At 36.8% G+C, this 144,179-nt stretch overlaps 5 protein-coding genes across 10 annotated transcripts in view; 3 read left to right on the forward strand and 2 right to left on the reverse strand.

Annotated features, from left to right (window-relative positions):
- The first annotated feature begins 3,529 nt into the window (after positions 1 to 3,529).
- On the forward strand, positions 3,530 to 95,279 carry LOC131939380 (proton myo-inositol cotransporter-like). The gene is made up of 11 exons (XM_059297666.1): positions 3,530 to 3,912; positions 38,914 to 39,242; positions 39,690 to 39,904; positions 83,564 to 83,723; positions 87,468 to 87,679; positions 88,401 to 88,512; positions 92,570 to 92,848; positions 93,377 to 93,618; positions 94,084 to 94,236; positions 94,396 to 94,507; positions 94,621 to 95,279. The coding sequence occupies exons 2-11, from the start codon at positions 39,010 to 39,012 to the stop codon at positions 94,754 to 94,756; spliced, it is 1,854 nt and encodes a 617-aa protein (XP_059153649.1). The 5' UTR covers positions 3,530 to 3,912; positions 38,914 to 39,009; the 3' UTR covers positions 94,757 to 95,279.
- Positions 95,280 to 97,367: 2,088 nt separating this feature from the next.
- On the reverse strand, positions 97,368 to 105,365 carry LOC131939211 (uncharacterized). Its single transcript, XM_059297407.1, has 11 exons — positions 105,237 to 105,365; positions 103,113 to 103,263; positions 102,924 to 102,983; positions 102,607 to 102,706; positions 101,859 to 102,096; positions 100,154 to 101,157; positions 99,886 to 100,028; positions 99,612 to 99,687; positions 99,253 to 99,289; positions 98,080 to 98,748; positions 97,368 to 97,388 (listed from the first exon to the last, which is right to left on the reverse strand). Exons 1-11 carry the CDS (start codon positions 105,303 to 105,305, stop codon positions 97,368 to 97,370), a joined length of 2,568 nt encoding a protein of 855 aa, XP_059153390.1. The 5' UTR covers positions 105,306 to 105,365.
- LOC131939327 (ATP-binding cassette sub-family D member 2) lies at positions 98,431 to 116,239 on the forward strand. Of its 6 annotated transcripts, none has more exons than XM_059297606.1 (11): positions 98,431 to 98,484; positions 110,994 to 112,005; positions 112,177 to 112,357; positions 112,577 to 112,701; positions 112,982 to 113,135; positions 113,321 to 113,415; positions 113,665 to 113,810; positions 114,154 to 114,299; positions 114,761 to 114,845; positions 115,409 to 115,534; positions 115,646 to 116,239. In XM_059297606.1, the coding sequence occupies exons 2-11, from the start codon at positions 111,028 to 111,030 to the stop codon at positions 115,908 to 115,910; spliced, it is 2,301 nt and encodes a 766-aa protein (XP_059153589.1). In that variant the 5' UTR covers positions 98,431 to 98,484; positions 110,994 to 111,027; the 3' UTR covers positions 115,911 to 116,239. The 6 variants fall into 6 exon arrangements, with proteins under 6 accessions (XP_059153589.1, XP_059153570.1, XP_059153580.1 ...); XM_059297587.1 differs by lacking the exon at positions 98,431 to 98,484 and adding an exon at positions 98,700 to 98,789; XM_059297597.1 differs by lacking the exon at positions 98,431 to 98,484 and adding an exon at positions 105,836 to 105,898.
- Positions 116,240 to 120,785: 4,546 nt separating this feature from the next.
- On the forward strand, positions 120,786 to 125,947 carry LOC131939254 (ankyrin repeat and SOCS box protein 13-like). Its single transcript, XM_059297459.1, has 6 exons — positions 120,786 to 120,922; positions 121,737 to 121,930; positions 122,600 to 122,750; positions 123,376 to 123,474; positions 124,173 to 124,403; positions 125,419 to 125,947. The coding sequence occupies exons 1-6, from the start codon at positions 120,916 to 120,918 to the stop codon at positions 125,544 to 125,546; spliced, it is 810 nt and encodes a 269-aa protein (XP_059153442.1). The 5' UTR covers positions 120,786 to 120,915; the 3' UTR covers positions 125,547 to 125,947.
- Positions 125,948 to 128,456: 2,509 nt separating this feature from the next.
- Positions 128,457 to 144,179, reverse strand: part of LOC131939467 (uncharacterized) — a 60,130-nt gene continuing 44,407 nt past the window's right edge. The window contains exons 3-6 of the mRNA XM_059297778.1: positions 140,923 to 141,006; positions 137,949 to 138,040; positions 129,579 to 129,672; positions 128,457 to 128,694 (exon numbers count right to left, since the gene is read on the reverse strand). Of these exons, the coding sequence (XP_059153761.1) occupies positions 128,573 to 128,694; positions 129,579 to 129,672; positions 137,949 to 138,040; positions 140,923 to 141,006 (392 nt within the window). The 3' untranslated portion in view covers positions 128,457 to 128,572. The remainder of the gene's footprint in view (positions 128,695 to 129,578; positions 129,673 to 137,948; positions 138,041 to 140,922; positions 141,007 to 144,179) is intronic.

Here is a 144,179-nt window from a genome sequence, read left to right on the forward strand (position 1 = left end):
CCAAAATCTTACCTCCCTTTCATTTTACCACTCCCCTTTTGATGAGGTTCCCAAAAACCAACATTACTTCCCCTGGTGTACTTTGCTTTTAAAAAAAAATGTTTTATAAACTGATGATTTTTAGAAAATAAATAAATCAGGTATTGCAACTTTTTAGTACTTTTAACTGTTTTGAAAAAAAGATCAATTTACATTCTTACTGTAAATATATTGAAATTTTTTTCCTGCAGTTTTTATTTTAAACAAACCAATGTAAGGTTAACTCTTTCATATAAGGATTTTTCCCTCTACAACTTTTGAAAGTTTATTACAGACAGTAGAGAATCCTTGCCAACAGTATCCATGGCAGATACTGTTGCCTGTTACTTTGGAAGTGTGGCCGGCATCAATGCTTTTAGTATCTAGTGTTAAAAATTTCTTTCCTAAATATCTGTAGTTAATCTGTAGAATTTTGAGAAGTTTTCTAATATTAAAAAAAGTATTTGTATTAGAATTGTTTTTATTCAGTAAAATAGATTTGGTTTGATAAGGGGGAAAAAAATCTGGAAATGTAAGCAAAAAATTGTTGATGTTTTGAAACTATTTTATTCTTTTGGTGGTTGAAATGTGTTACTATTTTGGACCATCCTTCAGAAAGAAGGGTGCATAATAAAAATTAATTTAAACTTGATCTTTGTTGTTAAAAACTTGCTTGATATTGATTAATGGTTGTATCTATGTATCTTGTAATGGACACTGTGTCTCTCCCTGCTTAGATTACCTGTTGAACCTTTCTGTGATTATTTCAGTGTAGACTATATAACAGGAAAAATCCTAGATTAATGTAATCTAACATTATAAGGGTTCGTTCATGTGTGATGTTGCATACATAAAATCCTGGGCTAGTCTCTCCAACTGTCCCCAGGTGTATCCTGTCCTTGGCTAGTCTCTCCAACTGTCCCCAGGTGTATCCTGTCCTTGGCTAGTCTCTCCAACTGTCCCCAGGTGTATCCTGTCCTTGGCTAGTCTCTCCAACTGTCCCCATGTGTATCCTGTCCTGGGCTAGCCTCTCCAACTGTCCCCAGGTGTATCCAATCTCCTTGGTGTCTTCTTCCAGGTCATGTCTCCAGGTCTTTCTTGGTCTGCCTCTCCTCCTCCTGCCTTGTGGATTCCATGTGAGGGCCTGTCTTGTTAAATACATAAATACATAAAATAGTGTGACGTAGTTGAAGGCTTCAACTACAAAATTAAAAGGAAAAAAAAAACGGTCAAATGTCAATCCACACACCCTCAGTATTTTTAAGAAAGATTACGCAGCCTTATTTTCTAATCATAAAATAGTTTAGTGTACCTGCCAACACATTTTGTGGAAATAAACTGCCTTCGATTGCGCAAAGGAGCTATCAAGCAATAAACTACACCATCAGTGCTGATGATAAATCCTTCCTGGCATATTGCTAAATTGGCAACCTAATGGCCAGGAGAGAGGCGAAATTGAGGTTTAACAGTTTAATGAGAGCTGACGCCTTATCTGGCAACTTGCAGCACGACGATATTGGAGATTTATTTTCTGGTATGTTCGCAGAACTAAATTATCTGAATTTTTTATGACGAATTATGTTCTAGGTGGACCTTGTATAGATTTTTACTCCTATAATACATAGACACATTTTTTTTTATGAACGTATTGTTCGTAAAGCTACATTGTTTTACTATTTTTGAACATCTTTAGATATGGTTTAAAAAAAAAAAAAAAACTAAAAAAAAACAACGAAAGGCATGGTTGTATATTAGGGCTATTTCTAGTAGTTATAAATCGGTTTCCCTTCGAAAAAAAAAAATGCAATCATCTTTACTTCTAGTTCATGGACGCTCATTATGTCCACATACTCTATGAAATACTAAATAGCATCCAACTAGGAAAATAAAAAATTCGAAACAGCGATACATTTAGTAACTAATTTAATTACGGTAGATGATTCATCTTGTTTTGAAAAAGTTTGTTACACAATTTGGGTCCAACTTCTAATGTTGTGACTGCGTGGAGACGTTAATAAATCCCAGGTGAATTTGTCAGCTGCTCATTTTATTTTGATTTGCTAATTGAATATTTCCGATACCACACTTCTCCCAAGTAAGTAGTGATGTCACACTTCTCTTCAGTTAAAGGCGAGAACACACTTCTCCCTAGTTAGAGGTTAGACCACACTTCTCCCTAGTTAGAGGTGAGACCACACTTCTCCCTAGAGAGACCACACTTCTCCCTAGTTAGAGGTGAGACCACACTTCTCCCTAGAGAGACCACACTTCTCCCTAGTTAGAGGTGAGACCACACTTCTCCCTAGAGAGACCACACATCTCCCTAGTTAGAGGTGAGACCACACTTCTCCCTAGTTAGAGGTGAGACCACACTTCTCCCTAGAGAGACCACACTTCTCCCTAGTTAGAGGTGAGACCACACTTCTCCCTAGTTAGAGGTGAGACCACACTTCTCCCTAGAGAGACCACACTTCTCCCTAGTTAGAGGTGAGACCACACTTCTCCCTAGTTAGAGGTGAGACCACACTTCTCCCTAGTTAGAGGTGAGACCACACTTCTCCCTAGTTAGAGGTGAGACCACACTTCTCCCTAGAGAGACCACACTTCTCCCTAGTTAGAGGTGAGACCACACTTCTCCCTAGTTAGAGGTGAGACCACACTTCTCTCTAGAGAGACCACAACTTCTACCTAGTTAGAGGTGAGACAACACTTCTCCCTAGTTAGAGGTGAGACCACACTTCTCTCTAGAGAGACCACAACTTCTACCTAGTTAGAGGTGAGACCACACTTCTCCTTAGTTAGAGGTGAGACCATACTTCTCCCTAGAGAGACCACACTTCTCCCTAGTTAGAGGTGAGACAACACTTCTCCCTAGTTAGAGGTGAGACAACACTTCTCCCTAGTTAGAGGTGAGACCACACATCTCCCTAGTTAGAGGTGAGACAACACTTCTCCCTAGTTAGAGGTGAGACAACACTTCTCCCTAGAGAGACCACACTTCTCCCTAGTTAGAGGTGAGACCTCACTTCTCCTTAGTTGGAGGTTGTGAAAATGAGACGACCAGATGCGGTATTGGAAAAGCGAGGCTTAAGCTAAGCCAACGAAAAGCTCTTTTAAAAAAATCTTAAAGTGCACTAGTTTATTTTTTAATGAATGAATTCATTTCATTTTGTTCTGTACTCACGCAGGCACAACGTACACAATGGAAAGAACGGACAGACAGTCCTCCCTACAACGGTCTCAGTGCTTGACGTTCTCATTCCTGTTTTGTATTTCACTCTCACAGTTTAACCGCATCAATAATTGCTAAAGCAGTCATCAACCACTCACCCCCCCCCCCCCATCCTCCTCTATCGTATCGTTCACTTCCTTCATCCTGTCACCTCCCCTCCCACCCCACCCCGTCCTAGTTTACGATATCGGCGGTTATGTGGCGGTCTGAATACGGGCAGGACGTGTATCCCTAGCACCAGTTCCATTGGGTTGTTCCAGGGGCCGTTCGATCCGCCGGGACGCTGTGCGGGATAGTGCTCTCCCTTTAAACGCGAGAGCGAGTTCATTCCCTTTAAACGTCAGAACGAGTGATTTCCCCTTATTTTTTAAAAACCTGGACTATGAACGTGTTTTGTTCGTGTCGCGCTTTGTTCACGCGTGTGGTTTAACACAGTAGACAAACTACACACATGCATTCACAAAAATGATCGTGTCGTTTGATCACAGTTTAGATGGTAGGGATATTTGTGTGTGAAGTATGGAACAGGGTCGAATAAGGATCATCGTTTCATCACACTTCGTAAGGACAAGCCAACGAGTGCAGGATATTTCGGGATTTTGTAACCGAGTTTTTCATTGGATAAAAGAATTCGACGGTGGTTTCCTTGATTAGAGCATCAGGTGAGTAAACCAATTATACTAATTTAGTAGACTTGTTTCGATTTCTTGGAATTCCCGTTCTTCATTTTAAGAAACAAAATAACCTACAGCGGATCTACACAAAGTTATCGTTCCTAACAAAATATAGTCTGCATGATGTGTATAAAAAATAAGAGTTAAAAAAATAAAAAAATAAAATACAAAATAAAGATTTTCTCTACTGGAGACTATTTAAAGTGAGATTTACACGGTGAAACTGACAAAGTGAGACTCGTAAAGCTGCAATAGCATAGTGAGACTAACATTAAGGAGACTAACATTAGTGGGACTGACAGAGCGTTGCTTTCAAAGTGAAACTAAACCAAGCGAAAACATGTAGAATAACCCAAACACAATCGCATGCAACAAAAAAATAACTACGTCTGGCTTTTCCCGAAGAGCCCGCAAAAATGTCCTACAAGCCCTATCAATACAATCTTAACATGCACATACCCTACATATTAACGAATATCTAAACCTCACTTATTTTTACTTATTTACACATTTGTTCTTACTAACCACACTAATAGACCACATACGCATTCGCTATGACCACACACGTATTTTTTTCCTCAACACTTGAATTTGTAGGACTTCAGTACTAGTAACGAGCAGCAAAAAAAAAAAAAAAAAGGCCATTAAAACGTTGCAGTATTGATTTCAATCACCACCAATCTCCGCCTTCACTGATGAATCAGCAAAAAAAATCTAAACAACTAGCGTATCACTTGTGATATTTCTATTGACTCTTACACCCTCCCCCGTACGTCTTCAGTTGTTCACACCCCACTCCCCTGTTCAACCACCCCTCCCCCACTCCCCTGTTCAACCCACTCCCCTGTTCAACCATCCCCTCCCTACTCCCCTGTTCAACCCCCTCCCCCACTCCCCTGTTCAACCCCACACTCCCCCACTCCCCTGTTCAACCCCACACTCTCCCACTTCCCTGTTCAACCCCACCTCCCCAATCCTCTGTTCAACCCCCCTCCCCGTCCAAGCCCCCCCCCCCCCCACACAGCCAAACATCACTGAACCTACTGATGTTACTATTGTATTTCCGCCACCCACCCACCACCAATTTCCCTTCCATGAATATCCAACAGCGTCGTGATCATTTTGTCATGTTTCAATGATTAATGTCATGTTGGAGACAGCACCCCCCCTCACCCCCTCACCCCCACACACCAGCCCTCTCTGCTTAATTCCAGCAATGTTCCGGGCCACCAAATCTCATCGAATCAATGTCTGTTCAGATTTGTCAACAAAATTTAATCATGGCATTGGCGTTCGTTATATATTAATTAATATATGTAAAGCGCGCCAGTGTATGTGAACTGTCGGCACGCTCTCATGATGTGAGCGTTGAATAAAAATGTCCATTCATAGAACTTGAAATAGCGAACAAAATGCCTTCTCGCGAAAAATCGCAAAAAATTATTATCGCACGTGAAATGTCCATTCTTCGACCTTGAAATATCGAACAAAATGTCTTCTCGCTAAAAATCGCATAAATATAATATCGCACGTAAAATGTCCATTCATAGAACTTGAAATATCGACAAAATGTCTTCTCGCTAAAAATCGCGAAAATATAATATCGTACGTGAAATGTCCATTCATAGACCTTGAAATATCGAACAAAATGTCTTCTCGCTAAAGGTTTCTCAAAAAATTCTCCATTCATAAACCTCGAAATATCAAACAAAACTTCCATTTTTCTCATTAAAAAACATTACAATAAGATCTTCATTCTTCGTTGCAATTTCACGATAGAGTTTCTACTTTCTTCCGTTAGGTTCTTGAATTAGTTATCAGTCATTACTTTCCTACATTGCTATACCACGCAAAATGTCTACACCACTCTACTGAAATTTTGCAGAAAATCTCGACATTTCTCAATTTAAAAAAAAAAAAAAAAACTCGTCCAAAATTAATGTCTGAACTCGTCTCTTAAAATCTCGAACAAAATATCCACACAGTATTTTAAAATAAAGACATTCACATTTTTTTCTCGACCCCCCCCCTCTCCCTCAATCTCATTCACACACTTTTAGTCTGCGTATTTCACTGCGTCATTTCCGGAATATTTGATTCGACTGCAAGAATCCTCGAGGGAGACGGCAGCACAAAATCAGGATTCCCTCCTACTACTCCTATTGATCTCGGAAACGTTCGGCCACTCTAAACACTGAGGGAAAAACTTACAACTGACAGACAGTTCTCTCTCTCAACCACGTCATTAGCATTGGTAATTGTACTGTTTTTAAATACTCGCCCGACTCAAATCTGAATTTGGCAGCCTTTTTAGACTACGCTGATGTGTAGATGAATTTAATATTCCCATTGTGTTGTATATTTAATTATGGATGCTGTTTATTTAATGTAGACTACATTTGGCTTGCATAATGATAGAAGCGCTATATTCATTTAATGAATGTTGTTCTACAATCACTCAGTGAATGCGGCGCTTGATTAGAATACTGATTTCTATTGCAAATAGACATAGTAAATGCAATAATTTGTTCACAAAGTTATTGCAGTTCTATAGTAAACGCAACGTTGTAGTCTGTATTCAACCAACGATTATATTTCTATTCCAACTATTATATTTTTTTAGTGAACCTAAAGGTTGGTTCCTATAGTGTTGTATTCCTATAATGAAACTAATATTGTAGTCCTATAGTGAACAATCTATTATATTTTTATAGTTACCCAAAAGCTATACTCATATAGTGAACTAATAGTTATATTCCCATAATGAAACGAATCTTGTAGTACTACAGTGAACCCAATTTCGTAGTACTATAGTGAACATAACATGATTTTCTTATTGTGAACCAACTGTTATACTTTTATAGTGAACCAAATGCTATATTCCTATAGTGAATCAAATTGTTGTATTCCTATAACTAAACTAATGTTGTAGTGAAAAAATGATGTTGTACTATAGTGAACCAAATATGATATCCGTATTAATAACTGTTATACCTTTATAGTGAACCAAATGCTGTATTCACAAACTGCTTGTTGCTTCAACGCTAAATTGATCCCATGCTTTCCAGCATACTTAGCATAACCATCACGATCTACTTTACAACTCTACAACGACCAGCATGAAACCCCATTATCATCTACTGTACCACCTATCATTTATTGACAAGCTCAACATATTCCATACTAACATTTTTCCTGAGTCTATTTATAGAAATAAAAATTGCATTAGCCGTGTTTTAGAAAAGCGAGGTTGCCTTTTATTAAAGAGAACTCTTCATCTCTGTTTAGTCCGGCTTTCAAGTTCATCAAATATTTATGGGTGAAAAAAAAACAACTTTCAGAGAAAATGAATTGTTTCTTGTCCAATTATCTCCAAATAGCCATCGGGAGTTGGTGGGCGTTTAGCTGTTAGCACGCTGAGTAGACGATCAAGGGAGTGTATGGAGTCTTTGACCTGCCAGTAGGAGGGAGTTCGTGTACAATCCATTCGATAGTTTCTATCAAGGATCTCTACCCACCTATTTGCTGGGTATGTAATGAAACCTCGATGGGGTCCCTACAATATATTGGGATCTCGTTACTTCCCTTCTGTTTATTATAGTCCCTGCCGGATTTCTGTTTACTTGGACCCCTGGATTCATATACAATATTCTGTGATCCAGCTGTGATATATGGTCCTCTGAGATCCACTTGGTATATTAGAATTATTTGGGATCCACTCGGTATACTAGCTTGTCATCTGGGGTCCAATTGGTGTACTAGGTTTTCATCTGGGATGAATTAGATTTTCTAGCTCATCATCAGAAATCCACTGAATATACCAGCTTATATGTTTTATTTGCTACAGGAAATCTATTATCTTCTATTGTGCCAACTATCGTGCACAAAGTCTGATCGGTATTTTATCACATTCTTATTGTTAGGTTACAATCTTTATTCTTCTGATTATCTGTCCGTTTGTCTGTCTGTTTGTCTGTCTGGTTGTTCAGTTGTGGTCAGATCTCGTAACTCAATTTTGGCCCATGGGGTGATCTTTTTCCAACCTTGCAAATTTCAGATAACCATATTCAAATATATTAACTGTGTTAATAAAGTATAACATATTTACCTACTATTCTTCAAATGCAGGCTTTAAATTAACAGACTTACCTATAATATTACTAATATGTAACAAACCCACCTACTAAATTATAAACGTATAATACATTTACTTACTATATTACAAATGTATAACAAGTTAACAAACTAAATTACAAACCTAACAACTTAGTGTACTATACAACAAATATATATATAATAGATTTAGTACATTTACCTACTTATTGAAAAAACATTTTAAAAAACTTAACCTATTATACTACAAATGTGTAACATATTTTACTTCTCTATTACACAAATACATATTAACTTTAACTACAATTGTTACAAACGGGTGTGAGAAAATTAAAATCTCAGTTCTGATGGTGCCAGACTTGTAAGCCGTTGCCGAGCACACATTCACATCTTTACGTGCTCACACAAAAAAAAACCGGCATTAAATATTTACCTCCCTTTTCTTGAGATCTCGACGTGGATGCCGTGATTCGTGACGTCATCGCCCACCTGACCCAGCCCAGGTTAATTACTAATTCATCGACTGGTTAATGATTTCTGCTCCGCCATTTTTCGGTGCTAATTAAGAACATGTGAGACGGAGGCACTTAACGAAGCTGTGAATGAATACATTAACTCCTGCACCTTGGTGTGACGTCATGCAGGCCTGGTTGAATTGTTTTTTATCGTAGTGCTAAAAATTATGGGCTTCTGATTTATAATACACGAGGTGGGCTTTTGAAGTTCACCGTCTACAAAATGGGCTTTTAGAACCGTCGAGAAAACCAAAAAGGGCTATTTTAGCAGTTTAGCAAATTCAATTAAAAAAAAACCATCCATAAAAACAACAACAAAATCGCCAATCATCGCATTGAACAAGAGCACTACCATTCCGCTCCTAATGTGTTTGCAATGTGTTTGAACTCAGTTACACCCCTTTAAACCAACAGCATTGCTTAGTGTTACACCGCCTCAAGAAAAAGGACAATGTAGTGAACTGATTGAGTTAATACATCATCCACAATCTTGGTCGTTTAAAAAAAAATATTTTTAAAAATACTCTTTAACCTTTCATATCAAAGAATGCAGTACATTACAAGAAGTGTAGTTGGACATTTTGGGTGTGTGTTAAGATAAGTGTTACAGGAAGCGGAAAAGCCGAAAAAGTTAATTAAATAATTGTAACACCGTCCTTATAACTAGACAATCTGTTCGGAATAGATGCTGTTTTATGTTAGGGGGGGGGGGGATAAGGGTTAATGATAGGATCAAGAATAGGATTAGGGTCAAGGGGGTTAGTGGTTAGGGTTGCCAACAATTCCTACCTAGTAGCTACAAGTACCAGTCTTTGTTTACTTTAGCTCAGTGGCGTCTATAGGTCTATTAAGTATACGTGCCCACTGGTTATGCGCCATTGAGGCCATTGACTCCGATTTCAGCCTGCTTTTCTTTTTGGATTTGCTTCCATAGCCTTTGTCCAACCAAGAACAAACTACAAGGCAGCAGTTGTTTGATTTTGGAGTTGTCTCTCCTAGAAGAGTGGCTGTCCCCAGCTAACGAGCCTCATCTGCCCGAGGGTTCGAACTCGAGACTTTTCGGTTTAGCAACCATGAGCTTTACCGACTCGACTTGTTTATTTTCGTGTCACCCTGTCGGATAATGTCACCCGCCTTATGACACTACAGGTCTTGCTACCGATAAAACGGCTCCATAAACGCGGCAACCACTATATATATATATATATATATATATATATATATATATATATATATATATATATATATATATATATATATATATATATATATATATACAAACTGAAACTATGAATCAAAGAATTAAAAACTGTCATGTTATGTAGGCCTACTCTAAATATCACATTTTTAATAACTCATCGCAGGTATATGTACAGCACCCTACTTCTTGGCTTACTTACCACAAGTGTATGTACAGCCTACTTCTTGGGTTACTTATCGGCGCCTAGCTCAGCGCCAGGCATGTGCGAGGCGCTATGTTTGTCACAAGGTCTGTCACTTTAGCGCATGTACATCTGCGGTTTGTGTTATCCTTTCAGAGTTTCTTCCAGGCATCTCTTCGGGGAAATCGGAAATAGCGTAAATAAGTACTTCCGGTCAACGGAAATTACTCACAATTTGACAGAAGGTAGAGAATTAGATCTTTTACTTACATATCAAATTTCATTTATCTATCTGAAATAGTACTCAAGTTATAGGCTTTTTAAAAATTCAAAGTAGAAAAAGTACCACTTCCGGTTATCGGAAATCGCTGATGACCGGAAAAAGTTGATGCGGATCTACGATTTTGATAAAATACTTATATATGAAATTTCATCAACCTAGCTCTAACGGTACTCAAGAAATCGTGTTTACACAAAGACACACACACAGACGCACAGACATACGGACAAGATTGCAAAATTATGTTTTTCCGTATCAGTGAGGTGTAACACGTCAAGATTTGTAAAAATCTCGTTTTTTTTTTGCACGATTACAATACTTTCTCTATAGGCCTACTTCGTGTCGAGAAAGTAAAAATAATCTTTAAAACACACAAATAGCAGTAGCTAACAAAAATGTAAATATCTGAAATGCAAAACGAACACTGAAGATTTGAAAACATGAACAAAGAAAATCAGGTATTTCTCCGATTTTATATCAACTCCTCTTTTACAAACTTTCCTTACTCTGTATGGTTTTAGCATTTTTAATGAAAGAATAATTAATTCTGATTGTAGACAGCATTTGTTTCATATAAACAAATAGTAATGGTATATTATATTGAATAGTAAAAAAAATTATCTGGTTGATTTTGACAGTTACAATTATACGTGTAGGCCTTTACATATCTATATTAAGCGAGTGATTATTTCCCCTACTTTAATTCGCTTGTCTTATAATCATTCTATTGTTATTTTTTTTATAAGGTTTACACAAGAGTTTGTGTTGCGTTTACTATTTTTGTTGCATTGTGTGTATATTTAGTGTTTTTGTTTTGTTTTAGGTGATAAATTGTTTTGTATTGTTGACCTATATTGTGATTTGTTCTTTTGTTTTCTTCCTCAGGGTACTCTTTGATTGTTTACGCTGTAGCGAAGCAATGACATACAGCTAGTATATATATATATATATATATATATATATATATATATATATATATATATATATATATATATATATATATATATATATATATATATATATATATATATATATATATATATATATATATATATATATATATATATATATATGGCGCCTTTGTCTCGACTCATCGCTCCCCCTAACCCGAAAACCTGTATACGCCTCTGAGCAGCACCATTGTAAAACCAACAAGAAAACAGTAGCACCCTGAGCTTAAGTTTATTCAAATTTACGACTCGTTCCGCTTTTGTTCTTGTCAGATCGATATTTCCGGTCACATGACCCGGATGTTATGTCGGTTGTCTCACCAGCTCTACAGCAGTTTTGTTAACTCCGGGGATGGGAGATTGTGGGGGAGGGGTAGGGGTGGGGGTGGGGATGGGTGGGGGTAGAATCATGACCAGGTCATTGGAGTCTAGGGAATTAACGTTTACATTGTTTTTGTTTTATTTTCCAGCTTGGGATTATTAAAAAAAATAATTGTGTGTTAAGTAATTGTGTTGTTTGATTACTATTGTATTTCTGGCTTAGTGTTTTGAACTGCCAGCTGTTTGTGTAACTCTCTTGTACCGGTACACTGCGGTGATAAAAATATTTTATTCTCTACACGCGACACCATCTGATTTTTTATTGTCTGTGGCCGCTGAATCATATTTACCAGGTATAAAAGTAAAAACTAAAGTTCTGTTTTCGGAAACGGATACCCATAGATGAAGCAGGTTTAATTTGTTTCAGCGACCTCGGTATATGAAGTGATAGTGTTGTCAGAACCATATCCAGCCGCCTTTACTTTCCCCATGTAAGTCGGGGAACCACCAGAGATGGACTCAGGGACGACCTGCAGATGCAAGTGCTAACCGAGATTCGAACTCGAGAACTTTGTGCTTCACCATTCCACAACGCCGCCTAACAGAGTTGGGTTTAACCTGGCTATAATTAGACCAATGTCTTGCATTAAAAAATTGTCGGTTTAAAGCAAATTATTAATGGCCTGGCCTTTCGATCAACCTGAATAATGAGGAACCAGGGTCGGGCACAAACATGAGAATTAGTTGTAACTAACGCTGTACTTTAAACACTGTGCATTCAACAGTGTAACCTCTCGCGTTATCCTAAAGCCGACTGTACAACCCAGAATAGCAAATAGGGTAATATAATGTTAGCCGCTAGGTAGTGTGTCATTCATTTCGTCACGCATCTATATAAGAAGCCGTGGCTTCCTTAAAACCAGAGGCGTTGCGAGAGGGGGGGGGGGCACCTTAGGGGGCGCCAGAATGGGTTGTAAAAATAAATCGAAAGCTTGAGGGGGGTGCAAATCGAAAATTTGAGGGGAGGGGTGCAAATCAAAAGTTTGTCCCCGGGCGCCGGGAATGGTTGGTACGCCTCTGCTTAAAAAACCTTTGCTGACGGATAGAACTTGCTTAGATTGAACCCCGGGAGTATTTCTAGAACCCCATGTTAGCTTCTTCGGCTTTGTTATTATTTGTAAGATTGAAAGGGATTTCTTCCAACATAATTCCGTTTTACGTGTCAACATGTTATGCGCCATTTGACCCGTTGACTCTAACTTCAGCCTGCTTTCAGTCCATATTAACATTCAATGCCCCACCTGTGTTAACTAAAGGTGTAATTTGACCACGACCCCAGCTAGCCTGGGCGACTAGTATATTATTCAAATACCGTTTTCTTGAAACGTGTTTGATGCAGGCTCCCATAAAATAAAGGTCGTTTACGCCAATCAATAAGTAATTGGGGTTGAATAAATTCAATATTAATTATGCCCATAAATAGATATCAAAGAGAGAACTCAGTGACGCAGTGATAAAAAGTTTAATTGCACTCGGTGCTATTGCACTACATTATACTGTACTCGGTACTGTTGTACTTCATTATGCTTTACTCGGTACTGTTGCATTTCATTGTACTTTACACGGTGCTATTGTTCTTCATTATAATGTACTCGATACTATGTACTTCATAATCCTGTATTCGATACTCTGTACTTCCTTATCCTGTACTCGATACTATGTACTTTATTGTACTGCACTCGACACTATGTACTTCATTATACTGCACGCTTTACTGTTGTACTGCATTATGCAACTCCGTACTGTTGCAATTCATCAACGACTACCACTTAGTTAAAACAATCTCTGTGCACCCCATAAATAAAAAGCCCACACAAAAATACTAAAAAATATTAGCCATTAATTTTTTAAAACAACACCAGCCCAGCTTGATTTATCGCTTCAATAATAAACGTGGAGTGATGGAGTGTACCACGCAAAGTCAATACAATAATGCTCACTCGCACCGCGTGCATACACACATACACGTAGCCTACTACTCACACTCACAATCATTTGTTTACACACAGCAACACACACATGTTTTCCACATACATTACTCATTCACAAAAGCACATTTTATATACCAACTCTAGTTTTAATGAAATAAACGAACAACTTTTTAAATTTTCCTAATAGGAAGGTCGGTTCTTATGATGTATTTTCGCTATGGGTTGAGATGAGTTTCAATGTTGGGGTTGTGTTTAGTACATTTGTATTACGGTCAGTGCTGTTTTTGACGCAGCTGTGTTGACAACTTCTGTGACAACTATCACTGATAACTGACTGTGTCGATAGTAAAATAGTAGCCTAGTTGTATGGTTTTAATCTATCAAACTACGCTTGTAGCTAAAATTTTTCCCTAGGTATTTTTCACTGTACTGTTGGGGATGGGGGGAGGGGGGATTGAGTCGACAATAACGACGACTCAGGAACATTCTACTGATTTAATTATTGATTCGAACACGAGACTTTCGGGTTAGCAGTCTAGCTCTCTACCGCTAGGTCATGCCGTCCCATTATTCTTTGGGACACTTAAAGTATATATATATATATATATATATATATATATATATATATATATATATATATATATATATATATATATATATATATATATATATATATATATATATATATATATAGTTTTTTTTTTTACATTTTTTCTATATAAAATATAGGGGGTAGTTTCCCTCCCCGAAGAGATACCTGAAAGAAACTCTGTACTATATTTTCACATTTTATTGCTCTTTATCCCTCCCCTCCTACACACCACTGTCGACCGTAAGGTCATTCTAAACGCCGACAGTCGCAGTAAAACACCAGACACGTTTTCTCCAATACACCGTCCCGTACAAAAAAAAAAAAAAAAAAAAAAAAAAAAAACAAACTCTCCACAACAATGGATTTCTTAGCCCCAAACTATGACCGCCAGCGAAATCAATAATCTCGTTCAATATCGCAGGTCATTGATCCGTCATGTTTACATGCCTAGCGGTCATGACAAAGAAAGCATAACTTAATTATAATCTCGCCGTTTAACTTAATTATTTATATTGCGAACTTTTTTTTCTTCGCTCGCGTTGTCTAAAAGAGATAGCAAGGATAAGGTTGAAACAATTGTTTTAAAGTCTGGGTGGGGGGGGGGGGGGATGGGGGGGGGGATTGGGGGGGGGGGGGGGAAATAACGTAACAAGCACTTACACTGAGTGGTATTTAAAATCAGAGATTGTGTTTTTTGTGTGCGGATGTTATTTGTAATTGAACACATGGGCGCTTAATGTGTTGTGTGGAGTTGTGATGGGGTCAAGTGGGGTCACACTTCACATGTCCTGAAACAATGTATCATTGTTTCAGGATACTAGGTGGCGCTCTGGGTTATCATGTGAGCACTTTGGGGCCGTACGCGGCGCCTCTACGGTAGTGTAGTCGGGGGCTCCAGAGCAGAGGCGTAGCGAGGGGGGGGGCGGGGGGACATATGTCCCCGGGCGCCGACCTTAGGTGGGGCGCCAAATTGAAAGTTTGAGTGGGGGTGCAAACCAAAAGTTCGAGGGGGGGGGGTGCAAATCTAAAGTTTGAGGGGGGGAGGGTGTGCAAATGAAAAGTTCGAGGGGGGGTGCAAATCGAAAGTTTGTCCCCGGGCGCCGGGAAGGGTCGCTACGCCTCTGCTCAAGAGAGCGCCCCTATACGTCACTGACACATGGGCAGTCAACGAAGTGTGTTATACCTCATTATTTCTGTTCCTTATTAACGTACACACTCAAAGTTTTCATGCGTTAGTGTAGGTAAACCCGTGTCCCGATTTTTATGATTCAAGCGCAGGCATTGTTTACATTTAAATAACTCAATTTTGCAAAACAAGGTCAGGCGTCTAAGAATATACGATTGGTAACGCATTGATGAAAGCCTTCTTATATATTTCGACAGATTTTTTTCTATTTCCGCGTCAACGCGCGGTGACGGGTACGCCAGTATTAAATAAAAATGATATATTTTTTTCTATTTCGTCCGGGGGGAAGGGGTGGACGGTAAGCTTTCTCCTGAAAGAAACTCTGGTTTAATTTCTCACGGAACACGAACAGCGTTAAGTTTTTAACGGTGCACGAACAGCGTTCGATTCCCCCATAATTCACGAACCCGTTAACATTCACGTGATGCATGGCTTATTACCTGACCACTTCATCAAATCAAAGTCACGCTGACCTCTGGATCAGAACAATTTCATCGATCAATTCTCAGACAGCATTAATCAAAGTTGTTGTGGATGGCTAAAAAAAATACGACAACAAATCAGGAACATGCTTAAGCTAAATAAGTGACACTTCAACTTGTAGAAATAAAAATATCCAAGTCCACTTAAACAACCTCATTTTGACATAAAAGAAATAAAATATTTATATACACACACATATATGTATATGTATATGTATGTATATATATATATATATACATATATATATATATATATATATATATATATATATATATATATATATATATATATATATATATATATATATATATACACATATATATATTCATAAATATATGCATATATGTACTTATATATGCATATACATTTTCAAATATATGTATATATATATATATATAAATATGTAGATATATATGTATATATATATACATATATAATATGTATACACACATACATAACTATATACAAAACACACAAACATATATATATAGTATATATATTTATAAGTATATATGTATATACATATACAAATATATGTATATATACATATATATATATATATCTATGTAAATATATACATATATAACATATATACACATATAACATATATACACATATACACACTTGTGTGTATTTGTATATTGTTTTAGCGTGTTTAACCCCTTTTTTTAAACGAACTATGGAAAGATAAGTACTGCGTTGTCATGGAGACGCATTAATGAAACTTCCAGCTTGTTCCCAGCTCACAGAGTCATCAGTTGGAATCACCTATCACGTGACTCGTGACGTTAGCGTGGAGTCTGTACCTGAACACCCACCTTTAAGAATGGAAGATCAATACACTTAACACACTTTACAGCTAATTACAACACTCATGCTAGCTGTTTTTATTTGTGATGGTTGTTTTAATCTTTCGTCTCAATTTTTAGCCAGGCGGTTTAACGTGAACAGACCAGCATAGCTCTTTAATGTAAAAACACACATTTATGAACAAGTTGGACCGCATTAGATGAAGATTTACACTTCCGGTAACATCTATAATATTCTATAAATACGGCGGAGTGAAGGGCTTGATGACGTCTTTAAAATGACATTAGTGCACTGGTGACGTAATTTTTATGACATTTTTTCGTGACGACAACAAATAATCAAAATGGCTATCACCGCTTGGCGGACGTGAGACTTAATTTGAATCAGTGGTAATAAGACATCGCTTTATGAGTCAGAAGTAATACGTTCTAAAAACAACAACCATTTGTACGCTTGAATTAAAAATGTGTAAAAATCACACGAAAGCTAAACAAATCAGAGTTACTAAAAACAAAAAAAAAACAACAGAAATTTTGAAAAAAAAAGCGAAACAAAACAAAATTGTCAAAATGAGACATCAATATATTGAAAAAAAAGCGTGATCCATGTTTACATTAGCAAAGAATATGTGTGTGTGTGTGTGTGTATCTGTGTGTGTGTGTGTGTGTGGAGTAGTGGGGAGGGGGAGCAACGAGTATGATTTCGCGGGATGTTTTGTGCAATCGATGGGAAACCTGGGTTAGACATTGACAAATGGGTAGAGGTGCTGATAGCACGACCTGTGTTAACGGGGTGCATGGTAACGTGGGATAAACCTGTCATCTATCCCAGGTCATATGTCATCTATCCCAACGGGGTGCATGGTAACGTGGGATAAATTTGTCATCTATCCCAAGATGGAGCATGAAATAGTGGGATAAATGTGTCTTTTATCCAGAGGGCATGTTAACGTGTGATAAATAAGTCTTATATCCCAACTGTGGGCATGTTAAAGGGATCAATTTGACAACTATTCCTAAAGGGTGCATGTAAAAGTGCGATACATTTATAATCTACAACAGTAGGGTACATGCTAAAACTGGGATAATTGGACATTTGGGATAACATTTAGTTACCAACTAAACCAGATAGCACAGTGGGGGGTAGGGGGTGGGGTACGGGCTTAAACATAAATATTTATAAATAAATAATAAATGTATAAAAATCGATAAATATCTATGTGAAAACAAGTTTTCAGGAGACAAAGAGGTAATGGAAATAAATTCACATATATATTTTGTGCAAAAATACTTGCAAAAACTGTACTTAAGAAGTTAAAAAATTGTCAAAATTAATTAGATTTATAGTGAATTATTTTTTCCATAAGTTCCAGATTTTAAAAATAAACTGATCAATTCTATTTTCGGTGATGTTGTTTTTTCCTATGATGTTATTGTAAGAGTTTTTTTTCAATAGTCCAATCGATTTCTTTCTTCCGTTAATTAAGTTTTACATCGCGCTTGTGGGCAGTTGAGTGTTTGTAGGCAGGAGGGTTGGTCTACTCGTCTAGTATAGGGGGAGGGTTGGTCTACTCGTCTAGTATAGGGGGAGGGTTGGTCTACTCGTCTAGTATAGGGGGAGGGTTGGTCTACTCGTCTAGTATAGGGGGAGGGTTGGTCTACTCGTCTAGTATAGGGGGAGGGTTGGTCTACTCGTCTAGTATAGGGGGAGGGTTGGTCTACTCGTCTAGTATAGGGGGAGGGTTGGTCTACTCGTCTAGTATAGGGGGAGGGTTGGTCTACTCGTCTAGTATAGGGGGAGGGTTGGTCTACTCGTCTAGTATAGGGGGAGGGTTGGTCTACTCGTCTAGTATAGGGGGAGGGTTGGTCTACTTGTCTAGTATAGGGGAAGGGTTGGTCTAGAGTAGGTAGGAGGGATGGTCTACTCGTCTAGTATAGAGAGGAGGGTTGGTCTACTGTCTAGTATAGAGAGGAGGGTTGGTCTACTGTCTAGTATAGAGAGGAGGGTTGGTCTACTGTCTAGTATAGAGAGGAGGGTTGGTCTACTGTCTAGTATAGAGAGGAGGGTTGGTCTACTGTCTAGTATAGGGGGTGGGTTGGTCTAGAGTACGGAGGAGGGTTGGTCTAGAGTAGGGGGAGGGTTGGTCTAGAGTAGGGGGAGGGTTGGTCTACTCGTTTAGTATAGGGGGAGGGTTGGTCTAGAGTAGGGAGGAGGGTTGGTCTACTCGTTTAGTATAGGGGGAGGGTTGGTCTACTTGTCTAGTATAGGGGGAGGGTTGGTCTAGAGTAGGGGGAGGGTTGGTCTAGAGTAGGGGGAGGGTTGGTCTACTCTTCTAGTATAGGGGTGGGTTGGTCTAGAGTAGGGAGGAGGGTTGGTCTACTCGTTTAGTATAGGGGGAGGGTTGGTCTAGAGTAGGGAGGAGGGTTGGTCTACTCGTTTAGTATAGGGGGAGGGTTGGTCTACTTGTCTAGTATAGGGGGAGGGTTGGTCTAGAGTAGGGAGGAGGGTTGGTCTAGAGTAGGGGGAGGGTTGGTCTAGAGTAGGGGGAGGGTTGGTCTAGAGTAGGGGGAGGGTTGGTCTACTCTTCTAGTATAGGGGTGGGTTGGTCTACTCGTCTAGTATAGGGGGTGGGTTGGTCTAGAGTAGGGAGGCAGGCTGGTTAACTGGACTAGTATAAGGAGGGGGGGTTGTCTACTTATCTAGTATAGGGGAGAGTTGGTCTAGAGTAGGGAGGAGGGTTGGTCTACTGTAGTATAGAGAAGATGGTTGGTCTACTGTAGTATAGAGAAGATGGTTGGTCTACTGTAGTATAGAGAAGATGGTTGGTCTACTGTAGTATAGAGAAGATGGTTGGTCTACTGTAGTATAGAGAAGATGGTTGGTCTACTGTAGTATAGAGAAGATGGTTGGTCTACTGTAGTATAGAGAAGATGGTTGGTCTACTGTAGTATAGAGAAGATGGTTGGTCTACTGTAGTATAGAGAAGATGGTTGGTCTACTGTAGTATAGAGAAGATGGTTGGTCTACTGTAGTATAGAGAAGATGGTTGGTCTACTGTAGTATAGAGAAGATGGTTGGTCTACTGTAGTATAGAGAAGATGGTTGGTCTACTGTATTATAGAGATAAAGGTTTGTCTCCTGATCCATACACCCCCCCCCCCCCAATTCCTTTGTTGACGGTGCAGTAATCCATAAAGATGAAATATGAGACGACACTAACTGGAAAATTACATCTTTCCCTGGGATTTCGTCCCAACGGTTTCTATGAGAATTCGTCTCAACGTTTAAAAAAATGAATTAAAAAAAAGATCCTGTGTGGTTTTTCACACCAAAATGAAGTCTGGTTTCTAAAAATGTCTTTAACCGAATTAGTAATGCTCTTTGAAAAAGAAAACGTTTAGAAGTTTTTTATTTTTTTGAAAAAGTCTGTAGAACCGGACAGTTGCACTTGGTTTATGTGGTTCTGACGTAAGTTCCGCTCTCTGACCTGGCAATCCGTAGGGCAGATGAAGTAGAGTTTATTTATTTCTTGACCACAACGAATGAAGGAAAGGTGTGGTCAACACAAAGCTCAGCCTTCTTTATTTTCAATAACGTGAGCCAGGATAGTAATTTAAGCAGAAGTGTATTATAATAAATTTAATAAAATTTAATAAATTTAAAGAAAATTATTTATTTTCCTCAACGGTAGTGCCTAATTACATTAAAGGTTGTTATTAAAACATTTTAATGCATTTTTAAAATAGATACATCCTTTCCAATTCAACCATATCTGTTTTTTAAAAGTAACCAGCGTTATGATATCTACTTTTTGAATATTCGAAGTTTATTGATTTTTTTGGAAACTACTGCACAGGAAATCATTCGCTTTATTGCTCTTTTATGTTTTCGTCGTATATTTTTTTTTTACCAACAGAGTTAAGTCCTACAAAATTATGTGTGTATTCCATTTCTGCTGCAACAAGATAAGTCAAATGTCATATCGAAACAAGGGAAAGAAAAACTCGATAGCCAGTTTGTCCATTAATTAAGTGAAAAGTAGCAACTGAGTGAGAAGTGTGGTCGAGTGGTAGATCACACGAGGTGGTATGAGTTCTCTTTCGTGTTTGAGTCTGTGAGACTTTATCCAGCTCTAATGGGTACCTGTCATGTCCACCCAGCTCTAATGGGTACCTGACTCTAGTCCACCCAGCTCTGATGGGTACCTGACTCTAGTCCACCCAGCTCTGATGGGTACCTGATTCTAGTCCACCCAGCTCTAATGGGTACCTGACTCTAGTCCACCCAGCTCTGATGGGTACCTGACTCTAGTCCACCCAGCTCTGATGGGTACCTGACTCTAGTCCACCCAGCTCTGATGGGTACCTGACTCTAGTCCACCCAGCTCTGATGGGTACCTGACTCTAGTCCACCCAGCTCTGATGGGTTTGTCTTGTTTATAATCAATGTTAAAGTGAAAATTAATTCGGCTGTTGTTTAAGAATTCCAACCCAACTTTGGTAAAACTTCACCCAGAACCATAAGGAAAATACATTTGACCAACAACAGGTATAAAAACTGCGTTATCTTATGAATACAAACTTGCAACAGGGGCATTAACACTGGAACACACATCGAAACAAATAGCCTGGTCAGCGCCGGAATGTCTCGCCCTAGAACTCATGAGCTACCTCCAGGCCGGCCATATTTTTGCCATTAGCTCGTGGGGTTGATTCTTTCTGTAATAAAAAATAGATAAATGTGCTCGGCGGTTAGAGTAGTGTGTGTGTGTGTGTGTGTGTATATGTGTGTAGGGTTATAAGGGGATGGGGGTTATATGGGAGATGAGATATAGGGGGATAGGAGAGTCGAGGTAAGTGTGGATAGGGATTCATGGCAGAGGGGTAGGGAGTCGCGGCAGGGGGTGGGGGGGGGTGGGAAGTGATGACAGGTAGATAGGGGGTCATGTCATGGGGAAATGGACAGCCAAAGCAGAGGTGCTATTGGGGAGCCACCAAGACAGTGTGAATAAGGAGCCACGACTAAGGTGCATTGGGGAGCCACTAAGACAGAGATACAATTGGGGAGCCACCAAGATAGAGGTGCTATTGGGGAGCCACCAAGACAGAGGTGCTATAGGGGAGCCACCAAGACAGAGATACAATTCGGAAGCCACCAAGACAGAGATACAATTGGGAGCCACCAAGACAGAGATACAATTGGGGAGCCACCAAGACAAAGGTGTTATTGGGGAGCCACGAGGAGCCACCAAGACTGCTATTGGGGAGCCACGATGAGCCACCAAGACGACAGAGGGAGCCTAATATTCCAGTGTCCCACCCAGGTGTATTGATTTCCTGTTCAAAGTTGAAAGACAAACACACAAGTGTGTATGGCTGTCACTCTTGTCACGTGCGTGACGTCAATGCCTCATTCATTATGTAATCTTATATACATGACGTCAATGTTACACGTCTTCTTTTTACAGTCAGGACGTACAGAATACATATTCAATAATAAAATAAGTAAATACTTGTGAAATAATTTAAATTAATTTTAATGTTTATTTTTGCTCGTATTTTCCACGGTAGTTTAGACTTCTTAAAATCACACACCATACAGCATAGTTGGGCGGACAGATTCAAAACATTTATAACATCTTTAAAAGTGTAGCTTAAGTCATAAAAGGTGTTTGTAAAATAAAAAAAAAAGTGTAGTTTAAATGATAAAAAGCGTAAGTTAAATAAAAAAAAGTGTAGTTTATATGAAACAAATGGTATGTTAATACCAGAACTGATAACAATTAACATCTCATTATGAGGCAGTTACGCCACTGGGGCTGGGGAAGGGATACGGACCGTACCGGGTGGCACCAATGCAAAAAAACCCCACTAATTTTAATGATAAACTATGCCTTTTCAGAGATTTTATTTCAGTTTTCGGTAAATTTAATAACTTATCGAAATAATATACACCGGATGACAAATGACCTATAGTTTTAGTATATCTATGGCGGAGGTGGTGAAACACTGGGAAACCTAATGGCGCCAATGGTTTGACGCAGAATAGTACATACTGTTAGTGGTCAGTGTTTATTTTAGGCATCTCTTTGTGTGCCCCCCCCCCCTTGAACGAAATATAAATTTATATAGAAATATTTACGTTTACTCGTGTTCCCCTACCCCCTCGTAAAATTCCCCCCCCCTCCCCCCGAAAATTTTAAGATTTTCTCGCCTCCCCTGAGAAAAAAGTGAAAGACAGTAATGTTGGCCCACATCTAAATCCCAATGTTAATTTTTATATTGACGTAAAATATGTAATACGTTGATACTCTCCAAGAAACTGCTAGCTAACATCGCTGAGTCTTGCGTCATCAAGATTGAAGATAACCACAAGTGATCTGTAATTTACTTGAAATCAAAGCGCGTTACGCCACTTTTGAGAAACTGATGTAAAGGGGGAGAAGACAGATGGTTCGGGCAAAGGTCAACACTCAAGGGAAAGAACTCGTGTCCCACGGTATTGCCCTTGATTTATCGGGGTTGCCACCACAACACCGACCTTATCAGTCAATTTATTCCTTTAGTTCTAACTTAACGACGCTGTTCAATTCCCCTCCCTCCCCCCTCACGAAACATACGGAATATACTCATTACCCCTTCCTATGATCTTTATATACCCTTGTCTATTTCCCTTCGAAATTGTCCTGTTATTTACCTTTCCAATGCCTTCTATTCATCTTTCCATGCCACTTTCTAAATGCCCTTTCGATGCCCATACCCATTCCCCTTTTTATATGCCCCTTTCGATGCCCAACTAATGCCCTTTATTATGCCCCTTCCTATGCTCAACTCATGCCCCCAACAATGTACGGTATCGTGTCCTATCTTATACTAAATCTATGCTCCTGCCTAGTTCCATTTCTATACCCCCACCCACAACAATATGCCCTTTTCTATGCCCTCTTCATTCCTTTATCTTTCGGCTGCCGTAAAATCGATCCGAACCTTGAAGTGACATCAGCGTTAAATCCACTTCGTCTGTATGCAAATACCCCAGTACCCGGACAAGACACTGCAACCTCTGGTCAAGTATTTTCACAGTAAACTAAAACTGGCCCGGGGGTGGGGATTCGTCCTACAGACCAGTATGTACACAGGGATAACCCCCCCCACCCACACTCGACGCCTTGTGAGGGTTATTTTCCCCACGGGGTGTCTAGTCCCAGGCTGGTCTCCACAAGTAATATGTTAGACACTTAAGGATGTGGTAAAACATCCAATCCAACATTTAAACCCGCTCTACACTATAGAGTTGTATAATATCCAATCCACCATTTAAAAACCTGTCCTCTCTAGGGCGTTGTATAACATCCAATCCAACATTTAAACCCTCTCTACACTAAGGTGTTGTATAACATCCAATCCAACATTTAAACCCTCTCTACACTAAAGAGTTGTATAGCATCCAATCCAACATTTAAACCCTCTCCACACCAAAGAGTTGCAAAACTTCCAATCCAACATTTAAACCCTTCAAAACTAAGGTGTAAAACATCCAATCCAACATTTAAACCCTCTCCACACCAAAGAGTTGCAAAACTTCCAATCCAACATTTAAACCCTCTCTACACTAAAGAGTTGTATAACATCCAATCCAACATTTAAACCCGCTCTACACTATAGAGTTGTATAATATCCAATCCACCATTTAAAAACCTGTCCTCTCTAGGGCGTTGTATAACATCCAATCCAACATTTAAACCCTCTCTACACTAAGGTGTTGTATAACATCCAATCCAACATTTAAACCCTCTCTACACTAAAGAGTTGTATAGCATCCAATCCAACATTTAAACCCTCTCCACACCAAAGAGTTGCAAAACTTCCAATCCAACATTTAAACCCTTCAAAACTAAGGTGTAAAACATCCAATCCAACATTTAAACCCTCTCCACACCAAAGAGTTGCAAAACTTCCAATCCAACATTTAAACCCTCTCTACACTAAAGAGTTGTATAACATCCAATCCAACATTTAAACCCTCTCCACACCAAAGAGTTGCAAAACTTCCAATCCAACATTTAAACCCTTCAAAACTAAGGTGTAAAACATCCAATCCAACAATTAAACCCTCTCCACACTAAAGAGTTGCAAAACTTCCAATCCAACATTTAAACCCTTCAAAACTAAGGTGTAAAACATGCAATCCAACATTTAAACCCTCTCTACACTAACGTGTTGTATAAAATCCAATCCACCATTTAATACCTCTATATACTAAAAGTTGTATAACATCCAATCCTACATTTAAACCCTTCCACACTAAAGTGTTGTATAACATCCAATCCAAACATTTAAACCCTCTCTACACTAAAGAGTTGTTTAAAATCCAACTAATCATTTAAACTGTCTACTCACTAAGGTGTTGTAAAACTTCCAATCCAACATTTAAACCCCCTCTACACTAAGGTGTTTTAAAACTTCCAGTCCAACATTTAAACCCTCCCCACACTAAGGTGTTGTAAAACATCCAATCCAACATTCAAACACCGTCCACTAGAATGCGTTTTAATATCCAATACAAAATTTTATTTGAGAATCGTAAAGAAGTTTCGTCATTCTTTGTCTGAATTTTTCTTGTTTTTTATTTTATTTTTTAAAGAACAGAAGAATCAATTTTCGCTTTGTTTCTCTATTCTGAAACAACACAATCAACTTTCCAACATCAAGCTTTGCACACGGGGAGATAAATCCCTTTTTGTTTCACAATAGACGACACAGGAGAGATCACTCTAGCGACATCGCGTGCACGTACAGTTAAAAAAATAGCTTGTACTTATCCATTAAGTAATATCAAGCGTCCTTCTATGAGAGCATTGCATAAGAACCGTTGAGTGTAGATTAACATAACAATATCGTAAATTGCAATAAGTTATCCTAGGGGATGATAGTTTATGGTAGAAACTAAGACCAGTTTAAGGACATGATTTGGTACTCTTTTTACGGAAATGTATGCATTTAAAAAAATAAAAGATTTATTTTTATCAGTGACCGTGTGATCTGTTTTTTTTTAAAAGGAGAGAACGAAAGACTTTCTACATTGAAATGTATCTATACACGGTGTAAGGTTTCCCTTTCAAACCTGACGGTCTATGGGGCAATTGAAGTAGAGTTCACTTGTTTCTGTGACCTCGGCATATGAAGAGACAATGTGGTCAGCACTATGCCCAGCCGCCTTTACTCTCCCTAACGTGAGTTAGGTAAACATCAGAGTTGGGTGGACTCAGGGACGGTCTACTGACTAGAACCCGGATTCGAACTCGAGACTTACGGGTTAGCAGTCCAGATCTCTACCGCTAGACCACTCCGTCCCATATACACGGTGTAACAGGAGTTTTTAGTTTTACATGATGAATACACACGCTAAACAACACAGCTAGCTGAACATCACCCCCCCCCCCCCAACCCCACCCAACCATGTTTGCCTCGCCTCTAGACTGACATGCCCGGTGATAAATACTCTTCGATCCCATCGATTTGTTGAAACACAAATAGACTTTACAACAGGCTATGTTAGACACAAATAGACTTTACAACAGGCTATGTTAGACACAAATTGAATTTACAACCGTCATGTTTTAGACACAAATAGACTTTACAACCGGCTATGTTAAGACACAAATAGACTTTACAACCGGCTATGTTAGACACAAATAGACTTTACAACCGGCTATGTTATACACAAATAGACTTTACAACCGGCTATGTTAGACACAAATAGACTTTACAACCGGCTATGTTAGACACAAATAGACTTTACAACAGGCTATGCTAAGACACAAATAGACTTTACAACAGGCTATGATAAGACACAAATAGACTTTACAACCGGCTATGTTAGACACAAATAGACTTTACAACCGGCCTGTTTAAGACACAAATAGACTTTACAACCGGCTATGTTAAGACACAAATAGACTTTACAACCGGCCATGTTTTAGACACAAATAGACTTTACAACCGGCTATGTTAAGACAAATAGACTTTATTACCGGTCTGTTTAAGACACACATAGACTTTACAGCTGGCCTGTTTAAGACACAAATAGACTTTACAACCGGCTATGTTAGACACAAATAGACTTTACAACCGGCTGTTAGACACAAATAGACGTTACAACCGGCTATGTTAGACACAAATAGACTTTACAACAGGCTGTTAGACACAAATAGACTTTATTACCGGTCTGTTTAAGACACACATAGACTTTACAGCTGGCCTGTTTAAGACACAAATAGACTTTACAACCGGCTATGTTAGACACAAATAGACTTTACAACCGGCTGTTAGACACAAATAGACTTTACAACAGGCTATGTTAGACACAAATAGACTTTATTACCGGTTTGTTTAAGACACAAACAGACTTTACAATCGTTTATGTTAAGACACAAATTGACTTTACAACCGGCTATTTTAAGACAGAAATAGACTTTACAATCGTTCATGTTGAGTCAGATAGACTTTCCTACCTATGTTTAAACGTCCGTTACAATCACCAATTACCCACAAGTGAAATACAATGCTGTCTAGATGTAAAATTAACCGCACAACCTATACATCGAATAAGAAAGCGTAGGAGGGTCAGAAATTACGATTACAGACATTTGAAACTACATACAAATGTTATAGGAATTTTTTTTTCTATGCATGAAAGGAAACGCAGAAATTGAGAGAAGAAAAAAATAATAATACGGAATTGGAACAAAACTTCAAAGACGGCCATTGTAATTGTAGGCCTACTCATTTTTCGAAAAAAAAAATGTTTCCGCTGTGGAATTTTTATCGATCTTCTTAAATCAGTTGCTGTGTAAACATTTTGAGTGTGTGTGTGTGTGAATTATACATGGCGACGGTGTTGTTAGAATGGCACGAATCACATTGTTCAAAATTTGATTAATTTGATTGTTTTTTTTTTAACTCTGTGTGATTGATTTCAGGGTAGGATTGAGATCAAATTTATAACATCCAATGGCTTAGCTATAGAGCTACCCGAAACCTAATTCAAAGCTCTAGCCTTCAACATACATGGAGGCCCTAATCTCGATTTGAAACTTTTACCATCCAAATTGTTTTTATTTTAAAAAAAATTTCTCTTCCTGATGCAAATAAATAATTATATAATGTTATTTTTTTTACGAAACAATAATGATAATTAATTAGATGAATGAAAAACAATGCAAAAGAAAAACAACAACAAAAGAAAAAAAATTCAACTGCACAGCATAAGTTGATTATCAGTTTTCTGTCCGGTGTCTATCCAGTTATTACTAACAGAGTTTCTTCCAGGCATCTCTTCGGGGTGGCTCTGTGTCCCCCCCCCCCCCGAAGAAAGTCTACCGTCCCCCCCCCCCCTGAAGAAAGTCTACCGCCCCCCCCCCCCAAACGAGATGGATTTTATATAGTAAACATACACTTTTACTAGAGTCCGGCCCCCCCCCCCCCCCCCAAAAAAAAATGTTGACCCCCCCCCCCCCGAAAATTTTAAGTGCCCCCCCCCCCCCCCGGAGAAAAAAAATTTGGAAAAAACACTGATTACTAATTTTCGGCAATTTTTAACGGAGCGATTTAAAAAAAAAAACTTTCCCTATATGTACATCTCCGATGCCAACGCAAAAAAATTTAATTCTCACTCTAATAAGGTATAAAATTACTCATTAAATGTTATTAATGATTACTATATTTCATGTCAGACATGATACCGATACAGAAAACACCCGATCAGTCAGGCAAGTCGCAGTTTATAAATCACAACAACAAGGCGGACTTTAATCTTGGGAACATAATTCTTGTGTATAATTATGTTTTCTGTAGCGTCTGAAGGCGAAAAGGTGAGGGAATGGGGGGGGGGGGGGGGGGGGGGGGGAAACCAGGTATATATATAGCTATATTAAACAAGAGAAACCTGCGTTTGTATTTAGTTTAACTCATTAGTATTGTTAAATTCATCATAGGGTGAACTCATCGAGTTCGTATCTCACATTTAATGTATAATGTTTGGCGGAAGGGGTAAAACTCTCGGCTACACTCGACCTAGTGACGCCACTAAATGCTTCTAATAGGATATTCACGACACGAAGTCTATCGTCTAAACAGATAGGTCACGAATGGCTTTAAGAACACTTAGAGTTTACCTTCATATCTTATTGTAAGATCTAAACGCTAAAATGTAGATAAACAAACAAGTAGTAAAAACTTTTACAACAGCAAAATTTAAAATGCTTTAAAATACGAAAATAAAAGTTCGATCCCCGTTTTATGGTCGCAAAATGTATCGGAAATATCTCCACGAGGGCCAATGATTTTAATTTTACAACTGAAAAACAATTTAAGTTTTATTCTTGTCCTTTGTGCACTTAAAAGCTGCTTATCACAAAAGATTTAAAAAAAAACGTTTTTATATTTTCTTCTCTCTGATGTCAACAATGTAAAGCTTACACGACATATTTTCTAATCGATTACTGCACAATTACCTCCATTACACTCGTCTGAGTTCGTTGACTTGTGATATCATTTGTTACATCACAAAGTAAAACGGTACATTATGATCTCAGCTAAATTTTTAAAATAATGTAATGGGTGTGAATTACCCGAGATCTATGATCGAAGTGTAACTTGGGTTTCTGAGTTAAGAAAAGCGAGGTGGGTGATTTGTTTTAAAGATGTGTTATTTTTTTTCTGTTTTGTGTTGCATCTATTGAGTGAGTATCGAGGTCAGGAAAAGTGTGTTTGTTTGGTGCGTGTATAACTCGGATAGGTTAATGTTATTCCGTGTGTGTATTTTTTTCAATGACTGAAGAAACAGTGGAATAAACGAGGACACGGCTTCAGAGGCGTAGCGAGGGGGGGGGGGGGGCGGGGGGGGGGGACATATGTCCCCGGGCGCCGACCTTAGGGGGGGGGGGGCGCCAAATTGAAAGTTTGAGGGGGGAGTGCAAATGAAAAGTTCGAGGGGGGGTGCAAATCGAAAGTTTGAGGGGGGGGGTGCAAATGAAAAGTTCGAGGGGGGGTGCAAATCGAAAATTTGATCCCGAGGGGGGCGCCAAATTGAAAGTATGTCCCCGGGCGCCGGGAAGGGTCGCTACGCCTCTGCACGGCTTATCGTAGAGGGATTTGAACTCGTGTCCTTTTGCTATTAGACTGCTTCTCTCTCCTCCCCGCTATTTTTTGACTAGAAAATAAAAACGGCTTTTTAAAAAAAAATCCAAAACGATTCTAAATCATTTATTGTTTAGAATTATAGTCCGGAGTGTCTCAGCTGTAAAGAGTACCCGTCATTCATTGGAGACCTCATAGCTTGCTAGATAATCTTTTTTTTTCCCAGGTTACAAATAGGTGCACTCTACTTTACCATATCTATCGATTTTTCTGATTAAATCCCATTGAAAAAAACGCAACCATAATCCACAATGTTTAAACTGGCTTTTATCTTTTGCCTTCCTTCTTTTTATTCTTCTTCTTCGTTCTTAATTTTTTAATGTTGTAAGGGATTCGCTCAGTATCTTTTGTCTTTCTTTTTTTTTATTCTTCTTCTTCGTTCTTAATTTTTTAATGTTGTAAGGGATTCGCTCAGTATCTTTTGCCTTCCTTCTTTTTATTCTTCTTCTTCGTTCTTAATTTTTTAAGGGATTCCCCCAACACACTTAAGTATTACGTTTCAACTAGTTATGCGCCTTCCAAGTCTTAGATATAAGAAAACATGGCTCTTTCGGGTCGTGTTTATTTAGACACTTAACCGCATGAACCACTATGGCCGAAAGTTTTCGACAGATTTTGCAAATCATACCAAAAGATCACGCATATAAACCCTAAACTACGTATCGTATCGATTCAGTTTGTCCCATTCTTGCATGCTACAACACATCAAGTAATGTAACACATTTCCGAAATTTGTTTCAGAAAAATAAAAAGACGATTCTATTTTTTTAGTGCCCATGCCAAATGTTCCCATGAAAGAGCACGCCAAGCCTCTGTGTGCGGGATGACCATGATGTCTAGATGATGTAGGGGAACGCTGAGCAACAGATCAATAGCATTAGATCTCTTGTATTGATTCGTTTCTTTTTTTTATGTTCGCCTTGTCTTTTTAAATATCTGGCGAGATTTATAAAAACATGAGTTTTTCATTAGTTAAAAGTAAGGGGGATTTTCAAGAGGACACTTTTGTTGAGTATAAAGTTATCTTGTTTGTTGAACTGAGATGAATAAAAAGTAGGGGTGTGGATTAATTGGCGCGTTAGTTAGATGAAGGTAAGATTGGAAATCACCGGTACTTAGATCATGGTAAGATTCGGAACTATCGGAAGTTCGATAATGTATGATTGTGAAGTTACTGTAGTTAGATCAAGGTATGATAGTGAAGTTCCTGTAGTTAGATCAACGTATGATTTTGAAGTTCCTTTATTTGGTAGATAGTGTTGTCCTTTTGAAAGTGAATTCAACTTGCGGTATTCGGAGGACCAGTAGTTAGTTAATTTGGTCCTTTTAGACGTTAGTTCAACTAGTGGTAGTACATGATCTGTAGTTAGTTAATTTGGTCCTTTTAGAGATGAATCCAACGTGCTCTAATAGGCGGGCCGGTAGTTAGTTAATTTGGGCGTGAATTCAACTTGCTGTCGTTGAAAAAAAAAACCAATCGACCAGTACCGGATCAATAACCCCGACTTTACATTGCGCGCAGATTCTAAAAATAGAAGATAACATATCGGTTTTTTGTTTTTCTTTTCTTGTCAGTGACTCCTGGGAAACGGCTCTGGTGTATCGTCTGCTGAAGGAGGCGTGGAATGTTAAGACGGGGTGGGGAAGGTCACTTGTCAATATGCTCGTGAAGGTCACTTGTTGATATGCTCGTGAAGGTCATGTGTCAATATGTTCGTGAAGGTCATGGGGCAATATGCTCGTGAAGGTCATGTGTCAATATGCTCTGAAGGTCATTTGTCCACATACCCGTGAAGGTCATCTAATGACACATCGATCTTGCCTCTGATAACACTGAGCTGATTACACCAGAAATAATAAAATCCTACGGGGTAGAACAAATCATAAAGCAGGGGAGGCTATAAAGGTGATTTCAACATAACCGGTTGGTTTTTTTTTTCACAATTCAGAAAAAAATAATCGTGTATTATTTTATTGCGTGTGGACATTTCACCTAGTTAAATGCTACTTAAACTACGACTGAAATTTTGTTTTCTATAAAATTATCTGAATATTGACTCCCGCTAAAAGTCTTTATAGTTCCTGTGCTTGGAGATAACTTTCGTGTATTTAGAATTACAAAAAAAAAAAAAACAAAAAAAAAAAACAAAAAAAAAAACAAAAAACAAACAGCGGCCTTTCGTGGAAAACTAGACTTCATTCACCATTTTGTTTGTAAGCTGAATCCGGTTTTAACCCCTCCAAGCCAGTTGTGACAGAATAGATTTGGAGCTGACGATAGTTGAACAGCGAGTAATCTCAAAACAGCAAGTAGTTTTGTCAGAATAAGACAGCAACGCCGGTAATTGGGTCTGCGATTGACAAAATGTATTTTAAATTTCTGTTTATCAGAACTATCTGAAATGTGACGCATGCTATGACAAAATGCTTTAACCTAATCTTCACGTAGTTTTAAAACGTATTAAAAAAAAAATTTGCCGCCTCGCGTGAAACAGCAGACATCTTGTCATCGACGTCATACACCATTTTGTTTATAATCTGCTTCCGGTTTTAGCTCCTTCACAAAACCACGTCACGACATCACGCGAAACAACGAGATTTGATTTCGAACAGACTTCTCAGCAGACGGTAATGAACGCTCCACGCTTTGACTAAAACTTTTTTTCATGGTTTTTATAATAACAATAATGACACGCACGGCATTTGTTTTTTCGCTTTGGTGAACGCTTACAAGGGTATTTAGAATGGAGTGCAGGGGTGTCGGAGTGTTCTGGAGTGTTGAAGTGGGAGGGGACATCAGCTCAAGAGTGACAGGGAGTGATTGAGACCGCGTGTCGCAGTTACTCTGCGTGTTTCCGGTGACGTCATTGAGATAAGGGCACTACGGGGGCCAACATGGTTGGATGGCTGTTGACAAGCATTTGATCTTTTTTTTTCTTTCTTTCTTCCAACAAATGATGACTGATATTAATGAATTCAATTAGCATAACACAAACAATATTATTTTTAAAACAACAAAAATTATTTTTTATTTAAAACCTACGTGTATTCATTAATTATAAAGTCGTAATTAGTTAATTAGATCCCAAAAGACCCAATAAAAATTAATCACGTCACTTGATAAAAAAAAATCTTTCTGTAATTAACAATTTTTGTTTTCGCACATCTGAGCTGATATTCACAACATCAGCATTTAGATAAACTAACTAACTTTATGTAAAGATGATATTTATAAAAACATTTTTAAGATGATCTGTTATGAAGTTTTCACAAAGCCAGTTTCCTTTAGACATATGACCATTATGTAAGGATGATATTTGCATCAGCTTTTAGATAAACTAAGGATGTTATTCACAACATCAGCTTTCAGAGTGTACGACATCAATAACATTCATGCTTGTGTTTGACCACAAGTACGTATGTTTAGATGCGGCCACATTTACATATGTGTGTATGTGTGTGTACGACCCCCCTATCATAACCCTTTTTGAGTTCAACCACAACAATGTATGTTTGTGTTTGTGTGTGTGTGTGTGTGCGTGTATGTACGACCCCCCAATCACATACATGCTTGAGCTCGACCACAATCGTATATGTTTACGTACAATGTTTTGTGCACCTCCCCCCATTGACCCGTGTCACGACAGCTGTCAAGTTTCCCACAAGTCCGAGCCCCGCTTGTCATATTTTTGCCCCACGCTCGTGCGTGCCTGACGCTGGTAAATAAGGCCAGGGTGAGCAGAGGAGCACGTGAGAAGGAGGACTACGACACGCCAGGCCTACACTCGACAACATCTTCCTCCTGACATGGGTACAGCAGCCAAACAACTACCAGACCGTACTAAATCTTCAATACGTTCTCATACAATGTCGTTACCACAGACTAGTTGAAATCCGTTACCACAATGGTAATCAGCGTCTCACACAGCAAAGGCATCACCACCAGCTCACATCGAATCACCATCAAGTATCTTACATCAAACATCATCATCATCAGACCCAACTCATGTATCTTCACCACCAAACTACTCAACAGCAACTTTATATCCTCATCATACAACTACATCGACAATTCATGTTATTTTCTACAACTAAACCAACAGTTTCTTTCAGGCATCTCCCCCCCCCCGAAGAAAGTCTATCCCCCCCCCCCCCCGAACGAAATGGAATTTATATAGAAAACATATACTTTTGACAGGGTCTGTCCCGCCAGCCCGAAAATTTTAGTCCGCCCCCCCCCCCCCACCGAAAATTTCAAGTGCACTCCCGAAAAAAAAAAGTATGGAAGAAACACTGTAAACCAAACTCACGTTTTTACCCCCCCCCCCCCCCCCCTCAACCCTTTATATATCCCAGGGGTCTCCAAACTTTACAGTCTGAGGGCCTCAACTATCAATTTTCAGTTCAAGGGCCAGTTAGTTCCAGACATGTCTTTGATTTTTCAGGACAAAGCTCCTCAGCCATCACCAACAAACGATTTTTTCCGTGGACAAAAAGATCTCCGCGGGCCGGATGAGAGGACCTCGCGGGCCGCATCCGGTCCGCGGGCCGTAGTTTGGAGACCCCTGATATATCCTATCCACACCCAACCTATAGCCCATACCCCCATCCATAACTTACTCATCCACCAAATGAATATTATTTTTTATCCTTCAAACCACATCATATCCTCATGGCACCTATATCATATAGTAACATATAGGTAACCATTGCATTGTAAACCCTTGTGCCTTTTCAAAACCTGTTTGATAACCCCTCCTTTATTCCTAGTCCATAAATTCACCATCAAACTCAAAAAAAAAAAACACGAAAAGACAATTAAAAAATACACAACAAATTTGGGTAACTCAATTGCGCCTGCACTCTTACGTAGCAAAAAAAGTTCATTTCGAGTTAAGGCCCCTAAGGATGAACCGTTTCCCCCCCCCCCCCCCCCCCCCTCAATACAAATTTCTTGTTTTATTTGTCTCAAAGGCCACAATGTTTGGCTATTTTTAGATTTCTCGAGAGACTAAACTAGTTAAATGAAGATGGATATTAAAACTTAAAAAGTTATTTTATTGTGTATGCGTGTGTGTACGACCCCCAATCAGAACCGTGCTTGAGTTCGGCCACAATAATTTATGATTATTGTGGCCACAATCACGTGTTTTTGTGTGTGTGTTTGTGTGTGCGTGTGTCTGCTTTTGTGTTTGTGTGTGTGTGTGCGTGTGTGTGTACGACCCCCTAATCGCAACCATGCTTGTGTTCGGGCACAATCGTGTATGTTTTTCATAAGTTAAATTTTCCATGTACAATTCAGTGTATATTGTAATTTCTCATGCATGAAATTGAAAAATTAAACCATGAAAAGAAAACGAAATAAAAAAAAAATGTGGCGAGAAAATGCCATTACATATAGACCAGGGTTCCATGCGCGCTAAGTGGTTTACTCGCCTCGCCTAGGACTCAGCAGAGATCAATGGCGCTAAACGAGAGACATTTTGACCTTGACCGAGGCCGTTACACGAAATGACGGCCTTTTCTCCACTCTTGTGTTTGAAATAATGCGAACGCTTGTAGAATGTCTTCTGTGCACTAGTTATCTTATCTCACGTATGTTAGTAATTAAGACTTGCAGCCAATAATAAGGGGAAGCTACTCCAGTTAGAGAAGAGTTACTTAGCTTTATGTGAGTGTGTAGACTATCTTGGTTGAACTAAATTGTTTTTTTTTCAATAATCAAGGCTTTGCTTCAAGGGCTAATGTATGTGTGTATTTATGGGAGGGCGAAAGGGTGGAGGTGGAAAGGGTTAGTGGAACTATTTTTAACAAAAATTATCACGGCGCGGCTTAATGATGATTATGTGTGTGTATGTGGGTCTGTGTGTGTGTTGGGGGTGGGGGGTAGTAAACATATTTTTATATTTTACATTAGTAGGTATTTAGGGGACGGCATGGCCTAGTGGGTAGAGCGCTAGACTGCTAACCCTAAAGTCTCGAGTTTCAATCCGGATTCAAGCTAGTATAACGTCCCCGAAAGAAAGTAAAGCCGGTTGGGTATTGTGCAGACAAAATTAAAAAGCCGATGTCTTTTCTTGAAAAGAGAACTTAACTCACTTGCTACACACTAGTGGGTATATATTAACGACAACGGCCTGGTACTAATTGAATATCAGAGATAAAACTCGCGAGTCTTTGAAAGTGGGTGTGGGGGTCACAAAATTTGATTGCTATCTTGACGATAGGCATTACATCACTAATGCATGTGAAGGTCTATTCACGAACAAATACCATTCAATGTATATTGCTTTAACTTATCCATGTAATCCACAATCATACTAGTCCATCCGTGCTGTTAATTAGCCATACTAACATAGCTATATAACGTGATAACGATATCTAGACAAAAAGGTGAGGTTTAGGGTTAGGAATACGAAATAGTTTACGGTTAGTTTACTGCTGCGTGGACGGCGTGGTCGGGAGGGAGAGTTAATGATTACTAGCTTCAAAAGTTTCAAGTTCGGTCCCACATGCTAATGAGGCTCGTAAGTTGGGACAGCAACCCATCTAGGAGAGAAAACACCGCTAGGTACAACCCATCTAGGGGAGAATTAACTCCGCTGGGGACAACAACCCATCTAAAGGAGAAAACTCCAACATCAAAGTACCGCTGTCTTGCAGAATGTTTTTGTGTGGGACCAAATCCAGAAATAAAAGTAGGTTGAAGTTTTGGAGTCAACGGGTCATTTTGCGCATTATGTTGACAATATTTTAAGAACGTAGATGAAAAGAATTTTTCTATTTTGGGATGTATTACAGTAGTATACATATATATATATATATATATATATATATATATATATATATATATATATATATATATATATATATATATATATATAATGTATGTCTTATCGCCTACTCTCGCTATTTATTAGTACGGATACCAAGGTCTATTGTACAAGGAGCCGACTTTCAAAAAGTAAAGGAACAAAAGTTTTTAGAAGTAACACAAATTTAATCTTATAAGTTAGTAAACATGACAAATAAAGCAAATACATTACACTGCGTATATTCTAAACCCAAAAATCAAATGAAATAAAATCCAACTAAAATAATCGAAATAATGGACTTAGCCGTCTGCTAGACCGAATGGAACAATGCTTTCATCAGTGGCTAACGTTTCAGTAATCCTCTCTTACAGACGACATCTGAACCAAATTTTATTGACCCCATTTTAAGAATTTTAGGGTCAACATCCAATCGGCTTATCTTGTTATTTTTTAAATTTATTTCTGTACTTTAGTGTTGAGTTCAAAATAAAGGCTTTAGATGATCACAAACAATAGTAAAGAAAAAATAGAAAGAAAATGTTTGTTTTTGAGGTAACGAAACTGAAGTTGGGTAGACTAAAAGTTATGCTGCATATTACAGCCACATGATCGCAAAAGATCTGTTATAATATACTTTTTAAAAAAAAGTTGGAAGTAGTTAGGAGGTTAAGACGGGTCTACCTGATAATCAGTTAGAGGCGGCTCTTGGTTGAGTGGAAGAGTGTTCGATTGCTAATTAAATTGCGAGCTAGAGTTCGCTTTCTGTGATAGAGACACGATGACATTCCATGAGTCCACCCAGCTCTCAAGGGAAACTGACATGATTTGGAAACGGCTAAGTCCCCTGGGCATGGTATAGTGGTCAAATATATATACTCGATTTCTATACACCTTTTAGGAGCTTTTCTCTTATACTAACCAACTTACTTGGAGACAACTTGAAAAAAATTTCTCTTGGCACGGCGTCGAGGTCAAATAAACAGATGTACTCTACTTCATCTGCCCTATGGACCATCAGGAAACTTTACGTATAAAGTTACCAAGACAACCACACACGCCCACAACTAAAGTGTCACTCAGCATTTTTTAGACATGTCAGCTCATAAGCTATACCTAAATCACACTTCAACTGCCTTCTTAAGGTCTTAATTCTTAATTAAAAATTTTAACACATCCACCAAATATGCCAGCCCAGTCAGCTTATTTGCAATGGCGTGGGAGCTAATCATTGTCATTGTACACGATTAGAGTAATTACATCTAATTTCCTTTTTTTTTAAAAGATATTTTTTGTGGTGCTACAGCAAAAATATAGTTTTTGAAAAAGGAGGAAACGAATTAGCCGAAAAAACGAAAAAGCTAATTAAATATAATTTGTTAAAATGAATCAAAAATTTGCCAAAGGCTTTTAAATAAAATATGCATAGTTTTGAAGCTGTTTTCAAGTATTTCAGAAAACCACTCACGAATATGGTTCCTATTGCCAATTCTTTCACAATTTTGATGGTTTGGTTTTGTGAGACTTGTTTTACAAAGGAAAATAAAAATACTAACAATTTTTTCCAAAATTATGAAATCTAAATTGCATCGAAATTAAATATTTAATGCATCAAAGTTTGTTATAAAAATCGAATTAAGTGCTGCTATAATCTTCATTTTTTTTGCAAAAATTATTTTATACAGTACAATTCTCATTGTAAAGCTGATGATTTGTTAACTCTTTTACAACTAACTTTTAGACCACGTATTTTATTAAATTGGCATTAATCCTTTTACAATTATTATTATAGCGTGACAAATGAATTAAGACCTATTTACAGACAATAGTTTTAATGACAAGCTTTTAATTATAATACATTATGTTTACAAATTAAAAAAACACAACAATTATTGAAAAGTAATTGATGTGATAAAATATAACATAGTAGTCTAGAGGATAAGACTAGATACAACACCTATTATGTTGTCGGAACTCATTTACAATTGTTATTTGAGCGTGGTAAATCCAATCAGACCTGTTTGCTGACAATATTTTAAATGACGACCTTTTAATAATAATACATTATGTTTAGAAATTTGTAAAAAAAATAATTGAAAATTAATCGATGTGATAAAATATAACAGTAGTATAGGATAAGAATAGATACAACAACTATTATACACTTTTTAAAAATTGTATTATTACTTTATTTTTACATATTTTAAAATTTTGTAATTTTAAAAAAATCATTATTACCTAACACATGTAATACAAATGTACGTGAAATCCACAAAAGTTCAGACATTTTCTCTGTAGAGAATTCAGACCCACACCAGCCTCTTCCTCGTCTTTAATGAATTTCATTTCCTCCAGGAAATCGAGGTCATCTAGCAGACGACGTATTGGATGCAAGTGTGGGCACAGGGACGACCCAGCACACACGTCAGGTAATCAACGGACCGGGGGAAGATGGCCCCGGGCAGGAACGGACAGAACGGACTCCCCAGGCCGGCCAAACTGACCGGGGATTCGGACGATGAGAAGATGGACCTGAACCTGAAGATCGACAACCTCCTCCCCCACGCCAAGACGCCGGCATTTATTTACATCCTGACGTTCTTCGCCGCCCTGGGTGGGTTTTTGTTCGGGTACGACACGGGGGTCATTTCCGGCGCTATGATTCTGTTGAGGAATTCATTCAGGTGAGTTGAGAGTTGCTGTTAGAAGTGTCTTGTATGCCATATATATGGTATAAAATACTTTAACATTGGTGGAGAGTTTTTATAAGAAGTGTCTTACATACTATATATATGGAGTAAAATACTTTAACATAGTTGGAGAGTTTTTATCAGAAGTGTCTTAGATGCCATTCATATGGTATGGAAATACTTTAACACGATGATTTAAAGTAATTTCATACTGCTTTATACTTAAATAACAGATTAAGTTCCTTCATGGAACATGGTTGCCAATAGTGCAGATGGAGTAGAGTTTAACTGTCTCTATGATTATAATATTTAATAGAATTTTTGTGACGTGTAGGTTTTTCTTCTAATTATGAATCTCCTCAATGTAAAGACGGAGTTTGGTATTAACATTTTTAAAAGTATGTACAAGAAAAACTTATCATGGAATCTTGTTGTCCATAGTCTCTCGACCGTCTGGCAAGAGTTAATCGTCAGTGTCACCATCGGAGCCGCTGCCATCTTCGCTTTGGTCGGGGGATTTTTAAACGACCGTCTGGGGCGGCGCCCTGTCATCATGGGCGCCTCCCTCATGTTCACCCTGGGCTCGATCATGATGGCGGTGGCCAAGGATAAGTTCGCCCTCCTGGCTGGGCGTGTGGTGGTGGGGGCAGGCATAGGTGAGTACATGCGTGGTGGTGGTGTTCTTTTAAACATACTCACACACATTGCCGGGTGAGTACATAAGTGGTAGAGGTACTCTGTTTAACAAACTCACGCACATTAGCATTATTCTTAAGGGGTAGCGGCACTCTGTTAAACACTCACACAATATACACTGGGATTGGTGAGTACATTAGGGGTAGCTGTGTGCTATTAAACACACTCACGCACACAGACTGAATTATACCTAAGGGGTAGCGGTACTCTGTTAAACACTCACACAAATATTAGGTACCGTGTGGCTATAGATTCTTATTCATCAATTTCTTGTTGCTAAGCATGTAAATACTTTTGATCGCTATTGATTATACACTATTAAAACTGGGATACGGGTAGGTGGTTTTGAAATAATACAATCGAAGTTAAGGTTAGGGTTAGATTTAAGGGATAGGAATTAAAGATCTTGAAAGCGAGAAAGGGACGACTCTTTAACAGAAAAAAAAATTCTGTCTTGGAAATATTGCCTCGTAATGCTTTTACATGATATATGACAAAACGTTCACCAAATGTATAGCTGTTCGTGACTTAGCTATCCATTTCGGAGCACAGAAAAGGGCGCTTAATTTTTACCTCAGTTCCATTTTTATTTTAAGCAAAAGTCTCTCTCACTTTATGCTACTGATACAATCTATATTTGCCGTGAGCTATTTTTAGGGCTGTATATCTACACACAGGCCATGAAATCCCATAGATTCTAACGTTGCACAAATTATAATCCTCTTATCATGCTCTGACCCTATGCTCTAACTTTACAAAATTATAAGACCATTGGTGCTGGCAGACTGACCAATATATCTGATCCTACCTAAAACGGGAATCCCCTTGTATCTATGTATAGCTAGGACCCTATCCCACTAATGATAAGATTTAGACTTGCAAATTTTTGTCTAAATCTCTTGTACGTCAAAACACGTTTATTCATACAGACAGAAATACCACATATAAATATGTATGTAAGACGATATCCTATGCAGATTTAAGATTGTATTTCTTTACATCCTTAAACATTATCTAATATCACAGAGATATTTTTTTCTTATGCTAAGATATGATGCCACATGTTGCACAATGTTATCTTAAGTAAAACGGCCCAACAGAGTTTGAGAGTTTATGTTGAGGTTTTAAGTATAAAAGTAATAAAAGCTGGACTGCTAACCCGTAAGTCTAGAGTTCGAATCCGGGTTCAAGTCAGTAGACCGTCCCTGGTTCCACCCAGCGCCTGATTGGGTACCTAACTCACGTTAGGGAAAGTAAAGGCTGGGCATAGTGCTGACCACACTATCTCTTCATATGCCGAGGTCACAGAAACAAGTGAACTCTACTTCACTTGCCATATAGACAGTGCCGGCGCCTGGTTATTTAGCGCCCTAGGCAAAACTTAATAAAACGCCCCCTTTCACACAAATTAATTACTAAAACATATCCTATAAGAAAACAATTCATGAAAAGTGACGTATTAATTTATTATCAATTGCATACACGTTATAAGTAGACATCAAAATCAAATTTTACTTGCCTCCTTCATCTCAAAAGTTTGTAGCAATTCCTTCAATTCCAGTTTACAAGCGTAATCATATTTTATTGAAATTGTTGCTAAGTCCACGAGTCTACTTTGTACTTTACGACATAGCCCCCCCCCCCTCCCCCCCTTAGAAAATTTTAAGTTCTTCCCCCCCCCCCCCTCCCTGGAGGAAAACAGTTTGGAAAAAAACCCACTGAAAAAAAAAGTTCTTGTAGTGTTGGACTCACTGCAGTCCTCCCAAGGTGATTTCCAAAACGGAACTTACTTGTTTTAAGCTTGACTGTTTTTAGTTATAATTTTAAAATGTCTATATTGGGTGATTATGTAACAATTTTTTTGTTTTGAAAAATAAAAGGTTATAAATGTTATAGATTCCAGCCTAAAATTGTTATATATGAATCCTTTAGGAGAGGGTGAAAAATATGAAAAGAAAATAATCAGATGTTTAATTTACGACTAAGACTGTATGTCTACTAACATTTACGTATTGCAATCTACAACGGCTACTGATGTTTTTCAACTTGATAATGCTAAAAAAACCAACCATTCTATTTTGTTTAGAACTTAAGCTCTATATAATTTTTACAATAACAAATAATAACTTAAAGTTGTATTTATATGTAAGCGGTCAACCTAAGGTTAGGAACTGGAAATGAATGTCAAGTTAAGCAACGAATTACCTCCCAAATTAAATCCAAATAACAAAATTTTATTCAAGGGAAATAACTTTCACAAGAATTGCTAAATTAACCAAGTGTAACATAAACATGTTTAAAAACAAAATAAAACATTCTAAATTTCATTACGTAATAATTACAACAAATCGTTTATATTAACTATATAACCTTGTTAAAACAATATAGTTTTCCTATTGAGTACTTAACTGTAGGTTTTGTTTGAAAAGCTAAAAATGGTAGCTTTATTATATCATAGTTCTATTCAATTTTAATGACACACATTTAGTTGTACCCTCCTAATTACTACATTATGAAAAATTTTGGATCCCTTGAATTAAGGGATATCTTTGAAATAATCAAACACCGTTAACTGTTTAGACCAGGGGTAGGCAACCTTTTGCTAGTCAAGAGCCAAAAGTTACAATTTACAAACTTTCCCAGTTTTTAAAGAGCCACAACATTTTTAGTTCTAAATATTCGGTATTTGATTAGGATTAGGTAAATAAAGTTGATTTGTTATTTAAAATAAATAGCTTTAAATATGAAATATTATTTATTCATATAAAAACATAGACATGTTTCGCCAGAATAGTAAAATTAGTAATCAAATAATATTATTCTAGGACTATCTCAATCCACTTTAGAAGCTGTTAATTTTAATTTTATTTTTTTCTTTACGGATATCACTGGCTGAGGAGGTGTCTACCATTAGCCAGGCAGGTCTCAACACGGCAAACGCCGACTAACTGGCTTGGATATCGGTTTGAATAACTTGCTTCGTTCGCTTTTATCCTTTGGTTCTTACCAGGCTTATATTCCATCCAACTGAACGCAGAGTAAAGTCGTACCCCACCGTCCAGTAAAAATGAAATTATATAACTATTAATATTTGTGCAAGGAACTGGAGAGCCGCATCTGGACGTCAAAAGTTGCCGACCCCTGGTTTAGACCAAGGGTCGGCAACCTGCTGGCCGCGAGCCGCATGTGGCTCCTTTGATGTCAAGATGCGGCTCCTCAGCTCCATGCACAAATATTAATAGTTATTTTATTTTATTTTAAAACTCATAAAAATATTGTTCTGCAATACTCGGTAATGAACGATATAATAATAAACACAAACAATTAACACTCACTATTCTATTAGACTATTTAGTTACTCCCTATTTTACTGTACTTCCTATTCAATTGTCCATTCGGAATTGTAAAATTCAACTTCATGGTGGATATCATAAAGAAACTAAACGAGCTAAATGTAAAACTGAAAGGAAAATCCAGCCTATTTCTTGCTTGAAGAAGTGGCTTGTTTCGAAAAATAAATTCTTTTTTTTGTTTGTTAAAGACATGGAGAGCGGTAAATTACTTAATTACGAAAAATTTGAAAAAAAAAATCGTTATCAAACCAATGCTACTATTAACATGAATCACTTGTTTTACTATTAGAAATTCATAAAAAAACGTTTTAATAACAAGCTTTTATGTAATAATGCACTAAAAAGTAGAACATAAATTATACAATGACGTTTTAGTTTTGAAGATTTCATAACTCTTGACTGAAAACTACTTTGTACAGTACGCATTGCTTCTTCTCTATGTGATGTTAGTAAAGCCGAATTTCAGATATACTTCAAAATATTTATGTTTTGTTTCTCATTACTAAGGTTTAGTATACCAGTTGGCGACACCCCCCCCCCCCAGAAAGTCCTTCGCGACCCCCAGTTTGGGAACCCGTACCCTACTACATTCACAACACACATCAAACTTCGATACCCAAACATAATCGATGCTCCAGAACGACGACACCAACTCGTTTAACTTCACCAAGCTCTACAAACGGTACTCCCAATCAACAACGATTTCACTGGACCTACTACTACACTTTAACAGTCAATATCATTCGATACCTTAATACCACAAGAATCAATACTCCCGAACTCCCGAACTACGATACTTCATCACCTGCATTCTCATTTCTCTACTACCAATCATATTCCACTAAACCTACAACTACACAACAGCCAAATAAAGAACCAGACACTTTAACACTTAGATATTTTACGAATCCTCTCAGCAACAGCCTTCCGCCGTTACTCCCAAATCTGAATAATTCATCAAAACTTACCAAACAAGTCACAATACTTTTAACACCCCGTCATTACAAAACTCTATACACCAGGACAGATTTCTAATTCAAAGTCAGAGAAAACGAGGCTTACAAGCCCTATTAAAATGTTCGAAATTTAAATTACATCAATTATATGACACCAAATTTAAATGCAAAGTGACTGGTAAAAAGCGCCCCGACCTTTCCAAATTAGGGAGGTAGGGTTGCATTTTAACCATCGCGAATAAATAAGGGCCTATATAGACCTCATTTTGGGGTGAGGGTGCAGAATTGAAATGGATCGCTACTCCTTTATAAAAGTTATTAACTATTAGGTAATTTTTGATAATAGCGATTAACCTTTTGCGCCCACCTAGGGATGGCGCCCTAGGCGACGCCTAGTTCGCCTTATAGGACCAGGGGTCTCCAAACTTTTCAGTCCGAGGGCCGCATTAACTATCAAATTTCAGTTCGGGGGCCAGTTTCTTCCGGGCATGTCTTTAATTTTTCTGGACAAAGTTCCTCAGCCATCACCAACATACGTTTTTTTCCGTGGACAAAAAAGGATTTCCGCGGGCCGGATGAGAGAACCTCGCGGGCCGTAGTTTGGAGACCCCTGCTATAGACCGTCAGGTTTGAAAAGGTAACTTAACTTACTTTTTTAAAGTGTAAAAGCGGATTGATGGCGAAAGCCGTGGTGTGAATAAAATAAACCATTTTGTAAATCACATTTGATCATGTGGCATACAACAATAGAAGTGCACATCACTACTTTCACTTACAAGGAAAGCATTATCATAATCATTTTGTTTGTTAATTGTATAAGGGAGCAACATTTATTGTTAGCATTAGCAGAAAGGGTAGGTTTTAGTACGTTTGTGTGTAAATGTGTGTGTGTGTGAGTGTGTGTGTGAGTGATAGTAGTAGGCTGCGTCTAGTTAAAATACATAAAATTTTGTGAACAGATGTTGAAATGCATTAATGTTATATTTTTTACTACGTCATAGCTGATTCAGTTTATGTGCGCATGTCAGTCATAGCGCCCCACGGCTATGCGCATGTCTATCATAGCGCCCCACGGCTATACGCATGTCTGAAATAGCGTCCCACGGCTATACGCATGTCTATCATAGTCATAGCGTACCTCGGCTATGCGCATGTCTGACTTATCGTCCCACGGCTATGCGCATGTCTGACATAGCGTACCACGGCTATGCGCATGTCTGACTTAGCGTACCACGGCTATGCGCATGTCTGACTTAGCGTACCACGGCTATGCGCATGTCTGACATATCGTCCCACGGCTATGCGCATGTCTGATATAACATCCCACGGCTATGCGCATGTCTGACATAACGTCCCACGGCTATGCGCATGTCTGTCATAACGTCCCACGGCAATGCCATGTCCGAGCTATAGAAATCCCGAGCCCACCGATCGCCCAGGGCCCGAGGAAATTGCTATTCAAATGAGACCAGACCAATCGCGTTGACCTAGTCTCATGGACGTAATCTTGACCGGTAAGTGGATCCTGTCCTGTTTATCTGGCAAACTGCCCTGTAATGGATTCCTTACACTTGCATCAGTGAAGATCATGTCTACACATCGATGTGTGTCTAATAAAGTCATATCATAGTAATTATCGATTTGAATTACCGATCAAAATTTTAACTAATCGATTGATCGATATATTGATTAACCTATCGATTCAACACAGTGTGGTTAATTTGAAGTAGGTTAATTTGTTCATAATGTTAGCACTGGTTGTTGTTGATAGTCATACAGTTGATAAGGTGTTGATATTGGGAGATAACATTTTTGTTTTAGTCGAACAACAAGTACATGTTAAATTGTTGACAAAATTAGGGAACAAACTAAATCATATTTAATTCTTGATGAAATAAGGAACAAACTAAATATCTAATTCTTGAGAAAATAGGGAACAAACTAAATAATATCTAATTCTTGAGAAAATAGGGAACAAACTAAATATCTAATTCTTGAGAAAATAGGGAACAAACTAAATAATATCTAATTCTTGAGAAAATAGGGAACAAACTAAATAATATCTAATTCTTGAGAAAATAGGGAACAAACTAAATATCTAATTCTTGAGAAAATAGGGAACAAACTAAATAATATCTAATTCTTGAGAAAATAGGGAACAAACTAAATAATATCTAATTCTTGAGAAAATAGGGAACAAACCAAATATATCTAATTCTTAAGAAAATAGGGAATAAACTAAATAATATCTAATTCTTGAGAAAATAGGGAACAAACTAAATAATATCTAATTCTTGAGAAAATAGGGAACAAACCAAATATATCTAATTCTTAAGAAAATAGGGAATAAACTAAATAATATCTAATTCTTGAGAAAATAGGGAACAAACCAAATATATCTAATGTTTGAAATAATAGGAAACTCTACGAACTATGTTCAACCTTTAAGAGAAGGAAACAAACCAAAATATATGTGTGCCAGCAAAGATATCATTGTATGTAGGTTCTTTACAAAATCTTAAATTGAAATCTTTATCCACCGTTTCTTCAAATCCTTCTCTTATCCTGAAATTATTTTTTTTTGAAGCGACAAGAATAAATTATCGTAAATTTTTAAAACCATTAAATTCTCCCTTAATCTCTCAGCAAAATATAACATGTTCTTAGCATTAAGATAGACAACAAACATCAAGTATTTAGAATTATTCATCAAACTAAAAATATCAAGGCAATTAATTTTACGTTTTTTGTGTGTTCACAACCCCCCACGATCCACCCACATTTCTTAGGATCCTCCTTCATCGAAGCTTCATACCACCTCAGTTTTCCAACATCCGTTCCAGTGTGTTTGGATTCGATGCCACCCCTAACCGAGTTCCACAATACGGATTCGATTATTCAATGTCGCTCCCTCGAGTTGGATGGTGTTTGGACACATAGATCGCCATTTTGCAATCCGGTTTTCACCAATGGTATTTGGACACATAGATCGCCATTTTGCAATCCGTCTTTCACCAATGGTATTTGGACACATAGATCGCCATTTTACAATCCGGTTTTCACCAATGGTATTTGGACACATAGAGCGCCATTTTGCAATCCGTCTTTCACCAATGGTATTTGGACACATAGATCGCCATTTTGCAATCCGGCTTTCACCAATGGTATTTGGACACATAGATCGCCATTTTGCAATCCGGCTTTCACCAATGGTATTACCAGCCGTTGAGATCGCCATTTTGCAATCCGGCTTTCACCAATGGTATTTGGACACACAGATCGCCATTTTACAATCCGGTTTTCACCAATGGTATTTGGACACATAGAGCGCCATTTTGCAATCCGTCTTTCACCAATGGTATTTGGACACATAGATCGCCATTTTGCAATCCGGCTTTCACCATTGGTATTACCAGGCGTTGAGATTGGACCTTATCTGGGTCGTCTGCTGGTTGATGACGTCATCATGCAGATGAGTATTGTCTACGTGTTGGTTTTTAGGCGGGAATGATGTCGGTGTGTTCAGGGCTGTACGTCTTCCGTAAGTCGTTTGCTAAGACATTGCGCAGACGAGAAGAAAGCAAGCCGACCCGATAGCTTTAGTCAACAGTTAGGAATATTTAGGGATAGCAAGACGACATTGTGTAGAAAATTAAAAGTTGCAAGTCAACATTTAGAGAAAATTTAGACGTTGCAAGTCAACATTTAAAAAAAGTTTAGACGTTGCAAGTCAACATTAAGGAAAAGTTAGTTCAAAGCTAAACACAGAGGAGAAGTTAGGAACTGCAAAGTCAATATTGAAACAACATCTTCGAAGTAGCAAATATCATTATAAAAATTCACACCTTTTGTGTTAGACGGCGTGATCGAAAGTTAGAGCGTTTGGCTATCAGTCTGAGGGTGTAGAGTTCGGATCTAGGTTCGGACTTCAGACTACAGCATGCACACCCTAAATCTGTTAGCGGCTGGGCATCGTTTTATATGCCCAGGTCACAGAAACAGGTGAACTCTACTTCACCCATGGTCGTTAGTTTCTAAAAAGAACTTTATACACAAGTTATCTCCCTTATATTTACTGTCCTGTCTTCTCGACGACCACAGTTTAGTTGCAGTGTTATCAAATCTAGTTCACGCCGTGTTGCCACATTGGGCATTTTTTTTCTCACATTGTCGATTGGTAATGTGGAGATGGTGACATTACACATTCAACGTCCAATAAGCTGCTTCAACCTTTACATTGTCTCTGGCAAATAATGGCAGAATGATGTCTGTAAAGAAAAAAAAAACAACTACAAAAATCGATAGAAAATGACAAATCAGATAGTACCAACAGGCAATAGAACTCTGCCCACATATTTTGTTACATAGTACCAATAGAAAAAAAAAAGCAAGGAAATCTGGACAAATATTTTGTTAGTTCAAATATTACCAACATGTTGTAGAACAGAAATCTGGTCAAATATTTTGTTACTTCAAATATTACTAACGGCCAATAGCACTTAATATGGCCAAATATTTTTTTTACTCAAATAGTACAAACAGGCAATAAACATAAAATCTGGACAAATTTATTTTTCTTCTCGGCTGTCTGGAACATTTGTTTCTCAGTTCAAGGACGTTGCTGGTCATGTGACGTCTGATCCCATCACGTGACCAGAGGTATTGAGACCACTCGAGGTAGAAATACCGTAAACACGGTGTTTGATGCTGCTGGCAAAAGTAGCTTTGGTCTCTCTCTGTGGGCTGTTCTCGTCATGTAACATGTCATTGTCACGTGTCACTGGCAGATTCAAGGCTGGCCAAAGTTGTTGAAGTCCGTCTCCCCGGGGGTAGCTTTTTCAGTGTCACTTGTCACCCGTTAATGTCACATTCCGTTTCGTAAATAGTCTTGGTAATGCAGCTTTGATATTGACTTCTCTGTTTCTCTATATTTTCATGGATTTTTCCTGCCACAGGTAGTCTCTCACCTGCCATAGGTAGTCTCCCAACTGTCACAGGTAGTCTCTTACCTACCACAGTCTCCCACCTGCCACAGGTAGTCTTCCACCTGCCACAGATAGTCTCTTACCTACCACAGTCTCCCACCTGCCACAGGTAGTCTCCCACCTGTTACAGGTAGTCTCCTACCTACCACAGTCTCCCACCTGCCACAGGTAGTCTCCCACCTACCACAGGTAGTCTCCTACCTGTTACAGGTAGTCTCCCACCTGCCACAGGTAGTCTCCCACCTGCGACAGGTATTCTCCCACCTGCCACAGGTATTCTCCTAATCTGAACCTTACTCCGGCTTTTAAGATTTAATCTGTGCAACAAAAGCCATTGTCGACAGGTTTTGCTGGTGGTGTAAACACATAACAACCCGTCTCTTTCTCTTTTGCCGTAAAACTATATCAGTCATTTCGTTGTGCGTAAGGATTGGAATAGAAGCTAACACTAGTCGTTCAAGATTGCTGTAAAGCTATGGCAGGTCGTTTCGTTGTACACTGGGATTACAACACAAGCTAATAGCCTCGTTCAAGATTGCTTAAAACTATAAAATAACCGTCAAGCTGAATGTATATCTTATTACTGAGGTCAGAGTTCAGAGACTGTTTTGGATATCCTTACTTCGAAGTGGTATTTTAAAATCTAATGTTCTCTGGTGATGCACTAATTTTGTAATTACATTTAAAAACTAAAGATTAAAAACAATGTTCAAAGATTACCAAAATGTGCCAGGACATGTTTTTTTCGCCCACTCTAAAAGCACCGAATGTACTCACCCGAGCATGAAAGCTAGTTTTAAAAAATTCGCCAGGCTTACATTCATTTAACACAGATCAATATATCTCTGGAATGGAAGGCATTAACGCTCTTTGGTAATTTAAAATAGCCCAAGAAAAACACATTAAAGGACTAATTAAGCTGGTACTAAAACTCGAGAAGTCTGTAATAGGGTTTGGACGAGTTCATGTGTTTTAATTACAGAGACGGGCGGTAATTAAGAGAGCGGTTGGACGTTGAACAGAGAATAATAATTAGCTCTAATGTTGATTCCCCGTAGAGAGAATATTTAAATAGCAAATTTAGAATAGCAAAGCGTACAAATATATATCATATACATTAGACAGTCTTTTTCAAGTTTATTAAAACACAAGTCGCTGAATATTTTATTTTGTCGCTTTTTAAAATCCGTGTCGTTTTTAAGCATGTTTTTATGAGTCTAGAATTTTCTTAAATGGCCACGATCATTTGATTAAAATTTAGATGGGGTTAATTAGTTTCTTCATCACTTAAATATAATTTGATGACGCATTCGCCATTATTTGTGGAGCAGGTTCAAGATAAACGAAGTTATAACTAATTTTTATAACCCAAACTCCGCGAAGTCTGTCAGTTATTCACAAATTGATAGCTTTAACCAGTAGCTTCTTGATATTCGAGCCACTTCGATGTGGCGACACCACACGGCGGCCAAACCACTTGGGTCGGCTAAACTAATGTTTATTCAATTGGAGGGGCCGTCGTGTTTTGGTTTTGACATCCAACCGTCAGGTTGACGTCTGGTTAACGCCCCGCGCTAATGTAGTCCAATTTCTAGTCTAACATTTAGATGAATGTCTACCTAATGTAGTCCAATTTCTAGTCTAACGTTTGGATGAATGTCTACCTAATGTAGTCCAATTTCTAGTCTAACGTTTGGATGAATGTCTACCTAATGTAGTCCAATTTCTAGTCTAACGTTTGGATGAATGTCTACCTAATGTAGTCCAATTTCTAGTCTAACGTTGAGATGGATGTCTAGCTAATGTAGTCCAATATCTAGTCCAACGTTGAGATGAATGTCTACCTAATGTAGTCCAATATCTAGTCCAACGTTGAGATGAATGTCTAGCCTTGTAGTTATACGGTTGTTTTTGTCGTTTGTTTTTTCCACAGTTTACATTAGATTTATACATTGGCACCTTTATGTTTTGGGACGGCGTAGCCTAAGGGTAGAGCGCTAGACTGCTAACACAAAAGTATCGAGTTCGAATCGGGTTCAAGTGAGTAGAATGTCCCTGAGTCCACCCAGCTCTGATGGGTACCTAACTCACGTTAGAGAAAGTAGAGGCGGCTGGGCATAGTGCTACACCCATGATGTATTCTATAGGCCCATTAGCTTAGTCAGCATGGACATTAGATGACAACAGTGGCTGTTCACTACACGATGTAATGTTAACACTGCTTTGTTTCCTATAGACTTTTAAATTTAAATGTCACCTTCAGAGCCCATTGTTATCGCTATAGATCTTTCATTGTGGTACAAGGCTTTGTGTTACATTTCAAACCACGTCGCTTATAAAAAGAGTTTTATTTTCTTTTACATAAAAATTAAAGGTTTCACTATTTTTACAGATAGTTAGCACAGAACCTATTGCTTTAAGAAAAGTATATAACGTGATAGTTAACAAAAAAATATATTGCGTAATAACATTTCCTTTTTGTCGCACCATCAAACATCTAAGGGTTTACTGAAAATGCTTTTAAATAATTTTGTTTTTATAATAATTATTTAAAAAAAAAAAGAACTGTACCTGTTTTTTGTTTGTCCACTTTGTGATGAAGTGAATGTCTAACAACTTTTTTAAGAAAATAGAACATTGCCCTCCTCCCCCCCCTTCCCCCCCCCCCCCGCTCCCAACTAAACCGAGTTAGCCGACAAGAACATGTTTTTGTTCTAGCTAATTGTTACTGCGTTATAGTGGTTGAATATGTTTTTAACACATCTAAAAAAAACACACGATGTGACAGAAAATCATTAATGGGAAAATATGTTCGTCTTAGGAGGAGTGGATGTATGTGTGTGTGTGTGTGTGTTGGGGTGTGTGGGAGGGTGTGTGTGGGAGGGGGTGTGTGGGAGGGGGTGTGGCGATGTGATTGTAACAACGGAAGACAAAAGGTAATTCTCCTCGGTATTGTTTATAACTCCCCTAACACCCAATAAACCCCGATGGTTGTGACCGGCGTCTATTCATATCAAACTTGATTCAACAAACTCGGGCTCCGGCGCTGTCTTATTTTAGGCAAGATTTAATAGGCTTTTTAATAGATTTTTCAGGGGGATAATTAGAAACCCATTTTTAGACATGGTCAACTGAGTTGGTTCAAGCTACAATCTGGCTATAAAGTTGGTTAACACTACTAGGTGGGTCTAGCTCTAAACGTATCGTTCAGTGAGTTGGCCAAGTCTAGCTGTAAACATATCGTTCAGTGAGTTGGTCTAGTCTAGCTGTAAACATTTCGTTCAGTGAGTTGGTCTAGTCTAGCTGTAAACATATCGTTCAGTGAGTTGGTCTAGTCTAGCTGTAAACATTTCGTTCAGTGAGTTGGCCAAGTCTAGCTGTAAACATATCGTTCAGTGAGTTGGTCGAGTCTAGCTGTAAACATATCGTTCAGTGAGTTGGTCTAGTCTAGCTGTAAACATATCGTTCAGTGAGTTGGCCAAGTCTAGCTTTAAACTTATCGTTCAGTGAGTTGGCCGACTCTAGCTGTAAACATATCGTTCAGTGAGTTGGCCAAGTCTAGCTGTAAACATATCGTTCAGTGAGTTGGCCAAGTCTAGCTGTAAACATTTCGTTCAGTGAGTTGGCCAAGTCTAGCTGTAAACATATCGTTCAGTGAGTTGGCCGACTCTAGCTGTAAACATATTGTTCAGTGAGTTGGTCGAGTCTAGCTGTAAACATATCGTTCAGTGAGTTGGCCAAGTCTCGCTGTAAACTTATATTTCAGTGAGTTGGCCAAGTCTAGCTTTAAACTTATCGTTCAGTGAGTTGGCCAAGTCTAGCTGTGAACATATCGTTCAGTGAGTTGGTCGAGTCTAGCTGTAAACATATCGTTCAGTGAGTTGGCCAAGTCTAGCTGTAAACATATCGTTCAGTGAGTTTGCCAAGTCTAGCTGTAAACATATCGTTCAGTGAGCTGAGCGACTCAAGATGAATAGGCGAGCACTGGATCGATACAGGACGTTCATACGATGGTTTTTATGGCCAGAAGTTGGAGAGATCTACAAACACAATGGTCCTCTATCAGATGTTATACGCTCCACACGTCTGAAGGTGTGTAGACGTGTTGAATATCATCATCTCTTCCCTTCAGCGCCCAGGACTAGAGGCGTAGCGAGGGGGGGGGGGGAGGGCTGGTAGGGGACATAAGTCCCCGGGCGCCGACTTTAGGGGGGCGCCAAATGGGTTGGAAAAACAAATTGAAAGTTTGTGGGGGGGGGGGTGTGTAAATCAAAAGTTCGAGGGGGTGAAAATCGAAAGTTTGAGGGGGTGCAAATTGAAAGTTTGAGGGGTGGGGGTGCAAATAGAAAGTTTGTCCCCGGGCGCCGGGAAGGGTCGCTACGCCACTGTCCAGGACACATGTATGAAGTCGTATAGCCCGTGAAAATAGTTGACTTTTATAACGTTAGGTTCTAGTTGTAAAACTACACTAGCGTATTTCCCTCTGGTACGTGTTGTATGGATTATTGGAAGTTTATTTTTTAAACAACTAAAGCTTAAAATATCGGAATAATCTTCATTACGTTTTGTAGCCTTAACTTCTATCTAACTCCGGTCCACATTAGATTATGTTTGATCTACTTTCATATTTTTAATTCTCCTTAAAATATCATATATACAGCTTAAATATTACATTTCAGTTTGCAGGGTCAACATAAATATTTAAGCCCCTATCTTGATATCCAGTGTCAACTTAAATAGTTGAGTTGCAATCTAAATATCTAAGTTTCAAGTACAATATTTAAGCTCCAATCTAAATATCTAAGTTTCAAGTAAAATATTTAAGCTCCAATCTAAATATCTAAGTTTCAAGTAAAATATTTAAGCTCCAATCTAAATATCTAAGTTTCAAGTAAAATATTTAAGCTCCAATCTAAATATCTAAGTTTCAAGTAAAATATTTAAGCTCCAATCTAAATATCTAAGTTTCAAGTAAAATATTTAAGCTCCAATCTAAATATCTAAGTTTCAAGTAAAATATTTAAGCTCCAATCTAAATATCTAAGTTTCAAGTAAAATATTTAAGCTCCAATCTAAATATCTAAGTTTCAAGTAAAATATTTAAGCTCCAATCTAAATATCTAAGTTTCAAGTAAAATATTTAAGCTCCAATCTAAATATCTAAGTTTCAAGTAAAATATTTAAGCTCCAATCTAAATATCTAAGTTTCAAGTAAAATATTTAAGCTCCAATCTAAATATCTAAGTTTCAAGTAAAATATTTAAGCTCCAATCTAAATATCCAAGTTTCAAGTAAAATATTTAAGCTCCAATCTAAATATCTAAGTTTCAAGTAAAATATTTATGCTCCAATCTAAATATCCAAGTTTCAAGTAAAATATTTATGCTCCAATCTAAATATATAAGTTTCAAGTACAATATTTAAGCTCCAATCTAAATATCTAAGTTTCAAGTAAAATATTTAAGCTCCAATCTAAATATCTAAGTTTCAAGTAAAATATTTAAGCTCCAATCTAAATATCTAAGTTTCAAGTAAAATATTTAAGCTCCAATCTAAATATCTAAGTTTCAAGTAAAATATTTAAGCTCCAATCTAAATATCTATGTTTCAAGTAAAATATTTAAGCTCCAATCTAAATATCCAAGTTTCAAGTACAATATTTAAGCTCCAATCTAACTATCCAAGTTTCAAGTACAATATTTTAGCTCCAATCTAAATATCCAAGTTTCAAGTACAATATTTAAGCTCCAATCTAACTATCCAAGTTTCAAGTAAAATATTTAAGCTCCAATCTAAATATCCAAGTTTCAAGTTCAATATTTAAGCTCCAATCTAAATATCCAAGTTTCAAGTACAATATTTAAGCCCCAATCTAAATATCCAAGTTTCAAGTACAATTAAATATTTAATTATCCAAGGCCCAACTTAAAAAGTTAAACTCCTCTCTAAAATGCAAGATACGACTTAATTTTTTTCAGCTCCAATCAGTATGGTTTATGACTCACGAAACACATTATGACTCACCAAGCACATCTTTTTGACTCAAGAACCTCATCTTTATGACTCACCAAGCACATCTTTATGACTCACAAAGCACATCTTTATGACTCACAAAGCACATTTTTATGACACACGAAGCACATCTTTATGGCTTAAGAACCACATGTTTATGATTCACCAAGCACATCTTTATGACTCACCAAGCACATCTTTATGACTCTCGAACCATATCTTTATCACTCACCAAGCACATCTTTATGACTCACCAAGCACATCTTTATGACTCACAAAGCACATCTTTATAACTCACAAAGCACATCTTTATGACTCTCGAACCATATCTTTATCACTCACGAAGCACATCTTTATGACTCTCCAAGCACATATATATATAACTCACCAAGCACATCTTTATGACTCACCAAGCACATCTTTATGACTCACCAAGCACATCTTTATGACTCACCAAGCACATCTTTATGACTCATGTATTTCATTTAGCCCCAGCAAAAACAGTGAAGAAATAAATTGAATTAACTGGTGGAGTGGGTGTTTGTGTGTAGCGAAAAGACAACAACGGAACAGCTGATTAACTTTGGTGTTCTTTTTTTTTAAACCCCAAACAGATTCAAGATTTGCTTTTCTAAAAATAAACATGACGTCATGCTCTAACGGTCGAAAATTGACTCAGGTTTAGAGCTCAGGGGCGACTTAGATTTCGTTTATTAGGGCATCGGTCGACTAAGTGGACCACGGTCAATACAAGAGTGTGTGGACCTCGGTCAACTAAGTGGACCTCGGTCAATACGAGGCTGTGGACCTCGGTCAATACGAGACTATGTGGATCTCGGTCAACTAAGTGGACCTCTGTCAACTAAGTGGACCTCTGTCAATACGAGACTGTGGACCTCGGTCCATACGAGACTTAGTGGACCTTGGTCAATACGAGACTAAGTGGACCTCAATCAGCTGTTGTGGACCTTTGGTCAAGGTTTATGTGGACTTCGGTCAACAGTTATGTTGCTATAATGACAGTACTTATCATGACCAACTACAGCGAGTGAAACCTGCCAACCTTCACCCCTATCAAAGGCATACATGTGTCTGGCCGTTGTTTTAAAACCATTAACATAAGTATCGCACGTATGACTGCCCTCCTTGTACCAAGATAAATAATGAAAATAATTCATCGAACCAAGTTTGCTGCACAAAATGTACTTATTTGTTTTGGCAATTTAAAAAAGAGTCAAAATTTAATTTGAGAAAGTTTGAAATTCTTAAGAATTTTTTTTTTACTTTTCTATTAGTAATTACAGATAAGCAAGACAAAAGAAAACGAAAAAAAAAATACAAAATAAAAAACAGATTGGTTTCGTTCCATCCTAATTTCAACCACTAAGTCTAGTTACATGAATGATTAAACCGTGGGTTAAATCATACAGCAAATACACAAAATACGGCACAAAAATAAATTCCGAAATTGAATTTTGATTTAGATATCCGTAAATCTCAAATTTTTGTTTGTTTATTTAATTTAAAAAAAATAATTCCGAGTCTAGAACTCCGCGAAGGAGCTGCCAGCACGTGGAGAAATTAATCACTCGAAGCCCGGCCACGTCCTGGGGGGTGTTGACAGTCTAATGAAACATGGCCGACTGGTCACGTGGGTTTGAGATATTCCGTGTGAGTTGTGAATTCTTTTTTGTGTGTATTTTGTTGATGTGTTTATTTTAAGATTATTGAGTAGCTTTGTTTTCTTAACTGAATGGTCGAAATTATTTCCATGTGTGGACCTTCTCTGGGCATCGCACAAATCTTGAAAAATGTATGAATCTCTTAATTTCACTCGTAAGCACCAAGCAATAGTGGATTATAATTAATGTAATGTTTTTTCGAAGTCAACATAATGTGATTTCTAAAATAAGGAGTCGCACAGGCTACCTACTGTGCGACAGAAACAAAAATAGATGTTTAGTCTGATTTCAACTCACTGACAAGACAAAACTGCAAAACCGTACATTTTTTCGTTAAGTCTTGGAAATAAGATTCTTGTATAGTCATAGCTCAGGTGTCGGTAATGCTAAACTTGGGGGTTGATGATTTCCCCTGCACATCGCTTTCTTTAGTATCACTGAGGGTTAGCTCTGTAAGTCACAAAATTCAGTCATATACTGCATCGGTCAAAAAGGTTGAAATAGACTCCACCTACCCAATCAGCTGAACAGACATGCGATTATCACCACTTCGATAAATCAATCACACAGAGACAATTTTAAGTATTGTGGGATTGGTACTGATGTACTGTGGGACTGGAAACTAGCAGATTTAAAATACGTACACCGCTTTTCAATTACAAACATTCAGTAAAATTGAACGCTGGTTTATGTATATATATTATCTACGTATATTATATATGTATTCATTTCGTCCAGGGGAGGTGGCAATAGACGTGACCCCACTCTCCCTCCCCGAAGAGATGCCTGAAAGAAACACTGTCTATTTTACGGCCGTCATGCACACATTACTACTGGCGCACCAAATACTAATATCAAATCTAAAAAAAAAACCCCTTTATAATTTTGAACACGAAAACAATTCCTTCTAAATATAGTGGATTACTTCTATAACAATAACTCTACAAGACTGACACCACTTGATGTAATTTAAAATTTAAAACTTCAGATGTCTTGCGAATTAGCCACCAATTTCCGTTTGTTTTGTTAAAATTATTGCCAGCTTAAAGAACAAAAGAAAGCCACGACATAAAATTAAAGTAAACAGCTGTATAGCGCTCTTTACACTCTTCTCGCGGGAAACACGAATCCGTTTTTTTTTGTTCGATTTATCCAAGTGTCAGGATTAGGATTTCAATGTCGTAAAATTAATTGAGGACTTGAATTACAGTGTCGCAAAATAAACATCCCTCACGAAAGCGCGTAGGTGGCAATTAAAAATCGAAAGGAGAGGGAGAAAAAAAAGCAAAGGGAAAACAAAACGGACGTACTTAAAAGGGGATGGAATGACAGGTTTCTGTGGTTAATAACCGGTAAGAGTTGCGTGCTCTTGTTGGGCTTTTTTTGTTGCTGTATTGATGCTGACGTTTGGGTGTGACAGGTTGACTAAACCGTTGGGGGGGGGGGGGGGGGGGGCAAGTGGGGCTGGGAGGAGTCGGTAGAAGGTTAGTAGAGGAAGGTGACTAAAGCTAGATCAAGGCAGCATTAAAATTTGTATTCTATTGCAAATGTAAGTCTATTATATAGAATATATATATATATATATATATATATATATATATATATATATATATATATATATATATATATTCTATATAATAGTTTCGCTGTCTGTCTATCTATCTATCTATCTGACAAGAACGCTGTAGAGAAAACACAAGCAAAATAAAAACATGCATAGTAATTCGAAAAACGAAGTATGACGCGGTCACATTTAGCATAGAGTAGAAAATAATCTCACGCCGGAGAGTGCACACAGTAATATGACGTCATTGATTTTCGAGTAAACAATATCGAGTAAACATTGAATAAAAAGGAAATTTTGCCTAATCTAAATGGTTTGCGTGAAGAGTTTCTTGCATACAATTCTTCGGGTAGGGGCGAAGCCCCACCCCCCCGCGTAAGAACGTCTGAGCCCCCCCCCCTCCCCAACTCAAAAGAAATTTCTTCATCGATACTCTATAATAAAATTACCGCCTAATTAATGTGTCTAATCTAAAAAGTGGTTTTCTTGCAATTTCTTTAATGCAATTCTTCGGGTAGTGGCTAAGCGCGACACCAGTGTTTCTGTCAGACTTTTTCCTCCCCGGAGAGGGGTGGGGGTACTTGAAATTTTCGGGGGCGGGGGTAGAATTTTCGTGGAGGGGGCGGACACTGGAAAAAGTATATAATTATATTTCGTTGAATGGGACGGTAGACATCTTTTTTTGGGGGGTGGGGGGGGGGGGGGGGTGTGTGGGGGTGGGGGTGTGGGGGTGTGGGGGGGGGGGGTGGGGGGTGTGGGGGGGGTGGGTTGGTTTTAGTTTAGAGAAAAGAGACAGCACTATCAACCTAGCGCCCGGTGTATCCTTCCTCAACGGGCCATTTTTCTCGTATATATATATAAATACTAATAGTTTCGCTGTCTGTCTATCTGACAAGAACGCTCTAGAGAAAAGACAAGCAAATTAAAAAACATGCATAGTAATTCGAAAAACGAAATATGACGTTACATTTAGCATAGAGTAAAAAATAATCTCAAGCCGGAGAGTGCACACAGTAATTTGACGTCATTGATTCTCGAGTAAACATTGAATAAAAAGGCAATTTTGTCTAATCTATCTACAAATGCGACCAGTGTTTCTTTCAGACTTTTTCCTCCCCGGAGAGGGGTGGGGGTACTTGAAATTTTCGGGGGCGGGGGTAGAATTTTCTGGGAGGGGGCGGACACTGGAAAAAGTATATAATTATATTTCGTTGAATGGGACGGTAGACATGTTTTGGAGTGTGTGTGGGGCAGGGGGGGGGGGGGGGGAAGGGGGGCGAAGCCCCCTCCTCCCAAGTAGAGTTGCCTGAAAGAAACTCTAAATGCGACTTTTGTCATGAATGAGATTAGGTGCATGGTTTAGGGATATGCCTATGACTATATTTTGTATAAATTAAAGTACCGAGAAAATAGACAGCACTATCAACCTAGCGCCCGTTGTATCCTTCCTCAACGGGCCATTTTTCTCGTAGATATATATATATATATATATATATATATATATATATATATATATATATATATATATATATATATATATATATATATATATATATATATATATATATATGTATACTTCGCACGTGTCAACTTTTAATAAGACTAAAGTAACATCCTATTTAACATCCTAAATAAGTAATTTCACAAATATACATTTATATAATACTAAAGTAACACCCTGAGTAACACGATTACTTCATTACGATTATAATCATTGCTTAGACTTACTTAACGTAACGCTATCTTCCAATTACCCCTAGAATCTGAATAACCCTGATATCAAAAGTCAACTGAGTTAACTGCAAACAAAGTTCCCTACATTATAGGACACATGTTGAACAGAGGAGCCCCCAAAACCCATCCACCCCTCCACATAACATGTCAACTGCAGAATATCAAATGAATTCTACCCATTATACGTCAATATCAGAACAGCAAAAGACCCCCCCCCCCCCCTCTGTCTATCACGCACACACACACACACACACACACACACACACACATCACAGGGTCAACATCAGCACAATTTCATGCTTCATCCTTACGGCAATAGACCCCCCCTCCCCCCTCCCCCATCACACACACACAACCACACCCCCACCTCCCCCCCCACACACACATCACAGGGTCAACAACAGCAGCACAATTTCATGCTACATCCTTACGGCAAAAGACCCCCCTCCCCCATCACCCCCCCCCCCCCCCCACACACACATCACAGGGTCAACAACAGCAGCACAATTTCACGCTACATCCTTACGGCAAACAGCCCCCAAAATGGAGGCGCACATCAAAGGCACACAACCCCGGTCATCAGAGGGTTAAACCAATTATTCCCGCATCGATATCAGCTCAGTATCGCAAGAGAGCGCATGCCAGATTCAGAACGGTTGGTATCGAATATTTTCCAGCATGCCAAGTTGTATATTTTACTCCAGCTTGAAGAGATCGATACTGTCCAGTATCGATACGAGCGTAAGCAGTGAATTGTAATAAAAGGTTTAAGGAGAATCTGTAGAAAAACAGCGAGGTAGCCTGTAAGCTGATTACATAAACGGCGACTAATTTAGTCAATGATGTTAGGGCGACTAGGGACACGATGGTATGAATTTTTGTGTGTTGTGGAGTGTATGCGAAGTGCGCGAGTCGGTTTTATTGTATTACAAGAGTCGTCACTCGTTATCAAGGATCTAACGACTTGGGGTATTTAAAAACAAACTGTGTTCTTCTTCTTTCATCTTCTTCGTTCTTATTTTTAGTGTTCAAAAAGATCCCCTACAACATAATTAAGTGTTACATGTCAACTTGTTATGTGCCATATAGGCCGTTGACTCCGGTTTCAGCCTGCTGCTTTTCTTTTTAGATTTGCTTCCATAGCTTTTGTCCAACCAAGAACAAACTACAAGGCAGCAGTTGTTTGATTTTGGAGTTGTCTCTCCTAGAAGAGTTACTGTCCCCTAGCTATCGAACTCGAGACTTTTCGGTTTAGCAACCACACGCCGTACCGACTCGACCTAGCCGACCAGCCAAAGTAATGATCTTTAACCAACCAGGCAAATCGAAATAGGGTGTAGCATATAGTTCTACTCTCACCCAGGCTACCAAAGGGCTGCCGGGCTTACATGGGCAGAATTGAACAGAGACTCATAGAGTTCTTTAGAAAGGCTTAACTGCTCCTTAGGGACTGCGGGATTAAGTAAGTCATGTTATATTCTTGATGTCACAAAGTCATTCTGGTGTTTCAAGGTCATCTGGATGTGACAATATCAGTAACACACATCCATATTGATGTCACAAACTGCTATTGATGTCACACATTCATCTTGGTGGCACAATCTAAATGGCACACATCGGTATTGATGTCACAAACTGCTATTGATGTCACACATTCATCTTGGTGGCACAATCTAAATGGCACACATCGGTATTGATGTCACAAACTGCTATTGATGTCACACATTCATCTTGGTGGCACAATCTAAATGGCACACATCGGTATTGATGTCACAAACTGCTATTGATGTCACACATTCATCTTGGTGGCACAATCTAAATGGCACACATCGGTATTGATGTCACAAACTGCTATTGATGTCACACATTCATCTTGGTGGCACAATCTAAATGGCACACATCGGTATTGATGTCACAAACTGCTATTGATGTCACACATTCATCTTGGTGGCACAATCTAAATGGCACACATCGGTATTGATGTCACATACATATTGCTGTAATACATCAATCATCGTGTAATCATCTGGATTACATCACTAATCCTTTACGAGTGTTGAAAAATTTTCAATTTTAAAAACTAACGTGTAATTAGTTTGCATAAATTATACAGAATCGGCAATATTAAAAACGGAATCGCAACATAAAATAAATTTTAATTAACATGTTAATTAATGGGTGCACATAACGAATGTGTGCACGAGACTAGCAGCAGACGTGAGGTAAATACGTCAGACACTGCTCACCATTGTGTACACCAGTCAACTTACAATCCCCGAGGCGGTCGAATTCTCATTTCCGGTGAGGTTTTTATTGGATGGCGTTGACCCTGTTTGACCAGAGCCAATGTCAAGGACAGGGGACGGGTTTTTGTGTCCGAATATAAAAGAGATCTACAAGAATGCCCTGCTAGCTAGAGAGTTCAAATCTCTGCCCTGAATCAGGTGCCAGGCAGAAGCTAAAGGCGAACACGAAGACACCGAGTTCTATGATCTTTCGTTTCCTATCTTTTGTCCAGTTTGATAGTTTTTATACAGCACTTCAAAAATTTAAGATTAATTTTTTATAGACTACTTACATTTTTAAAAAACTCGGCTCTATAATTCTGAATTACTTAAAATATTTTTAACAAGATTAGATTAAATTAAAAAGAAAATGAAAAGAAGAATTAAAATTGAACTATCGTTTTGTAAGGTATTACATTATTTCAATAAAGGCTCTAGGAAATTGTCTAATGGTTGTAATGAGTTATTTGATCCATAGTTAACCAATATTTAATATTCAGATATTTAACTAATTAATCCCAAAATCTAAAATATAATTAGTTAAAGGTAAACTAAGATTCTAGGCAGCTGCTCCATCTACTCTTCCAGGAACTATGAACATTAAGTAAACACAACAACATTGTGATGAACATTTTAGTCATGAACCGGAGAAACAGCCGGCTATAGGGCTGGTAAGTAGGTCACCAACCAGTTCTATGGCTCATAGGTTTTATTAAGCCGTAGAATTGGTTGGTGACCTACTTACCAGCCCTATAGTAAGTAGATTTCACCCCACGCGAGCTATAAATAGCGCAAATGACGTCAGTGTATGTTGGTTAGAACTTGACCGGCCATCCCATGCATCTTGTAAAATAAATCAAACTGTGCAAGATTTTTATGTTTGATGTATTTTAGGTCTTAAAATTTCATCAGCTTCATATGATGAGGATAATTAATGAAAGTAGATGGTGTTGTTGATGATAACTGTTGAGATGCTTGATGTCATGGTAACACCACGGTTCGGTTAGTCTAAATACCAAGAATCAATTTAATTTGTAAGAACATTGATGAAGCCCCCACCCCCTCACCCCCCCCCCCCCCCACACAAATTAAAAAAACCCAGCAAGAAAGTAAATAACATTACGAGATCTTTAAAGTTTCAATCGAACCTGGATCAGATGAATGTGCAGGTTAATTTATTTTGAAGGATATCTGTGTGTAGTTGCATTTTTTTTCTTGTGTGTGTGTGTGTGTGTGTGTGAGGGGGGATGTGATTAGCTGCGATCACTTTGAGGGGTATCTATGTGGAGGTGAGTTAATTTTTAGGGGTATCTCTTTTTGTAAAGAAGTAGGCAAATCACCAAGGAAAAAAATTAATGTCTCTTTACTTCTATTCTCGAACTGTTATATTAGTACAATTACTAATACGAACTGACTAAATAAGCAAATCTAAATTTAAACTTCTGTAAATAAACCTCACACCTACGTCTTGGTTTCCTCCATTACCTATTCTAAAAATATCTAAATGCATTAATTTAAATCAATTTTTAACAATGGGCTTCAATGTTAAATATATCTTTTTTTTTGTTTTTGTTTTTATTTTAAAACAAAAAACGAAATCGAAGTTACGCAATGACCGCGGTGGTCAATCAATACCATTCAAAATGCGGGGACGGGGATGGGATCTGTCAAGATGATAAAAATGGTCAAGCGGAAGTTAAAAAAAGAAAAAGAAAATAGCGAGCTATTTTGATGGTGTGGGTGGGTGGGGGAGGGGGGGGGCAAGCAAGGTTTATTAACAGTTTTCCTTGTCTTTAGACAGGCTGCGAGCGGAATGAACTTCCGCGTTTCATTATCTGTCATATATCCTACGTAATTGGGTTCACCCGCGGGGTGAAGGTCGTTTACAGTAGAGTTGTGATGCGTGAGTAGGAGGTGGGAGGGGGTGGGTGGGGAGGGAGGGAGGGAGGGGCAGGAGAGGGCACAGGAGGAAATATATCACGTGTTTCAAGGAGAGAGGCCTCAGAAACTGCTACTTAGAGATAAGCGAATTTTGCACGTGAAGAGATCGATGTTTGGAGCGGACTTAAATCCTAACCAGTACATTCTAACCTAACCCTAACCAGTAGATTCTAACCTAACCCTAACCAGTAGATTCTAACCTAACCCTAACCAGTAGATTCTAACCTAACCCTAACCAGTAGATTCTAACCAGTAGATTGTAACCTAACCCTAACCAGTAGATTCTAACCTAACCCTAACCAGTAGATTCTAACCTAACCCTAACCAGTAGATCCTAACCTAACCCTAACCAGTAGATTCTAACCTAACCATAACCAGTACATTCTAACCTAACCCTAACCAGTAGATTCTAACCTAACCCTAACCAGTAGATTCTAACCTAACCCTAACCAGTAGATCCTAACCTAACCCTAACCAGTAGATTCTAACCTAACCCTAACCAGTAGATTCTAACCTAACCCTAACCAGTAGATTCTAACCTAACCCTAACCAGTAGATTCTAACCTAACCCTAACCAGTAGATTCTAACCAGTAGATTGTAACCTAACCCTAACCAGTAGATTCTAACCTAACCCTAACCAGTAGATTCTAACCTAACCCTACCCAGTACATTCTAAACTAACCCTAACCAGTACATTCTAAACTAACCCTAACCAGTACATTCTAACTTAACCCTAACCAGTAGATTCTAACCTAACCCTAACCAGTAGATTCTAACCTAACCCTAACCAGTAGATTCTAACCTAACCCTAACCAGTAGATTCTAACCTAACCCTAACCAGTACATTCTAACCTAACCCTAACCAGTAGATTCTAACCTAACCATAACCAGTAGATTCTAACCTGTATATCCTAACCTAACCATAACCAGTAAATTCCTAAACCAACCTTAACTATTAAATTCTATGAAAAAAAACACCATTAGCCGTATGCCGTAAAACTAACGATAATCAGTAAATCCTAAATTTACAGCAGTAAATCTTATACTAACCATAACCAAAAACTAACCCTATTCACCCTTTATTTTAAAAAAACTCGTTTCATTTGGTAATTTATCATGATTTATTGAAATGTCAATGATAAAGTTTAGCAGTTATTTTTTTAATACCTACATATTAAAAAAAATCACATATTTCACTTCCACACTTCTTTAGTGTATTTGTTTTTCTCCTGTTAAGAAATTCTTCATCTAAACCCTACCCTACCCCACCCCCCCTCCCCCAACCCGAATGTAATCACTTAATCACCACCAGTAAGGACCTAAATTGCATTGGTTCAGTGTGTTCGCTGATGAAGGTCACCACAAACTGAGTTCGAATGTTGAAACACAACACGACACATGGGTCCCGCTCTGAGACACAAGGGCTATAAATAGAATAATGGGTGCTCACCTCATTCCCCAGTGGTTCAACTTTTACTGGAGATTTTGAAATGTTTTGATTCAAGCGTCAAGTTGTACAGATGTTTGAACATTTTGATTAGGTTAATACATAAGTCGACGCTTTAATTTAGTTAATACACGTCTCATTTAATTTCGTGTCGTTTAATTAACACATGTGTCGATGTGTTTATTTAATTAACACATGTTTTAACATTCTGATTTTGGTTAATACATAAGTCGACGTGTTAATTTAGTTAATACACATTCATTTAATTTCGATTCGTTTAATTCACACACGTGTGAATGTGATAATTAATTCATACATACGTCGACGTGTTTATTTACTTAATAAAAGTTTCGTATAATTTCGTTTCGTTTAACTTTTAAACTTGTTAGTATGTTTATTTAATTAACACGTGTATTCCAATGTATTTTTTAAGGTTAAAATTTATGCTAACGTGTTTATTAAGTTATACGCGAGATATTTTCTTTAAAAAAATATTTCTAATAGACAAAAGAAAAGAAAATCATGTTTCACACGGATACGATGTAATTAAAATAAAAATTTAATGCGTGGAGCAACCATATTCTATTCATGTAATTCAGTTTGAACTATGCATGCGTGGAGCGAGGCACTAGCTTGTTTTAAAAAAATACATTCTACGTGTGTGTGATGTGAAATTATTTCCCTCGGATTTCGAAACGTAATTGGCACGCTGTGTTTAAATGTTAGATCGAATCTTTCTGTAGAAGACACCAACACTTAGCTCAAGACGGGCTGATATAATTAATACTTCATAACAAATGGCCATAACCCCTGCTCCCTGGATCAAACCCCATTCAGACCAACCAACAAATAAAAAAATACAATTTTTTTATAATCACTGTAAAAACTTCCTACATATTGTTTCTCTTTAAAGTCTAAATGACCGATTTAAAAATTTTTTTTTTTTGCCGGAGATGTTTTCTCTTACGTCTGTATTGGACAGTAGCGTAGCGAGGGGGGGGGGGGGGCGGGGGGGGGGGGGGACATATGTCCCCGGGCGCCGAGCTTAGGGGGCGCCAAAATGGGTTGGAAAAATAAATTGAAAGGTTGAGGGGGGCGCAAATTGAAAGTTTGAGGGGGGGGGGGGGTGCAAATCAAAATCTCGAGGGGGGGGGGGGTGCAAATCGAAATCTCGAGGGGGGGGGGTGCAAATCGAAAAGTTTGTCCCCGGGCGCCGGGAAGGGTCGCTACGCCTCTGGTATTGGATTATGATTTTCTTTTCTCTCCAAATCCCATATAACAATCCACTAATCTGATTATGAAATGTAGCTAATCTTTACAAAAGGCCTACACAGACAAATCAAATCTTTCTCTCGACAGTTTCTGACGAAGCTTTAAGCTTGACGCCAAATTTTATAGTGATATCTTGTTACTGAAAACTTCCACATATTTTTCGAATCGGTCTGTTTTTGTCAAATTTGGTCATTCCTGTATCTATATTTGACGACAACGCAGCAGTATCTAAATTCTATTTCAAATTGATAGTAAATTTGTTATAAACAAATGAAAATCAGTAAATCTTTAGGCACATATTTTATCTACCACCAGTCTATTTAATGAAAGAAAATTATGTTTTAGTTTTAAATATTAATTCATTTAAAAGCTGTTATTAGGCCTATACAGTTTTTTATTAGTTTTTATTTTTGTTTTTATTGATCAATCTAAAGAAAACCTCATAAAGCATCTGCAACTATGACGTGTTTCAAAAATGTATTTTAATTACTTTTGTCTTTAGCATATCTATGTTTTTTTCTCCATCCAAAGCATACTTTACTTACCCTAAAATAAAAAAAAATTACATACGTATCTTTCAAGTTATACCATCCCCTTTAATCAACCACCCCCAACCCTCACCCCCCCCCCCTTGAAGATTTCACCCACCCACTAACGATCGCCCTCTACCAAACTCGACCTACGGATTTCCTTACTAATTCCGTCGCCTTAGCTCGTTACACTCTCGCCATTAGCGGCCATGCCGTGAAACAATCGGACGGTTGAAAAGTGGCCAAAAGTGAGATTAGGCCGTCTGGGAAATGAGATTCGGGCAATCGGCCCAAAAAAAAAAAATCTGGAAAAATCTGGCCACTCGCATGGCTTACGGGTGTATAGGGAGACACGTCGTAGTAGAGTAATATTGTGGGAAATATATAACGTTTAGGGGAATTAACTGTTTAATTGTTGAAAGGGAGGTAATGTCGTAGTAGAACGGTATTGTGGGAAATATGTAATGTTTAGGGGAATTAACTGTTTATTTATTGAGAGGGGAGGTAATGTCGTAATAGAGTGGTATTGTGGGAAATATGTAACAATTAGGGGAATTAACTGTTTAATTGTTGAAAGGGGGAGATAATGTGATAGGAGACGGGTATTGTGAAAAATATTTAGGGGAATTAACTAGTTTAATTGTTGAGAGGGGAGGTAAAGTTGGATGAGATAGACACTGATGGCTAAATAGCCACAAGGCTAGATTAGATTTAGGATTAAACAATAGGTAAAGGTCTGCTTAAATCATTGCCACCCAACACACCAAATTAAATGATGTTGTTCGGGCAGATGAGGCTCGTTAGCAGAGTTTCTTCCAGGCATCTCTTCGGGGGGGGGGGGGCGAAGCCCCCCCGAAATTTTTTTACCGCCCCCCCCCGAACGGAATGAAATGTATATAATTTATATAGAAAATATATACTTTTAACAGTGTCCGCCCCCCCGAAGAAAGTTTACCACCCCCCCCCCCGAAAATTTCAAGTGCCCCCCCCCGGAGAAAAAAGTCTGGAAGAAACACTGCTCGTTAGCTGGGGACAGCCACTCTTCTAGGAGAGACAACTCCAAAATTAAACAACTGCTGCCTTGTAGTTTGTTCTTGGTTGGACAAGGCTATGGAGGCTGAAATCGGAGTCAATGGCCTCAATGGCGCATAACCAGTTGACACGTAATCCTTAATTGTGATGGAAGCATGGTCGAGTCGGCAAAGCTCATGGTTTATAAATTCGAAAAAAGTCTCGAGTTCAAACCCTCTGGCAGATAAGGCTCGATCCCTCCCACTACTAAAAATTAAGAACGAAGAAGAAGAAGAACAATGATGTTGTAACCAGCAAGAGAAAACCCATTGCAACACAGCTAAAAATACTCACCGTCCAAGACAGCCCTGTTTAAAATCAACCCGCTGTACCCTTTTATGGGGAAGATATTATTTGTTGAAAAATAATACGCATTTCAAATGTCTTGTAGCCTATTAAATTATTCTAGTTTTGAAATGATTATGAAGAACTCGGCTTTTAGACGCCTACTAGTAAAGTTAAAAAAAATAGAACAAAGAAAAAAAACCGACCCCGTATTTAGACAAAAATATTTGTTTACAGATGAAGCGCATTATTTCATTTTTTAATGCGAGTGACCGCAATAAGAAGTAGTTCTTTTTTTGCTGTGTGGGTTGTGTGTGTGAGTTGTGTAATGTGGGTTTTGTGAGTGGGTTGTGTGGGTGGGTAGTGTGTGGCTGTATCATTAGAGGCAATAAGATTTTTAAGTGTGGTTTATATTTGTTAAGTGTGGTTTCTGATTGTTACATGTGGATTATAATTTCTATGTGTGGATATATTATTGTTATGTCCGAATGTATGATTGTTGAGTATGGACGTATGATTTAATATGTGGATGTATGATTGCTATGTGTGGGTGTATGTGTGGTATGTGTGGATTATGAGTACTATGTGTGGATGTGTAATTGTTAAACGTAGATGTATGACGTAGCCGCTATAAGCCCTGCTACGAAACGCAAAAAAAAAAAAAAAAAAAAAAAAAAAAAAAAAAAAAAAAAAAAAATGTTATATATGACGTCACAGGTTTACAAATATCTCGTGGGTAGCGCCTCAATTCGCCATTACGTCATCTCTCAAATCTGTAATCACGTTGGACATTTCGAAACCTCTAACTGAAGTTTTTTTTTTTAAATAAATTTCTGCGCTGGTTAACGGAGAAGAAAGAAATTAACGTTGACATTAACACATTTATTATTTATCCCGTTTAAAAACTCGTATAAGACAAAACAAGTTAAATATTCTAGCTTGTTCATAAACCAACTTGTCGTGTACCTAATGTTTGTTTTAGTTTTTTTTTTACTCCTATAATCTCTCCAAGTAAGATTTAAACGATAGGTAAAAAACAAAACCCTTGTTTGAAATAAGAAGTTTACTATTTTAATATAAGTCTTTTAATTTTATCGTTTATTTATCGTTTATTGAAGAGAAATATATAATTAAAACACAATTTTATAATCAACTTAAGTAATGGATTTTAAAATTGATAATTTAATAACTTAAGCATCATTCTGCTTTTCGAAGTTTTTATACCATATCTCTTTTATATCACCGCTCCCTTCCCCACATTCGCCACCCCCCCCCCCTCTTTATGAAGATAGCTGCAGGTCTGTCTTTAAAACTCAATGTTTACAAAAACGTTACCCACTCTTCTCCATTATCCCTCTCCCAGTATCGCTACAAGAGTTTCAGACGCCCAGGGCCGAACTCTCGGTATAGATCACTTTCGTGAATATCACTATACCGTTTTTTTTTCTCCTTCCAAACGAAGCTTCTTTATCAATTTTAGACCCATATGACTTCAATACCCTCTCGCCCTGCCCTAGCTAACGTAATATCAGAACCACGGTGGTCTTAGAGTTCCCTCCCCTGACCATTGTAATCTCATGTCACAAAATCTGTGACATCAATATACCCTTTCACCCCCCCCACCCATCTTAATTAAAAAAAAAACCCCACTGTGACTGATTTCAGAGTACCCTTTCACCCAACACAATCCCGCTGTAACTTCAGTATGCCATGACCCCCCCCCCCCCCAACCCCTCATCTAATGTAAGAACCACTGTTTTTCCCACGTTTTCTTTAACTTGCTTTCGTCTCTGTCTTTCTAATCAAATCTTGCGATCGAAATTTCTGGCACTTCCCAGTTAGCTAGCGCGCTGAAATTTTCAGGGAAGCTTTGTTTTGGATGACAATAGAATATTCAATTGTTATTATTACTAAATTGATCCATGGAAACATTTTATTGAGCATTTTAGAGCGCTATATAATTGTAGTAAAAACGTGGGGAAAAACTGACATAACCCAGTAACTTTAATTTGATGAAAACAAGGTTCGGTACTCTCCCTCTTTGCTTACTGAGTAGTGTTCACGCGGTGTTTGTGTACAAACAACCGTAACAACTGGTGGCCAGTATGGGGGAGACGATATGGTCGAGTGGTTGGGCACACGATTGCTAATCCACTCGACACGGGTTCAAGGCACGTGTTTTTTACGAGTTGTCTTCGTTTACCCAAAAAAAAAGTGAATGCGAAAAGATAAAATCGATAGCAAGATTTTAATGCAAACAAACAGACAAAGACTAAAAAGTAGAAAATAATTATCATTAAAAAAGTTTTAAAAAAACCATGTTTTCTGATTGAACTAAAAAGTAGAAAATAAATGCTATACATCACAATAATGCAAGCGATCACTCTACTATAAGCGATGAAAAACGTGGGGCGCCGAAGTAAAAGTTGTATTACTATTGATTAGATAATACTATTGACTTTTATTAGGGAGCTTGTAGAGAGTCAACAGTATTAGAAACTGTAAGAAAATCACGTCTTCATTACGCCCTCCGTTACTGTCTTCACGACGTCCTCCGTTACTGTCTTCATGGCGCCCTCCGTTACTGTCTTCATGGCGCCCTCCGTTACTGTCTTCATGACGTCCTCCGTTACTGTCTCCATGACGCCCTCCCTTACTGTCTTCATGACGCCCTCCGTTACTGTCTTCATGACGCCCTCCCTTACTGTCTTCATGGCGCCCTCCGTTACTGTCTTCATGACGCCCTCCGTTACTGTCTTCATGACGCCCTCCGTTACTGTCTCCACGACGCCCCCCGTTACTGTCTTCATGACGCTAGCCGTTACTGTCTTCATGACGCCCTCCGTTACTGTCTTCATGACGCCCTCCGTTACTGTCTCCACGACGCCCCCCGTTACTGTCTTCATGACGCTAGCCGTTACTGATTGTCTTCATGGCGCCCCCCGTTACTGTCTTCATGACGCTATCCGTTACTGTCTTCATGACGCCCTCCGTTACTGTCTCCACGACGCCCCCCGTTACTGTCTCCATGACGCCCTCCGTTACTGTCTTCATGACGCCCTCCGTTACTGTCTTCATGACGCCCTCCGTTACTGTCTTCATGACGCCCTCCGTTACTGTCTTCATGACGCCCTCCGTTACTGTCTTCATGACGCTAGCCGTTACTGTCTTCATGACGCCCTCCGTTACTGTCTTCATGACGCCCTCCGTTACTGTCTTCATGACGCCCTCCGTTACTGTCTTCATGGCGTCCTCTGTTGCTGTCTTCACGACGCCATCCGTTACTGTCTTCATGACGCTATCCGTCACTGTTTGTGTGACGCTAACGTGATCCCACAAATGGCAACTGTCACGGACAGGCCAGATTTATCCAGCTTAGCGTGACAGTACTACGTTCCAGAGTTCCCAGCGCCGATGTATCAAGCACAGCTATTCATTCTTTTAGACTTAACATTCAGTGTGAGAGGCGGTGTATGTGTGGGAAAGGGATCTTATTGCAGCTAACAACTGTATAATTACTGTGTTATTTAACAGAAATCAGTGAAAACAAAATTAACAAATTGGAGTGTGTAAGCGTGTGGGCTAGAGAGTGTGTAAGCATTTGGAATAGAGAGTGTGTGTAAGCATTTGGGATAGAGAGTGTGTAAGTGTGTGGGCTACATAGTGTGTGTAAGCGTGTGGGCTAGAGAGTGTGTGTAAGCGTGTGGGCTAGAGTGTGTGTAAGCGTGTGGGCTAGAGAGTGTGTAAGCGTGTGGGCTAGAGAGTGTGTAAGTGTGTGGGCTAGAGAGTGTGTAATCGTGTGGGCTATAGAGTGTGTGCAAGCGTGTGGACTAGAGAGTATGTAAGCGTGTAGGCTAGAGTGTGTGTGTGTGCGCCAAAGAGTGTATAGGCGTGTGGGCTACATAGCGCGCGTAAGCGTGTGGGCTAGAAATTCGACCTGGACAGTTGTTATTTAACCCCCCCCCCCCCCTACACACACACAGCGGTGACGCCGAGGTTAAAAAAACATCACGTGCCCTCTCATCAGCCACACAAATTGAAGCCCAGACATAGCGAGAACAAACACTGCATTTCAATTACATTTTTCGCAATCGATTTTTTTTGCATTGCGGATTTCCGATCTGACAGATCGATCTTGCTAGATCTAAAAAGAACTGTAGTACCACTGACAGATGATCTTCCATTTTGGGATAACTTTTTCTTAAATTTAAAATGACTTCCCTTTTATTTTTATCGTACTTGTAAAAGAAAAACATTCTCTACTTTAATTTCAAATGTTGATGCGCTGATTCGAAATTACGAAATCGCAAAACGATATAACAAAAAAATCCGCATAAATCGATATCACGGGGGAGTATACGAGTCCTTGAACGTACATCCCGCCTTCATTAAAAGAAATCGATGAATCGATAATGTTCATTTTCTTCTCAAATACACACCCACTTCATTTCAGCTTATACGGGGGCGTATTGTTCAATACTTCCATCTCTCTCATTGGTCGCACAATAGCGCGAATTGCTCACCGATTTCGAAGCTAATTGAGAATATCACGCGCCAAAGAATCCCAGTAATGACGCAACGTCACGTGACTTCTTCAAGCATGACGTGAGCGGATTACGCCTTGATGTGCTCACGTTTAAAGTGTGGTTTGATTTCTACAGCCGCAGGGTGGGTCACAAAACGGTCCAGAATTTTGCCTGTGGTGGAATAAACTTCGACTTTCCTTGACTAGTTCACATAGGAGAAGTATCACAGCAAGCAAGTACTACCCCACTACCAAACGAGAAAGAAAAAATCACTATTACAGAGGATGAAAGTCGTCTGATTACGGGGTGGTCCACCAGAGACGTCTCGATCTTTCCCCCCACCGTCTAACATCGTCACAAAAAGCTAAACCCCGCTCCCCCTCCCCCCCCCCCCCCCATCCGAAAATGTTGCCACACCTCCGCCTACAACAACCCCCACTCAAAATTGAAGTTTTTGTTTTTAAAGTTCAATGACTTTTTAAATTAGTATGACGATTCCCTCCTACTAAACACTCATTATCACCATGTTTAGACCCCCGCCCCTCCGCACTAGGAGTATGACGTCATTTATCGACGATCACCCAGCCCCCACCCTGAGGAAGTAACTGAAAAACAGTTTAGATTAGGTACGCCACTATTTAATACGGCCACTGTTTAGATTAGGTACGCCACTGTTTAATACGGCCACTGTTTAGATTAGGTACGCCACTGTTTAATACGGCCACTGTTTAGATTAGGTACGCCACTATTTAATGCGGCCACTGTTTAGATTAGGTACGCCACTGTTTAATACGGCCACTGTTTAGATTAGGTACGCCACTGTTTAATACGGCCAACCCAACAACATTAGACATTCATATTCCTAGGAACACTTTCTCGGCCAGGGCGAAGCTATGTTTGTGTACCCTTTCTCTAGAATTTGCCATGCTTCTAACTTAAAAATTAAGATACAGGCATGAAAATATCGATTTTAACCTGTTGTTTAAAAACATCGAGTATTAGCTAGCTGTGGCAAAAAATGGGCTTTAATAATCGAATCGAATCAAAATTAAACCGGCAGCTCTACACGAGATTTTAAAAAATTTCTTAGTCTAAGAATTCCAAACATCACTTCCTAAACAAAACAAAAACAAATTCCTACTCGCTGACCAGTCTGCATACGTCATAAGGGACAGAATAACCTTATCCAGGTCTAGATAATCTACCATCTTGTAAGGATTAAGACGTATTACAAAGTCATTTCCGGTATTTACACTACCCAGTAACGCCCGCCTGATAAAACGTAAGCCAGTAAATGTAACCGAAACTTGGATTGGCTGCGGGCCAGACAGCCAATGGGAGATGACCTACAGGGCGCATGTCTGACATGTGACACACTACATGGGCTCCAAGACTTGAATTTTTGTTTAAGGTGCCGAGTAGGTCGATACTTGAGTGGCGTGGCTACTTATTGCCATGTCCTGGATGGTCTGACACAGGTGTCGTAAAGTATAAAGTATAGCTTCAGCTAAAGTAGGTTTGGCGTCTCAGCTATACATAGAGATTCACGTCTTCTAACTTAGAACAGGGATGTAATTTTTTTGTAACAAGTCAAAGTTGTAACAAGTCAAAGTTTAGAACAGGACATTCAATACTTTAAGTTCAAAACTTTGACTTAAGCCAATGTTGTGTATGTGTGTGTGTGTGAGGCGGGGGGGGGGGGGTTGATTTAGAAAAGGACATTTAATGTTTTAAGCTCAGAACTTTAACTTATGCCAATGTTGTGGGAGTCTTCTATCCAGTGTTTCTTCCAGACTTTTTTCTCCGGGGGGGGGGGGGGCACTTGAAATTTTCGGGGGGGGGGACGGTAGACTTTCTTCGGGGAGCGGACACTATTAAAAGTATATATTTTCTATATAAATTATATAAATTTCATTTCGTTCGGGGGGGGGGGGGGAGGGGGGGGGGGCGGAAGAGGCTCTGCTTCTATCTCAGAACAGGGACGAACAAATCTTTTCTTAAGCCACTGTCTAGCTTAGAACATACATAAAACAACTTTATCCTAAGCTAATGTTGAGGGGGTCTTCTAACTTAGAGCAGAGACGTTCGATACTTTAACTTAAGTTAATGTTGCGGGGGTCTTCTAGCTTTCGATAGAGACTTCTAAGACTACAACTTCTCAAGCCAATATTGTGTATTTGGACATTTTCTACCAACACCTCCAAAGAGGTAATAAAAGAAATGCACGTCCCTCTCTAACGCTAAGCCTCAACAGGTTTATTTTACAGGCTTCTTAGTTTGTATACGCAAACTAATATTGTTTTTACATGATTACAAAATAATAATAACAACAAAAATTATCGAAATAAAATAATAAAATAAAAAAAGCTAGAGGATTATAATTTCTTCTTATTGATCCTTAAGCTTGTTTTGATTGCGTCTTGCCTGCAACGGTACAAAACATCATATTTCTCTGGGCCCGCCTGCAACAGTACAAAACATCATATTTCTCTGAACTCTCCTGCAACAGTACAAAACATCATATTTCTATAAGCCCGCCTGCAACAATACAAAACATCATATTTCTCTGAGATCGCCTGCTACAGTACATAACATCATATTTCTCTGAGCCCAAGAGTCAAGAGTACAAACGGCACACACAGGATGAATTGCTGCCGATATGTCTCTACCACTTCTCGAACTTAGTTACAAAAGTCGATAAATCATTGACCTTGGCCTACATTCTCGATCTGTAATCAGACTAGACGATGTTTAAAAAAAATAAAGGGTTCGGTTGAGCGGGATGGGGAGGGAGGGGGAAACTACAATCCACTTCGTTTTGGTATGCGCATGCGCAGTTGAAGCAATGTCCATTAAATATTACTCGATCAGCAGACGATCAAATTTTCACGCCGACATTATTTGCCCTTATTGGGTTAAATGTAGGTCTTCTATTTCTAAAATATAATTGTTCTACGTTTTAAAAAATACGAAACTAAATGTCATATACGAAACTGTCGCTCTATATCAACACTCACTGGCGCCTTTGTCTCACAAGAGTTGTTGAGGTGCTAACCCTTACAGATACTGACAGATGTGTGTTTAGGAGATGGGGGGGGGGGGGGGGGGGGGGCTGACAATGAGTGGCGTGCGGAACAGAAGATAACTGTTCACCTAATGTTATGCGATCCTGACAAGTATCAAAGAGATGACGGCATTTCTAAAGTAAACAGAGAGAAACTATTCCTTCGGGAACCAACAAATTGATTTTATAAAGTAATTGTTATACCTCGCCACTGACGAAAGGATTACATGACCAGTTCTAAACAAACGCTAATTATTAATTGTACCTTTAAAAAAACAACACCATGTTAGTTTATATAACTCATTCTTTTCATAAAACCGACTTTAAATAATCACCATTTAGAAATGTTACATTTAATTGGTCGTCTATAACTAAAATGTCGACTAGACAGTTTACTAACTTTTGTTCCATACTCTTATATGTGATACGAGCCGACCCGCGGCGTATCATACGCCGCTATTTAGTTGATTTATTTTCTACTTTTCAGTAATTCATAATTTGTGAATTCGACAGTACCAATGCTGCCACTGAAAATATTTGCTTTAAAACACTACCCCCCCCCTTTCCCCTAACCCCGACCCTACACCCCCCCCCCCCCGTGAAAGCAGCCTCCTCTTAGTTACCTCCTGTAAGTTTAAAGTCGGTTCAAACTAAATTATCTGCCCCTAATAGCCGTCACTAAACCTGGCTGTACGGTTTGTAAACATTAACGTGACCACAGCTCAGCAGACCATGTGGGGGTGGGGTAGGGTGGTAGTGATAGTGATAGAGAGAAAGAGAGGGGACTGTAAGGAGGCGCTTGCAGCTTGTTTTCTAATGGCTCGCAGAGGAGAATTATATATATAGATATCGGCCAAGATATAGCAGAACCCCATATTAAGCGATGACAAAAAAAACGAAACACCGCAACTATAAACCTGAAATAAATTTTCAACAGTTACATCTATTTGTTGTCGAGAAATATAAAAACGTATAGTATTTGTCACCCCCCCCAATACATCTTCATAATAAATAGACCTCCCCACACAACTCTTAGAGTGAACTTATTGATAGACTAAACACCAGACGTCCAAGCTTACAGTGCATTGTAAAAATAAAACTAGAATTACGTAAATACTTGAACAGACATAGAAAGTGGGATTTTTTTCTTGGTATATTTAAGCCTTAAGACAATGTTGTATACAAACTAGTAACTGAAATTAATTTTTTCTCCAAAGTATCACATAGTAGTTGTTCTCTTTACTGACTTAAACCTACGGGTTAGTATATTGTTTTCGATCTTCACTGTGCGCATCAAACACGCGCATCTAAACATAGCAACTGACACATGCGATAGCGTATTGCAATGTCTGTCCTGTGCGTCACCGCCAAATGGAATGGAAGACAAAAGGACCCGAGACAAAAGCCCCCCCCCCCCTCTCTCTCCATATGTTTTCATCCCACAATTCATCAAAATATTTTATCCATTTATCCTCAGCTTTGTCGGCCATTGTTGGACGCTCGCGCACCTTTGCCTCGTTTTAAATTGGAGGCTGCCCGATGCATCAATAGCTCATTCATAGCTCAGTTGCTAGGGTAATGGCCGAACGGGACCGAAATAGCTTTCAGCTTAGGGGGAGAAGGTTGGCAATTTTCTACCCCTTTTACTGACTGCGATAGTTCGTGGAGGGGGAGGTGGGGGGGGGGGGGAGGGGGGTCCTAAGGGGGTGGGGTACTAAGTGATCTATCCTGTATCAGATTATGATACTACAACAATATAATGCTCTAATAGTTTTAGTTTAAAATAATTTGCTTACAACTTATTATGAAAAATGCATTTTTATAAATGCGTTTCGCTTTATTTAACATTTATAGGCCTACTTTTTGATATATGCATTTACAACTGCTATAACTACCTTTACTTGCTTAAAGTTCATGAACAAATAAAAATGATAAATGCGGACTAGAAATTAAACTAATCTACATTACGAATGGGATTTGTCATTGAACCTACTTGCACTTTTCTTAAGCATTTTTCGCTCCGCGCTATTCCGCACCGATACTGAACGCGCCAACGGCTCACACGAGTGCCATTGAAATATCGGCCCTGTCTCGTTTTCAGTCTAGCGAGCCATAAAACAGGAGATAAAGGGGAAAAGATAGGGAGATCTTAGAGCACATCGACACCGGCCTGAAAAGGAACTAGAAAATCTATCTAGGATTGAACGGCGTAGTAGGAGATTGATGGTTTGAAAATTTTACATCTCGTGTAGATGGTTGTGAACAGGATTTTTCGGACGATGTGCTGAAATTTCAGCGATGTCTAACGCATTATCGGAAACATCAGGACAAATGATTTGCTCGTATTTTCCAATGAAGACGAAGATCGATATACAGCTTGGCGTTCTGTTTGTGTTGATTGGCATTTAGGATACAGATTGTTTTTTTTTTTTACATCGCGGGGTTTCTAAAAATTGTAATATTTGCGACTTAGTTTTACAAGAGAAGAAATGCCTAACACGTCTAACCAAATAGTTTGCGTTTTCTAAAAAATACAATATTACATTAACTTGAAGTTCATTGGTATCAATTTTTATTTGCAAATAATTAGTCTGATTTCGTAACATTTAAGTCTTATCAATTAACCCTAATTAAATCTTTTAACACGATATCACCACAGTTGCCACTTGACTTAAAACCTGAGTTAAAGTTAGGGTTAGAATGAGGGATTCAAGTGATAAGAAAATATCAGGTTAATTAAAAAAAATCATCAAGTTTTCAATATACACTTCACTATTTTTTAACCAAAAAATTTCCCAAGCGACATGACCAGAATCTTTTGAAATACTTTTCTTGAGTATTTAACACTGTTCTGATAGGCTGATATTCTTTATACATATTCCTGGCAAAAGTTATATCCCATCAGTTTACCTACTGTAAAAAAATTAGCTTTCGTTAAATTTAATATATAGATCTAATAGCAGCTTAGAGTGAATATAAATACAAATAGTATTGTCTAACACCAAATAAGTAAGGCTTTTGCTGTTCTGTTCTAAATAGACATTTTTGTCTAAATATTTTCCGGGGGAAGGGTAGAAGGAGGGGTACAATAGATCAGGTCGCCGAGGGATTAAAAACCTGTTGGTTGATTTAAAACGGTGTCCGTTGCTGCTCTGAACTGCAGATCGAATTCGATTAATTATTGACGATCTTTTTATTCTGACCGGTAAAGTGCGTCATTGGAAACCTCGATACAATTATGTTGCACTAAAGTCCGTCCTTTACCTGTCAGTGGGTTGTCAGTTACCTTGAAATCAATATTTGTTCCTGGAAAATAAACGCTTTTTGTTTTAGATAGAAGCATTAATATGTTGCGGGCTTGCTAAACGTTGACTGACCTAACAAAAGTTGACTGATCTAGTAAAAAGTTGACTGATCTAGTAAAAAGTTGGCTGACATAGCAAAACCTGGTCGATATAGAGAAAGTTGACTGACCTAACAAAAGTTGACTGACCTAACAAAAGTTGACTGGCTAAACAAAAGTTGACTGACCTGACAATCGTTACTAAAGTCAGACCAGGATATTACGTAATTTAGTAATTTCCACTCACCCCCTTCCCCACCCTTATAAAAAGACACATTCTCAAGAAATCATGGTTTCTGAAAGCTTTTTATCAACAAGAAATACAAAACATATGCTGTGTGGTTATTTTATGCGACCCTCACAACACGCAGCACATTTTTATGTATTTGTCTTTAAAAAATCGCTTGTTGGTAAAATATGTAATTTTTTTTTTATGAGCGACAAATGTCTTTACTAAAAAGAATAGTACTTTGCTCCGTTATCTCCCTTTTGTTATTAAACGTAGTAATCTTCAAATTTATTTTTAATCACTAATCTAATATCATATTTAATTAAACATTATATACTTTTGCCTTGTCATCGAAAAGGAATTTATCTGGAAATTTTGGGTCAAAATTGAGTTATAAATATTCGACAACAAACCCACAAATATTTTGACCTTAGTAAAAGCTTATAATAAAAATCAACGCATTCTGCTTAAGGTGCCCTATAATCCCCCAGTTCTGGTAATATGATAAGGAATTTAAAACTTATTGTTTTAAAAACCCAGTCCCCTCTCCATTTTCTCCACAATAGTCAAACACCGATTCCCTCCCTTTCAGCACCGGGGAAACCCACTAACTACAAATAGGTATCGGAAACAGTTGACACGGCAAAGTCTTACGTCACTGATGGTGTTAGCCGTCCATTAAGTGAGTCCCCGCCCTACCCCAGTAGAAAAAAAAAAGCCCCCAAGTATAAACTCAGCGATGAGCTAGGGCCAAGTATCCGGTCTAGTCTAGCCCCTTAAAAGCCCTTCTCTCTCCCCGACGTCAAATCATTAATTTACCCAAGACAACTTTCGGCTATTGATGTTTACGAACGTGACGAGATGAAGAGAGTATTGGGAGTAGCTATCAAGGGGTGTTTAGCGGTGAACCGATTCTGTAATGAATAAATAAGAAAATATTTTAAACAACTATTCATATTATTTTTTTATTTTATTTTACCCGACCTAACGCCAATCTAACGAATTCACCTTTTTTTTTTTGCACCAATGTAAAAATATCTAAATCAATAATATCTGTTTATTCTGACGACAAAAAAAAAATCCATAAAAAATAAACGAACTCCCTAGTCATAAAATAGTACCGCCGTTCGATAAAGAGACCACATTTCTGTGTTTTTCCACACCATCGCTCGATAATAAGACCATATTTCTGTTTGTTTTGGTACCATTGTTCGTGGCTTATCAGCATCCCAGCGTCTGAGGCTGATAAAGCGAGCAGAGGTTCTCAACTCACCAGCCCTAGTGTACCCAGTGGCGTAACTAGGATTGATGTCACCCGGTGCCGTTACTTAGGGTGTCTTCCTCTACCCCTTCAAAGAATTTGGCGTTTTTTGATTGGTGTCACCCCTCTCTCCTACTTCAATGAATACAATACAGTTTTGACTGTAAAGTTTACCATTTTCAGATTTGGTGTCACCCCCTAAATGGTATTACCCGAGCAGGCGGCACCGCCCCCCTTCCAGTCACCGCCTGGTAACACAACATCTAGAGCATATTGTTTTGTTTCATGTAATCTACCTCTTTTTTTTTTACTTTATCTAACAAGACTTTCTCTATACTTCGCATATACGAGAAAGTCAAAATGTGAATCGCCAAAAGCATAACTTGAAACTACCCGGTGTAAGAAAGAGACAACAACCATATTATTTTTTATCCCAATTATTTAGATTGATTGGAATCTACTATTTTCACATCATTTGTATGGATTCATTTCTATTCTCCGACTTAAGGGAATAATACAATTTCTTCCATTAAATGGTAAAGCTCTTTCTCTGTTCTATTCTTGTAACAGAGGCAGGAAATGAAATCAACATGAATTATGAACAATGTTAAGTTCAATGACAAATTTTGGTTCGTTATAACGTTGCAATTTAATTCCAAACCTTATCAACGAGTATTCTTAATATGCCATTGCAAGTTCTATCAAACAATACCACTACGTCTAGACCCCACAAAAGAGTTTTAATTAACCACGCAATTTTCAAGTCCCGAAATTAGGACGTAATTTCCCAAGGGACGGTTCTGAACGCAACTTGGTTGGCAGACGTTTTGTGTGTGTATCGTCTGCAAAAGACGACTGCTCAACGTCCTGCCAGCGCCGAGCGGTCAACCGGTCTATTGCCTGTGTCAACTTGATTTCCCTCAGCGATTCCAGTCTTATCCTCCTCTGTTTTATTCTGTACAAACTCTTTGATAGAGGGGAAGACATCATTTGATATAAGAAGTTATTACTTAATTATACATACACACATACATGTACGCATACACACAACAACAAATTATATAAATAAATATATATATACACATGTAATGTGTATGTGTTTGTTTGCGCATTGTGTATTTGAAATGCGTAAATAGTTTTACTGAATTCTTAAAAGAAATTTTGACAAAAATATTTATCTGTTAGATAATTAAACAAAAGACGAATAAATTACCGATTTACGTTATATATATATATATATATATATATATATATATATATATATATATATATATATATATATATATATATATATATATATATATATATATATATATATATATATATATATATATATATATATATATATATATATATATAATTATATATAAATATATTGTCTGTATATAATGTAATATTATTTATCATATATATATATATATATATATATATATATATATATATATATATATATATATATATATATATATAATTATATATAAATATATTGTCTGTATATAATGTAATATTATTTATCATATATATATATATATATATATATATATATATATATATATATATATATATATATATATATATATATATATATATATATATATATATATATACACATATATATGTGTGTTGCATTGTGTATTTGAAAACCGTATATAGTTTTACTGAATACTTAAAAGAAGTCTTGATTAAAATATTTATCTGTTAGATAATTAAACAAAAGACGAATACATTACTGATATATGTAAAAGACACTGTGGCCCCATAAGAAAACTTATAAAATACCTGTTACCACTAACGCCTGTATTTAGTAATTAGTACAGTTCCCTTTGGAACCTGGCGGTCTATGAAGCAATTGAAGTAGAGTTCACCTGTTTCTTAGACCTACCGCTAGGCCGGCCACTCCGTCCCATATGTTTAGTAATTACATGTCTTTAATTTTGTGGCTACCTAGTTAATAAGGTAACGATAAATGTAGCTGTTCCTGTTACGGCTACCATGTTAAAAACCTGACACTACATGTAGCTATTCCTGTTGCGGCTACCATGTTAACCTGACGCTACATGTAGCTGTTCCTGTTGCAGGTCTGACGTCCACCACCATACCGATGTACCTAGCAGAGTGCTCACCTTCCTACGCCCGGGGGAGCCTGGTGTCCACCAACATAGCCATGGTCGCGTTTGGTCAGTTCATGGCCAATGTCGTGGACGGGATCTTCGGTGCCGACACCAAGGACGGCTGGAGGTAAGGCGGGTAGATAGGATTTTAACGTTAGAGAGTCGTACACTTGGGTAGATAGGATTTTAACGTTAGAGAGTCGTACACTTGGGTAGAGAGGATTTTAACGTTAGAGAGTCGTACACTTGGGTAGATAGGATTTTAACGTTAGAGAGTCGTACACTTGGGTAGATGGGATTTTAACGGTAGAGAGGCGTACACTTGGGTAGATGGGATTTTAACGGTAGAGAGGCGTACACTTGGGTAGATAGGATTTTAACGGTAGAGAGGCGTACACTTGGGTAGATAGGATTTTAACGTTAGAGAGTCGTACACTTGGGTAGATGGGATTTTAACGGTAGAGAGGCGTACACTTGGGTAGATAGGATTTTAACGTTAGAGAGTCGTACACTTGGGTAGATAGGATTTTAACGGTAGAGAGGCGTACACTTGGGTAGATAGGATTTTAACGTTAGAGAGGCGTACACTTGGGTAGATAGGATTTTAACGTTAGAGACTAGTACGCTTGGGTAGATAGGATTTTAACATTAGAAAGTCGTACACTTGGGTAGATAGGATTTTAACATTAGAGAGTCGTACACTTGGGTAGATAGGATTTTAACATTAGAGAGTCGTACACTTGGGTAGATAGGATTTTAACATTAGAGAGTCGTACACTTGGGTAGATAGGATTTTAACATTAGAGAGTCGTACACTTGGGTAGATAGGATTTTAACATTAGAGAGTCGTACGCTTGGTCGGTCATAGCTTTAATTGGTCATACCCTGAGTTGGTTATATCCTTAGCCGGTCTTATCCTTAGTCCTATCCTTAGTCGGTCTTATCCTTAGTTGGTCATATCCTTAGTTGGTCATATCCTTAGTCGGTCTTATCCTTAGTTGGTCATATCCTTAGTTGGTCATATACTTGGTCATATACTTAGTTGATCATATCCTTAGTTGGTCATATCCTTAGTTGGTCTTATCCTTAGTTGATCATATCCTTAGTTGGTCTTATCCTTAGTTGGTCATATCCTTAGTTGATCATATCCTTAGTTGGTCATATCCTTAGTTGGTCTTATCCTTAGTTGGTCTTATCCTTAGTTGGTCATATATTAAGTCGTTCATCGCCATATTCAGACGTTTCTAAAATACCATCACAAAAGTCCTCTAACCCCTCAAAAATTACACGAATTTAACAATTCACATCATATTCTGTGTTAAAAAGTATGCCTACATAATGTATGTCGCATCACAAATCTCAAACTTTCCTTTATTTATAAACCATCCTCCCTTCACATATTTACATTAAAGAACAAAGTTCGAGATTTAAAAAAAGATAAATTAAAGAATCCGTGCCGATGAATATTCATAAAGAGCGGCACGTCAATGAATGTTAACCAAATGATCTTAGATGAGTTGCTAATTAAAATAACTAAAAAACATAATAATTATACATTGTAAGCTATACAACATCAAAAACAAGAGAAGACTAGGCCGAATAAAATTAACGAAAAATAGATTTTTTTGAAATAAAAAATAGATTTTTTTGAAATATACATGAACAACCTCATGCCACTGGTACAATGGAGTAGAAAGTCTGCTACAAGACAAATGAGTTCGGTCTGGGATTTTGGCAGAGGTCGCACCAGACGACTGATGGTGTAAGCCAGGAGAAAACCATTTTTTTTCTTCGAGAGTGTGACAGACAGACAGACAGACAGACAGACAGACAGACAGACAGACAGACAGACAGACAGACAGACAGACAGACAGACAGACAGACAGACAGACAGACAGACAGACAGACAGACAGACAGACAGACAGACAGACAGACAGACAGACAGACAGACAGACAGACAGACAGACAGACAGACAGACAGACAGACAGACAGACAGACAGACAGACAGACAGACAGACAGACAGACAGACAGACAGACAGACAGACAGACAGACAGACAGACAGACAGACAGACAGACAGACAGACAGACAGACAGACAGACAGACAGACAGACAGACAGACAGACAGACAGACAGACAGACAGACAGACAGACAGACAGACAGACAGACAGACAGACAGACAGACAGACAGACAGACAGACAGACAGACAGACAGACAGACAGACAGACAGACAGACAGACAGACAGACAGACAGACAGACAGACAGACAGACAGACAGACAGACAGACAGACAGACAGACAGACAGACAGACAGACAGACAGACAGACAGACAGACAGACAGACAGACAGACAGACAGACAGACAGACAGACAGACCGGTCAGTGGCAGAGGATTTTTTTTTCTACAAGCCATGAAGTTGATTGGTTCCGAGTGTGGCTATTTTGGAAGGTATCGTTGCGTTGTACTAACAGCGTCCAGTCTCTCCTGTAATGACCGGTAATGCCAGGACTTTTCTGGCATCTTAAGTGCTTTTGGCTATCTCGTTAGTAGACCGTGCAATTTAGTGTAATGGTAGAGTTCAGATTCTCGTGTTATGTGCGGTCTTTTCTAGATGGTATGACTGTTATGTGTGTTATGTAGAGATATAGGCCTTCATATGGTTTGTTGTATTGTATTACAATTTAGTGTAATAGTAGTGTTCAGATTCTCGTGTTATATGCGGTCTTTTCATATGGTTTGTTGTATTGTATTACATAATGAGAGGAGGTGATACAAAGCAATGCTATACAACATCGTCTTCTATTCCTTTTTTCTTTGTTAAATTAAATGTTTTTAGTTTAGAATTGTAGATGATGAATAAGTTAACACTTCTGACAAATTTATTTTAATCTTTCTTTATACCACGTTAAGACTTAAAAACTGTTTTCAGGAAAGATGTAGTAGCGATATTCTGTAAATACGATGCGTGTGATTCAAATGATTAAATTTGAAAATAATTGGTATTGTATTAATTTTTGTTTAAAAATTTGACAATGCTGCTGTTAGTGTTTAATAAATGTTTCAAACAGAGTTTGATGTATGGAAATGTTGCATAACTGTATTAAGCGGAGGGGTAGAACATACCCCTTTTAATTCTTAAATCCACCATGACCGGTAATATGAAGCTAAATTATCCAATAACGTTAAGTACCGAAGTTACTGATACTAGCCATGTATTTACTTTGTGGGGTCCAAGGGACACTAATTGCACCCACAGACCCCCAGGGAATCGGATAGAGAAAACATACGTTGCCCTAAGCACCGTGATCCCTCTTTCGACCGTAGCCGGTATAGTCAAAGCATTACTAGCTCATGTTTAAGGCAAACACTTTAGAAAATGCCATAAAACCAAGAAATTAATATTATAATAATTAATTCAGAATTCTAAAATAATAATATCAGAAAATGAGTTATGTCAATCAAAATCTCACCTCCCTCTATCTCAATACGCTCATTTCACTATTTGCTGACACACACACACACCTATCCCTTCCCCCACAACAGGTACATGCTAAGGGCCGTACCGTCCACCATCATATTAACATCATCTCACTATTTGCTCACCCCCCCCCCACCACCACAGGTACATGCTGGGGCTGGGAGCCGTGCCCTCCCCCCACCATCATATTAACATCACCTCTCAATTTGCTCACCCCCACTCCACCACAGGTACATGCTGGGGCTGGGGGCCTTACCCCCACCATCATATTAACATCATCTCTCAATTTGCTCACCCCCACTCCACCACAGGTACATGCTGGGGCTGGGGGCCTTACCCCCACCATCATATTAACATCATCTCACTATTTACTCCCCCCCACCCACAGGTACATGCTGGGTCTGGGAGCCGTACCCTCCACCATCCAGTTCATCGGGTTCCTGTTCATGCCCGAGTCCCCCAGGTGGCTGATCAGCGTGGGGAGGGAGGAGAAGTCCAGGCGCATCTTGCAGTCCATGAGAGGCGCCCTCGACATTGAAGAAGAATACGACAACATTAAACAGACGTGCTTGGAGATTGAGAGAGAGCAGCAGAGCCGGGGTATGTACAGGTGTATGTGTTCGTGTACAAGTATATGTGTACACACAAGCAGTCAAATATATGTACATTAACATCAACATCAACATCAACATCAACATCTACATCTACATCTACATCTACATCTACATCTACATCTACATCTACATCTACATCTACATCTACATCTACATCTACATCTACATCTACATCTACATCTACATCCACATACACATCTACATCTACATCTACATCTACATCCACATACACATCTACATCTACATCTACATCTACATCCACATCCACATCCACATCCACATCTACATCTACATCTACATGTACTTGTACTTGTACTTGTACTTGTACTTGTACTTGTACTTGTACTTGTACTTGTACTTGTGCTTGTACTTCTACTTGTACTTTTACTTGTACGTGTCTGTGTACTCACATGCAGGCACACACACACACACACACACACATATATATATATATATATATATATATATATATATATATATATATATATATATATATATATATATATATATATATATATATATATATATATATATATATTATGTATATGAGAGCATGGGTTGATAACGAATGTACTAATACATTTACCAATATGTCGTCTCGTGTCTGGTATATTGATTGTGTAACAGCCACACAACTTGAACTTCAAAAAAAAAAATCGTCTTTCAATTATCTCAAATTTTTTTCTTCTGCTTTCATTTTCTACCAGGGCGAACACCAATCATCATACAGATGCTACAAATTCCCGCCATTCGACGCTCGCTGCTTGTCGGCTGCAGTCTTCAAATTATACAACAGGTCGCGGGCATCAATACCGTCATGTGAGATTATCTTCCCTACTTTGACCTAGATTTGGTTCTAAATATACACTACCCTAACAACCTACTAACAGACAGCTATTATTTTCGATCAATTTAGTTCGTTTGAAAGTGGTAATCAAACGGAATAGTTGGTTTAGTTTTTATGTATACACTGTAATGAAGACAAAATTATCGGAAAATTATATTGAAAGGTGTTGGTATATAATTATTTACCACTGTAGTTCTACAAGTTTGGAAGAACTTAAAATAATGCAGCATGCATTGGAAGTGTGGGTAATTAAGCCTGAGCTCTGTTGTTAATTACGATTTCTTTTTCATAAAATATCGTGATAAAAATTGTACATTTTTCCAAGACGAAGATAACGACTTAAGAATGTTGAACGCGACATTCAAATGGGCCACAACATCAAAGTGTGTTGAACTTGTAGACAACTTGTTCCTCCAGCTGATATTATAAATAGTAAGCTGATGGGATGGTGCGGAGGAGTTGAGCTTGTTAAGCGCTCTATAGCGCCGTTGACTCCTTTTTGCTATCATAGCTTTTGTCCAACCAAGAACAGACTTCAAGGCAGCGGTTGTATGATTTTGGATTTGTATCTCCTAGAAGAGTGGCTGTCCGCAGCTATTGAGCCTAATCTGCCCGGGGGTTCGAACTTTGGACTTTTCGGTTCAGCAGCCAATGAGCTTAACCGAACCGGCCACGCCAACCTCTTAAAGCTTTTGAAAATACCTTTTGAATAGCTGTGAATATTGATAAAGAACTCTTCTTTTATGTGTAGTTTGGTAGAAATAAAAGTGAAAAAGTTGTACCATTGTGTTGTAGCATATCACCAGCATATGCAACACCCATAATTTATGTCCAGTTTAAGGGGGGTCTCTGACCCCCTCCCTAGTTAGTGTTGGGAAAAATAAATTTAATCAACACAATTAAAAGTGAGTGTTATAAGTAATTATGCTTATGAAATAATATATCGATTAGTTAAGTATGTCAGTTATTAATAACAACTGAATGGCCAAACCTTTCAGTAAAAGACAAGAGAGTGGCTTCCCTTAGACGGTTATACTTAGGGAGTCGTTCAAAAATGAAATATCGGATTTAGCATGTTTTTGATCGTGAAATATTATATACACGAAATGAGAACATTTTAGATCAACCTCTCATTCAAATAACGTTACTCTATACTTCCCTAGGGCACAATCATTTTAAATTTCTAAGAACCATTCTTCACTATCCCCCACCCCCACCCCCGTGTAACCGACCCCTATCCTCGACAAACAAGGACACAATGCGTCACTACTAAGATAGTGTGATGCGAAAAATAAAGTAATATGAGCCATATCGTTGAGAGGAAATCTCACTTTTACATCTTGTTTAGGGAAGTTGTTAAGTGATGTGTGATAATATCTGAGATACCTCGTCAACAACGGCTGACAATGTTTTAGTTACCATGACAGAGTGTTTAGTTATCATGACAATGTGTTTAGTTATCATGACAATGTGTTTAGTTATCATGACAATGTTTTAGTTATCATGGCAATGTATTTAGTTATCATGACGATGTGTTTAGTTACCATGACAATGTTTTAGTTATCATGACAATGTGTTTAGTTATCATGACGATGTGTTTAGTTATCATGACAATGTGTTTACTTACCATGACAATGATGTGCGACAGTTTTAAATTTACAATGACAGACATGTGACAAACTCTTTACAATAATGTATGCCAGATTTTACTTTTAGTTATCCTGATAACAATGGATAACAACCCGTAGTTATCATGACAACGGTTTGTAACACCTGTTACTTGTCGTAGCAACAAACATAAGAACTCATAGTTACCATGAAAACGATATGTAACATTTCTTACTTACCCTAACAGCAATGAATAATACTTTAAAGTTACCGTGACAGTAATGAATAATACCTTTCATAATAATGTATAACACTGCTTATGGGTGACAATATCTGACAACAATGAATAACACCTTCTAGTTACATGAGAACAATGAATAACACCTTCTAGTTATATGAGAAAAATGCATAACACCTTAAAGTTACATGAGAATAATGAATAACACCTTAGGGTTACATGAGAACAATGAATAACACCTTCTAGTTACATGAGAACAATGAATAACACCTTAGGGTTACATGAGAATAATGAATAACACCTTAGGGTTACATGAGAATAATGAATAACACCTTAAGGTTACACGATAACAATGAAAAACACCTTCAAGTTACATGAGAATAATGAATAACACCTTAGGGTTACATGAGAATAACGAATAACACCTTAGGGTTACATGAGAATAATGAATAACACCTTAAGGTTACACGAGAACAATGAAAAACACCTTCAAGTTACATGAGAATAATAAATAACACCTTAGCTACCGTAAAACGATGAATAACACCTCTTAGTTACCCCGACAACAGTGATTAACAATATCAGACAATAATGTGTGACAATCGCTCTCCATACATCGTTTGGCCGTATCAGTCGACCCATAGAATCTCAACGCTAAACCCCGGGCACCTCCCGAGTAACGAGAAAACGTGAAATGTTTACTCAGCAATATCTCAGTTCCCAGCCTAATTGGCCGGAGACAATCTCTCGCGTCATCAGAGGTAATTAGCCGGGCCATCTCAGCCGTGGTCTGAACAATTACTTTTTTGATGTTCGTGTTGCTATGTATGGAAGCGCTTTATTAGTCCATAATCTTATCAGTTGTTATCACTCTTAGTTTTTTAAGACTGATTTCAAATGTGCTTGTATCATTGTAATTAATGTGAGTCTCAGCAAATAGTTTTTGAGCGGCAATCTGGATTAATTTGTGACCCTATTATTAATACTTAACTACCCCAAAGAAATGAGCCCTACTTACTAATTGTTAGAAAAAAATGGGACTCAATATCTAACTCCCTTTTTTTGAGAAACGTCGATCGGGATAATTAATTTACGCGTATATTATGGAAATATGCGCGCGTTAACCGAATCTAAAAAAAATGGCCCAGCGCTGTTTAAATAAGGTTTACGCTGGGTGCCTCTAGTCTGCGCTCAGAAATTTGATGCCGTCGTGCTGAATCACCATCAGCGGTAGCGCTTGTTGTTCGGCTATTGAGTTGCCATGGTGACGGTTCACGGGCCTTCCATTACCCAAATTATCAAACACGTTCTGGAGACACGTTTTGGTTCCCACAGAGATTTACTGGAATATTTTTTATTTTCATCGTGGTTTTTTTAAACAAAAAACAACCGCATTTACCGCTACTTTGAAAAGTAGTTACATTTTTTAAAATGCTGTTTTTGAAACTTATTTTCTTTTTTGCTTTGACAATAATTTGAGTTTGTATCGACATATTTTTTTATATCGCTGAAATATTAAACCCAACTAGTTATCATTTTTGGTTAGGGGGTCATCCATAAATGATGTCACCCTTCCCTCCGTCACACGTCGCCACAAAAAGCCAAACCCCCTCCCTAAAATGACGTCACACCTCAGCCTGCAACCCCCCTCAAAATTGCTGTTGAATTTTTCTTAAAACGTCGATATTTTTCCAAAATCCTGTCTGAACTCTGTCAACATAGAGTATTTTGATCAATTCCTATTACAATTTATTAAAACAGTTTTCTAAAATGCGAAATAACATTAAACAGCTAAAACTAATTTTCCAACATTGCTTTTTTATAATGCAAAAAAAGTGACGTCACATCATCTGACCCCCCCCCTCCCCCTCATCACACACTGTCACAAAATTACGGACCCCTTCTACCCCCTACGAGTGTGACGTCATTTATGGACGACCCCCTAGGGGTTACCCCTACCCAACTATTTTAATATTTTAACTAGGTAAAAGTAGATAGGTTTGACTACAAAGATTACCTCTTGAAATGGTGTCACCCCTTAAATGACACCACTCGATGTGGTAATTACTGACGAATATGAACACTGTAGATTGTAGTTCGATACAAATCTAATTTTGCTTACATTACACAATGTTAAGTATCACCTGATCATAATTTGTGTTAATTATTTAATTTACTTCCAGGTATTATTCGGCCACCATCATCCGAATGTCTGGCGTAAAGAGCGACGAGGCCGCCATTTGGCTGTCGGCCGTCACAGCCGCCGTCAACTTTCTCTTCACGCTGGTGGGCCTTTATTTAGTGGAGAGGATCGGGCGGCGCCCCTTGACCTTAGGGAGCTTGATGGGCGCCATCGTAAGCTTGGCGTGGTTGGCCGTGGGCTTCCATCTCTCGGCTCTGAATACCCCGGCCATTGACACGATAGAATCCATTGCAGGGGACTCGCATTGCTCCAGATACAGGTGAGTTCTGCCTGATACAGGTGGATTTTAGGGGTGGAGATGTAGGGTTAAGCTAACAGGTTAAGCAAACAGTTAAATGTTAAGCGTGGAGGTTGTAGATACCATACATTGCTATGTATCGACTTAAACACGGCTTTAACATGCTGATGCTTTTAAAAGAAAAGGAACAGAGTAAAATTAGAAGCATTATATTTGCTACATTTGTTTAAAAAAACTTTACTCAGGTTAAATGTCTGTGCTCATTATTATTTTGTCAAAAACTATTTTAGATAGTAATCAAAGTTATTTGAGATTAATCAATTAGACAATTAAACATTTTATAAGCTAGAATGTATAAGTTGTGACTCGTTTTACGTAGTTGTTAAAAGTAATAACATCTTTCTCCCACCAGCGTACACATTGATTTTAACTAAACCATCAAGGAACGCAATGACACTACCTAGCAGCTTATAGATAAAGGCCTACATTTCAAAAATTAAAATATGAAATGAGTAAATAAATATAATTATAATGTTCTGAAACTCACAGATCATGCAACGACTGCCGTAAAGATCTCGACTGTGGCTTCTGCTATGTGGATCTCCCTACCGTCGTGGTCAACTCTTCCTGCTTGCCTACGTCCTACGACGACCCGTGGAGATCGACCGTAGGACGCTGCAACAGTAGTAGCCTGTCGGGCGGTGTCACCTGGGCTTACGACTACTGTCCTACGCCGTATTCCTGGATGCCAATGGTTGGCCTGGTGCTGTACCTGATATCTTTTGCTCCAGGTACAGTTTCATTTTACCTTTGATATATATTTCGTTAATTTTAACTGGGTAGAAAATGTTGGAATACAACTTCATAGATTTAAAAATAACAGCAACCGTAACGCAACAATAAATGAAAACACCTAATTAAAAGACATTGCATGTTTACTGTAATTTAATAAAAAAAAAACGTTTGAAACAAATAAGTTTAGATTAGTTAGAACATGTATTTTACTTAATGTTTAGCATAACTGCATGTAATTTTCCAATGTAGTTCATTTTGATTTGCATAATCACGCACTTGTAATTGGTTTTAAAAAAATCAATATAAATAATAACATGAAGGGGATATTCAATGTGGCAAGGGACGCAACTAATAGCAATGTATATGGCTGTTATCTATTCTGTGTTACTACCCTTTGTTGTAGTCACTCGTCTTAAGGTCAAAGTTGAAACTCATATCGTATCTCGTCAACACAAAAACAGGAATGGGACCAATGCCTTGGACAATTAACTCGGAAATCTACCCACTCTGGGCACGTAGCACCGGCAATGCTGCATCTACTTTCATGAACTGGACGTTTAATTTAGCTGTCTCGATGTCTTTCATTACTCTGACCGAGTCCCTCACAAGATATGGTAAAATATCTCATTATATAGAGAAAGTATTTTTTAAATATAAAAAAATAAATAAAAATAAAATCATAAATCTTCGGCAAATAGTTTGGTATTTCACGATTAAAAAAGATTATTTATATATAATTTATTAAAGAAGTTATAACGTGTATGCATTTACAGGTACATTCTGGCTCTACGCCTGCTTGGCTTTCGCTGGCGCCATTTTACTCGCATTGATTCTACCAGAAACGAAGGGTCGAACGTTAGAGGAAGTGGAAGGGCTTTTTGCCAGGTAGTCGATACAATTTATTTAAAATCTATACATCTTTGAACTCTATTGCTGTGTCATTAATGATTAATCCCGTATTTCCTGATATTTGAATACTGTCTGTTATGTTTCTACAGGTCGTGGTTTACACGTTCATGGTTCGCTGGCTCAGCCGACCCAATCCAGTCTCTAAACCCACAGACGATACAGTACGTGCACATACGAGGGCTAAACAGGGATGGTCGAGAGTCAGAACTGGACTCGCCGGAATAACACTAGCATTGAGCCGTAAATCTACTATTATTTCAACCCAGGAAATAACTTTGGTGTTAAACCAAGCGGCTTGGTGGGGAAAAAGATAAAAGAACTGCTTTGGTTTTGAGACTTCCATAAAATGAAAGTGAGATCTAATCAGGGGTTTTCCCAAGTTGAGCATTACCCCGCGCCATGGTAGTTCAGAGGAAAGAGAAATAGGACACGAATAATATCGTGTGTATTTTTCGTGGACTTGGATAGTAGACAGAGCATGGTGTAAAATTGTATATGCCACGCTGTGTGCAGCCTATTTGAATATACGTTTTCTGGAATAGTTCAGTCAAATAAAACGGCCCCCGCAATATCAACTGTGTTTTACTTCAAGAAGCAAATTATATTATTTAATGAATCTATTGAAACTATATTTTAGCTATGTGTTATTGTAAAACCTAAACATTAACTATACAACTGCATTATAATTTATTTGTTGAACTATTCTGTTGGATTTTATTTATGAACGATGCAATATGGAGTAGAATAATTGATACGGCGTGGCCCAATGTTTGTATGTAATCGTATAGACATAAGTAAACGGCCATCATGTGTGTGCATTCGATGTTTTTGTATTAATGTTTAATCAAGGCATAACAAACATCTAACGTTCTTTGTAATTAGGAAAAATAGAATTAAAAAAAAATGATGATCCATTTATTAAGACGTCCTAATCTGCTCCACATGGACGTCTACAGGGGTGAACAGCATATTTAATTAATGCTTTAATTAAAAAGACCTTTTATAGAATATAGGATACAGTAATTATGATGATATTTAATAAAATAATGAAACAATAAAAATAAAAAATATTGTTTTTCCTGTAGGCCTATGTACATTAAAAAAAAACACCTGTTTTCTCTTTTTAAAAGGATATGATTGCGGCTTATCAATAACAGTAGCTGTGTTTAAATTTTAGTTTAAGTGTATATTTTAAGTTTATTATTCCTCACACTGGTTTAAAAATCAACTTTTTCATTTTTTTTTCTATATTTTGTTACCGCTAATTAAATTGCAGTAATGCCGTCTTCTTATTAAATAAAATGCATGTTGTTATTCTAACGTCTCTCATATATTTATATAGAAATCAAAATATACATTTTATTTACATGAAAATAATTATTTTTAAAACAAAAACAAAATCATTATTAAAATGTAACATTGTTTAAACAAATGTATACATATAATTTTTATCAGGTAAATCTCAAAGAATCTGCTAATTTATCTTTATAACTTTAAATAATATAAATACTACTTTTAAACTATTTCAGACACATAGATCTAGACGACTTAAGAATGTATGTATAAACAAATCGCAAACAACCAATAATTTTCGCTGTTGATGTGTGTTCCATACAAACGAGTCAAAACAGAGAGAAAGTTTGTACTATTTAACTTATTAAGGCCTATAAATTATTGCGTGAGTTGAATACTGCTGGCCAATGCAATGTAATGTCAACCTGCCGAGGCGCATTTATACATGCTTGTAGTGTCAACATTTAATGGACAAAAATAGATATTTTAGCGCAACCGCTTTTTGCTTTGTATGACGAGCGAATGGGTTAGAAACTAATTACACATACACACACATATATATATATATATATATATATATATATATATATATATAATGTATATATAGTGTCAATTTTTCGCTCTACGATGCATTATGAATCCTAAGTTCCATATTTATTTATTTCATGATTGTTGAAATGTGTATTTTTGAGTATTTAGACTCGGATTTCTGTGAGGTTAAAGCATATTTTGATAAAAATATCATATAACTAAACAAAATGAGAAAAGATTAGAATTTGGTCAACAATATGTGTACTTTTATTTAATGACGTTCACATTAATTTTTATTGGGTTGTTACTTTGAAATCTTTTATAATTTAGTCAACAAAAAACGGCAATTTGGTTTTTTAAATAAAAAACAGTCGTAATGCATTAAAAGAAGCAAACTACTGAAATTATTAATATAAATATATACATATACACACATATATAAATGTAAACCCAATTAATGTTAATCATAATTGTATATGCTTATATGTGATATATTAATAAAGTAGATTCAGTATTTATGAAAGCAAAGCTTAAGTGCTTGTGGTGTTATTAATATAATAAATGTTGGTGTATCTTAACTAAATAATTAGAGCTATATAATTAGTAATTATATAAAATGTTTAAATTATTAAATAATAAAAGCATCATATTTAGTTGCATGGTGTATTTATCTGTCTACCTCACGCGGTTTGTGTATATAACATTTTGGTTTCAGTGGTAGACTATGTTACGGACACCTGCACATCTTCTCTTCATTACAACACAGTGCACTGCTTTATATTTTTTATAACCACGACACAGCGACTTGGTAAGAAAATGTAAGCCGAATTCAACAGATACTGAATCTACTACTAATGTAAATTTATTGAGTGGAAACAACACTGAGATGAATGACGTGTGAAGTTACAGTTGTTGGCATTTATTACATAGCTCTACACTCGATAAAGAGAAGGCTTGTTACATACTTTCAACACATTCGAATCTATAGCGTTGTTCAGGGAAAGTTACATCTTCAAGTGGAATCATTCTTTTTCTGTAGTAAAAATATGTGTATTACGGTTTAATGTAATAAAAAAAATATGTAACATTGTTCTGGGTAAATTAATGTTATAATGTACTGTCTAAAAATAACAACTTCAAAAAACTTGAAAAAGTGTATCAGCTGATTGTTAGCTAGAAAACAATATTTGACATGGTGTTTTAATACGTTTGACAGTTCAAGCCATTTCGTAATGTACAGGGAGAAAAACCTTTTAGAGTTCATTTTCCAAAGTTGACTGAAAGCAACACCCAATAGCAAAGCCAATATGATGAAATATTTGTTAGTGAAATGTAAAGTTTGTATTCTGTTTAATTTCATACATAAATTAAATATAACCAGTGGCGTAGTCAGGATCGTCTCAAGGGGGGGGGGGGGGGGGGGTTCCAATTTTTACCCGGGTACAAGCTTTCGATTTGCACCCCCCCCCTCAAACTTTATATATATATATATATATACCGAGGGGTCTATGGGGGTTATAACCCCCCCCCCCCCCCGCCTAAGCCACTGAATATAACTATTTAAAACAATTTAAACACCAATGAAAATAAAAATACTTTCCGTGTTTAACTCGAGCCTTACATTTATATCATCACCATTTCGATATGTAATAAAACCACTTGCTTTATTTCTATAGATTCAAATCCTTCGATCTTGACCTCAAACTATAAACCTTCCCACATACTGTAGATGTAGAGTCTAGTGTTTGAGAATCTGCTGTGGTGGTCGACACTTTCCTCTCAGCGTCCGAGCAGACAACAGCTATAGGGCTACACGAAGAATCTTTAACGACCCGCGGCGTTGTCTGAGTGCTGACCGTCTTAGGACCATTTTTCTCAGACTGTCCACTACTCTGGGTCAGCGTTGTAGCATGAATTTGAGGACATTTATCGACACACTGACACTGGTCACTCGTTTCTGGGTTATCTGCTGATGATATCACGACACAGCTTTTCAGCGTCATAGGTGTTTCTCTGTCCCTTGTTTTCTGTTTGGTTGATAGCGGTGTGGCAATACTTAAACGAACTTTAGTACTCATTTCGTCGTTTAAATCAATAGTGTTATCTTGATGTAGATCCTGTGTTTTAAGGTTGGAATGTTCATTATATATAACGTGTTCCTGATGGGCTTCTGTCTCTGCTAGATTAGTTGTTTGAACTGTGTTGCAGTTATTGTCATTTCGTGCGTGTTTATAACGTGATATAGTGTTCGTACATTCATAAATGGAGCTGTGTCTGTTTTCTCTGTCGCGATCACGGGATTGAGTATTATGAGATGTTACTGCCTGCGACGTATTGATGTCATTTAAGATGTCGGTGATACATTCTTGCACGGAATTTTCAACAGTTTTGATCTGGTGAATTAAATGTAACATCGAGTATTATAACTGATGAGGTAAATGATAATTTCACACTATATACAAATATACTTTATTGTAAGATTCCGTGGCAGGTGAAAATAGTCCTTAGATTAGTAGTCATGTGTTTAATTACAACAAAATAATTATCAATGGAAAAATAGTGTAATGTATTTTTCGTTGTATGTTTAATAACATTAGCTTAAACTTAACGTTTGGGGAGCGGTAGAGCACTATACTGCTAACCCGGAAGTATCGAGTTCTGATGTCGGACTCGAGTCGGTAAGATGTCGTTCCTGAGTCCACCCAACTCTGATGAGAAACAAATGCGGCTGGGCATGGTGCTGACCACATTATCCCCTTATATGCCGAGGTTATTGAAACAGATAAACTTTGTAAGCCCTATGTGTGTTGAGCACGAACGGTAAAAGATGATGAAAATTTGGAATTTGGTAGTAACGTAGTTTTTCATTGGTAAATAGAGCTAATAAAATGTCTTACCTGGTCCTTTTCATTAAACGGTAGAGAAGCAATCTCTCTGAAAAATATTCACATTTGCTCTTACTTGTTGCAACAAAAAGGTATAGTCATACGTTTTGAGACAATAGCAAGACTAATAAAAGTTTTATTCTTACAGTTACGAAAACAATAAAAATGTGAACATTAATTGTAGTCTTTGAAATATTTCGACAACTGTTTTTAGAAGTGTGTAACATATTTCCATTTTATTTTGAATATCTATTGCAATGTCTGTTTTTACTTGTAGCGAGTATTTTGACGGTCATTGTATTAAAACTGAACCATCTATTTCTTAAGCTATATCTATTTTTTTAAAATGGCTGTTCCGTGAAATGACTTACTTAGCACTACACGCTCTTTGCTGCATTTGGGTGTGTTGTAATCCCTTACTCCTGTTCGGGTCTTGCTGTGTTAATCCTATAGTGAGGAAGCAATCGTTTATTGGGCGAAAAAATACATAAATGTTTGCAAAATGTTGTCATTACTCAATCCAGATATGGGTGGATGAAATTAACAAAACATATAAGAATACCTGCAGTGGTCTTCGTCTTTAAACAACAGGACAGAATAATATAATAATTGACATTGAGCTAATAATTTGTTATTGTCTTTTACCTGAATTGTGTGGTATATCGCTGTTACAGAAAGCTGCAGTTTCTCTAAGTATTTCTTCCTGTTTTCTCTCGCTTTTTGTGCTAGTTTTATGAGGCATTCTTTGTTCATGGTTAGGATACACATCTCCAGGGAAGGGCGAATCTCTGGTATAAAAACATAATTGTAGCTTAATATGAATTTATACAGAATTTATTACTAGTACATGTCTTTAGCAAAACTAGATTTTCAGACCTATTTAAGAAAGAGTAAGAGTGAAGACTATCCTTACCCAACAGCGTTTGACCAACGATCTTTCATGTAGGATTTATTAAACGGCTCATTTGGAGGTTTCTTTTTAGTGCTTTTGCTGACGTTGTTTCGTAAACATGCTAAAGTAGAAGAGCTGTGTTTTGCAACAATCTTCGCGTTGTATTTAGGATTATCTCGAGATTTGCCTTGAACCACGTCGGGTGTATTGTCCAACCCGCTAGCAACGATGTAGGTTTTGTCAGAATGTGAAGTACTGCCTACATTGGTAAACGACGAAGTGTGTTGTTCTATTGGCAGGATGGAGACCTCATCAAAGGTTTTTATGCAATGCTCTTCGGCTCTTGTTGTTTGCTGGGTTTGACTGAAACTAATGGGATGTGTGTTCAATAAATTGTGTTTTCTATAGAACTGTTCCTCCTCTTCTTCTTGTTGCCCTTTTAACATTATATCCTGAATGAAATTTCGATTATCGCGGGGTTCCTGACTGTAGAAACTATTAGATGCTGGAGGACGCGTTAGAAAATTGTCCGTAAGATAGTTCGTATAGCCTAGCTGAGGGTCAGAGTTGGAGACGTCTTTGGGAAAAGTATTATTTCGGTGATTGCCGAATTCAGGCACGTCTGGTTGTGAGTGGCAGTAATACCGAGTGTCGTTGTTATTACAAGCGCCACAAGAGACAGGTTTACTAACTTGCTTTAAGTCTGGAGAATCTACAACGCTGACCTGGAATGTTTCCCTTTCTGGAGATTTAACAGCAGTGTTGTAGTATGTATCGGGGACAGTCCGTAAGTCGTCCAGTGAGTGGGGAGATAAATACGAGGCACTGCTGGATGTGTGATTTACATCGTTGTAATTTCTCTCTGCTGGGTAACCGCAGTAACTGTTGTGCTGAAGATAGTCTTTGTTTGATAAATGTGTTGACGTGTTTCTGGAGCTTGATTCCAGTTGTCTCCTCAACAAGTTATTTTTGTTTATGTTCATTTCTACGCCGCTTAAATAAGACTCGTATTCACTTGTATCACTCTATCAGTTAAACAAAAGTAATTGAAATAGTTAACAGAAACAATACATTTGTTTTAGAAAAAGTGTAATGTAATGAACTTTGTTGTACACTGACCTTTAATCTCAGATAACTATTTTATTTTTATCATTACTTTATCACACGAGAGAGATGTCCAAATAGTAGAATACCGATAAACGAAATATCGCGTTGTATTAGCAATAAGAAGAGAGTTGAAAATTACTTTGGTTTTAGATACCTAGAAATATTTCAGCAACCTAACTTGTATAACACTAGAGTTCTTACTTTAAAAAGTGATTGTGGCTCAGATTTTCTTTTCTCAATCTTATGGGAATAGATTGGATGTAAATGTGTTTACTGTCTCTGTATACTTTCCAACACTGCATGTATTCAAGACCAAGTAAACAAATCAAATATAAAACAAACAATTTCATTGATTTTCGTTTCTAAACACACACGTTTTAATTTTAGCATTAACATTTTTTTTTAATATTTAATGACACAAATGAAAAAAAAATTGATAGTAATTGGGTAGAGATTTTTACGCTGATTTTGTTTATTCCAAAATTTATTTAATTATTATGAATAGAAACTTTTTTTTATAAATAATTAAATTCTTTTGTGCTATTTATAAAACAGCTTTTAGTATGAAACGAAAACCAATGAAGCTTAAACTATACTCTGAAAGCACACCAACTCATACCTCTCGGCTTGCTCGGATGCCATCAATTCTATAGTTTTCTTTACTGTCATCTGTAGATGCTGTCCCTTTACTAACTTTAACGGGCTTTTTAACTGGCATACCAAACAGATCAATGACTGGCGACTGGACAGTTCCGTGTATATGGCTGTTGGAAATTCTTTCTTGGTTAAACAAACTTACGCCTTTTCCAAATTCATTTTCTTGTTTGTTTAAAGCTGAACGGCCAACATTTTGTTTGCTGCGATCGACCAGAGAAAAACATTTTTTTTTTAAAAATCAGCATTATAAATAGCAGCATACGCCTATATATATATTTATGTATAGTAATAAGTAAACGACATTGTACATTTTTGAAAAAAAAAAACCACTATTATTTTTTATCTCGTTGTAGGAAATGTTCATAACGAACGATAACTGTGTTTAGCTCTTGTTGTGACATTCACAAAGGATCAATAAGAAAAATCACCTTTAAAATAATCCATAGTCAAAGGATAAAGTAAAGCTAGAAATACCACCGAATCAAGTTTCAATCAAACTGACATTTTATTGAGAACAAAAGAATCGTCTAATGCATTATGCAAGCTAAGTCGATTTAACAGCGATTAACATTAAATCTTGAGTAAGTGTACCTTAAACGGACATCTATAAATTAATTTTTAATTGTGTATGCGATGCGTTACTTTATTAACCTTTTGTTCTAGTAAGTTTTTCATCTGCTGACGATTCTAAACACAAAGAACGACAGTACCTTGGAGGAGAAGTAAGCTGCAATACTGAATGTCTTTCTACCGGCGACAGCGGCATGTTCACAACATTAACATGACTACCTCCATACACATTAGCACCCACTTAAAATAGACCAAGTGTACAAGTGTCATTATGAGCGTAATGATGGGTTCATTTGTATTAGAGCTAATAGACTGTACTACAAAAATTTATATGTAGTAGGTGACACTCGGTTTTTTGCAGGCTCAGCAATTATTTTTGTGACAGATTTTTAGGAAGCAAATAGTTAGTGTTAGATAATCTTAAGACTATGAAAAATAAATGTGCTGTAATTACTACCTCTAGGGACTTGTCTTGAACTAATGTTGACCATTCGATAATTCAAACGATAATTGGAATCTGCGGAATAAAGGTAACTAGAGCATTTTGATAAACATATTAAAGACATTCTTTTTAAACATGTGTGTTTCGATATGTTTAGTAGTTTTAAATTTTAATTAAAATGAATTAAGCCTACAAAAGGATTACCATTTTCAATATTTACTTTGCTCTGTCTTTTAAAAGCTAGTACGTCTTGGCTAACTTTGGATTTCTTACGTCGACTTCGTACTGAATCCACCACATCGCCGTCTGTTTTCTCCGATTTATTCAAGAGTAGTCTTTTGCGTTCAAAATATTCCTGTAATTTAAAGCTTTTAAATTGTGTGTAGGCTTATATTTATATGGATACTCAGAAGACTGTCATCTTAAAGGGATATTTTGGGTGCTGTTCATTGGACTAAAATAAATGCTAATGTTGTTATTGCTGAAGACAGAGATATTTCAAGGCATAAAACTGGCTAAAATATGTAAGAGTAAGTGGCAAAACCAATATGCCATTGACACTGACATGTGTAGCTACGCCGATGGCTAGAAGTAACTCATTTAAATTTACATTGTGTAAACAAATGATTAACACCAATTTCTCAAATATTCGCACACTACATTCGACATACACTTTTGCCCATGTAACCGTTAATGCTAAGAAAAAAGTATAATATTTTATGTGGAAAATTGATCAATATCGTCTTTTTCTTTGTTCTTAATTGTAATGATGCAAGGGATTTCCAACAAGACGATTAAGTGTTACGCGTCAACTTTGTATGCGCCAGACAGGCCATTGGCTCCGATTTCAGCCTGCTTTTCTCTCTCGATTTGCTTCCAAAGACTTTGTCCAACCAAAAACAAAAAAACAAGGCCGAAGTTTTTATTTTTATTTTGAAGTTTTCTCTCCAAGGTGGGTTGCTGTCCCCAGCTATCGAACCTCATTTATCCGGGGGTTTGAACTAAGGACTTTTCGGTTTAGCAATCATGAGCATTACCGACCCAACCAGATACATTTTTAAAAATCTAAACTATTTTAAAAAGATTTCAGTTTGCTCAGTTAAGCTATTGTAAAAACATATGCCACTAAGCTAATTATCCAACGACTTTATTTAAATGTAAAATGTAGCCTTCTATGAATATTCAACTGCATGTAACTAGCACACTTTCTCTCTTGTTACGGCCTTTCTTCGTGCGCTTCGACACGATCTGACACTCTGGCCACAATTACTTTGATCCATGTAACATAACAGTAACAGATGCACAATGTTATAAATGTCAGACCAGTCAAAATCAGCACACAACAGCGGTGTATAATTAATATTATGTCCACAATAGGTTACTCCTAAGCATATTTTTGAGGAAATTTGTAAGCTACACCCCCCCACCCCAAACACGCTACCGCAAACCTAAGTAAAGTTTGGTCAGCGTATGCCCGTTTTATCACCACATAACACTCTTGTATGGTTTTTAGTGGGTAACGGCTAAGGGTCTCAGTCGCGGGTAATTAACTGTTTGCTTAAAAAAAGAAGCTAGGTCTAGAAATGAACAATTGTATTTTTATCGCTGTTTTATTTATAAGATTAAAAAAATGTGATGTCACATGGGGGGGGGGGGGGGGGCGGACAGTGTTTAAGTATGTTTTCTATATAAATTCCATTCCCCCCCCCCCCCCCCCCGAATAGATGCCTGTCTGGAAGAAACTCTGCTTATACCCTTAATGAATCAGTGTTGAAAGTGTATGACTGTATGTATACAACGGAAATGCAATTATATCTAGATTCTAGATCTATTTAACAGCTTAAACTTTGCCTTAAAAAAGCGTTTTCTATCAGATATTCCTCTACGGAGGGGGGAGGGGTGCTGTCTAGTTTATAATATTTTCAAAATATCTTTCTATTTCGTCCGTGGAAGTGGACGGGAAATGATGGACGTGCTCCGTTGTGGGTTAGTAAATAAATAGCATACTTTTAAAGAGGGGGTCATAAATAGATTATCCCCTATACCTTTCCCTACCACTTCATGCTATGACAAAAAATCCCGACTTCCCTCCTCCTCCATGCTTGACGTTATCCAGACGCGTAGCGAGGGCGGGGGTGTGGACCGCACCGGGTGACACCATTTTAAAGGGATGACACAAAGTCAAAAAAAAAAATAATTGCAAAATGTGCAGAAGAAAAATGCTTTTTAGCTAGTTCCATTCAGGAATTTATATAGAAAATATATAATATACTTTTAACCGTGTTATAAAATGAGGATTAATCTATTTTCTAGTGAAGGTGCACCTACCTTTTGAGCTTTTAAATCATTCTTAAATGGACCACGAAGTCTGTTTCTAGCCCCGCCAATCCAGTTCATTTTTATTTAAAGTTTAGGTTTTAATTTAATAAAAGTCAGTATATTATATTACAATTATAGATATAGATCTATATCTAGATCTATATTATTACAATTAATAATTATAGATCTAATCCTCATTCCTTTTTCTTTCTTTGAAAATATCAATCTAATAATAATAATATTGACTTAGGCTAGTTTAGCAGACGATAACTTTTACTATTTTACAAACTATTGTGGTTGTAATAAAAAATGGGTCTTATTTGAACATTTCTTGTTTCTGCAATAATCAAATTGCCAGTAAGGATATTGCAGATCTAATAAATATAATAATTTTCTGTTAATTTTATTTCAAAAGTCTATAGTTTATTATGATAATATCTTTTTTACTAATAATTTAAAGCATTCATAGTACCAACAATTTATTAAATGCAACATGTTGATTTTATTACTTTTATTTTTTAGACTTTCTTTTTTTTCTTCTACTTATTTAGTTAGCGTTTTTATTTAAAAACAAAACAAAAATAAGATTTGATAAAAATCTGGTTGCGTTTGAGGTTACACAAGAAATATCAAAACAATAAGAAGAGTCCATTTGTGACACTTTCTGACATGTTGCTATGCTACTCATCTGTATTGTTATCAAAGATTTAAAAATGTGCGTGTTGCTATGAAATAAACAAATCTAATAAATTATGTAGCATAGTGGTAGAATTTCAAACATTTGTATCTAACGCTGGTTTGAAAGCAATAATTTAATAAAGTTAGGGTAAAATCTTAGTTTAGCGTCGTAAATTCGGCCAAAACTAGTAATGTGGGAGAGAGTGAATTAATGAATATGTCATTAAATATGAGTATATTTTCGTATATTTTGATAAAGTATTATAGATAATTGAATAATAGATCACCATTGATGGTTAAATCAATTTAAATATCCTGAAATTAATTTTTATCAACCCTGTTCGAGATAGTAAATTTGCTATTAAAAACAGCAGCCATCTTAAGAAAATGTTATTTAGAGTAGCTTCCCTTTCATTTCTATTCGTATAAAAATGTATTTAAATATGATCGTCTTGTTGTATAGTCCATATTACAAAGCATTTTTTTTTTAAATGTGAATTTCCTAACAAACAACTTTATTAATTCTAGAAGCATTGTGAGATGCAACTTGTATCCATGTATTAAATCACGTTTTTTTAAACTAATGTTTATTTGATCTTACTATTACTAAATAGTTGTGAGTTTTTTCTTATTGTTTTAATGTTCACTATTTTCATTTCAGTTTCAGGTTTTTCTTTTCATCAATAATAATTATTAGTAATTCTATCGTAACTTATGACATTTTTTTTTACTTCTCTTTACCTTAATTAAACCCCAACCTCCGTCATATTTTTGTCGTCAATGTCACATCAAGTCATAATGTAAAAAATTACGCTTCACTCTGCCTTATCTAAGATCTTTAACCATAATTTTGACAACATTAAATGTTTGTCATCATTTATATATACAGAGATACAAAATGTATTATCCACCAGCTTCCCTCGTAAAACATCATCTAAAACAATGAGCCAGTCCACCCCTTAAGTGCGTGTTGTCATTATGGTCGATCGCAAGTCTCCACCTGCCAGACACATGTTGGTTATCCTTTGTTGTCAAATTGTCAATATCAAGTACACAAGTGAGTGATATGGGGTTGTCCATAAATGATGTCACATATGATTTGCTACGGGAGTGAGTGAAGATTTGTGACGTCAACTCAGGCGGCTTTGCAATTTATGACGTGTCGGTCTCATGAAAGTAGGTGAACGGGGAAAAATACCTAGATGGTTGATGGAGAACCTCTATAATTCTTTGTTCAATCAAAATAACGATAAATAAGCATTAGTATACGTATACCTTGCTTAAAACGAATCATCACAAATGTTGCAAGCCTGCTAGTTTAAGGCATTCGGCAAACCGGCCGCAACACATTATCCCCGTCAAAAAGGCTTGCCACCAAATGCCTGCCGACGAATAAGCCACGTCTAATGCGGGGCGTTAGGAATACAGCCATTAGCATGGGCCGCGTTAGTAGAGCACCAGTAGGCTGTCGCGCTTTGTAAGATGACGTAAATACTTAAATTCAATTTCGCTAAACTGCGCGAAAATTTAGTAATGTTCCATCGTTTGAGGAAATTTATTTTCTTGGACTTAAACTTAAATTGAAATATCATGTTGACTGTCTGGCTCTTAATTTCCGAATATCACTTTTAATGTATCAAGATTCAGAACTATAATTTACTTTAATATAAGTGTCATCTTATCGTTTATTGTGGTTTTTATAAAGCGCAGAGCAGCTACAAAATCGGACGGCCATCCTGTTTTCACCAAGCTTCTTTTGGAGCTTAATATAGGTAGTCCAGTTCTATACGGTGTGAGCTTAATACATTTTTAAAGGGCCGAAAGTCTCAAGACAGCAAGCTTGCAGAAATAACTACGTACGTTTAAATGGACAAGTGATAGATGTGTTAGGGGCTGTTTAATGAACACCAACTTATGTAATCAAACTAAACGTCGCAAAAGCGTCAAAAAGGCAGTGCTTGTTTTTTTTTCTATAAAATTAGCTTAACGGTCGGCGGTACCGCTAATTGACGTCACGTGCGAGCGTTGACTCGGTGACGATGTGCTAAGTGGGGGAATGAAAAAGGTAGGATTCAAGAAATGCGACTCGGCAAGCTTTTTACATTTCTTGACCCTTCTTAATAGTTCTTTCGTCCGCACTGAGAAAATGGATCACCAATGAATTATTGAATGACGCGTCATACTTCTACAGCTGGTCTTTCCCCCACAACCATCCCGTTTTCACGAGAAAAAAAACCTGACCCGTCTCCAAAATCACATCGCTGAGTTCTACTCAACCTCTCCCCACCACAAATCACAATTTCTATCTGAAACAATATGTTCATATGTTTGTTCTGTAATAATGCACGCTGTCATTACTATCTTAAGAGCGACGTCATTTATGAGCGATCTAATATTGATTTGCTTACTGCAAATAAAGTGTTTAAAAGTTCGACCTCCCAACAATTTTTATGGTCTTGGATGCACACTATTAAGTCTGATAAGGTCTATTAGTCATTCATGTCAACTATATTGAAAAAAAAAAGAAAAATTACTATACAGGGGGTCATCCATAAATGATGTCATGCTTTTTTTGACGATTTTTACCTCCCCCCTCTCCCCTCCGTCACACGTCGTCACAAAAAGCCAGACCCCCCCCCCCCCCTAAAATGACGTGACACTTCAGCCTACAACCCCCCCCCCCCCCCACCTCAAAATTGCAGTTGAATTGTTTTTAAACAGCTATATTTTTCCAAAATCTTGTCTGAACTCTGTCAAAATAGAGTATTTTAATCAATTGTTATTATAATGTATTAAAACAGTTTTTTAAAACGCAAAATAACGTCTAAAATTCGTTTTCTAACATTGCTTTTTTAAAATGCAAAAGTGTGACGTCGCACCATCTGAACCCCTCCCCCTCATCACACAACGTCACAAAATTACGGACCCCCCTCCCCCTACGAGTGTGACGTCATTTATGGACGACCCCCGGCATATATTAAAACAATACAAAACAATCATATTAAACCACAAAATCAACACAAAAGACATGCGAATAGACAATTTATTGTTTTTTAAAACATGGCCGCTGCTTGTATTTACTCATTGTTGTCTCGAACGGGGTAGTTTAAAGTTTATTCCAGGATATTTATGACTGGTTTGGTCTTGGATTGTGATTTGTTATTCAATTATCTGTTATATTATGTAAAATATGACATAAATATGGCCAAATGAAAGAAATATTCATTAGTTACCTTCATCGCACATTACTAGCTACGTTGGAATTTACTACGCTAAACTAAGATTTTACCAAAGTTAGGCCTACAGCAGTCAATTTTGCAAACGGGCTGCACCACTGCATCCTAGCACTGTTTCGATCTAGATCTAGAATATAGAACTATTACTTTCTTACTCAATTATAGTATACTGTCTTATAGATCTAGTGATTTACCAATTACAATTACACAACACTACAAACTTTACTACAGTGTTACAGTACTTAGTTCTAGATCTACACACACACTGTTAACTTTAAAAAAAAAATAATGTTCTGGTTCTTAAAAAAGAGCATTGGCGTAGGCAGGGGGGGGTTAGGGGGGTCATAACCCCCCATAGACCCCTCGGTATATATATAAAAAGTATGAGGGGGGGTGCAAATTAAAAGTTTGAGGGGGGGTGCAAATCAAAAGTTTGAGGGGGGTGCAAATCGAAAGTTTGTCCCCGGGTAAAAATTGGAACCCCCCCCCCCCCCCCCCTTGAGACGATCCTGGCTACACCACTGGAAAAGAGTATTTAATCTAGAATTTAGATTCTAGTCTAAGTCTACTAGAGAGATCTAGGCCTAAATACTAAATAATTAGAATTGAATAGGTGATACTACCTATAGTCAAGTTATAGTCTATGACTCTATAGTAGTACTCTATAGGCCCTATATTTTATAATTTTATTTTATTAGGGTTAGCGGTTAAGGAGTCACCTGGTTTTCACATTACTAGTCGCGGGCGAATTTACGTACCTAAAACGATAGATTACCATAAAAATTATTCTAGATGTAGTCTGAACACTGTCAATATAACCAAACCATGTGATAATAAACCAATACGCAGTACCAGATCTAGTTTAAAATAGTTATCTTGTAAACTCTTTCAGTTGAAGTAGGGATTTTGCTCATCTTGCCCTTTTGTGATCCAATCTAGATTTACATCCTGACTTTATATAAACCTATTGTTACACTATTGTTTCTGTTGAAATTAGTCATTTTCTTGAATGCTGACTTTAGTCATTAAAATTGACATTTAATTATATTGATAGGCCTACAGTGGTTAGATAGATTTGTATTTAATAAATTAATGTCTATATGTCTATTAATTTGGGTGAAATAGCTTCTATTTCAAAATTTTCTTTGTTAGTAAAAGTAAAATTATACAATGATAGGGGATATGTCTAGTACAACGTAACCAGCTGTCCCTTACTTTGAAAGACTTAACTATTTATAGTCATCCATTGGCTGATTTTTATTTAATTTAATCTTCTTATTACCAACATTTACTAGCATCATTTGTTATGCTTGGATATTGGGCAATGCCATGCACCTTAATTGGATGAATATACTAACAAATTTATTTCAAGTTAACATTTTTATAATCCTGTTTTACTAAGTTACTTCTGTTGTCCACATTATCTAGAAAAAACTGTGCAAAGTTTTATCTTAAATAGCAACAGTCATAAATCTAAAGTGGTAAAAAACATACTTTGAATAGTCTAATAAAAAACTACCTAGTCTAGAACAAAATATTTTCCTTTTTTAAACTGCATATTATTCGGTGTAAATCTACTTGTGTTATCACTTTGTGATAATTAGGACATTTTTCCCATTATGCTGAGCGTGGAATAACCTAATTTAAGATTAAATCAATTGACCTACAATTTTTAGATTTACCTGTATGGCAGATAACCTACATTTTAACAAAATTATGCAAGTAATTAATTTCTTTAATGAATCATATTGTGTCTTTAAATATCCAAATTGTACAAAAAACTAAACTTTGAAAACTCTTGGTTTGATAATTTAAAATGAAATTTAACTTATCATTAACTGATTGCTTACAGGATATAGACAGCCAGCCTAGACAACACTGAGAAAATGTCTAACAGTAAATTTTATGATGCTGCTTACAAATCAAGTTTATCTCGGACAAAAGTTGCTTCAGGAGCAGCACTGTGTTTACTGGCTGCTTATGGTGTGAGGTGCTATTATCCTACTTTGGCAAAACTTGTCTTCTCCAATAAGCTAAGGAAAGGCAAAAAATTCCAAAAGGATCAAACATTGACTAAACAGGAAGCATCAACAGAAAATGTAACTGTTTCTCCTTCACATAGTGCTTCAGATCAAAATAAAAATGACAAAACTAGTCCAAATGTTGACAAACAGTTCTATCAGCAATTGCAGTATCTTATAAAGATAATTATTCCAAAAATTTGGTGTAAGGAGTTTGGAATTCTGTCTCTGCACACTTTAAGTTTAATCATTCGGACATTTCTTTCCATATACGTTGCTAAGCTAGATGGCAGCATTGTTCAAACTATCGTACAACGAGATGTGACCCGCTTTGTTGTTCAGTTAGCGAAATGGATTTTACTGGCGGTACCAGCAACTTTCATCAACAGCTTGATCAGATTTCTTGAAAGCAAACTTGCCCTTGTGTTTCGTACAAGGCTGGTGAAGCATGCATACGAGAAGTACTTTGATAGCCAAACATACTACCGTGTCAGCAATCTTGACAGTAGGTTATCAAATGCTGACCAGTGTTTAACAGAGGACATTACAATGTTTACATCTTCACTTGCTCACCTGTACTCGCACTTGACGAAACCATTGTTGGATGTTGCGCTAATGTCTTTCACATTGTATAGACTCGCCCAAAGTCGGGGTGCAAGCTCCAAAACCCCTACAATCATAGCTATGGTTGTAATACTCATTACTGCCAAAATATTACGGTCTGTTTCTCCCAAATTTGGAAAATTGGTTGCTGAAGAGGCCCATAAAAAGGGATACCTCAGATTTATGCACTCAAGAATTATTACAAACGCAGAGGAAATTGCTTTCTATAATGGTCATAAGGTATGATTTCAAATTGTTTAGAGAAAATAATTGTTGACTAATATTTACTAATATTGTCTGTGTATAGATCTAGCTATATTCTAGTTTGCAGAAACATAACATTTTTAGTTTAAATTAGTTTTTACTATTGTTTCATAATTCAGCTAACTAAGCTACATTTTATAATTTCAGATTGAAAAGTCATTGCTGTCCCGTTGCTACAACGCATTAGTTTTACAAATGGATCAGATTTTTTATAAGAGGCTTTGGTACATCATGCTTGAGCAATTTCTGATGAAGTATGTTTGGAGTGCTAGTGGCTTGGTAATGGTGGCTGTTCCAATTATAACTGCCACTGGCATCAGAGAAGATGGTAATGCTAGTTGTAAACATTGTTACTTGAATATTGTTTTCTACTTGATATCTGTTACCTGTAAATAGTTTTGAAATGTAATTATCCTAAGTACATTTCTTTTTCCAATATCTATTTTATAGGCCAAATAGATATGTACATTTATCGTCTTTCTACATGTAGGTTTTGCTCTATAAAATTTTGATTAAGAATATTTTAATTTGTCGATACCCTCTTTAGGGTCTAGTGTAGAAGATGATGTAGATGGTGGTGTTAGTGAAAGGACTCGTTACTTCACGACAGCTCGAAATTTACTCATTAGCTCAGCTGATGCCATTGAAAGAATGATGTCATCCTACAAGGAGGTACGTCGCGGATTTAACACCACATCACTTATTTACATGTACATCTATTCACTGAAAGAGTTACTAGTCATGTATAGTTTGTCTTTGTTTGAAATTAGTATGATGTCTGTGTGTTATTCATAGAATGTTATGATATATTAAATTTCACTAGTGAAATACTAATACGTAAGCTGTTTTAAAAGAAAACCTTTCTAACAATAGTAATAGATGTTGCTTAAAATATCGGCAAACAGGAATGCAGCCAAAACTTTTGGAATTAATTATGTAATCATTGTTACAGATCACAGAGTTGGCTGGCTACACATCACGTGTTTCTCAAATGTTTGAAGTTTTTGAAGATGTCAAAATGGGAAAATATCAAAGAAATACAGTAACAAAACAGAAGACACCAAAGGTTACCCATGAGAGAATCGCTGGTCCATTGGTACAGAAAGGTACAAAGCACAAAGAAAATGATTGCGATAACAATATCCTTTAAGAAAACCTTATCTATAAAAATTATTTAAGAACTGCATAGGCTATTACTTTAGAAATTAAGCAATCCTTTTATTAGATAAACAAGTGATTCAGTTATTAGGTTTATTAGATCTATAAAACATCAAATTAATTTTTATTTCAGGTGTTGTTATTGATACACAAACAACTATCGTCATTGAAGACCTTCCAATAATAACACCTAATGGAGATATTATTGTTCAATCTTTATCTTTAAAGGTAGTTTTTGATTTTGAATTTATTTGATTTGAATTACAAATTTTTAGAAATGTTTGTTTTTAAAATCTACTTTTATTATTTGGTATGTACTCTTTTATAAATATGTAAATAAATGCTTTTATAATTTAAGTTGTATTTATTTTTTGACATCAGTAAATTTTACTTATCCTTGACTTCAACCAATTCTGTAAGAAACTGCTTAGGCGTTAAGTTTAACAAACAATCAATTATTTTTTCCCTAATGATTAGATTGAGCCAGGTATGCATCTTCTGATCACTGGTCCCAATGGTTGTGGCAAATCATCTCTGTTCCGCATCCTGAATGGACTGTGGCCTGTGTATGGTGGGAAACTACTAAAGCCCCCACCCTCATCCATGTTCTATATACCCCAGAGGTGAGAAGTCATTTTGCTTGATCATTTTAATTTAATTCTTATGATGTTTACTTAATTGATACTATACAAAGCTTTACAATTATCTTATTATTGATGCTCTACTAATACATTGTTTACTCTTGTGACATGTATACAATACATGTCTAGAAAAGAAAACGCAATAAGTTGATGTTATATGAAAACATTTTTTCCTACGGAACATGTATACTTGTTGTGATTTTTTTTTCTAGACATGCTACAGAATATGCTAATTATAAATGTTCCTAATTCTATATCATTCATCAATTTTCATACTGTATAATATGTCACCACATTGACTAACTATGCCTGTTCTTAAATCTAGACCATACATGTCCATTGGAACACTGAGAGATCAGGTAATTTATCCAGATTCTGTCCAGGATATGAAAGCAAAAGGCTTTACAGATGATGATCTAATGGCTATCCTGAAAATTGTTCACCTTGATAACATTGTTCACAGGGAAGGAGGTTTGTATACAAATTTAACTGACTAGTATCTTGCTGAAAAACAAAAGTTGTTAATAGCATATTTATTATTAGAGGCTTAGTATTTCAGTTTTATCATGTACTTTAATAAAAATCATAAAATTGACTATAAGTAGGTTTAAATTTATTTACTTATTCTTGCAAATAAATCAATGTCTAAGACCCCTTTCTGAATGATTTATTTGATCATCTCAAACAAAATATGTTCCATCTCTAGATAGTCACAACTAAACACATATTTTATTATTCAACACATTTGGTTATACAATTAAAAAAACATCCTTAAAAAAAGTAAAAAAAAAAATTCCAATTGTTTTATTGTTTATCATATTCTTTAGGTTTAGAAGTCACTTGTTGCATAAATATTGTCAATGCTAAATTGGTTTAATGGACTCTGCTAACAACTAAAAATCTTTATACTCTAAACATTTTTATATTTTCAGGCTGGGGAGCTGAATGTGATTGGAAAGATGTTTTGTCTGGTGGTGAGAAGCAAAGAATGGGAATGGCTCGCACCTTCTATCATAAGTAAGCCATGACAACTACATCACTATTAAAACACTTAAAATATTTACCTTTAAATATAATATTATTTTAACTGAACTCATTAAGGACAACTTTACCATAGCAATACTCTGAGCATTGAATAATAACTGTATTTACACTATTGGGTTGTCAAATCGTAGTTTTTAATAGATACTCTGATCAAGATATTTGTTTTCCTTACTGATTTTCACATGTTTTTGTTGCATAAAAAAATAATACCAGCAGAACATGAAATTAATTCCCTGACTGAAAGAGTATAAATCTTTTTTAAACTGTTATTTCAATGTTTTTTAAGTATCTCATATTTGAATTAATTTTAAACAGTGATAAGATAACATGAATATTTATATGACCATTTTTAAATTTAAAAACTATTCAAATTAAGCAATATAAACTCATTTCACTATACCATAGTGTCTCCACTATACCACTTTTAACCTACATTATTAGATATTTATCTTTCAGACTTTAAATATATAAAAAAACCTTATTCGATTTAATTTTAGCTTGTGTTGTTATTTAATTAACAAATAAATTTACTTTAGACCCCAGTTTGCCCTTCTGGATGAATGTACAAGTGCCGTCTCAATAGATGTTGAAAGCAAAATATATCTTGGCTTGAAGGAAATAGGAATCACTTTGTTGACCATAACACACAGACCAACATTATGGTAAGTATAAGTAGGCATACCTCAGTTCATTCACTTGTTCAAAATTTTAACAACAGATTTACATTTTTAAAAAATTATTAGGATGTTCACAAGTTGTTTTTTTTTAACTAGGAAATTCCACTCTCATCTTCTGCAATTTGATGGGGAGGGTGGATGGAGAATGGAAGAGCTAGACACAAATGCTCGCCTTACCTTGAATGAAGAGAAACAGAAACTAGAAAACCAACTCGCTGGAATGCCCAAAATGCAGGAGAGACTCAAAGAACTGTGTACCCTTTTAGGAGAGGATTCTGTGCTACTTTCTCCTCAGAATGTTGAAACAAAAATATGTGGAGATGAAAACAACAGTTCTTTTGAGCTTGATAATTCTGATTAGTTCCTTGCAGTAGAAATGAACTTTTATATTAGCTATTTCATTTAAAGTTTATTACATATAATATATTTACGTTTTTCTTTCTTTAAATATGAAAGTGCATTAAAAACAAGAACAATTTTAAAAACCTCATAAAAACAAAAAAATAGAAATTGAGGATTGTAGGAAATGATCCTGCTTTTCTGTTCTATTTGTTTACAACTTGATTACCATAACATCAATGCATCTTTAATGATCTCTATGCTTAATTTGATTATATTGACAGTTACTTGTTTACTCAGCACTTGTAATCTACACCTGATACAGAGATTTTTAAAGGCTAGTCATTAGAAGTATTCAAATTCAAGTATATGAGAAAGATGTTGTATTCATTGGGATGTTTTTAAAATTTAGTTTCTGATTGCATTTTTGATGAAAGTAGAAAAGTTTTTAAAGTTTTTTTTTAAATTGTATAAATCATAGACATTTCTTACATCTTGCACAATTCTAAGTTTATATGTTATAATCTTAGAACATTCTGTACATTTTTAAATTAGAGCATAATATTATCAATCCTGTACATTAACAAGCAGTTAAAGATGTTTAACTCATAATTTATTTTGCATTCTAAAGAAATTTACTGGCAAAAAAAGTTTTCCTACACTTCATTTTTGTGAAAGTCTGAAAAGCTTTCCTGATATTTTTTCCCCATCTATATTTCTATAGCCTTTTCTAACAAGCAATTTGATTACTTATTCTATTATCAATTTCTAATTACTAATTACAAAGTTGGCTTGTGGGACACTTGCACCTTGTGTCTCCATATTCCAAACAACAACTCCCCCAAATTTCCAAGGTCTGAGTTGTGTTCAGACTGTATAAACTCAACCAGCCATGTTGTTGAAATAGACATCAATTTCATGTTTATTCCAAATTTATTGTTTCTAGGTTACAAAGAAACAAACTTTGCTTTTTAATTCATAAAGTAATTCCTTGAAATGTTTAATGATGTGCAAATTTTAAAGATAATTTTACCCCTTTGTCCCACATAGTTACAATCGTTAACCACAACCCCTCCCACATGGTATAGCTATAGAAGAAAATCATTTGTTAAATGTTCAGTTCCACATGAGCATTTGTAGCTTAATCACCTCTAAATGTCCTGCTACTTATGGTGCAGCCAATCAAATAGCTGCACAATATTTCTAACGGGCTATACAAATTAAAGAAAGTGTAAGTGTTCCAACAATGGCATATAAGAGAGACTATGTATTTTTCATGAACTTAACCTGGCAGAACAAATAAGCACTACTTTTGAATATATTTGTACCAATTATAGTACGTGATATTTTTTTTTTTACAATTTTCATTTCAGAAAATGAATTGGCACTTAGCTGTTCTCACATATTTAAGTGTACCCTCATTTTTTTTGTAAATAACATTCCTGTTGTAATATCGTCCAAAATTCATTATCGTATGTGTACTATTTGATGAAATGTATTGTTTCTCATCACATTTTTCGGCTGTAGGATGATTTTTTATTTCATTTTACTTTACTCATTTTATGACATTTTTTTTTACATGGACTTTTTTGCTTTTGCCATATTTTTCACTTTTTTCTAATTTAAATTATTTAATTTTTTTTTCTCTTATAATTTATAATACATCACAAATTTATCTGAACTATAGAATCACTTACATAGTTAATATACAATCACTAAATATTTGCTGATGCTAAGCTTTAATTAATTGAAGTTTCAATCTGGAAGGGGAGGGTTGTTTTATAAATATTAATATCAACACTCATTCCATCTTAGTCATGATGTGCATTTCTTTATTTTAATCCATCCAAGGCCTTAATTCTAACTTTTACTTGAATTATTGGATTTTTTAACCTTTCTTATTCTAAACAAGACAATGATTTTTCTGTTGAATCCTATAATTAAGATATTATTTTTTCGTTAATGCTTAATTGCAACTATACTTCCAGATATGTACCGGTGAAATGTAAGGTGATGAAATGAAACTTACAATAAAATATCTTTTTATGGCCACTGTTGTAATTTTCATTCCTAGTGTTTGCATTAGATTTTCTATATCATTTGTCAGATTAGCCTTTAAAGAGTGGTTCAATATTGATCACATAATTTCTCTTGTATGAAAGTAACATTTTTTTTTTTTTAAAGTTGAGCTTATCTCTGTTTTTTTGTTTCTCAATGTATAAGTAAAGTTGGGATTACCTCTTTACGAAGATGCTTATAATATTACTTACTTTTGATTAATTAAAAGCAGTCAGTGACTTATTAAACTAAAACACTGACTTTTTACAGAATTGTATTTATTGTATTAAATTTTAATCCACTCAGGTTAAGTATTATTACAGTTCTATTTTTTAATTAAAACAATATTGTATCAAATATTTGTATTTCACCATTTAAAATATTTTTTTTCATATTTGTTGAATTACCTGTGTTTTTTAAAGTGATTAATAAAAAAAATGTTTACATTTTTACATTATCTTAAATAACACACAGTATGTACAATCAATCTATGTCGGTAAGTTTTTTTAATTTAAAAAAAATAATTTTCATATATTATTTACTTAAAACTGTTTTGTGCTCTATCAAAATTACATCACTTAAATGAAATTTTACTTAATGGGTAAGGTAAATGAACATTTGAATGTTGAGATTCTACTGATATCACTTTGTTATAGTTCAAACCAATTCCTCCCAAAATTAAAAGTTAAGAATGTTAGCTACATTGAATGTTAGCCTTTGTTTGTATGCATGTTTTGGTATATAGTATCAGTATTGTATAAATATACATATACTTGTGTTTCATTGTGGTTGTATTTTTATTTGTATTTTGCTTTCTTCAAATTCAAACTAAAACTAGATCTTATGTTCCTTGATAGATAATATACAATTAGTTAACATTTAAAGAAAGCAAAGTTTCATCATCTCTAAAATGTTAAAATTTCATGAAAGTTTACAAAAGAATTATGACTATATTGTAGTATTAAAGATAACATTCGTTGTTGAGTATCTTATCAAGATGTCACTCACTCCACTATGAAATTGATATCCTTTGAGGTGAAAAGCTGGTGTCAGAGTATATGTTAAAAATAGAATTAGTAGTAAAGTCTTTGACAAAAAAAAAAGCAGCAAAGACAAGTAATACAATTTTTTGTTCTTTCACATTTAAATGATATTCTTGTCCATCACCCATATCAGTAGTTCTTAATTGCTTGTGAAAAAAATTAATTCCAATACTCAGATATTCTCTGATTTAATCATTTAGAAAGTTTTGCAATAATTCCACTGCATTTATAAATAAAGGTTAGTAACTAGAAAGATGTAGATTTTAAGGTAGTTTTTAACATTGTCTTTTTTTAAAGGGGTAACAATTTATTAACATTAGTAAAAACTACTAAATTGATATAAAGACTGATGTCTTTCTTATTTATTCAATTACAGATTTATGTTGTCTTTGAATTTTTATTTGCTCAAGTGTTTATTTATTTTCTGTTGTACTATATTGCTTAATATAAATCAGTGTAAATGTTACTATATTTTTGTACCAATTTTTTAATAATAAAAATTAGCACTTCTATATGCACAGTAATAACGTTAAATACACACCATTTCTTTTATAGATGTCAGATTATTTTGAAGGAATCAGTACATGTTAACAGTGTGTAGGCAGTGGAAGGCTTTTTTTTTTTTTTTGGCGATCATATTTGTCAATCACTATGTTCAGGAATTTATTATTTTGAAGGAATCAGTACATGTTAACAGTGTGTAGGCAGTGGAAGGCTTTTTTTTTTTTTGGCGATCATATTTGTCAATCACTATGTTCAGGAATTTATTATAGACCATTAATTAATTAAGTTACAGAATCAGTTATGTGTCTTTGTGTATTATTTATAATATTTGTTATATTATTTAAATGGTTATTAGAATAACAGTGGCAGGATAACACAGTATCGTAATAATGTGATGTATTTTCTGGTATTTCTGCAGTGTTGGGACTGGGGTTGGAGCTAGGGTAATTGCAGTGTTAGGATTAGGGTAAAACGTTTCACCAGGGTTATGGGGTTAATGCCAAAATAGAATAGCCTTATAGCCGCCTGTTTTAAGAAGTACCATTTTAATAGTGTTCAACAATGTACTGTACATATGGCATTTGTTTCTTGCTATAGCATGAGTTTCATATTTTTATAGAACATCTTTGTAATTTTCCCCAGCACAGATTCTTCTGTAGATTTTTCAAATCACAGGTTGACACATGTGGTAAAAATAGTTGTGCATGAGAGAACTTTTTTCTGTCCCACCAGAAATTGTAGTTTAATGTAAATAAAAAGTTGTTGAGAAACATTGTGTTTTCCTCTTTTTAAAAATTTTTTTTTTTTTTTTTATCATTTGGGGTAAAAGCTGTATGATATGCTATAAGAAGGGTGTAAAGGATGTTTCTTTAATTATTGATGACAGAAAAACAGGAATATAGACATATTTGAAAATGGTGAATTCTTGCTTAACAAAATAGAGACTAGAGATGTGCAATAAAATGCATGTGTGTGCATTCTACAACGATTATGAGAAATTGAAATAGTAATTATATGGCAATAAAAAACAGAAAGCAATGCAAGCAGTCTTTTGACAACTGCAAGTGGTTAATGTGAGACTGCTGTCATTTTGCATTCAATAGGAGGTGGGGGGGGGGGGAGTGAAATAGTAAATGTTGTCTAAATATTTTCTGTTAAATATCTTTGTATTTTGTATAGATCTAGTAAATAATATTAGTTGACTTCTGTGTTCTTCTTACTATCCTACGTAGGCCTATTCTTCTTCTTTTTGTGCTTTTTGGTACTTAGGCTTACCAAAAACAAAATGGCGACATCTTGTTTGTAAACAAACTTACACTACCACCATAACTAATTTAGCTTACCAGTAACTAGATCTACAGTATACAGTCAGTACGGTGTCATGTGGAGACGCAGTTTTTAATATTTAAAAAATCCTTTGCAATGTCAGGTGCGATTACCATTTAAAATTTAGTATTTTGTTTTTACTTGGTTCTTGGTTGAAAGTAACAAACACAACAGTTCAGTAGTGAACTGTACAACACGTCACACACACAGCAACACAGCCACGGTCATTCCTTTGTAAAAATCCTTAGCTTTTTTCAATACTTCATGTCCTTTATACTTTATATTATAGATCTATGTTTTATATATATTATAACTGTATAAATAACTAGATCTAGCTCTAGCTAGAGGGTTTCATCAATGCGTTTGCGTCAGTTAGTGTTACCGGCCATTACCAATCCTCTAAATAAGAAATTTTTAGAATTAGAATCTTAGATGTGTGACCTTGTTTTCTAAAACTGAATTATTTAAATGAAAATTAAATGTAAGCAATACCTGTGTTAAATTTCTTGGATCATATTTGTCGGGGCACACTACCAGTACCATCTAGCATGCCCCAGAGCGCTCATGGGAAAGTCCAGGGAGAACAAATAGCAACCTGCAGGAATCTGGAGCACGTGCCTGATTCACCGATTTTTGCCCATCGTGCCTTTAGTGTAGGAGCCATAGTTCTCAAAGTGGAACCCTGGGCGCTTCAGGTCACGCACTTGAATCAAATAGCGCCTTGCCGGGGCAACACCCTGCGAATTTGAAATTTTTTTTTTCCACAAATACTTCCCCAGGAGTATTCTCAACAACTTCCCTAAGTTTCATGTCGATAAGATGAAAGATGTAGTAATGCATGAAAGACAAACAGACAGACAGACATACAAATAATTTTTTTATTATCACCAATGATAATAAAAGGAGATTTTTTACAGTTGAACTTTTAGAAGACAAATATCCACTCCATAGAGCTGCAAGAGAAGGCAGACTTGAAGATTTGAAAAAACTTTTGGAGTCAAAGAAATATGATGTCAATAAAGCAACATTTGAGATGGTTCGGCCATTGCATGAGGCTTGTTTAGCTGGGAATTTAGAGTGTGTTGCTCTTTTGATACAACATGGGGCTAATGTAGGTTGCATTTTTTTATACAACTAAATGCCTATTAAATTAGTATTAGCTGAAATTTTCAGTTTACATTAACAAAAAAAAAAACAACAATAAGTGTATGTAAACTAAAAATTTCAGCTCACAAGGTAATAGTGATTGATTTAGATGCACAGTTGCTAGGCTATTTAGTTGTAAACCTGCCATAGTTATAGTCATTTTATTCAATCCTAATGACCTTATATAATTAACTTTAGCACACCAAGTAGGTTACACAAAGTACATGTTGTACAAATGCTTTGGCTTCTTAGAGGGAATGCTTTGGCTGTTTAGGGAGAATTAGAGAGAATGGTTTGGCTGTTTAGGGAGAATTAGAGAGAATGCTTTGGCTCTTTAGAGAGAATTAGAGAGAATGCTTTGGCTCTTTAGAGAGAATTAGAGAGAATGCTTTGGCCTTTTAGAGGGAATACTTTTGCTCCTTAGAGAGAATGCTTAACAAAAAAAAGCATATATTTTTGCATGAGAAAATATTTAAAAGAAAAGTAAAAGGTTTACAGGCTGTACCAACATTATAGTAATAGATTGTGGGTTAGTAGTCAGATAGGATGTTTCAAATGATTTAATCATAGTGACTAGGTATAGCTGTAACTTGCAACTTAGGTCTGAAAATGTTATTTATAAAACAATGTCTAGGTGAACTTGGCCAACATTGATGGTGCCACAGCCCTGTGTGATGCCTGCTGTAATGGCAATGTTAAGTGTGTGGAGCTGTTGTTGGAGCATGGGGCTCTGGTGAACCCACCCCTGCTTTTCTCAACACCAGTTCATGAAGCTGTCTTTAGGGGTAATTATGTAAATACATGGCACTTTTGGATTTTATCCACAGTGTGGTGATGTAATGTGTATGAAAGATGTATACATGGGATGAATCACTGTTTGTGTGTTTATATCCTGTAGCGATACGCGAGGCCGGGTGTGTTGACGTGTATGTTGTAGTGGGGAGTGAACGACGGTACAAAGAAAGCTACAGGTCGAGTGACAGCGGTTGTGTTGTGAGCGAGAGAAAGGAGGTGTGTAGGAGTGATGGTTAGGACAGTTGAAGGTTGAGGTAGAAAGGAACAGGTTGATATGTGAATGGACAAGAAAATTCGTTGGATTAAACAGACTGTTGTACTTAACCTCTACGAGTTGTTGGTGTATACGTATACCTGAGTGTACCAGATTCCTGTCGCCCTCACACACAGTTAGGTTTAGGGTTAAAGGGTTAAAGTTTGACACCGACTTGTATTGTAGGATACAGCTAACGAAATGGAAATGTATTTTGTTTGTTTAGTGTAGCTTTAAAAGGTTCAATCCCAGTTTATTGTGTACAAATAATAGTGACTTAAAACCAAATTTATTGCCATAGATTTTGTTTATGTGTGATTTGTTTGTTTCATATCTCTGTAATGATATTCTGGCCTTCACAGATAACTGGGAGTGTCTGTTAGTTCTCCTCAAGCATGGCGCCTCCATGGACAAAAGTGATTGCCACTTCGGCACACCCCTCCATGTTGCTGCTTGTAAAGGTATCTAACACTATGATAATTATTTTTTCAAAATTTATGTTTGTTAAATAGATCCCATGGGACGGAGTGGTCTAGCGGTAGAGAGCTGGACTGTTAACCCATAAGTCTTTGAGTTCAAATCCGGGTTTAAGTCAGTAGACCGTCCCTGAGTCCATCCAACTCCAATGGGTACCTAACTCATGTTAGGGAAAGTAAAGGCGGCTGGGCATAGTGCTGACCACACTATCTCTTCATATGCCGAGGTCACAGAAACAAGTGAACTCTACTTCACTTGCCCCATAGACCGTCAGGTTTGAAAGGGAACTTTACTTTACTAAATAGATCCTATTTTTATTTGTTAACTTTCCTTTAGCTGAATAAGGCCTCACATATTACAAGTTTTTCACATGATCTGAGTGTTTGTATTAAAAAAACAAAGATTCAAATTTGAGATTTTTGTATTAAAATTAAATGATGTCCTCATAAGGGGAGAGTTAGGATGTCAGACTTTAGTGATGGAATGGAGGAGTGTCAGAATGTGACATCTCAATTTTTAAAAAGTAGTTTTGTAAAGTGAATTTAGCAGTTGTTTAGCATTTTTTTAAAGACTGTTGTAAACTGTAAATTAAAATGTATTCAGGTTATATTTTAAAATGCAATAGGTTTTTTTTTTAAAAAAAAGAGCTAAAACTAATTTGAAAAAAGGAATTGCTTTAAAGGGCATAAAACAAGTGCTGAGGTTCTGTTAAGGGCTGGAGCCAATGCTAATATATCCAAGATCTACCAGACACCACTTCACGAAGCAGCCAGGAGTCAGGACCACCAGTTTGTTGAGTTGTTGCTGGAGCATGGTGCTTGTGTCTATACAAAAAACAGTAAAGGCTACACTGCCAGGCAGCTGGTTCCTTCCAGCACGTCCCAGTGTAAATCCTTACTGCAGGAGTGGGAAAGTAAGTCCTTTGTAATATCTTTGTTTTATTTCAAATTTTCATCTCATAATTAGGGAAAGTAAGTCCTTAGTAATATCTTTAATATAAATTTTCATCTCATAATTAAGGAAAGTAAGTCCTTAGTAATATCTTTGTTTTATTTTATATCTTCATCTCCTAATTAAGGAAAGTAAGTCCTTAGTAATATCTTTGTTTTATTTTATATCTTCATCTCCTAATTAAGGAAAGTAAGTCCTTAGTAATATCTTTGTTTTATTTTATATCTTCATCTCCTAATTAAGGAAAGTAAGTCCTTAGTAATATCTTTGTTTTATTTTATATCTTCATCTCCTAATTAAGGAAAGTAAGTCCTTAGTAATATCTTTGTTTTATTTTATATCTTCATCTCCTAATTAAGGAAAGTAAGTCCTTAGTAATATCTTTGTTTTATTTTATATCTTCATCTCCTAATTAAGGAAAATAAGTCCTTAGTAATATCTTTGTTTTATTTTATATCTTCATCTCCTAATTAAGGAAAGTAAGTCCTTAGTAATATCTTGTTTTATTTTAAATTTTCATCTCATAATTAAGGAAAGTAAGTCCTTAGTAATATATTGTATTTTTAATTCACAAATTAAGATTTGGAAAAAAATGTGATGACATCAAGAATTAAACATAGATGCAAGATTAGAAAGTAGATATAGGAGCCTACTTTCAATTAATTTGTTATTTTTTTGTTCTAAATTTTGCAGCTACTTTATTTGCTACTTAGATTTCAATGACAATTGATTGTTCATAAATTTAACTTTCTTGTAATTTTGTAAATTTTTTAAAGTAGGCCTACTTATTATTCTTTTTTGGTACATTTATACATTTTATTTCTATTTCAAAATATTGTTATAGAATTTGAGCTGAATTTCTTACCCTGTCTTCTTGCCATTAACATTAAGAAAGCCATTTTTCATTTCATTATCTAAAAATATTTTAACATTTAAATTTGTAAAAAAAAATTAGCTAACAAGAAACTGTATTGCAGGTATACCCCGGTCCCTGAAACACTACTGTAGGCTGACTATCCGAGCAAGTCTGGGTCCCCAACGTTTGAGGTACACATCACAGCTGCGGCTTCCTAAGCCTCTTGTGCGTTTTCTAGATTTTCAGTAAATTTTAAGTTTTTGTGCAATTAACAATCATTGTAGATCTTAAAAATTAAAGGGCATTATTGTATTTGATGATACAACATGATTTTTGTAAATTCCATAGTTAATGTAGTTTTTAAAAAAAATCTAGCTGACTTGTTTTTGATGTTTCCACATACTGACTGTGATCATTGTAATTATATGTACCCCATTCTTATTTGTCAATATGTAAATAATGTTGTTTCTTAACATTTTATGCCATAATATGTTAAATTTTTTTTTTTTATATAATTAGTATAAAATTGTGTATATATAGCCATTTAAAGTTTACATTTTTTGTTTTTGTTGTTATTTAACAGTGAGGCATGAACTATAACTCGCTATAAAATCTTAGTTTTTGGGCTGTTAGACTCTGGGGAATATATTACTTCGTATTGTTTCTTCATAATTTAACTTTCATCATTTAAACAGTCTGTAGGCCTAATCTACCAGTCCAAAACTAACATATTTTTTTGGATAAGAAGGAGAAAAGTAAAAACACTTTTTCTTCTAAAAAATTAGCAACAGAATCAGACAAACTCTACTTCATCTGTGCTTTAGACTGATAGGTCTCGTAAAGGTACTTTACTTTTTGTAAAAATAAGAAAGAAGCTGCATTTAATAATATGCGTAATAATATATTAAAGTTTTTTAATGAACATAAACAACAGAAAAAACAAGAACATCAAAATAGTAGTGCAGGTTTAATCTCCATGTGCAATTAATATTAAAACAAGTAAATCAAATGACAATAATGTGAAGTCATTGAAATAGTTGCATTTACATACATTTACATAATTAATATTAAAACAAGTAAATCAAATGACAATAATGTGGTCATTGAAATATTGCATTTACATACATTGCTGGCTTTCGTATTCGGAATGCAGTAATTGGTGAATCAATTTTTTTAAGTAAGTTCAAAGTTTACATTAGACCTATTTAAAAGTTTTTTTATGTTTTGAATATTAGTTAAATACTCATGCCACCGTTGCATTAAGTTTACATTATTTCCAATAACTCATTGGTTTAAAACCAGTGGTTCAGAAACAGTTAAAATTTTTTAGAAGCAAAGTTGTATGCCTGCATTACGGTTTAAAACTTGACACTGAGTAAAAATTGTGTTGTTTTACTGAAGCTTTTACAACACAGAATATCACTAAAATATAAAACTTTAAATACTGTTCCCTTAATATTCGCTAGCCGATAATTTAAGACGCTAAGCCTAAAACACTAACTTTGTTAGCGTTAAAAGAATAGTTAAATGTAATATGTATAGAATTAATAATCTTTGGCTTTACAGATATCTGTCTCAACTTTAAAATACAAACTGGTTTTTTTTTATTTACTTAAAATAACTTAAAATCTTATAAAATTCTATATGTGTCAAGTTTTTTTTCACAGCCCATGCAGTATTATTATAGATTGCAAAAGCACAAATTATTTATTGCTAAATATTATTCATATTAAAACAAAAACATGAATAGATTGCTTAAATGAATTATTTTAGAAAATATTTCTCATATCTTATTTAGCATAGATTTACCAATAGTTCCTGACATCATTTAGAAACTTGAAATGTTGACAATCAAATGGAATATATTTACAGTAGTAAGTTTGTAGTCCCATGGGCATTGTATATCAATACATAAAAAAGTGAAACATTTAGTAAAATAACATGCACAACATAAATTGTACATTCTCTTTCTTCTACCAACACAACACAAAAGTTGTATTTTTTTCAGACATTCACAATAAGAAAACTATACAATGCCTTTCATACCAAGTGAAAATAAATGTAAAATAAACATACATAAAAAGCAACAAAAATTAGGATACTTTTTAAAACCAAGTTAGTTAGTATATTGAATAAAAATCCTACAATGACTTGTAGAATAATAAATTCTCAAACATTTATAGACTAAGCATGATGCAAACATGTCTTCCAAATATAGTTTTGTGATTTCCTGAGTAAACTGTAAACATGGATATTAAAAACCAAATAGTTTTCTCTTGATTAATGGAAACCATAGCATGAGTGAAAAAACCCTGTAGTATCCAGATTTTTTATGGATAACTTTTGAAATGTATTTACAGATAATGGTCACTGACCAACTACAAGCTGTAAAATCATCAGATGTCACAAAGTTGATTATTTTTCACTTGTGCTTGGCACTTTCAGTGTTAGTTGGAAAATAATAAATTGTTAATTTCACTATAATGTTGTATTTTGTTTGACTATTTTAATTGATAATTTTTTGGTCTCTGTTTTTCCAATTTGTCCTTTAAAAAATAAATCTCCAAATAAAAAAAATTATTAGTCATTAATAAATTAAAAGTTTAAAAAATTAATTCTTGTGAATCACTATATTATATGAAAAACATCAAATCCCAAGAAATTACAAAACCATTATTTAAAATGAATAAAAAACAAAAACATCTGGTTGTCTAAAAAAATAACTGTTAGAATTTCTTAAATTAAAGTTTTTGTATAATTCCTTTTGTGAGCCCAAAAGATTTTTTAATCAACCAGATGTTAAGGAATTATTTTGGTTTTAGTTAAAAAATTTAAAAAGTAGTTATAAAATGTATTGATTTTATTTTATTAGCATAAACTACTACTTAATTATTCTTTAATTGAATAAAACATTAACCACATCCATAAAACCAGAGTTTCTTTCAGGCATTGATTAGAACAAAATAGAATTCATTTAGAAAATTTATAACTTGTACAATTTCAACCGGCTGCCCGGAAAATTTAGTCTGAAAGAAACACTGTGTAAAGCCATTTTGAAAAGTCCATCAGACAATGCTGCCTGCTTAAAACATGGCAGTCTGGTGTATATTGGATACATACAAGCCATACTTGACATTATTAACAAGTCTGGGGGTGTATGGGCTACATACAAGTCAAACATGACATTATAACATTTGGAAAGTTGTTAATGTGAAGGCATCATCTAGTGTCCAGCAGTCCCTCTGAAGGTCCTGCAGCCTGTTGGACCAGCCTGGTCAGTATTTGTCCTCCAGGTACTTGAGCCTACAGATGAGGACAGGGACATGGGAGTGGTGGAGGATGTAGTCACTGACACTGCCCAGCATTGTGCGACGGAATTTACCCAGACCTCTGGTGCCTGGAGTTTACAAGAAACAATGGTATGAATAAATTACTATAACATTTAGAGTTTAAATATGATGATTAATGAGATGATATAGTGATGTACCTATTAGTGATTTAACTTTTGTAAACATTTCTATAAATATAAAGCTGATACTTAGATTATAAAATTGGATTATTTTTTAATGATTAAACTTGTGATAAGTTAGTAACTTAATTAAGTGAAAAATATAAGTATTTTGATTATGTGAGCATTCTCAAACAAATTTAAATAATAATACATTTGATGTATCCTGATTATTTAGACTTCCGACAAATGTATTGTTACATCTTGTACGATTTACATTGTAAGGGGATTTAACACTACTACATTACTTAAATAGAATGAAAGAGTTAATTCCCATGATAAAGGCAAACGTGAGCTAGAAAATTAAACTTAAGAACTTTCATGAGGGCTGGATTCAGATTTGAACCATGCATCGTTATTCTTCACGACGTCATTCTAATAATATTAAGTATAAATGTATTTTACTTGTTTTACTGCACAACTACGGATTTCACAGGAATACACATTGAAATACGAAATGTATGTTATTTTGTACAGTATAGGTCTAAGACTGTTGAATATATGGGCTACAATGTGTATAGGACAAAATACCGACACCCGAAAGGCCGACACGGAAAATAGCCGACATGGACAAAAGACCGATATATTAAAGACCGACTAGACATATGGCTGACAGAATATAAAATGGACATTAAAAAAGGCTGACACTTATTAAGCCCACAGACCCTAAGTTCTTCTATTTCCCCATAACTTATAGCATCCAGACCGACCATTTACGCGAATGGATAATTTTGGACTAGCCTGTATTGGTTGAAGAATGTGTGTGAACTAACCTGTGACAATAAACGTAGCGTTGACTCGTTCAGCAAATTTGCATATGCCGTGTCCGGGATCCTTGTCATCCAGGGCAACAAACTCCCCGTTCATCTGGTAGAAAATAGAATACCTCTGTAATTAGATCTCATTTGGAACATCAAAATAATTACCATTCAATGTTAGTCCATAAAGGTATAATCCATAAACAACGCCAAGCTTTTTAAAAATTATTTTTTATCTCCCCCCTCCGTAATAATCACACACCGTCTTAATAAGCATGTCTGCACCCTAAAAATTATCCCTCCCCTCAAATTAAAAAAAAATATTTGAAATTTTTGTTTCTAAAAATAGCGGTTTCTGCCTTGGATAAATGTAACAAAGCTAGGCGAATATTGAGAATATTGATCAAATATAATTTATGAAAAAAATAATTTTTTTTTTAGAAACGCGAAATAACGGCTAAGATGCAGTTTATAACATTATTTTCTAAAAATAAATGTGTCGCCACACCCCCTTTCTCATCGTCTAGCATCGTCACAAACATGCGCCCTCCCCCCTCCCCTCCTAGGAATATGACGTAGTTAATGGACGAGCCCATACTGTCATTTAATATTCGGACAAGCAGAACTATTGTCACGAGATCAGTGGCGTAGCGAGGTCGGGTGTCACCCGGTGCGGCACTTAATGGTGTCACCCCCCCCCCCCCCCAGAGGCATAGAGACCCTTCCCAGGGACAAACTTTCAAATTTTCGATTTGCACCCCCCCCCCCCCCTCAAACTTTCGATTTGCACCCCCCCCCCTCGAGTTTTCGATTTGCACCCCCCCCCCCTCGAGTTTTCGATTTGCACCCCCCCTTGAGTTTTTCTCCCTATATTTTGCTATTTTTTGCCTTGGTGTCACCCCCCTAAATGGTGTCACCCGGTGCGGTCCGCACCCCCCGGCCCCCCCCCCCCCCCCTCGCTACGCCCCTGCACGAGATGATGCTATGTCAAATCCAACCATTCATGCCTGGATTTCATTGGTAACGTCTGCTGATTTGAATTCCGGTGGAAATGGACAGAAAGAACTGATCTAAAAAATATTGTAATTATCGGAATAATAGTCATCGGAATTGATTACCTCTCCGGATCATCAATCCAGGGATTCATTCGCGATAGAGTTAATTGCCTGGTTAATTAAATTCGTGATAGAATTACTGACCTAGGTAATTAAATTCTTGATAGAATTAATGGTTTAGTTGTGTGAGTAAAGGGGGGGGGGGGGGAGAACACCGCTAGCATTGGCGTTGTTTAAATAAAGTAATGCCACGGTATTTTAAGAAAGTGTCGCACTACGTCATCACTCCCTCCACCCACCGGAGGGTGAACGTAAATATTCATTACCTAATAAGTACACCGAATTAAAAATACTTAATACAGACCTTACGTTCATCTTCCAAAACTGGCAAAACGGGCATTCATTTTGAATTCAGCAGTAATTTAGAATTATATATTATCTCTGAATCTAAAAAAAACCACGCTTCTGATTCTTGTGACATGCTAGAAGCTGGTGGGAAAGGGGTGGGGAACAGTGTTTCTTCCAGACTTTTTTCTCCGGGGGGCACTTGAAATCTTCGGGGGGGGGGGGGGGGGGCGGTAAACTTTCTTCGGGCGGGCGGACACTGTTAAAAGTATATATTTTCTATATAAATTATATAAATTTCATTTCGTTCGGCGGGGGGGGGGGGGCGGTAAAATTTTTTCGGGGGGGCTTAGCCCCCCCCCCCCCGAATAGATGCCTGGTAGAAACTCTGGTGGGGAAGGGTAAATAGGGGGCATTAGGGGGATTGAAAAAATGTAACGGAGCCTTATTTTCAAATTTTTATTATAAAAATTATTGACAGAAACGAAATCCATGTTTTGAGTTGGTATGAAAGGTCTTTAAGTCTTCAAAGAAAGAAAAAAAACAACAATAACAAAAAAGAAAATCAAACTATATTTTTTGCATTTTGTTGTTATGAAACAGAGTATACAATGGTCAGAAAACGGACCCTGGCGCCACAAGGCTGTGGCGGGGGGGGGGGGGGGGGGGGCGGAAGGTGCGGTCCTCACTGAGTGACATTATTTAGTAGGGCGACACCATGACGAAAACATCTTAAAATGTCAAACAATGTTTTATCCAATTAATATAACAAAATAGTAAGGGGAGTTACCGCACCGGGTGACACCCGACCTAGTGACGCCACTGATTAGGACTAGGGCTACTAATAGTTATAGCCAAGTTTAATGTTATGTTTTAACGATATCACAAAAACAAACACAAAATAAAAATAAAATAACAGCAAGAACAACACAACAGCTCTCTCATCAAGCTTAGAATCGCCCATATTATCATTTAAACTACGTACTTTGTGTTTTATCAATCAACACCGTAGTTGACAAAAGCTCTCTTTAGTCCACCCCTCCCCTCCCTGATAACGATTCGAACACGGGTCATCGATTAGGAGCTTAACACAACATTGCACTGATCAACAACGAAACATAAAACCACCCGTTTTTACTTTCTCGTATATACGTAGTATAGAGAAAGTATTGTAATCGTGCAAAAAAATAAACCGGGAGTGATCTCCCCTAAACTTTCTCGAATATTCTTATATAAAATAACAGGGGATGGGAACTCGGGCTATAGACATGATTTTTAATCCATTTTAAATACTTAAAGTTTTAAAAATAGAATAAAATCTCGTAGACAAATTAATTGCACACCAAGTGAACGCCAAATAAAAAAGCGCATAATGGTGCGCAATATTATTATTACTTTTAAAATTTACATTAGTTTTTTGAGAAATCGGAAGTAGCGTAAAGTACTACTTCCAGTCAACGGAAATGACTCAAAATTTGATAGAAGGTAGAGAATTAGATCTTTTACTTACATATGAAATTTCATTTATCTATCTGAAATAGTACTCAAGTTATAGGCTTTTGAAAAATTCAAAGTAGGAAAAGTACCACTTCCGGTTATCGGAAATCGCTCAAAAGTTGATACGGATCTACGATTTTGATAAAATATTTATATATGAAATTTCATCAACCTAGCTGTAACGGTTCTCAAGTTATCGTGTTTACACACGGACAGACAGACACACAGACACACAGACACACAGACAGACACACAGACATACGGACAAGATTGCAAAATTATGTTTTTCCGTATCAGTGAGGTGTGAAACGTCGAGATTTGTAAAAATCTCGATTTTTTTTTTTTGCACGATTACAAGACTTTCTCTATACTTCGTATATACGAGAAAGTAAAAAAATCGAGATTTTAACAAATCTCGACGTTTTACACCTCACTGATACGGAAAAACATAATTTTGCAATCTTGTCCGTATGTCTGTGTGTGTGTGTGTGTCTGTCTGTGTGTGTGTCTGTCCGTGTGTAAACACGATAACTTGAGTACCGTTACAGCTAGGTTGATGAAATTTCATATATAAGTATTTTATCAAAATCGTAGATCCGTATCAACTTTTGAGCGATTTCCGATAACCGGAAGTGGTACTTTTCCTACTTTGAATTTTTCAAAAGCCTATAACTTGAGTACTATTTCAGATAGATAAATGAAATTTCACATGTAAGTAAAAAATCTAATTCTCTACCTTCTGTTAAATTTTGAGTAATTTCCGTTGACTGGAAGTAGTAATTTACGCTACTTCCGATTTCTCAAAAAACTAATGTAAATTTTTAAAGTACTAATAATATTGCGCACTATTATACGCGTTTTTATTCGGCGTTTGCTTGGTGCGCAATGTTTTTTTAATGAGATTCTATTCTATTTTTAAAAGTTTAAGTATTTAAAATGGATTAAAAATCATAACTATATCCCCAGTTACCATCCCCTGTTGTTTTATATAAGAATATTCGAGAAAGTTTAGGGGAGATCACTACCGGTTTATTTTTTTTATTGCTGTTGTTATTGAAAGAAAAAAAAAATTAATCAATCTAGGAAAAAAAAAAAAACGAAAAAAAAAACCTATCTGGAAAAAAGCAACAAGTTGGAGTTAAAGGCGATAATTTAATTAGCAGGTTCGAATACAAAAAATTGTCTAGCGCTTAAGCTTTTTTACCAGTACGCTATGCCGTTGTCTTTATTGGTTATTTTTATCAATGCACATTTAAATAATTAAAAACTGTGGCTCAACTATATAAGCATTGTGAGCAGGGCCGTTTTATGGTCTTTGTAGGCACTTTTGTAATAACTAGTAGGCCCTAGTCACTTTGGTATTAGTAGGCCCTAGTCACTTATGTAATAATTCGTAGGCCCTAGTCACTTTTGTATTTGTAGGCCCTAGTCACTTTTGTATTAATAGGCCCTAGTCACTTTTGTATTCGTAGGCCATAGTCACTTTTGTATTAATTCGTAGGCCCTAGTCACTTTTGTATTTTTAGGCCCTAGTCACTTTTGTATTTGTAGACCCTAGTCACTTTTGTATTAGTAGGCCCTAGTCACTTTTGTATTCGTAGGCCCTAGTCACTTTTGTATTTGTAGGCCCTAGTCACTTTTGTATTCGTAGGCCCTAGTCACTTTTGTATTTGTAGGCCCTAGTCACTTTTGTATTTGTAGGCCCTAGTCACTTTTGTATATGTAGGCCCTAGTCACTTTTGTATTCGTAGGCCCTAGACACTTTTAAAATAATTCGTAGGCACTAGTCACTTTGTATTTGTAGGCCCTAGTCACTTTTGTATTAATAGGCCCTAGTCACTTTTGTATTCGTAGGCCATAGTCACTTTTGTATTAATTCGTAGGCCCTAGTCACTTTTGTATTTTTAGGCCCTAGTCACTTTTGTATTTGTAGACCCTAGTCACTTTTGTATTAGTAGGCCCTAGTCACTTTTGTATTCGTAGGCCCTAGTCACTTTTGTATTTGTAGGCCCTAGTCACTTTTGTATTCGTAGGCCCTAGTCACTTTTGTATTTGTAGGCCCTAGTCACTTTTGTATTTGTAGGCCCTAGTCACTTTTGTATATGTAGGCCCTAGTCACTTTTGTATTCGTAGGCCCTAGACACTTTTAAAATAATTCGTAGGCACTAGTCACTTTGTATTTGTAGGCCCTAGTCACTTTTGTAATAATTCGTAGGCCCTAGTCACTTTTGTATTTGTAGGCCCTAGTCACTTTTGTATTAGTAGGCCCTAGTCACTTTTGTATTCGTAGGCCCTAGTCACTTTTGTATTTGTAGGCCCTAGTCACTTTTGTATTCGTAGGCCCTAGTCACTTTTGTATTTGTAGGCCCTAGTCACTTTTGTATTTGTAGGCCCTAGTCACTTTTGTATTTGTAGGCCTTAGTCACTTTTGTATTTGTAGGCCCTAGTCACTTTTGTATTCGTAGGCCCTAGTCACTTTTAAAATAATTCGTAGGCACTAGTCACTTTGTATTTGTAGGCCCTAGTCACTTTTGTAATAATTCGTAGGCCCTAGTCACTTTTGTATTGTAGGCCCTAGTCACTTTTGTATATGTAGGCCCTAGTCACTTTTGTATTTGTAGGCCCTAGTCACTTTTGTATTTGTAGGCCCTAGTCACTTTTGTATTTGTAGGCCCTAGTCACTTTTGTATTCGTAGGCCCTAGTCACTTTTAAAATAATTCGTAGGCCCTAGTCACTTTGTATTTGTAGGCCCTAGTCACTTTTGTAATAATTCGTAGGCCCTAGTCACTTTTGTATTTGTAGGCCCTAGTCACTTTTGTATTTGTAGACCCTAGTCACTTTTGTATTTGTAGGCCCTAGTCACTTTTGTATTTGTAGGCCCTAGTCACTTTTGTATTTGTTGGCCCTAGTCACTTTTGTATTCGTAGGCCCTAGTCACTTTTGTATTCGTAGGCCCTAGTCACTTTTAAAATAATTCGTAGGCCCTAGTCACTTTGTATTCGCAGGCTCATCTGGCAATTGCGGCACTGATACGTACACCAGATTGTGTGATGTTTATATCGGAAAGGCAATGGTGGTGGTTGCGTCATTTGTTTTTCTCCAGTAATTCGTTGCTGACTTCCGTAGGCCCTAAAAAGTTCGTAGGCAATCGGCACTGTACTTATTGTGCCTAATGGATAAGACGGCCTTAACTGTGAGATGTGATTGTAAAAGAAGGAAAAAATAAACCGGGAGTGATCTCCCCTAAACTTTCTCGAATATTCTTATATAAAATAACAGGGGATGGGAACTCGGGCTATAGACATGATTTTTAATCCATTTTAAATACTTAAAGTTTTAAAAATAGAATAAAATCTCGTAGACAAATTAATTGCACACCAAGTGAACGCCCAATAAAAAAGCGCATAATAGTGCGCAATATTATTAGTACTTTTAAAATTTACATTAGTTTTTTGAGAAATCGGAAGTAGCGTAAATTACTACTTCCAGTCAACGGAAATTACTCAAAATTTACCAGAAGGTAGAGAATTAGATCTTTTACTTACATGTGAAATTTCATTTATCTATCTGAAATAGTGCTCAAGTAATAGGCTTTTGAAAAATTCAAAGTAGGAAAAGTACCACTTCCGGTTATCGGAAATCGCTCAAAAGTTGATACGGATCTACGATTTTGATATAATACTTATATATGAAATTTCATTAACCTAGCTGTAACGGTACTCAAGTTATCGTGTTTACACACGGACACACAGACAGACACACACACACACACACAGACATACGGACAAGATTGCAAAATTATGTTTTTCCGTATCAGTGAGGTGTAAAACGTCGAGATCTGTAAAAATCTCGATTTTTTTTTTTTGCACGATTACAATACTTTCTCTATACTTCGTATATACGAGAAAGTAAAAAACGTGATCGAAAACTGCTCATGGAGAATATACTTCTGTGCGTCTTTCACTTTTTGTCTTGAAGGTTTGTCAGGAGGGGGGGGGGGGGGGGGAAGCCATACGGGAGTTCTGGCAAATGCCAAAACGACAGATGTCTAACATGGCAGATGGAGTTCCCTACACGACACCTGGAACTAATGTTATTCATTGGCGTCTGTATTAAAAAAAAAATATTTGTCTGTTATCGCTGTGTAATAACATTTTGTGTCTAAGTCTAATGTGAAATGTTTTCGTTTCTTTATTTCCCATGTGGCTCACGTGATTAAGGAAATGTTATAAGCGGCATCTTTAATATCTTACATAGTTTTTGTGTGCACGCCAAGAGTAACTTGTCTGTAGAAGACACACATTCAAGTAAAACAGTACCCAACAAGGGGCGGCGATTGTCCATTATACTGACCGAATGTAAGAGGGGGCGGATTATAAATGGCCATGTCAAGAGGAGCAGACAGAATTAGTAGGCTTATCTGGCTCATCTTGGGTAGGGCTTAATGGGAACGTTGCATCCCATAACCATAGTTCAAACATCTTAGGGAAGGGGTGGGGTGGCTTTGGGTGTATGTGGGAGGTGGGTGTTAAAGGTTCACACGTACTACAGTTAAATATTGCATCATATACCTCTACTTTATAATTTTTTGCAGGCTGTGTGTGTAGGGGGTGTATGTGTGGGGTTGAGGACTTAGGAATTATTACATCGCCCACCCTTAGCTCACTCATCTTAGGAGGTGGGATAAGGATCGCATAGTCAAGTTACACAACCTACCCCTCATTCACTCATCTTTGAAGGTGGGGTGGGGGTAATGATACACAAGTGTCCAAGTTGAACATTACACAACCTACCCCTAATTCACTTATCTTTGAAGGTGGAGGTGGGGGTATATATAGTCAAGCTGACCATTAGAAAACCTACCCATAATTCACCCATCTTTGGAGGTAGGGTGGGGTGAGGGTATATATAGCCAAGCTGACCATTAGAAAACCTACCCTTAATTCACTCGTCTTTGGAGGTGGGGTGGGGTGAGGGTATATATAGCTAAGTTGACCATTAAAAAACCTACCCCTAATTCACTTATCTTTGGAGTCGGGGGTGAGGGTATACATAGCCAAGCTGACCATTAGCGAACCTACCCCTAATTCACTCATCTTTGAAGGTGGGGGTGGGTATATATAGCCAAGCTCACCCTTAGAAAACCTACCCCTAATTCACTCATATTTGAAGGTGGGGGTGGGTATATATAGCCAAGCTCACCATTAGAAAACCTACCCCTAATTCACTCATATTTGAAGGTGGGGGTGGGTATATATAGCCAAGCTCACCCTTAGAAAACCTACCCCTAATTCACTCATATTTGAAGGTGGGGTGGGTATATATAGCCAAGCTCACCATTAGAAAACCTACCCCTAATTAACTCATATTTGAAGGTGGGGGTGGGTATATATAGCCAAGCTCACCCTTAGAAAACCTACCCCTAATTCACTCATATTTGAAGGTGGGGTGGGTATATATAGCCAAGCTGACCATTAGGAAACCTACCCCTAATTCACTCATCTTCTCAACAAACTTGGACTTTATCATCTCGGTCTTGGCGTTTGCTTCCTGGATGGACTCTTCAATCTTGCTCGGACCTGGAATACATCTCACATTAACCATAGCATTACGGTACACAACATCAATGTTATATTATGACTTTTAACATTAACGTAGCGATATTCCTGATAAATATTAAAACATCTGGCATCAATGCGACATTATAGACTTTGCCAACGCCGCAATTATATTGACTGTCCAATGTGGTACAAGACTGTAGTAAGTTTTTGCCCAGTTGTGTAAGGAGACCAGATTCTCGCAGTTTTGTGGACTTAGAGAAAGGTTGTCTGTGTCATAAAGCCTCTTCATGTTCACGTCTGTATGATGGTACAGTGTATTCGCCCTCAAACCAGGACTGTTACATCCAGGACCAAGACTATTATATCCCAAACAAGGACCAAGACTATTATATCCCAAACAAGGACCAGGACTATTATATCCCAAACAAGGACCAGGACTATTATATCCCAAACAAGGACCAAGACTATTATATCCCAAACAAGGACCAAGACTATTATATCCCAAACAAGGACCAAGACTATTATATCCCAAACAAGGACCAAGACTATTATATCCCAAACAAGGACCAAGACTATTTTATCCCAAACAAGGACCAAGACTATTATATCCCAAACAAGGACCAAGACTATTATATCCCAAACAAGGACCAAGACTATTATATCCCAAACAAGGACCAAGACAATTTTATCCCAAACAAGGACCAAGACTATTATATCCCAAACAAGGACCAAGACTATTATATCCCAAACAAGGACCAAGACTATTATATCCCAAACAAGGACCAGGACTATTATTTCCCAAACAAGGACCAGGACTATTATATCCCAAACAAGGACCAAGACTATTATATCCCAAACAAGGACCAGGACTATTATATCCCAAACAAGGACCAGGACTATTATATCCCAAACAAGGACCAGGACTATTATATCCCAAACAAGGACCAGGACTATTATATCCCAAACAAGGACCAGGACTATTATATCCCAAACAAGGACCAGGACTATTATATCCCAAACAAGGACCAGGACTATTATATCCCAAACAAGGACCAAGACTATTATATCCCAAACAAGGACCAAGACTATTATATCCCAAACAAGGACCAGGACTATTATATCCCAAACAAGGACCAAGACTATTATATCCCAAACAAGGACCAAGACTATTATATCCCAAACAAGGACCAAGACTATTATATCCCAAACAAGGACCAAGACTATTATATCCCAAACAAGGACCAGGACTATTATATCCCAAACAAGGACCAAGACTATTATATCCCAAACAAGGACCAGGACTATTATATCCCAAACAAGGACCAGGACTATTATATCCCAAACAAGGACCAGGACTATTATATCCCAAACAAGGACCAGGACTATTATATCCCAAACAAGGACCAGGACTATTATATCCCAAACAAGGACCAGGACTATTATATCCCAAACAAGGACCAGGACTATTATATCCCAAACAAGGACCAGGACTATTATATCCCAAACAAGGACCAGGACTATTATATCCCAAACAAGGACCAGGACTATTATATCCCAAACAAGGACCAGGACTATTATATCCCAAACAAGGACCAGGACTATTATATCCCAAACAAGGACCAGGACTATTATATCCCAAACAAGGACCAGGACTATTATATCCCAAACAAGGACCAGGACAATAATATCCCAAACCAGGACTATACAGGCAGGGGTTAAAACAAAAACCAGACAAAATTCTGACCAAAATGGCCACTATTAAGTTTTATAGAACTCTCCACTTGCATGGGCTTAATACAAGGTACCGGAGCACTTATGGCTTATGGTAAATTTCACAAAACGAGCCGGCCCGCGGCATAACATACGCCGCTATTTAGTTGTTGTTTTTTCTACTTTTCAGTAATTCATAATTTGTGAATTCGACAGTACCAACGCTGACACTGAAAACATTTCTTTAAAACACTATAAGTAGCTCGTTAAGGACCATAACCCCCCCCCCCCTTCCTCCCCCCCCCCCCCAACGTTTAAAATCGTTTCAAACTAAATTATCTGCCCCTAATAGCCGTCACTAAACCCGACTCCACGAAGGTAAACATAGCGTGAACCACAGCTCACTAAGACCATGTAGGGGTGGGGATGGTAGGGAGCGCGTTTACAGCTTGTTTTCTAGCGTCTCCCAGAAGAGAATTATATATATCTATATATATAATTCTCTTCTTCGAGCCGTTAGAAAACAAGCTGCAAACGCTTTCCCTACCTCCCCACCCCTACATGGTTTTAGTGAGCTGTGTTCACTCTAAATGTTTACAAGCAGAGCCAACGATTTTAAACGTAGGTGGGGAGTGGGTGGGGGGTGGGGGGGGGGAAGAGGGGGGGAAGGGGGGGGAAGGGGGGGAAGGAATGGGGGGGTTATGGTCCTTAACGAGCTACTTATAGTGTTTTAAAGAAATATTTTCAGTGTCAGCGTTGGTACTGTCGAATTCACAAATTATGAATTATTGAAAATTAGAAACAACTAAATAGCGGCGTATGTTATGCCGCGGGCCGGCTCGTATAGATTATAATGCAAATAATTTTTTAATGTTTTAACGTTTTAATGTTTAATATTTTGGATTATTCTAATATAGGAATGAGATTTATAAACTCATTTTTCTCGAAATTATAATTTTTTTTTACCCTGGACAAACAGCATTCGTCCTCAGTTGAGCCGAATTGATCTCAGTAAATAAATAAAAAAAAAAACCTCACAAGAAAGAGAAATGAGAGAACCTTGTTAGCGAACGAGGACTGAAAGTAGTTGGATTATGTTTAGATTATCATTGTGTGTGTTGATTGTGAACATCAACTCAGAGTGTTAGACAGACATCGAGTGCACACAACAGACAGACAGACAAACTTACTCATGTCTGATTGCCCGATGCTGTACTCTGGTGTGTGGACAATGACCACCTTGTTCTCGGGTTTGTGGAAGTTATGGACATACCCTGAAAATAATAAATACGTTGGTCACGTCCCTGAAAATATTACACACAAATGGACATACCCTGAAAGTAATAAATACGTTGGTCACGTCCCTGAAAATATTACACACAAATGGACATACCCTGAAAGTAATAAATACGTTGGTCACGTCCCTGAAAATATTACACACAAATGGACATACCCTGAAAGTAATAAATACGTTGGTCACGTCCCTGAAAATATTACACACAAATGGACATACCCTGAAAGTAATAAATACGTTGGTCACGTCCCTGAAAATATTACACACAAATGGACATACCCTGAAAGTAATAAATACGTTGGTCACGTCCCTGAAAATATTACACACAAATGGACATACCCTGAAAGTAATAAATACGTTGGTCACGTCCCTGAAAATATTACACACAAATGGACATACCCTGAAAGTAATAAATACGTTGGTCACGTCCCTGAAAATATTACACACAAATGGACATACCCTGAAAGTAATAAATACGTTGGTCACGTCCCTGAAAATATTACACACAAATGGACATACCCTGAAAGTAATAAATACGTTGGTCACGTCCCTGAAAATATTACACACAAATGGACATACCCTGAAAGTAATAAATACGTTGGTCACGTCCCTGAAAATATTACACACAAATGGACATACCCTGAAAATAATAAATACGTTTGTCATACCCTGAAAATATTACACACAAATGGACATACCCTGAAAATAATAAATACGTTTGTCATACCCTGAAAATATTACACACAAATGGACATACCCTGAAAATAATAAATACGTTGGTCACGTCCCTGAAAATATTACACACAAATGGACATACCCTGAAAATAATAAATACGTTTGTCATACCCTGAAAATATTACACACAAATGGACATACCCTGAAAATAATAAATACGTTGGTCACGTCCCTGAAAATATTACACACAAATGGACATACCCTGAAAATAATAAATACGTTGGTCACGTCCCTGAAAATATTACACACAAATGGACATACCCTGAAAATAATAAATACGTTGGTCACGTCCCTGAAAATATTACACACAAATGGACATACCCTGAAAATAATAAATACGTTGGTCACGTCCCTGAAAATATTACACACAAATGGACATACCCTGAAAGTAATAAATACGTTGGTCACGTCCCTGAAAATATTACACACAAATGGACATACCCTGAAAGTAATAAATACGTTGGTCACGTCCCTGAAAATATTACACACAAATGGACATACCCTGAAAGTAATAAATACGTTGGTCACGTCCCTGAAAATATTACACACAAATGGACATACCCTGAAAGTAATAAATACGTTGGTCACGTCCCTGAAAATATTACACACAAATGGACATACCCTGAAAGTAATAAATACGTTGGTCACGTCCCTGAAAATATTACACACAAATGGACATACCCTGAAAGTAATAAATACGTTGGTCACGTCCCTGAAAATATTACACACAAATGGACATACCCTGAAAATAATAAATACGTTTGTCATACCCTGAAAATATTACACACAAATGGACATACCCTGAAAATAATAAATACGTTTGTCATACCCTGAAAATATTACACACAAATGGACATACCCTGAAAATAATAAATACGTTGGTCACGTCCCTGAAAATATTACACACAAATGGACATACCCTGAAAATAATAAATACGTTTGTCATACCCTGAAAATATTACACACAAATGGACATACCCTGAAAATAATAAATACGTTGGTCACGTCCCTGAAAATATTACACACAAATGGACATACCCTGAAAATAATAAATACGTTGGTCACGTCCCTGAAAATATTACACACAAATGGACATACCCTGAAAATAATAAATACGTTGGTCACGTCCCTGAAAATATTACACACAAATGGACATACCCTGAAAATAATAAATACGTTGGTCACGTCCCTGAAAATATTACACACAAATGGACATACCCTGAAAATAATAAATACGTTTGTCATACCCTGAAAATATTACACACAAATGGACATACCCTGAAAATAATAAATACGTTGGTCACGTCCCTGAAAATATTACACACAAATGGACATACCCTGAAAATAATAAATACGTTTGTCATACCCTGAAAATATTACACACAAATGGACATACCCTGAAAATAATAAATACGTTTGTCATACCCTGAAAATATTACACACAAATGGACATACCCTGAAAATAATAAATACGTTTGTCATACCCTGAAAATATTACACACAAATGGACATACCCTGAAAATAATAAATACGTTGGTCACGTCCCTGAAAATATTACACACAAATGGACATACCCTGAAAATAATAAATACGTTTGTCATACCCTGAAAATATTACACACAAATGGACATACCCTGAAAATAATAAATACGTTGGTCACGTCCCTGAAAATATTACACACAAATGGACATACCCTGAAAATAATAAATACGTTGGTCACGTCCCTGAAAATATTACACACAAATGGACATACCCTGAAAGTAATAAATACGTTGGTCACGTCCCTGAAAATATTACACACAAATGGACATACCCTGAAAATAATAAATACGTTTGTCATACCCTGAAAATAAACAATACGCTTGATAAGCTCTGAAAATATTAATTACGTTTGTCACGTTCCTGAAAATATTACACACATAATGTCATACACTGAGAATATTACACACATATTGTCATACACTGAGAATATTACACACATATTGTCATACACTGAGAATATTACACACATATTGTCATACACTGAGAATATTACACACATATTGTCATACACTGAGAATATTACACACATATTGTCATACACTGAGAATATTACACACATATTGTCATACACTGAGAATATTACACACATATTGTCATACCCTGAAAATATTACACCTATATTGATATACCCTGGAAATAATGTATACGTTTGTCACACCCATGAAAATACTACACCCAGATTGTCATACCCTGAAAATATTACATTTTTACATACATTATTAAGTTAAACAAATGTATATAAAAGCCATCCATTGAGGTCAATGTTCTTTATTTAAATTAATTACAAGACCGTATAAAGCTCCTTAAGGTGATGACGTGTGCGTGACGCAGTGCTCAGATTGATGCGCATGCGTAAATGAGCTTTGTGACGAAGAA

This window comes from Physella acuta, unplaced genomic scaffold (genome assembly GCF_028476545.2).
Source record: "Physella acuta isolate Inbredline_101_S28 unplaced genomic scaffold, ASM2847654v3 ptg000018l, whole genome shotgun sequence".
In the NCBI taxonomy this organism is placed as follows: Eukaryota; Metazoa; Mollusca; class Gastropoda; family Physidae; genus Physella; species Physella acuta.

Excerpts from the sequence above, each read along its gene's own strand:
- LOC131939380 (XM_059297666.1), top strand. The coding sequence starts at position 39,010 with ATGGCCCCGGGCAGGAACGGACAGAACGGACTCCCCAGGCCGGCCAAA. Across the intron at positions 39,243-39,689 it reads CTGTTGAGGAATTCATTCAG|TCTCTCGACCGTCTGGCAAG; the intron begins GTGAGTTGAGAG and ends TGTTGTCCATAG. Across the intron at positions 39,905-83,563 it reads GGTGGTGGGGGCAGGCATAG|GTCTGACGTCCACCACCATA; the intron begins GTGAGTACATGC and ends TTCCTGTTGCAG.
- LOC131939254 (XM_059297459.1), top strand. Across the intron at positions 123,475-124,172 it reads CCATGTTGCTGCTTGTAAAG|GGCATAAAACAAGTGCTGAG; the intron begins GTATCTAACACT and ends ATTGCTTTAAAG. Across the intron at positions 124,404-125,418 it reads CTTACTGCAGGAGTGGGAAA|GTATACCCCGGTCCCTGAAA; the intron begins GTAAGTCCTTTG and ends ACTGTATTGCAG.
- LOC131939211 (XM_059297407.1), bottom strand. The coding sequence starts at position 105,305 with ATGAACTGGATTGGCGGGGCTAGAAACAGACTTCGTGGTCCATTTAAG. Across the intron at positions 102,097-102,606 it reads CAGCTTACTTCTCCTCCAAG|CAAACAAAATGTTGGCCGTT; the intron begins GTACTGTCGTTC and ends GGTCGATCGCAG. Across the intron at positions 101,158-101,858 it reads GCATCCGAGCAAGCCGAGAG|AGTGATACAAGTGAATACGA; the intron begins GTATGAGTTGGT and ends TTTAACTGATAG.
- LOC131939327 (XM_059297606.1), top strand. The coding sequence starts at position 111,028 with ATGTCTAACAGTAAATTTTATGATGCTGCTTACAAATCAAGTTTATCT. Across the intron at positions 113,136-113,320 it reads TGGTCCATTGGTACAGAAAG|GTGTTGTTATTGATACACAA; the intron begins GTACAAAGCACA and ends TTTTTATTTCAG. Across the intron at positions 113,811-114,153 it reads ATGTTCTATATACCCCAGAG|ACCATACATGTCCATTGGAA; the intron begins GTGAGAAGTCAT and ends TCTTAAATCTAG.